Here is a 144,179-nt window from a genome sequence, read left to right as displayed (position 1 = left end):
AATCTAGAATCAAGTTTTTGCTATCTCCAAAGGATCTTAGGAAAGAATTATTTCTTAAGTCTTCTAGGTTTTGGTGGTTGCCAGCAACTTTTAGTGTTCTTTGCCTTATAGATGTGTCACCCCAATCTCTACCTCTTGTCTTCGCATGGTCTTCCCACTTGTGTCTGTGTGTAAATTTCCCTCTTTTTATATGGACATAAATCATTGGATTAGGCTACATCCTATTCCCGTATGACCTCATCTTGATTACATCTGTAAAGACCCTATTTCCAAATTAGGGCACAGGGTCTGGGTAGACATGAATTTGGGGGTGGAGGAATTGGACACTATTCAACCCAGTACCGTGGGTTTTATAGTTTTCATCAAGTTTGGAAAATGTTCAGCCATTATTCTTCGAGTACTTTTTTACTCCCTCTTCCTCCTCAAACTCCAATTATAGAAATGTTAGACTATTTGATATTCTCTCAGGTTACTGAATCTCTATTCATTTTTTGTCCTTTTGTACTCTGTACTTCATTTTATTTTTTCATATCTTTCAGTTAACTGATCTCTTCTTTTATACTCTCCGATCTACTTTTAATCCCATCTAGGTTTTATCCCCCATATATCAAATATCTTTTATTTTATGATATGTATTTTTCACCTACTTTCTTAAACACATTGAATATATGTCGAGTGGCTTTTTCAAATATCTTTATCTCTTAATTCCATCATCTCTGACCCTTTGAGGTCTATTTCTGCTATGTGATTTTTTTTCTTCTGGTTTTGGAACAATTTTCCTCCTTTGAGAAATGAATAGTTCTTGATTGACTGCCAGATATTGTGAATTTTCTTTTTATTGCTGTTTGCTAGATTTGGTTGTTTTCTTTTAAATCATGTTGATTTTGTTCTGGCATGAAGTCAAGTTACTTGGGAGCAGTTGGATCCTTTCAAGTCTTTGTTTTGAATTTTGTTATGGCAGGTCCAGGGCAGCCTTTAGTTTAGAGCTAATATAGCTTAAGTACTAAGACAATATTCTTCTGAAGACTCTACTTGATGCCTGAGTCTTATGAAACCTTTCATTATTACTGATGGAAACACAAATTATTTACAACCCCTACTTGAACTCCTAGAACTGTTCTCAAATTACATATCACCCAACACTTTTGTATGTTTTATCCTTATTTTTTTTTCTTTAACACTTATTACTATCTCATAAATTATATACTCATCTAAATTTTATTGTTATTTCTTTCTGTTTTAAGGGAAAGAATTTTATTGTGTTATTTACTGCTGTTTAACTAGTTTCCAGAAAAAGCTTGGCTCATTATCATCACTTGATAAATACTGAATTTTTCAATGAATTATCTTTCAAGTAGACATATTATTATTTTCCATTTCTTCCAGTCCCTAATATCGAATGTAATAAATTACTATTGATAAATAGTAGTAATAATATTTCTCATGAGACTTCTTTCAAGCGTGATTACCCCAAGATGAGGATTTCTCGTCCTCATCATTATATGTTGCGGATAGTACATTGCACAAGACTATATGGTGACATTCGTGTTTGTGGCCATCTTGGATTAATATATTTATTATTCTAATTTTCCAACAGATGGAAGTAAATATTCTGGTGACTAATTTGCCCATTTTTAATTGTGGCTTGCCTGTTATCAATGAAGAAACATTCATATCTTGTAAGGCCCTTAAACTTTCCTTTCCATTTTGATGGGTTTCAGGATATTTCTTAGACTTCTGTTATTTGTTATAACTATTGTTGAAGAATGTTAAAATAGACTATAGAATGTCCATTCACACTTCTGCTTTTGATTCAGTAGCTAGAAGAGACATTCAATTATGATGATTTAGTAACTAAAGAGTTCCAGAATATCACAGGGCAGGGCTTCCCAAAGACCTGTGGAATATACTGTCTTCTTCAAGTAGCCTCCTTCTCTATAGGGATACCTTGAACAGACAGTACCTGAAAATTATGGGCATTTATTGAGTCAGTATACCATAAGCCTAGGGCAGAGTTCAGTTTCCCTGTTTGAGGGATGGTTTACCAAAAAGATCATGGACTTTGAGGCCAGAAAAAACAGTCTCAAATCTTGGATGTAACCTATGTTGGCAAATTATATGGCTTAGTCCATTTATTTAATATCTCCAAAGCTGTTTCTTCATCTGATAAATGAAGATAAGTGCCTCACAGAATTGTTAAGACCTAAACAAGGTAACACAGAGAATATATAGCTTTATACAACTTTAGATAGTTATGAAGTAAATGCCATTTCCTATTCACCTTCCAGCGTAAATATACTCTAAGTAGGCTAAATCAGCCATCAACAAGTTGGTAAAGTCATGGAATTATACAATATAAAAAAACTAGTCACATGTTCTTGGTCCAATGCAACATTTGTAGTGCTATAGTTTCCTCCACATCAATTTGCATCCAGTCTCAAGCTAAACATTCCAATGATAGGAATGCTCCCTCCCTTGTAAAGGAGGTAGCCACTAGAAAATTCTGTTATAGAGAGAAATTGGGCATAGTAAGGCAGACTCAACCATTGGTCCTGGCTCTGTGACTTCATGAGACAATATTAATCCCTCATCTAAAAGATCCTTACAGATATATGAATGAAGCCATTAGGATCCTTTTTTGTCACCTCTTTAACACATATAATACTTATATTCCTTTAACCTGCACATGTGACATAATATTGATCCCCGTTATTGATATTGATCCATGGGTTGGAACTCTCTGATCTGTCTTTGGGCTTCCATCATCATTTCTGTATGTATACCCAGTACTTTCTTGTTATTAATGTATTGTCCTTCATAAAAACTGATCTGTACAATTTCTTATTTCTTCAATCTCTGAAATATTAGTATTGACACATTTATAAATATTTGTATCTTGACAATCTTTAATTTCTTACCTAAGAAAAAGAGTAATCTCATTACCTAAGAGAATTTTAGGGACAATGTAAAAGCTGGTAAGGGAGACCATGCCAGTAATGATACTTCTTGATATCTGTATCTTTTTTTTTCTTTTTTTGATATCTGTATCTTAACATGGAGTTCTAGGTGTTCAGTAACAACACCCTGTCCCTAGCTAATAACTATTTCCAAGGGAATATCTGTGTGTCTGTGTTAAAGCACAAGCAGGCAGGAGGGAGGCAAAGGTGTGCTAAGGAAAGAGAGTTAGGCACCATGATTACTTTTGATTAAAAGGGAGATTTCATATAAGACTGTCTCAGGACATTAATAAAACAGGAAACCAATGAATATACCTTTATCCTAAAAGCCTATAAACAGGCATTAGCATTAAAATAAGTCCCTAAGTTGAGCTAGTGATTGTCATCAACACTTCTTCTAAGGATCAAACTAATATATTGTGGGTTAAATAGCATTGACCTTTAATACTTTTTAATCCCACTGATTTTCCTCACTCTTGTCTTTGAGTTTACATTTTTAAATGACATTTAAAGGTGCATGTACTTAACAACATTTAATTTAAAAAAATATCAGGGGACAATTGTATAATAAAATAGTGCCAAAAGTAAAAAATGAAAGGGAAAGGGTGTTTCATATTTTAAAAGTGAGTGACAGTATATGGTAGAGGGCTACAGGGTGATAGGAGCAGTCTGAACCATTAGAGAAAGCTTAGGCTGTAAATGAAGAGCATAAACTGAAATAGTGAGTCTATTCTAACTGATTTGCCAGCCTGAATACAGTCTTTAGAAGCTGGAGTAGATTGATGTTCGTCCACTGTCCACATGGAGTCCAAATTGCAGGACTAGTATCCATGCTCAGCTAGATGTAAGACATATCAGGACGTAGCTTTGTGCTCCATTTCAGCACACTTTCACCTCAGACTTAGCATCTTGGAAACATTGCTTCATTCATCTCTACAACATTCCATTTGGAGAGTTAAGTTACAAATATTATGAGGCCTGTTCTCCAGTTGAGAAAGCTGAATTACAGGAAGGTTAAGAGGCTTGCTTGAGGTCAGAAATTGGTAATAGAGATCAAGTGCAGGCTGGAGGGGACCCAGCAATAGTTCCCAGGATACCATGGCAGTGTCGCTCTAAAATCCTTTCAGTGATTTCTCTATGTTATTCCCCAGGGCAGCAAATTCACAAGTGCTAATAGAAAGCTTCTATGAGGCAATTGTATAGGCAGAGTTCTTTCTCCAGGAGACAGATGCTATGCTGTTACTTTAGACCCTTCTCCTACATTTTCAAAGGCACAGAATTAATGACTGAATTAGTCCAACACTGGATACCCCTCACATTTAAAGTCACAAACACCACTTTGCAATACAGACATCCCCAGATCAGAAAGGCTTCTTAAAGAAATTTATTGCAATGCAAGAAAACTCTTGGGCTTTCCAAAGCCACAGCCTAGATATAGTTTCTTTTCCTTCAAAGAGGAAACCTGAGAGGGAACGTTTAGAATATCTTCACAATCAGTCCTTTCTGTGAACAAGCTTTGGCTTGAAAAAGTTCAAAATGTTGTCCTCATTCTGTGGTTATCTTCATCTCCAACTAAATCTCTAGAGCTTCATATGTGGAGGTTTGAGAGATTTTTGTGGTTTCTTATACTTTGGCTTTATTACTAACTGAAATCCAATGGGTTCATAAGAAGTGGAAGAAATGGGAAGGAAAATTGAAATTGAGTAGTTACTCTCCTAGGTGAGGCCCATACTTCTAATTGTGGACACTCTCACCCTATGGGGGAATAGCAAGTTTAAGGCTTTTGAATATGTTTTCTAGGGTGAAAAGAAGATTTAAAATTCTACCCAGATTTCTGATCCCATAATTTATAATGAAGGTGACACTGTTTTCCAATATTTTTAGCTTTTGATGTGAACTAAGTTTTAGATATATCTTTATGGCCCTAACCATTTTTTGGGGATAATATATGACAAAACATAAATGTCTTCCCAAAGATAGGAAATATTTGATTTCCTGAACCACTCAAGGATATACATTCTCTTTGAACATTTTGCTGCATTGAATATTTATAACTTTATGCATATAAAAAGACAATCACAATAATTACTATTTATTAAGCAGCATATTGACTAACTATACAAAGTATGTACGTAACGTATATATGTATGCATACACACATAAACACACATATAAAATATTTTTAAATAATTCAACAACCCTTCATTGTAATTACCATCACTTTCATTTTACTTAAAGAGAAGGGGACTAAAAAAGACTCATGGTCTCACAGCTACATGTTGCTGACAGTTTTTTTTTGTTTTTTTTTTTTACATGAAAGCATGAAGTTAAATTTATCTATTTATTTTTTAAAATTTTATTTATTTATTCATGACAGGCACAGAGAGAGAAGCAGAGCATGGCAGAGGGAGAAGTAGGCTCCCTGCAGGGAGCTGGATGTGGTACTCAAACCCAAGACCCCGGGATCACGACCCAAGCCAAAGGCAGATACTCAACCAGTGAGCCACCCAGGGGCCCCAACATGTTAAGTTTAAAACAAACCAAAACAAAAAAGATGCATAGTGTTATTCATATACTCCTCTATACTATTAAATCTGGAGAGAGAAAAGTAGTAGGAAAGAAAATCATTACCTAATTGCACTGTCAGAATAATCTATGTGGTAGATTAGAGCTATTAGACCCAACTTTCTATTGAAGACTCTGAGGCTCACAAGATTACAAACTGCTGCCTGTGAATTGTTTAATATCAACCAGGTGTTCAATAGAAGATTCAGAACTATGGGAATCTGTTTACTATGTGCTTTTCTTTATTGGTTAAAATTCACATGGAAAATCATTTCATTCTGACCATAGGCCCTAAAATCAGGTCAGAGTTTTCTTAGAATGTGCCATTTATACTTCAACAGTAAGATAATATAAAACTATACAAGCTGATGTATGCAAGTGGTGGATCTGGGAGGGACAAATATCCATGGAAATTTGAGTAATAGAATTATACTTGGCAGGTCAGAAGTGTCAAACATGTAAGTTGTAGCAGTTAAACTATGCAGAGTTCAGGAAACATTTTCTGCATCCTCAATCCTCAGGGCTTCAGAAATTTGGGGTTTGAATGACTTCTTAAGCCAAAATTAGCTACTGTATTTCTCCAGATTCCATTACAGATTTGGAATCAGCTTTCCTTGGAACTCTCCATTTCCTTTACAGGCTAGTTTGTCTTTCCTGTGTCTACTCATCTGTAGATGGGATGGTAGGTAAATAGGTAGGTAGGTATGTAGGTAGATAGGCAAGGTAAGTAGGTAGGTGATAACTAGATAGATAAATGGATAGACAGACCACACTTCTAGATCTGATATTGAGCTGCTGTTAACACTGATTTTTCTACCCTGACTCTTAACAGCTAATGCCCTTTCTCACTCTGCTCATTGGTTCTCTCACAGCAAGCCTTCCATAGCAAGAGGGTTTCAGAAATCCCTATTTACCACCATTTGGATTATCTACATTTCACCTGGCTTCTCCACTCAAATGCAGTTTTAGGCCAAGAGCCCAGCAGTGTTACTCTTTTAATTTTATATGCCCACAGAGCTAAAACATTTGAAGTGCAAGCGTGGGACTGTATACTTTTCAATTAGATGTTGGCACATGCAAACACTCACAGACACTAACTGGCACAGACCAACTACCATTCACTTAACTTAATGGATACTCTAATGGCATGGCCAATGGTAGAGCAATTATGGAGCCTTGAAAAATCTAGAAGCAGTGGAAATTATAGTTCACAGCATGACAAGAAGTCCTTTATAAGGGTTTTGCACAATTAGCTTATTTCAGAAATGAAGAATGTCAATCGAATTAATCTACCAAATCTTGGCAGAACAATGATACCAATTGCCTTTTGTAACTATTTACTTACCTCTCTGTTTCCTTAGGTATAGGGGACCAGACAAAGTATTGCTTCTTCCATTTGTACTGTTGCCTTTTTACTTGAGAAAGCTCAGGACAATGAGTCCTCCTTCACTCTTTTCCTCTTAAACCCTGTGAATTTTCAAGCTTCAAGTCCTTTTTTTTCACATTTAGTTTCTCATTAAATATTCTAGGTCTGTGTTTGGATTGAGTTTTTTGTTTGTTTGTTTCAGACATAACTACAAATCAAAATTTTATCTATTAGCATTATTATTTGCAAATTTCTAGTAGTCATTTTTATAGTCTACAACTATGGGTGTTATTGTTCCCTATCCATTTTATAATTTCAACTAAATCGAGCAATGAAAATTTTATAGTGCATCCCTAATTGTGCACCAGACTGGAACTGTTCATACAAATTCCAAGCAATTATAAGGCTTTCTGGGAAACATTGGCAGCAAACATTGGATTAAATGTTTATAACAGCAAGCCAGATGGGAAACAGAGATAAGGAAAATCTCATGGAAACTTTTTTTTTTCCCAAACCAAAACACTATTTTAAATTAACCTGGCCAAGGGAAAGCAGTTTCACATTGTTGACTAATAAAGAGCTTTTGGTAAGTAATAGCAGTTAAATTGTGGGAATAATTTTACATGGACATAACTCTATATGTCAACTGTGACTGATGTTACAAACAGATACTAAATAGACAGCTTATGGCTGGGACTTCAGTGATGTATTAGCTCTGATTTAAACAGTGGACACTTTAAAGTTAAAAAATGTGCTTCATATTATATTGAAGGTAGAAAAAATCACATGGAAATATTTAGCTGTACTTGAAAATGTTTGACGTGGAGGCTGTGGTGCATATATAGTCAACTTACTCATGCTAAAAATATTTTTACTGCTTGAGAACTCAGAGAGAAGACTGCCATTTTTGTAGATAAATCTATCTCTTAATGTAATTGGGCAATAAGCTACTCCCACCAGCTTGAACTCGTGCTTGCTTCATCTGATTTGACTAAAATGTTCCGGAAGTTACAAAAGTAGATTTATAGGGAAGCTAATAATGCAGATGTTTCAAGTCCCCTCACTTGCATAGGTGCCTTCTGGAATGATTCCTAACAATATGTTCACATGCTCATACATTTGTTTAAAGTTTGTGAGGGGAGATATTTTAAATGTAATTGGTTAAGGCTACTATCTCCTTCCATTCTGATTTTCCCTGCATTACACTTCCTTCTTGTTAGGTGGCATTGGAGTGGCCATGAGCATTCTAGATTGGCTAGGTAAGTGTTAAATGTAGGAGACATTTATTGGGTTTAGTGATATATATTTATGTAAGATGCAATCAATTCCATGTAGTTAAGTTAGTGCTACTTAGAAGCTTAGAGATGGCTTCTGGGAATAGTTTACTACCCACTATGCCTTGCTTGTTATGGAAACACAAAGGTACAGGCCAGAAGGACTATTAATATGTCCTATCTCACATGACATGTTTAAGGGAGGAGAAACAAGGTTTAAAATGCATATAGCAAGAAGCTGGTTTATGCAACGTTTTTTCAATCAACAAATCTGTGAAACATATTCATACTTAAAACAAGAGTACGACTTTTTAAGAACTCTAAGTTACATTTTCTAGGGATTGGAAAAAGAATGTGAATATAAACAATCTGCAAACATTTACTGAAAGAGTTGTAAGGTTCAAAGACAACCTCTTAACTGCTAGTTGGGAAGATGTTTTAGAGTATTTGAGTGAAACAGGTAAGAGATTATGGACTTCTCGGGGCACCTGGGTGGCTCAGTGGTTGGGCATCTGCCTTTGGCTCAGGGCATGATCCTGGGGTCCCGAGATGGAGTCCCACATCAGGCTCCCCGCAGGGAGCCTCCCTCTCCCTCTGCCTATATCTCTTCCCCTCTCTCTGTGTCTCTCATGAATAAATAAACAAAATCTTAAAAAAAAAAAAAAAGAAAGAAAGCAATTATGGACTTTTGACTTGGACATACATATGTGAAGAGTGTTTTCTTTTACCACCTTTAATTTTATTTATCAAAGGTATTGAGAGAATATTAATATAAAAATTAATAGAATATGAAATATAAGGGATAAAATTAAGCAATATAATCAATAGAAGCTATTCTTAAGAGAATTTGACAAATACTTTTATACCATATTGAAAGTAATTTGTTAAGTTGAAGAGAAACATTTTAAGTAGAAGACATATTAGGCCCTGGGCTTGTTGTGAATCCAATATTGAAGAAAAATGAATTATATAAATGCATTTGGGAAACCACTTAAACTTCCTGCTGTATTAATTAGCTTTTGCTGTATAATAGGCTTTCTCTAAACTTAACGGCTTACACTATATCATATGGGCCAAATGAGGCCCATGGCTTGTTTTCTGTTGTTGTTGTTTTGGGGTTTTTGTTTTTTTTTGAAGAAGAAGAAATGCAACAGAGACTTTCGAGTGGCCCACAAAGCCTAAAATATTTACTACCTGGTTCTTTACAGAAAAAAGTCTGCCAAACTCTAGCTTAAAACAACTTATTTAGCTCACCATTCATTATATTAGTGATTTGCACTAGGCTCAGTTGGGAACTCCTGCTGCTCTGGGCTGACCTCATTCATTGTTTTACAATATCCAGTGGGTCACCTAAAGCCTAGTGATCTGGTATCTACTCCCTTCCAGGTTGGGAAGTTGGCTAACAGTCAACTGGGATGATGGGGCCACAGCCTCTTGTTAGCAGACAAGTCAGGACTTGTTCTTACAGTGGTAGTTGCAGTGTTTCCAACGACAGCAAGCAGAGACAAGCCCAAACTCAAATGCTGGTTTGCAACATGTTTGGTAATATTCCAATAAAATGAATCACATGGCTAAATCTAGATACTATCAAAAGGCATATATGAATAAAAGGGAGAAAATTGTAGGGGTACCTGGCCAGCTCAGTAGATAGACCATGAGACTCTTAATTTCAGGGTTGTGAGTTCAAGTCCCACCTTGGACATGGAGCCTATTTGGAAAAATTTAGGGCCATTTTTGCAATCATCCATATACTTGAGTTGACATAAAATTACAATAGCAAAGATAATGTGCAACTGATAATGTGCTATTACTATGAAGATATTGATGACAAACTCTTAAGTAAGTGGTGTCAATTCAATAAGTATTTTAGATTAGTAGCTACACAGAAAATTTTAAATGCTGTGAAATTTTTCTGTTCATATATGAAAGAAATCTAATAGACATTTTCTCCAATTGACAATTATCCTCAAATTTTACATGGAATTATCAATACAAATTGTGAGCTTGAATGAATATTTGCTGAACATAATAAGAGCACTGATTAATCACTTAATAGAAACTCAATGATCATTATATTCTTTTTTTTAAAAGATGATAAAATCATTGTCTTATGAGTATGAATGACATCATCAACCAAAAGATGTAGGAGAGAAGTATTATAGAAGAGTGGTAGGCATTTCATAAAAGCATACTTTTCTGGATTTGTGAGGGAGGGGATGTTTTCAGCTTTTTATTCTCATAAACATAGATGCAAAAATCTTCAACAAAATATTAGCAAATGGAATCCAACAATACATTAAAATATCATACACTACAATCAAGTGAGATTTATTCCCAGGATACATTGGTGGTTCAGTATTGCAAAACAATCAACATGATACATCACATCAATAAGAGAAAGGATAAAAATCATATGATTATTTCAATAGGTGCAGAAAAAACACTTGACAAAGAACATCATCGATTCATGATAAAAACCCTCTGTAAAGTAGGTCTAGAAGAAACACACCTCAACAAATTGAAGCCCTTATAGGAAAAACCCACAGCCAACATGATACTCAATGGTGAAAATATGTTTTTCCCCTAAAGTCAGGAACAAGACAAGGATGTCCATTCTCACCAATTATTTAACATAGTACTGGAATTCCTATCCACAAGCAATTAGACCACAAAGAAATAAAAGGCATCCAAATTGATTTTAAAAAGTGAAACTCTATTTACAGATGATATGATAGTATATATAGAAAACCCTAAAGACACCAAAAAACTACCAAAATTGATAAATGAATTCAGTAAAGTTACAGAATATAAAATCAATATACAGAAATCTGTGGCATTCCTATACATTAAAAATGAAACAGCAGAAAGTGAAATTAAGAAAATAATCCCATTTACAATTGCACTATAAACAATAAAATATCCAGGAATAAACCTAACCAAAGAGATGAATGACTTCTACTCTGAAAAACAGTAAAACACTGATAAAAGTCAAGGCAACACAAAAATGGAAAGACATGGGACACCTGAGTGGCTCACCGGTTGAGCGTCTGCCTTTGGCTCAGGGCATAATCCTGGGGTCCAAGGATGGAGTCTCACATCAGGCTCCCTGCATGGAGCCTGCTTCTCCCTCTGCCTGTGTCTCTGCCTCTCTCCCTCTCTCTCTCTCTCTCTGTGTGTCTCTCATGAATAAATAAATTAAAAAAATTTTTTTAATGGAAAGACATTCCATGTTCATGGTTTGTTAAATGTCTATGCTACATAGCAATCTACAAATCTAATGCAACTCCTATCAAAATACCAGCAGCATTTTCCATGGAGCTAGAATAAACTATCATAAAATTTGCATGGAACTACAAATGACTTTGAATAGCCAAAGAAATCTTGAAAAAGAAAAAAACTGGAGGTTTCACAATTCTAGACTTCCAGTTATATTATAAAGTGATAGTAATTAAAACAGTATGGTACTGGCATAAAAACAGATACATAGATCAATGGAATAGAACAGAAAACACAGAAATAAACCCACAATTATATGGTCAATTAATCTTCAACAAAGGAGGAATGAATATAAAATAAAAGTCTCTTCAACAAATGGCATTGGGAAAACTGGACCGCCAAATGCAAAAGAATGAAACTGGACCATTTTTTTTCACCATACAAAAAAAAAAAAAAAAAACTCAAAATGGATTAAAGACTAACCTGTGAAATCTGAAATCATGACTTGAAGAGAGCACAAGCAGTAATCTCTCTGACATTGGCCATAGAAACATTTTTCTAGATATGTCTCCTGAGACAAGGGAAATAAAAGCAAAAGTAAACTATTGAGACTACATCAAAAATAAAAAGTTCTGCACACCAAAGGAAATAATTAACAAAACTAAAAGGCAATGTACTGAATGAGAGAGGATATTTGCAAATGAAACATCTGTAAAGCATAAGTATCCAAAATATATAAACTGATACAACTCAGCACCCAAAAAACAAATAACCTAATTTAAAAAGGTGTAGAAGACAGGAACAGACATTTTTCCAAAGAAGGTATACAGATGGCCAAAAAACACAATAAAAGCAATTGAATTCCGTATATTTCATCTTTTTTTTTATAAGTATCAAGCATTTGTTAGGAACCTCATATATATTTGATAATATGAATTACAGAATCTCCAGCCAGTGACTGACTCTACACTGCCTTTATAGTTTCTAGTTATCACTATCCTTATTGTCAAATGACTAGATTTTGATCCTGGCCAGATAGAACCAAGGTTGAGGTGCACTATTTCCAAATGGCTCAAAGGACAGTTTTTAATGCACTAGGAAAAAAGTAATATAAATAGATTAAACATGTTTAGCAATACAGTTTTCAGCCTTTTAAAAATTATCAAAAGTAATCATTCTAAGAACTTAAAGTAAGTAAAATAACTACTATTGCCATTTTACAGTTGAAGAAATTAAGTACAGAGACATCAAATGGTGAGTTCAAGGTTACAGTAAGGGCAGAACTGGGATTAAGTACAGATGATAACCTGGGTCCCATGGCTCTTTCCTCTAACTATACCATCCATCTTTCTCAACTCTGTATCACCATCCTAATACCCTCTTCCTCATCTACTCCGGATACAAAGAAATAATACTCTTGGTTACCAATATTGTTCAATAATTTTTGTTATTCAGTGAATGGCCCAATGCTTCTTTATAATCACTAGACAAGACCACCACACAAAGTTCATTCTACATAAAAGATTTTGTGAGAAATCTTTAAATCAACTTAAGCATTTCCTAGAGACTAGAGGGACAAAGTAGACAATAGTTGTTCCATAATTCTTGCAACCATTTTTTTTATCATGAAATCCATATACTTGGGATCAAAGAGCAAATGCTTGTGGATTCAAGACACAGCCCATAATTTTAATGATTAAAATATGTGTCCAAAAAGCAAAACCTAGCTATTAATCTATTATATTTATTATCTTCTTGGTTAACATACCCAGAAGCTAATGCCATGGTATTGAGTCAAGGCTACTGCACAACAATTTATTTTACTTTTTATTTCCAGATAAAATAGCAAAATTACACTTATTACAACCACAATATCACCTTAACCTTCAGTTACCTCCCACACCTAGTTTTCCTAGGGTCATTATGTGATCTGACATGAGTCCAGAGCCTCTGAGAAGAAAGCCCACAGTAAGGGTACAGAAGCTGTGAGGAAATCTGGATAAGCAGGTAAGCAGGCCTTAATGGTTGTCCTTTGGCCTCCTTTACAAAGTCCTCTTCCTACACTTTAGAATTCAGAGGTGCAGGAAACAAAATTAAAATGGTGCCACAACCAAATCACAGATGCAAGTCCAAATGCTATGTAATTGCTCTATCACCCCTATGAGAGGTTCTGATTAAAATGAGTCACATTGACCTTGGATGATATGGCCTTCGGGGCACTTATTCCCCAAGAGACTTAATTAAATGCAATTAGACCAGTGAGAGTACATTTAACAAGGCCCCTTGCGATGCCTATGTTTCCAATTTATTTTTCCAGCAACTTTCACTAATGATTTGATTCACTCAACATCCATCAATGGATAATGATTGGATACTCACACCTTCAAGGTGACAGTAGGATACCTGGATCCCGTGATTCAGAAATTAGAGAGAAAAGACAGACACATAACAAATTGAGCAGTGGTTTCCAGATTTATCTGGTAATTGTGTGCCAGATGTATGGGAAATAGTAGGGACTGACACAGGCCTATGCTGGGCCAATAATAATTATAATGAGCCTCAGGTAGGAGCAATGATTTCTGGCAATAATATGAGAAGTATTGTGCTAGTGATTCTGGACAAGGGAGGAGCGATATCAAATATGACTCCTAGGCTTAAAGCATGGATGTTAGAAGGCAGCAGGCAGTAGTGGTCATCAGAGATGGGAAGCAGAGTCATAAAACAGAAGAGTTATGAAGACCCTGAGAGGAAAAAGGGGTGGTCCAGGATTATAGAGTCCTGAGAAGGTCCAGGAGTACAGTCAGAATGAGCTAAACAAATAAACAAATAGAAATGAGCTGGACAAATAGAAACTGAGGTGAATCTGGGTTCTTCAGGTCTGAGCAAGTCTATAGCTTGGAATGAGCCGTCTCCTGGGAGCCAGGAAGTGCAGACACTGAAAGGAAAGGGGTAGCCTTCCCAGACCAGGGAATTTGGAATAAACTTCAGTATCATAACCCATATCAGCAGCCTAGGCAGCAGCAAACAAAGAGAGTCTGGCAGGAGGTCCCAGTCAGGTGTGGATGCTCAGCATTAAGAAACCACTACACTTCCAGGAGCCCTTGGAAAGCAGATGGACTGCTTTCTTAGAGTGTCTGCAAATCTGGAGAAGCTCTAAAAAAGAAAAAAAAAAGAAAAACAAGTGGAAATTAAGTTTATATATATATATATATATATATATATATATATACACACACACACACACACATATAATGTAATAATCATAGGAAAAAATAACACTGTAGGATTCCTTTTATAATAGTTTTGATTTATTGGGACAGGGACTGTGTATGGAAGTAGAACATGAAGCTGTCAATGAGGCTAAATGTATTTCCCTGGTTCTGCTGAAAATTGAGGAGACTTTTGCTCCAATCAGGAAGTTGTTGAGATATTTCTTTGTTTGTTAGTAAGAGATTGTCTTACCCCAGAATTGCAGTAGAAGTTAGGTCATGGGCACTCCTACTTACAGGGAGCAGTATGGGAAGGGATTTACCCCCCCACACCCCCGATCTGCTTTGGTTCTAGAAGAAAATAAGAGGAGGGGGCAATCAGGAGAGTCAGCTGGTTTCCAGAAGGAATGGTGAGTTGTGCTGATGCGGAACTGACGGCAGGACATTGAAGGACAATTCTCTACCAGCCAGGTGAAGGATGATTAGAGCAGAAGTGTAGACTTCGGAGTCATACATAGAACTGATAAATGAAGGTGAATAGGGGAGGCATTGTTGCTTCTCAACAAGTCACATCATCTGTTATTTACACAAAATTGTTTCTGTTCCCTCCATTTTTGAGATGCTAATTCATTTCACACAAACAAGAGTATGACTGGCTGTGGTAGACTTTGACCCCAGCTGGACATAATCTTAATCAGATGGACAGCAGTAGAAGTTTGTGAATTGCAAACACATCTTGAGGTAGTGTTAAAAGATATCTGCTGCAAAGAGATGACAGAGCAGAGTCTAAGGACTGGTTGGTTGTCCACAACCATTGGGTGTATGCTTAATAAAGCAGGGTTTATAACTCCATCAGTCACTTGACTTCAGATGGGCTCATTTCAACATTTGAAAAATCAGGGGAGCTATGCGCAAAATATTTTCTCTTGAGGTTTCAATTATTTCCTGGTTGCTCTCAAAGCATCCTTATCCTGGCCTTTCACATGGCATCCTGAAACTTCTACCCCTATTCCAGTCTAAACTTCAAAGCCAAAATAAAAATAAAAAGTAAAAAAACCCAAAAAATAAAAATAAAAAGTAAAAATACTCTGTGGGGGAAACTGCTTTTGAATAAAGTTTCTTTCTTATTTATGTGCATTGGTTTATAAAACATCTGAATTTAGAATATAGTGGCCAAATACTACAGGTACTCAATTTTTCACTGAGCCAGCTTTAGTGCCATTAACTGTGGGTGAACTGTTTGGGTGGGTATGACACCCTGTATGCAGAGACAGGTCTGGGTCCATTGGCTTGGTGATAGCAAGGACGAGTGTGTTCCATGCCAACTCTGTTGAAACGCACCCAATTTTGGAACAACGATTTAATATAAGCAGCCAAACATGGACTTAGTCCAACCTCAAATGTCCTACTAAAACTGTGTGATGGCTCATAAAGATAGCTCTGTCTCTAGGAATTTTATGGACTAAAACAGTGTGTTGAAGTGATAAATAGCATCCCCAATACCTCCATTAAGAGCTATGTCTGTATTGCTTTGGACCACCATGCTGCAGAGAAGTGTTCAGTAGAAAGAAATTAAGAATGAAGTCTGCATTCTCCTTCTCCTTCTGATGCTGCATATATGACTTCATTTTTTCTCCTAATTTTCAAAATGGAAAAAAGAAAATTCTAAGTATAACCAACCAAAAGAATATTATGGTTTTGAGAAGGCATCTTGCACTGTGTCATTAATGTCCCTTCTATAGCAGTCCATGATCCCTGATACATTTTTTTTCCAGAATTTACTGCCATGCTCACATACTTCTCAAACATCTTTAAAATTAAATGCAAATACTGAGGAATGTGTCACACACTGAGCTTCCCTTTTTTGCAATAGTTTCTAGGGAGCTAGAAAAAATCAGTGCAGTAAAATCAGTAAAAATCAGTGCTGAATTTCTTATCCCAAGTGTTTAAATACAATGATTTTATGCATTCTTTACCTGCATCCACTCTCTTTTTAAAAATCTCCATTGTAAAGAAAATAATTTTTTTAAATCTTTATTGTAAGTATAGTTTGGCATGTTTTTAATCTCTCAATATTTTGGAGAAGGGTACAATTTTATGGGGGCATAAAATTAAAGAATAGCAAAAATATAACTAACTCTTTATTATCCATGCTTTGCATGCTCATCATGACTGGAGATACTTTTTCCAGCACAGCCTGGATTCATTGAGTGGATAATGCTAATTCACATCATACTACCTTTCCCCTGAGCTTACAATGGGATCTTGTTTGTTGCATTCCAAACTAAAAAGTGTGGATTTAAAATGGAAGGATAGAAAAGGTGAGGTGAAGAAGGAACAAGGGAAAAATACATAGTTTCATGAACAAGTGAGAATAAAGGTATGTTTGAGTAATTTTTACAAAATACATTGAAATGCTTTTTCTCTCTGATATTGTACATACTTTCCCACCATTAGTATAATTATTGAGAGAGCTATTTTAATGGCAGTGCTTTATATGGCACCCCAGAAAGGATGAGTACACGTAAAATTTTGGTCATACAAAAGATCCATTGAGGTAGACACCAACATTTTCCTGTAGAGTGTATTACATGTATTTTGACGTTATATTCGATCTTAGATACTGAAATGTTTTACTCTTATCCAAATGCTTTTGGCCTTTGTAGTTTGGGAACTGATAGAATGTGTTTTGTGCTATCTTGAGATACCTTCAACTATGAGATTTATAACTGCTAATGAAATCATCCAGTACCCAACAAATGAACTTCTAAATTAGGCTTTCGCTGATGATTTAAGATGAGAATTTCTCAGAGAAATTGTGAATGAATTCATTCAATGAGAGAAAGAAGTCAAAATATGCTGATTCTGCTGGATGCCTGGAAACTAAAATCTTATTCATATTCTCAACAAAATTAGAAAAACCCATATTATTTGGAAGAAATTTAAAAATGGAAATTGTCAGTGTATTAGGACTATTTAATAAGATTTCTTGCATAATAAGGTGATGGTCATGACCTAATTTTTCATTTTGAAATACGTGTACATTAAGCAATAAAAAGGCACCCACATCCTTACCTTAAGAGCAACTTCCTTTTTTATTAGACTTATAGTAGAAATCCAGTGAGAAAAAGTGATAGGATATTGGTGCTTATGCAAATAGTTGCATTGTTTTCCTCATTGAGAATTTCTCCATCTTTCCATACTAGAACACTGTAATCTCTCTTGAAGCCTAACACTGATTGAGTCTACGTTGGGTTACAGGATCTCTTCATTCTGACTGAATTAACCTTTCAAATTTATCAAATAAAGAGGCTCTGTTTCTGTTAATTGGCCATTTTATTGAGTAAACTGATTGATTCAAGCATTAATTTCAGGTCACTTAAAAATGTATATATCTGCAGTATACATGATCTCTGTAGATTCAACAGGTCTTATTGAAATCTAATGCTTGAAAGAAAACAAGTCATCTCTAAGGAACATAGGAAACTGATACAAAGCCAATTCATTTTTTAAATTTCTTTTTAATTCACTTACTCAGTAGATACTTTTTGAATAGTACTGGGAACAACCATGAACCAGTCAGACCTATTATTTCTTTTGTCTTTAGAGCTTATGGCTAGAGATCTATTGTCCTCAATGCAAAGCTAGAAGTTAGTGCAGGGTGCATAGGAGGACATGGGCAGGACATCTAACTCTGCTGGAGGTAGGGTCACAGACTAGTCTTCCCAGAGGAAATGGCTAAAGCAGCTGGAAGTGGTGAAGAAGAGACTGATGCAATTAGAGGCAAGAAATACATGACCTATTTTTCTGGTACCAAAAGAAACGAAGAAAAAAGATGAATGTGGAAAACTTGTGATTTCAATGGCAAGAATCTGCCAGGATTCTCTTTGTGCCTATGTTTGTGAAACAAGAGACAGGGTGCACAACCACATTCTAAGTGTTGAAGAAAGAATGAGGAATAAAAATCAGAGTAGGATAATATAGGCAGGGAGATAGAAGGTTTGAGAAAAAGAAATGTTTTAAATAGTTACTAGAAAGAATCTGAGAGAAAGAATCCCTTAGAAAAATATAATAGGATTTCCAGCAGCATTGAGAGGGCAGTAAAGAGGAGTTCATGACTTTTTAGAGACATCATTTCCCATAGTTCTTTGATATCAACCAGTAGGACTCTACTGCTCAGGTGTAGATATAGAGGAAATGGAGAGATGAATGACTGAGGGTAATGGTTTTGTTAGGCTGGAGTGTTAGAATAATCACAGGCAGAGTGAGTTTGTAGATATAAACCATCCAGTCTCACTTGAATAGGACAGCAGTGAAGTCTGGATGAAGCTGAGAGAGAGGTTCAAGGTATTATGAGTCTCAGAGGGGTCAAAGAACAAATCTTAAGAGTGACTCATTAAGTGGGCTCAAAGATAAGGTGAGGGCCAGCATTGAGGGGAGCAGATCCAGATGATGACACAGCGCAGTGTGTCTCTAAGGGAACAGATGGCAGCGAAGTAGAGGTGAAGGTCTCTGGAGGAGAAGCTCTATGTGGCAAGAGAGCATCCTTGTTGGTGTGGGAGTTACATAGGACTATGTTAGGATATGAGGAATGAGGGAAGACAATGAACCATGTGTTAGGCTCATTAACAAACTGATAAAAGGATAGTGGACATTTCACAGAAGCAAAGTTTTTTAAATATCCTAGAGTAGTTATAGCATGGGGAACTGGATAAATACCAACCACATCTCCTGCCCCAAGCTGGGAAAATGAGCATCTTCTCCTAGAGTCAATAACTCACTATCCTCAGGAGAGAGCCTCTGGGAAGAAAGTAAATAGTTGAGGATTTAGACACAAAGAGGTGCCATGACTTGCCCAAAGTCACCAAATAAGAAACTCATGGTTTATCAATATCCCTTGATACTTAAGGTCGTAATACTTGCCATAGGCTTCCTACTGCAAATACTTGCAACTCTCTGCTAAGGGCTTTATATGACTCCAGGGCAAACAGAATGGGCATGAGAGGTCTTATGCCCCAGGACCAACCCTTAACAAATAATGAAAGAAGATGGTGGATACATGCCCAGGTTCCTTTGCCCCCTGGTAGGACAGCTCTAAGGTATGTCCTATATAGTTCCCCAAAGTCTCCCGAAGGACTGAGCTACAATTGTGCACACTTGCTCATTAATGCAGCCTGCATTCGCCTTTCTTTGTTGGTCTTGTGTCCCCCGTCTCTCAGCTTCCTGAGATTGTGTTGCCTAATCAAATGCAGGATGCCCACCTATATTTGAATTTCATATAAACAGCAAGTTTTAGTGTAAGAACATTACAAATTTACATGGGAGATAACTTACACTAAAATTTTTTGGTTATTTATTTGAACTTCCATTTAGTTCAGTTCCTGCATGCCTATTTGCTAAATCTCACAACCCTAGTAGATATTTCCTTTCAAATAATCTACATGTATTCCTACCCTTACCTCAAGATTTGCTTCTGATGGAGCACAAAGAAAGACAAATCAGCAACTATTCCAGAGGGACAAGCTTTGAAGAAGAAAACAAACTTAAGAAGCAACATTCAAATAAGATTGAAATTATAAATGACTATCTTTCTATTGTCAGCTCTAACGTTACTAGGAAAAGGCTACAAACCAGCCTCAGCACATTTAGTTTGATTTGTATAAGCCATCACCTCATCAGAAAAGCAACTGTTATCCAGTCACCTTTATTAAACTCAATGCCAAGTATCATTAGTACAGCAATTCTGTGATAATGTGTATTCGTTCCATCACCAAATGTCCTAAATGTCTATCACTGGACAACAGCCTCTGTTTCAATCAACTAATATAACTGAATAGGAAAAGGGGAGGCCATGTATCCCTGGTGATCTCCTTGACCCATCATTTCCTAGCAATAAGTTTGGCTTGATTACATCAACACTGGGGATCCCAGATGCATTATTATTAATGAACTTTCAAACTGAGGCTTGTTTGTTAATAATTTAATTAAAACCCCAAGTGTTTACTTGTTGCTATTCCTCCCAAGAGATCCTTCTGCAAATTCTGGATAGGAGCTGTTTTGCTCATCTACCTGAACAACATCACCAACATTTTCCAAGTTGGTATTCCCTACACCCTAATTCCTCATTTCCATGAAAGCATCCAAGCCTTGATGGCAAGTGATTTTGTTTCTCATCAGTGTAAAACTAGGCCTTTCAGAGTATCTGCATTTCCCCAACATGTCTGGCGATTCCTCTGTCTTGAATTTTAATAGCAGAAGTTCAGTTGTTTATCACTTTTATTCATGTGCAGTGAATACAAATCATTGATGCTAATGCTAAGTTGTGTTCAATTCAGGTATAAAACTTCTTCAAATATTGAACAAAATTGTGGTTTAATGAATGTGTGGTGGCTTCTCTAAATGTTTAAAATTATGTCCCATCAGGGCCATCTAATTTAGGCATCCACATTAACATTTATTTCTCTATTTTTTTTTAAATTTAAACTATTTAAACTAAAAAAAACAAAAAACTCAGTTCACTCATTTCTCTCATCCTCTCACCCCCTGCCTCTGGCAAGCACCAATCTGTTCTGTTCTTTGTATCTATGATCTTGTTTTGTTTGTTTGTTTTAAATTCCACATATAAAAGACATCATACAGTATTTATCTTTCTCTGTTTGACTTATTTCAGTTAGCATAATGTTCTTGAATTCCATATTCACAATGGTAAGATTTCATTATTTTTATGGTTAAATCACAATGGAATATTGTATGTGTATATATACACACACTGTATCTTCTTTATCCATTCATCCATTAGATTGTTTCCATAATTTGGCTATTGTAAATAATGCTGCAGTGAACATAAGGATGCATATATCTCTTTGAGTTAGTATTTTCATTTTCTTCAAATACCCAGAAGTAGATTTATTGATCATATGGGTAGTTCTATTTTTATTTTTTTGAGAAACCTCCATACTGTTTCCCATAGTGGCTGCACCAATTTATATTTCCACCAACAGTGCACAAAGGTTCTCTTCTCTCCACATCCTCACCAACACTTGTTATTTCTTACCTTTTTGATATGAGCCATTTTTCCAGGTGTAAAGTATCATCCATTGTGGTTTTGATTTGCATTTCCCTGATGATTAATGATACTGAGCATCTTTTTTTTTTTTTTTTAACCTGAGCATCTTTTCATGTACCTTTTGGCCATCTGTATGTCTTCTTTGGAAAAATGTCTATTCAGATTGTCATGATTTTCATGTAATACTGGGCTCTTTTATCTCACCAATAGATGGTACCAATCTGTGGCAGGATCAGCAAACGTCAGGGCTGCCAGCAGCAGTTGAGTCACTGGGGAATGCCAGTGAAGTTCACTTTAAAGAAAATAATTCTCACTTTTATATGCATTCTGCAGACTTCCTTTTGATTTCCATGGTGAGCCTATTGACTTCAAAGTGTCCTTTCAGGATCACATAGAAGGCCAGAGACTCATCGTGTCCTGATTCGTTGACTTTGCTCCATGCTCGGCACTTGTTTGAAATCTGTGGGGTTCTGTCTAAAAGAAGCTCAATAGGCAGCAAAGAGAGGCAAGTGTCTAGTCTCAAACCTCCCTTGTAAAATGATTACAAAACCAACTAGAGACTGGGGAACTGGGTATCATCTTGACAATGAGTCACCTTCTGAAAATGAGTACTCAGATCCAGCATGGCAGGAGAATGGCTACAAAGGAAGGCACTTTATAAACGGGCTCACATCTTTCTCCCCTGCCTGTGCAAACTTCACCATTTTGAAATCTCAAGAAGTTGGTCCTACACCAGAGTTTGAAGGCAAGTTATTTCCTGATTCATGGATCATTAAATTGTTTGAATAAAAATGGAGGTCAAGATGGATGAAGATAACTGTCTTCATTTACTTTCATCACACGCTCCTAATTGTAGTTCAACATTTTCCCTATACAGTGAATGAACGGCAGAAACCCTGCCCAGAAGTGCTCTAAGTGTTCCAAAACAATGCACAGAATTGCACTGAGCTTCCTCCTATCTGCTTATTTTTTGAGGTCAGCATTGTTCTAATAAAAAGGATCAGATGGTTTTTCTAGTAATGGCAACTTAGGGCAATATGTACTTCATGAGACCAGTCTGAAGAACCATAGTCCTGCTGTCCCCTTTCCTTGCTCCATGTGGTTGATCCTACACTATATCTGAACATGACATAGTAGCATAGATGGATTGTGTGGTGTGCCTCGATGACAAGGCATCCCAGGCTTTGTACCTTACCCATGACAGAGAGCTTTCCCCCGACTAAGACTCCAATTTACTTTGTAATTAATTTTATTTAACTATTATACACATTCTGAGTGATTTTTACATCATTGTGTCTAGACTATGTTCGTATGATGTAAGATGAAATGGCTAAAACGTGCAAATATTCACACAAAGTGGGAATTTCTCTTTCTGTGGAATTAAGCCACTTCGTTGTTTCATGGAACTCAACAGTTCATTTTTTAAAGGTTTTTCTTTATTACTTGAACTTAGCTGGGCATACCAATGTTTGCCAAGAGGAAAGATTTTTCTTAATGCTAATAATGTCTTCAGACCACACGTTTGTATCCTTCGTGCTGTCTCACCTTCATAGGAATTTGGAAAGACCCTAGTTGAAAACTTTTTTTTTTTTTTTTTTTTTTTTTTTGCCACTTTTGTAGAGCACACCTCAGAGTCGGCTGGGAGCCTGTTGTTACTACACAGTTTTTCCAAAGACCCAGGGCAAGGGCCACATCATTTTAATCTGGGAAATGACTCTTTTGAGCAAGTACCAGATAAAGTTAGTGATTTACGAAAGCTTTTATCAGCCTCCTGATGGCTTTTACAGAGTGGAACACTACATGACCCATGTGATTTGTTTTCATTTACAAAGGTGCAGAGGCTTTGAATTTAAAAATGGAACGTTTTCTTCTCGTGCCAAATGTAAACAATTTAACATCCATTTCCCATCCAGCTATTTTACCAGTTCAAAAGAGTTTATATGAATCTTATCTGTATTATATTTCCTGCTGATTGGCAGCACCTCCTACTTCAGCTGGGAAGCCAAAAATGTGCTGGCTCAGATTTGAACAGGAAAGGAATAACAAAGAAAACTAGGAAATAAATGTAATGAGTGGTTACAGGGTGCTGAAAACTATACTTATCGTTTCTTATTCTTGCAGAGTTGGTGCTGCCATATTGATTTATGCCTGGGAAGTCTTTTATGGAAACACACAACAAAAGCTTCAGATTATTTTGTCAACAAGAAAACACAGTTTACCTTATCTTCAAAGTCCCCATCTATTCCTGATTTGAGCCGTTCCATATTCCCTGCTTGCTGAGATCTCTGTGAGCCCTGGAGGAGATTTGCATTGGATATAGTAATTCACCGTAAGAGATAAAAGCCCCCAGAATGTCACAGAGCTGGTTTCTGAGGCAGGCAGAATAATTCTGGGGGGACCATGAGCAGTCCAGAGAACAAAAAGTATTGTGGCTCTTCCCAGCCAACTTAGAGTCAGTTTGCTGAGCCCTGGAGACTTTTTTTTTTCCTTCAAGAATGCAAAAGACATTTATTTGGCCTATTGTTTGAAGGTCTTAAGTTTCTTTCTCACATTCAAGGCCTGGATAATTGGAAAGCAGAAGAAGGAAAGGACAAAAGCAGCCGTCTAGACACTTCCTAATGGAGTATCATGTTTATAAACCGTTTTCCTTGCCTTGTCCTAATAATAACACATTATGAACTGAGGTAAAATACTAGATCATAAACTTGGACCCTATTGTAAGGATGACAGGCAAGGGTTACAGGTTTTGTTTTTTTTTTTTCCAAAATTAAACTTTTATTTTTTTAAAGATCACCAATAATTTCTACTAAAGGTCGTCCTCCGGCCACAGTCCCAGAAATGTTCCCATTTGCCATTGGCTTCCCCACCGCAAATTCTCTTATACTCTTCACCCCACACTCTATCTGCAATTTTCATTCCACTCTCAAGCTTCAATTTAATTGGACTGAATAAGTCTATAGGGGGAATGTTATTTTCAATAAATACCCTGCCTTTCTTGTCAATAAACATCATGACTATCACCACCATCTCATGTTAAAGATAGACATGTGAGGTAACTTTGGGACTTTTGGGACTTTGGGTAGATGTAGATGTGTGTGCTTTCTGAGGCTCTCTAGGCAAGATGTATTCAGTGGACAGAGCATTGTATGTGTCCCAGGTTCTAGTCTTTGAATAAGACATATAACCTCTCCGAGCCTCTACTTTAACCACCAATAAAATGGGGATATGGAGCTAATAACTTGGAAAGTCTCTGATTCCTGAATTTTTTTTTTTAAGCTTTTAACCTTTGTGTTTCTGGGAAGCTATGTCCTTGAAAATTACTTCCTGGTAGTAGATATCCTTGCTATGAGGAGTGCAAAGTGTTTTACTAGAATACATAGGTATTCATCTTCATATTTTATATCATTGAGTGCTGTTGCCTTACCAAGTGTTCACCCACCAGATAACTTCTCATTCATTAGCTAGCACACCAGTGCAGTGGGTAATAGTATCATCTGCCCCCTACAGCACAGTGACATTCCAAAGAGCAAAGAGGATGCTGTATATGATTGCCAGATAACTGGTAAACTAAAATTCACCAACCGGAAGTTGTAACTGACATTTAGCAGCAGTTTCCTAATCTCCTGTTCTTTTCTTTACACTATGATACATGCCTTCTTTTTCTTTCTCCGTACAAAGAAATACACTGATTTCCTGTCCCTGTATTTACATATGGTTTCCATTTGAAAGGTCATCAGTTATTTGGACAATGATAACAAGATATTTCATTAAAAAGTAATCTTCAAATATTGAGCAACTCCAGAGATAGGATACTCCCATTAAGTTCATTTGATGATTATGCAGTGTATGTATGCAGTTAAAATTGAAGGAGGAGGCAAACCATTTCCCCAGCCTCAAAAACCCAGCCACAGACAGAACTTGAGGTAAGATTTTATTTCAGGAAAGTACAGGTTCATTTAAAAGATGTACCCAAACTGGGGGTCCTGGGTGGCTCAGTTGATTAGAAGCATCTGTCTTCAGCTCAGGTCATGATCAGCCCTGCATCCACTGGGCTCCCTGCTCAGTGGGGAGTTTGCTTCTCCCTCTCCCTCCACCTCTCCACCCCTCCCCCCACTTGTATGCACATGTACCCTCTCTCTCTCTCTAATAAATAAAATCTAAAACAAACAAACAAAAAAGATATACCCAAACTGTATATTTTGCTTCTTAGCAAGACACTAGTCCTTTGAGCAGTAAGCTCAAATTAAATGCTCAAAAAAATAACTGTTAAAGTAATGAATGGGTAAGTGAATAAGTTGCCTTTATATAATATACAGTTGACCCTTGAACAACACAGGTTTGAAAAGCACAGGTCCACTTATATGTGGGTTTTTAATACAATGCAGCCTTGTAAATGTGTTTTCTCTTCCCTATGATCTCCTTAATAACATTTTCTTTTCTCTAGCTTATTCTATTGTAAGAATATAGCATATAGTGCATGTAACACACAAATATGTGTTAATCAACTGTTTATGTGATCAGTAAGGCTTCCAGTCAACAGTAGACTATTAATAAAGTCTTGGTTCAGTCCAAACTTACACATGAATTTTGGACTATGAGGGGGTTGGTGCCCCTAACTTCCACATTGTCATGGGTCAACTGTATACTGCACTAATCACTGACTAATGGTATAGCCCACTCACCAAAGTTGGGGAAATAATATTAGTAGGTCTCATGTGATTTTTTTCTTTATCTATTTGTTTTCTTCTCCAAGGATATACACATTATTTAGGCATCTTTGAGGCTTAAAACTATGCAAAACTTTCCTAAAGTGCCAGTCTGTAAGATAGATAATCTGATGCTTCCCTCGTTCACATCTGATGGAGACAACTATTAGGTTTATTCATGCCACTTACTGGCTGGACTAGTGTCATAGAGCTAATTGCTTGGTTTTCCTTGATATAAATGAGGGAATGGGGCCTACATGATCTCCCGGTTCCCTCCTGGTATTAATATTCTGTGGTTCTATGAAATAAGAACTGTGCTTACAGAATGGTCTTTGTTCACTATAATACATAATAAAAAAAAAATGATACCATATATCCATGGTTATCTTTGAGTAGGGGGATTACTGGAAATTTTAACTTATTATTTAAACTTTTTTTGTCAGAACCTTTTTACAATGAACATTCATTGTTTTATGATCAATTGAGGCAAACTTTGTTTCATTTTAAGAAAAACAATACCTAACTCAAGGAAGAAAAATAAAAAGCAATAATAACAAAATATTCGTTTTTGTATCCAGGTCTAGAGCCATGTTTTCCAGACTCTTGTGGACTCTATCTTGGAGGTTCTGATTCAGTCACTCTCCCCATTTTCTCTCTCTCTCTCTCAAATAAATAAATAAATATTTTTTTAAAAAGTAATCTAAGAATCATCTAGAGCTAAAGAATTGTCAACAGACTCAGCTTCACTGGAAAATGGTAGTTCCACCCCAGATGGCACTTGAACAACCCAGAATGGTCCACTCACTATCCCAGAGTTTATTCCATTTGGGTCCTGGACTCCCAGGATCCTCCAAAACTGCACACTAAGAAAACACATACTGATATTTAAGTTCAGGGGTCAAGGATGCCTGGGTGGCTCGGTGGTTGAGTGTCTGCTTTAGGCTTAGGGTGTGATCCCAGGGACCTGGAATCAAATCCTGCGTCGGGCTCCCTATGGGGAGCCTGCTTCTCCTTCTACCTGTGTTTCTGCACTCTCTCTGTGCCTCTCATGAATAAATAAAATCTTTAAAAAATTTCAGAGGTGAGTGGTTTGGAACAGTATCTTTTTCTGGAGCTTTGATACTAGAACATGCTCTCAGTAAGAAAATTATGGGTCATCCCTCAGCAATGGATTAGCTGGATGAAATACTGTTTCATCACTGGGTGTTTCTTGACATTTCAAGAGAAACCATCATCAAGGTTTCTCTTGAAATGTCAAGAAAGAAAAACCCACAGGTAAAGAGAGAGAGAAAGTAAATGGCTCCCAAGAGCCATCAGCATTAACTTGTAAGGGTTAAATTTTTCATAAAGCATATGCATTATAATTAAATGAGTAACAACCGAAAATGAATACTGACTTAATTATGATTTTGTTGATTTGACCACATTGCTGAGGTCTAAATGACAGAAAAAAAGTAAAATGGATCTTCCAGCCACAGAATGCTTTCAATTTGTAAGTCCTCATTTAAGAAGCAGCAAAAATACTTTTGTTGTTTGTTGAGTACTTGTTATGATCAGAATGTTTGTGTCTCCCTGAAGTTCACAGGTTGAAACCCTAACTCATCTCATTGTGATGGTATTTGGAGATGGAACCTTTGGGAGGTGAATAAGGTTAGGTGAGGTTATGAGGGTGGGGCACTGGTAATGGGATTAATGGCTTTATAAGAAGAGGCAGAGAAATCAGTCTCTCCATGCACAGGCACTGAAGAAAGGCCACATAAGGACAGAGGGAGAAGGTGGCCATATGCAAATCAATTAAGAGAGCACATCTCAGAAACCAAATGGGAAGACCCCTTGATCTTGGATCTCCCGGTCTCCAGAATGTTGAGAAATAAACCTCTGCTGTTTAAGCCTCCTGACCTGTGGTATTTTGTTATGGCAGCCTGAATAGATGAACAGTGCCTTAACTGCATTATATGATTTAGTCATCCCACATGATCATTGTAAAGAAGAAATCCCAAACCACCAAAATCTTTTACTGTTTTTAGGGTCAGTGTGCTTGACAACAGTGTTCTTTTATATTTTGCTGTAGGCTAACAGCTAAAGAACCTTGTTACATACTTTACATGTGTAATACATGTGCACATACCCCTGCTAGCTCATATAGGATGTGTAAGGGTGTGTTTGTAAATACCTGTGCCTGCAGTGCAGTGGGTACTGGATCCAGTTTACTTAGCAGTTAATTCCATGTTCCTCTAAGCAGTTCTCTGTCTCCACTTATTCCCAGAGGGGGAAAAGGAAGGATGCAGCAAGAGGGAAAGAGGAGGAGAAAAGAACATCAAGAATGAAGAGAGGGGCGCCTGGGTGGCTCAGTCTGTTAAGCATCCAACTCTTGATTTTGGCTGAGGTTGTGAATCTCAGGGTAGTGAGAGGGAGCCCTCCCCACCCTACTCCCTCCCCCCAGGCTCCATGCTCTGTGAGGAGTCCCCTTCAGATTTTCTCTCTCCCTCTCCCTCTGCCTCTCCCCACCACTCATGCGGTCTCTTTCCCCTCACTAGGGAAAAAAAAAAAAAAGAATGAAAAGAGAGAGTTAAGAAGACAGAAAATGATGTGAAAGAACAAATAAGGGAGCAGGATTTAGAAGGAAAAAACAGAGAAGTGACTTTGAGGATCCCTGTGTCCCATCCCCCCCCCCCACCCTGTGCTCTGTCCCCAAATTCCTAGGCTGCAGCCACACCTGCCCCTTGCCTCTCTATCCATTCCCTGACCCTACGGCTGCTGAAGCTCCCACCTCACTTTCCGAGCTCTGCCCCTAGCACTCCAGCTAGGCTCAGAAATAAATGAAAATGGCCTGTTGCACCAAGGGGATAATTAAAGAAAACACAGAAACCCACAAGGAACTTCTGACACTTTCTGACTCTTTAAAACCGCAGCCCCTTACAGCCCTTCCTGAGGGGCGTCCAGCTTCCCTCCCAGCTCCGGAGGCCTTCAGGGCAGGCGGGGGGACACCAGGACCCTCTTCCAACTGAATTCCAAAGTGCCCAGTACAGGTCACCCCACCACGCATTCCATTCTTGGCAGTGTTTTATTCGGCGGACGTAGATCACTGAGGAAAAGAGAGGCCTTTAGGGTACAGCATATTTCAAAACACAATTAAAATAAACTCTTCATGTGGAAATGTAAGACGCATTTGTATTCTGTGAAAGCCTTTGGCCGTACCAACTGCAGGGTGCCCCGTGGCGAGGTCCTTAGTACCCAGCCTCACACAGTGGGCAACAGGCAGCGGCTGCACAAAAATAAACAGGGGCCCCCAACACCACAATAACTTCCCGTACCTGTTCTTGTTTGCTCGCTGAGCCCTCAAACATTGGGAGTTGCTGAAATACATAAAAGCGTAACAGCTTGAGTCAATATTTACCAGCCTAAGCGAGTGATTTCATTTAGCGAGATGACTGAACCCCTTTGAATAAATACATCTCCTTGCAGAACCACCCCAGGCAGGCGGCGGGGGAAGGGCTAAGCAGATCTGCTTCGGTCCTAGGCCGGCCGGGGCTGGGGCTCTGAGACTGTAGGGGGGGCCTCCTCTCTCCATTATTATTTTTTTTGGGGGGGTGGGGGTGCGTGGGGAAGGGGACGTGCTGCGTTTTCACATCCAGTCTGTGTTTTACACGTGCGTCACGTCTCAGTTTGGGCTAGTCATATTGCGGCAGCTCAACAGCCGCAGGTGGCTAGTGGTTGTTTTAATTTATTTATTTCTTTATTTATGATAGTCACAGAGAGAGAGAGAGGCAGAGACACAGGCAGAGGGAGAAGCAGGCTCCATGCACCGGGAGCCCGACGTGGGATTCGATCCCGGGTCTGCAGGATCGCGCCCCGGGGCCAAAGGCAGGCGCTAAACCGCCGCGCCACCCAGGGATCCCGGCTAGTGGTTGTTTTAGCGCACAGCGCAGTTCTAGACCAGGCTCTGGGGACCTAGAACCCAGGAGTTCCCAGACCTGCAGCCAAAAGCCTCCCTCCAGAGCCTGAGCGTCTCCACAAGTGTGTCTTGCTGTTAGAGTAAAGCGCACATTCCCAGGCTCAAAGTTTGCCTTGGCCTGGGTATGAGTTGAACAGGGAAAGGGTGTTGAATAAACTCGGACCTAAGGGCTGGGGTGTCTGTACATAAGAACATGAGGCCCCTTGAGATGTGGGACAGAGTTGGGGGGCATGCAGAAATGGGGCAAGCTGGCTCTGTGTGCAGGAGACAGGGGGAGAGAGAGAGAGGGGAGTGAAGAAAAGCTGGAGAAAGAAAGGGAGACAGGCAGAGAGAGAAGGAGAGACAGATGAGATGAATGACTCTATTCCCAGGATCCTTCTGTTATAGACCAGTCCATTCTCAAGACGAGCCCTCCGTGAATTTTGCAGAAAGTTCTGGTTGCCGCTACACTTGCACTGTCTCACCTGTGCTCAGGACACTTTAGGATTCATAAAAGGAGATACCGCATCCACTTTCCTGTTGCAGGGCTCCCCCTTCCTGGTTTTTTCCCTCTCTTTTACAAATGGCTTGGGTCTGACTTGAAGGGGTGATCATAAAGAGAGTGATTACTTTTACGCTGGCTGCAATGAGCAGAGGATTCTGTGAGGAGGGATTTATACATGAAAATCAATACCAGCATTGGAAAGCATCCCCTTTTGCCCATAGAAGTGCTGCCCACAGGGTCAATAGCTGGAATTAACCTGGATCCTTTTTTTATTATTACTATTTTTAATAAAGCTGCTTTATGATAGACTCTGATGTGAGCTCCCACGCTGCAGCTGCACCGGTGTGGAGGGAAAGAGCAAATAGTTTCATTTAAGAATTATCTTTTTTTTTTCCCAGTGGGCACCATACCCCACTTCCACCTCCCTCACCCTCCAGGTCTCCAGAAAGTCAGAAAAGGAGGAGAATGAAATTAAGCTTCTTATGAGCATCAACTAAAACCAACATAAAAGCGAATGAGCTTATTGTCCTGATTTTATAGGATGTTTGATTTGTGATAGACAATAATAAAAATTAGCTTTTGTAAGGTGGCTGTACTGAATGCTTACTGTATGCCAGGCTCCATGCTTGGTGCTTTACTTACTTCATTAAATTTTTTCAACAATCCTATCAGAAGAAATGGAGACCCAGGATGGACAAATGTCTCAAGGAAGGCATAAGTAGTTGATAACTTTCTCCTACCAAAGTCTTTTTGACTCCCCAAACTGTGCCATTTGCTGGATCGGAAAGATTGGACGGATGTATGGATGCTCCTTACTGGCTAGACGAGGTATTGGAATTCTTCACATATCTCTCTACCTGATTCTGGCAAAAAGCCATTCTTTCTGTTACAGTGTATAAAGATGGGGCAGTAAGAAATTTCTTTTGATAACCCTAGAGTCAGTCCTTGAATCCTCCATCTTTCTCACATCTCACAACCAATTCATTGGTAAATCCTGTTAGTTCTGCATTTTAAAATATATCAGACTCTGGGGCACCTGGGTGAGTCAGTCAATTGAGCATCTGGCTCTTGGTTTCCACTCAGGTCATCATCTTGGCATCGCGGGATCAAACCCCATGTCAGGCGAGGGGTGTGCTCCAGATTCTCTCTCTCTCTCTCTCTCTCTCTCTCTCTCTCTCTCCCTCTGCCCCTCCCCTACACCCCTGTGTGCACACTCTCTCTCTAGAATAAATAATCTTTAAAAAAAAAAACAAAATATATCCAACTCTAAGAATGCTTCACTTCCACTAATTTTACCTCCACTGGTCATTAACTTCCACTCTCATCCCCATACAGACTTTGCTCCACACTGCAGCCAATGTGAAACATCAGCAAGTTAGGTCATGCCAGGTCCATATTTAAGATCTTCCAGTGACTTTACATCTCATTTGAAGCAAAAGCCAAATTGAAATATATAAGACCCTACATGTACTTTATACACACACACACACTTTCTCTTCTGATTTCATCTTCTTCCACTTTCTTTCTTGCTCAGACCCCTCCAGCTACACTGACTCAATGCAGTTCTTCAAAGTCACCAACCACCCTCCAGCATCCAGGCCTTTGCACTGACTATTTCCTCTGCCTGGAACATATTTTTCTTGGTTAATAATGTGACTTACCCCCTCACTTCTATCTCGTTTCTACCCAAATGTTTTCTTATCAGGGAGAATCCTGCCTTGACTACCTTGCAATCTCTCATTCCTTACCATCATCTCTGAGCTGTATTTCTCTCTAGCACTTTCAACTGCCCAACATTTAAATGTTTATTTGTTTCCTGTCTTTGTCTTTCTCATACCCCACTTTCCTCATCCACACATTAGTTCCATAAAGGTTTGTTTGATTCACTACAAAACAGTTTCTGGAATAGTTCTAGCAAGTAGAAGGTGCTCTGTAAATATTTGCTGAATGAATGAATGAATGAATGAATGACAACCATTTGGGAAAATCAGATATGAGAAAAGGAGCAATAAAATGAATTTTAGAACAACCACTGACTGCCCAGACATTAAGAGACGCCCCTTTGAGAGCCAGTCCTGACAGTATCCCTCAAATGCAAACTTTGAGGGATTATCAGCACCACTTCTGACCAGGAGGTCATTACTTCATCTGTCTGACAACACTTTGTAAGCTTTTGCATGTGGCATCTATGGCATTTGAATAAAGCAAGAGCACTATAGTTAACAATCCAAATTGTTCCTCATGATCAATTGCTCAGACCTTAGAGGGCAAGTTGGTGTCAGAGTGGGTCGTCATTCAGCAGTGTAGTTATAAAGCCTTCCCCTTTCCATTTGTTGTGCTATCTCATCTGTTCGAATCCTTCGGAGGGGGGATGGGAGCAAAGGTACCTAGAAGGCCTATCAGAAATTTGTAAATTTAACCAAGTCTTTGTACCAGATGGGTCCTTCAAGGTGACTTTCCACACCTTGAGCTGGGTGGGCCCTCAGATTGGCCATTGAGGCATAAAAGCAGAGTTGGAGAAAGTTGGTCTGATGCTCAGGGGATAATCTGAACAGGCTTTAACATATAATTCAGCTCCTACTACTCTGCTATCTGATGTGAACCTAGCAGCCCTAAGGATGCTAATGTTGTGGGAAGCTTCCACCCTTCAAAATTGAACACTGATCAATTCAAATGGACAGTTGCCAGCTGGCAAATGAAAATCAGTGTTTACCTGCACAGACTCAGTCCCAGGCAATGTGATAATTCTTGCCTCTCTCTTTAACCTTCTCTTGGCTTTGGGGAACTTGCCATCCATGCTGGGCTATCATTACTGGCTCTATTAACCAGTAATTTTTAAACCCCCACATCCTCTTGTTTGGTGCAGGCACAGTCCCTTTGCAGGTATGTGTGCCTCATAAGTCTGAAACAACAGCCTGTATCAGGAAAGCCTGGGAGGAAGGATCCAGCCTCCCAGCAATATTCTTGTGTGTCTTTGGCTGCCATAGCAGAATAGTTCACAAAGGTAATATATTCTGGGAGTCTGCTCGAACGCTCAACTGACAAGAGCCCTATTGAGATGATGTTCATTCCCCTGGGAGCTTTTCTGTTTACATGTGCCTTTACTCATCTTTCAGCTGAATCAGAAAGCTGAATGGAAACTGCACTGTTTGAGAACACAAAATGGATTTTTATTCTTAAAAGGACTTTCATATAGAGAAACCCAGACTTAACAATATTCACATGTAGTTTTAATCCCTAGAATTTGGGAGGTGTCTGGGACTATAGATATGGCTTCTTGTGCAGTCCACTGTGCTAGCCACCAGCCATATGATTTGGCTTATTCACATTGCAATTTAAAATAATTTATTTCAAGTGAAATTAAAAATTCAGAAAAAAAGCCTCTCAGTCAAACCAGCTAGTCACAAGCCACATGTAGTTAGGGGCTGCCATATTGGATGGCACAAATATAGAACACTTCCATTATTACAGGGAATTCTACTGGAAAGCACTAGTTAGACTATGTCCCTCATTTTGTAGAAAAGAAAACAAAGGCTTGAAATGGTCAAGGTCAAGTATCTTGCTTTCTTATCTTAAAGATAGTAGCTTAACTGTAATTAGAAAACATCTAGTTTGTCTTACTCTGTCCTTCCATACTACCAGGCCATCTCCCATCTCTGATATTAGTATCAAACATTATTCTAATAACATCCAGCAGAAATACAAATGAAGGAAAGCAGACTGGTGATATTTATAGTTGGCTATAAATATCCAAGTATGAGTGATTGCAAAGTGAAATTAAAATAGACTCAGGAAACCCCGTCTTGTCCATGAAACTCTGTAAGACTAATCTGAAAAGAAGAGACAGTTTTTCCAATAGCTCTATGCTTATACCTGCAGCTTGCAGGTCTATGTTGGTTACTACAGGACTGCATTACTTATATAACTAACAAATGCTTTTTTTCATGTTTCTTTGGCTGTGTATAATGAATGTCATGGGGAATTTGAATTGCTTAAGTAACTCCAAGAAATCTTCCCTCGTACTATGTACGCAGGGCACATTTAGGAATATATTGGCTATACCAACCAATAAGCAATAATGACTACTCATAGCTTGTAGATAGCAGAAACTGTTTCAATTACCCTGTGATTCAAAGCTTGCAGTACAGCCTAAGGTGTCAGAATCAAGCGGTCTATGGTTCTGTGGTTAATGATTCTCCACTCAAAGAAAGCTAGAAAATCATACAAAGCCTGGATCATGTCTACATATAAGAATCTCTTTCTAGTCATTTGACTAGATTTCCCTAGGCACCACAAGAATCTTACATTTAGGCCAAAGGATATCAAGCTAATACTACCTTTTTTAGGGTGGATGTAGACCTGACAAAACTTCTAGAGCTCCTGAGGGTAGGGAACATCCCTCATGTTCATCTATATCACTTAATATTATGCCTGGAGCACAGTATGTGTTCAGCTACTGTCTGGAAGGAAAGAAGAAAGGAAGGAAGGAAGGAAGGAAGGAAGGAAGGAAGGAAGGAAGGAAGGAAAAGAATAATGTCTTTAGAATCCCATCTAGCCTCTCAAGTGGAAGAGAAAATATATAATATATCATGGAGAAACTTAATTGTCCTAATTTGGTCCTTTTCATCATAAATTTGGCTAAAGGCAATAATACCCCTGAAGCAAACACCTCCTATTTTTGCCTGCTCAACACCCCTCATATTAACAGAACCTATCTCTTCCTTTAGCCACTATTTCCCTTCAGGCCATATGCTTCAGCTGGAATTGATCCTACTCTTGGCTCCAGGAATGGACACTAGACCTGGGCCTGGCCAAAGAGATTAGTTGAAATGAGAACAAACTACTTAGAATAATCTCCAGAGATATCAAGAAGAATAAACTCTCTGCTGGTGTTTTTAAGTTGGAGAAAAATAATTCTGGAACTGTTACTAGCCATCTTTAGTCTCTCATTGGAGAACTCAGAACAAAAAAGAAGAGGCAAAAGATGGAGAATGCTTAATATCATAGCTTGGACTTGTAGATCTAGTCTCAAACTTTTCAGCTACCTGAATCTATAAATTATTCTTTCTTTCCCCTTTCCCCCAGCTCTTTTTGAGCCTGTCTTAGTTTGGATTCTGTTTCTTAGAGCAGAAAGAATAATGATTAATATGAACACCAATTCCCAAAAATCTCTTTTGAAAGATTACCATCATGATTCTTGCAGCTATTACTGAGTGGTGACTTCCTCAGGCTAGAGAATGCTTAGGAAAATACAGCTTTCCTCACATTTCCAGGCATGAATGACTTTCCTAATGGAGATCCATTTCTGAATAGATGTCCTCTGATCCCCAATGTTGTCTGCTCTGCTTTACCCCACCCTCAAGCTCACAAATCACACTTTTATAATGCAAGCCTTCTGCACCTACCTTTTCCCAAGGCTTAAATTTTCCAAACTCATCTCATGAGTCAGCTCAGCCCAGGAGCAAGCAATGAGAAACAAAGATTTATGTGGCACAGTGTATTTTATATTTAATAACTGATCTGTCATGGCATTTATCTGCATAAAAATTTGGGTAATTTGTGAGTGGGTTGGCAACCGTGGTCTCCAGTGAGTAATGCTTCCTGCTCTACCTCATGAAGATTGACAGCTTGGTAGATACCAATTCTTAGGCACTCAGAAATCTTGAAATACACTCAAGACTTTTCAGTGGAAAAAATGAAAAGTAGCCTTACGAGGCAACGGCAGCCCAAAGAAACACTCCACCGTATGATGATCACTCAAGAAGTACCAATTAGCTGCCTCCTGCCTTGAATAGAAAAAAAAAAAAATAGGAAGGAAGTGTTTTGCCCTCACGGTTTTCCTGGCAGGATCAGTTCTCCAGAGTGTATGTCTAGTGAGGAAGAGGAGTAGCTTGGAACTCTGGTAGTCCCTTCTACTTCTGAGTTACTCCTACCTGCAGGGTTATACAGGGTGACAAAGCAGATCACGGTTAACAGAGATGCAGTCCAAAGAGTAGTTGCTTCTCAACAATAGTCCCAGAATTGAGAGCACCCTCTGAAGGCTTCCAGACAGAAGTCCAGCATCTTTGCTCTGGCCTTTTTTCCCACAGGTAGCCATATCTGGGAGTAGCTTCAGCTCAAGGATTTCAGCAGTTTCTGGAAGAAAGACTTGGACAAAGCAAGGCAGCAATTATGAAAACAAGTAGGTACTGCATTTGCCACACTCCAGATGGTTCAGGAGGGATTGGATCTGTATAGGCATCTTCACCCTCTCATGAATAAGGAACAGGAAGGAAGCTAAAGACAATAGTTTCACTTCTTGGGAGTGAGTCTACAGTCTGGAAATTCCACAGTCCTATGTTTCCTCACTTAACAGAGGATTCTGTTCCTTAATCCAACCAGAAGATTAGTTATCCTGCTGTCAGAATATTTGTTGCACTTGCCTTGGGGTACATTTTACAAGTAAGCTGCTTGTCAGAATGTTTAACAGGATAAGGAGCGGGGATACCAATAAGCTTCCAAGAAATGAATGTATGACTGCTGTTGTACCCACTTGCTAATGAATTGTGGAAGTATGAGGGAATTCCTTCTTAGGACTTCATTTTGTTGATAAATACAATCTGTGAGGAGAAATTAGTCCCATCTATTTATAACTGTTGGATGCCACTGATGAATACCAAAATAACTAAAAAATTTTGAATGGGAAAACTGGCTTAAATCAATATGCAATACCACTCACCTCCATTTTTTAACCCTAAATATGAGTTCACCTCAGTAGTTCTGTAATTATGATCAAGTTGCTAAATATTATCCAAGCCCATTTATAAACCCATTCATTTATCCCATTTATCCATTTAGCTTTTCTTCATTCACTGAGTATTTACTGAGAATCTACTATGTGTCAGTAATCGCATGAGGTGTTACAAAAGGGCTAGTAATAAAACTTCATATAGCAATTTCAAATGTTAAATGAGACAAGTTAGAAAATCTCCTGACACAGAGGGATAGTGAATAAACTTCTACTGTATACAACTTTGGAAACAAAACATATTAGAGGGTTAGGGAGAGAAAAGACTATTTTAGGGTCCCGCTAAGTACTTAAAATTTGTGTATTATTACTAAAGACTTGGATAATGTATTTTTTCCCTCAAGAATAGAATGGAGATATTAGTCTGTAATTGCCCAAAGGCCAGATAAAATGAAGTTTGAGATCAGTACCTACCCATGCACAAATATTTCCCTACTTTTTTCTGGAATACAGTTCATGATATGAATCATATTTTGGGAGAACCTTCTTATAAGGAAGGCGATCCTTTAGGGAGCATGCTGAGAGGTACTGTAACCTCAGGTTAACAAGAGGGCTTCCCAGGCAACCTCTCTGTAACAGTCCTGAGTGATTGTGCACACACAGCACTCTGTGTAGACCCTGATCCACAAAGGCTCCCTTCCTCCTTCTCCCCAGTAGGTAGTTCAATTTACACCAAATAGATGGTTCAACAGTGCTGCTGGGCTAGTCGAAGAAATTATTTATTTCTTTTTTTTTTTAAATTATTTATTTCTGTGCTGTCTCTACTCTGAAAATTTAGAGTGAAACCGAGATAAAAATTTTCAAAATACCAAGAAGTGGGTGGATATCCTAGGGCCACAATGAAAATCCCAAAACTTTTTACTGGTTGTTTGGCTTGGTGAATCAATGGGAGTTAATTAAATGTCCTACTGAGAGTAGGGAATCTAGTATTTTTTATAAGGCTGAATAATCCTTCAGTAGGGCAAAGTGAAGGCAGCTTGTCTTATAGGAAGCTGCTGACTAATGTGAGGTGAGTGAACTCTTTGGAAGAGCCCTGAGCAAATGCAGCTTGTATGCAAGTGGGGAGCCATTTATTAACCAGCACCCTGGGTGCCCTGGTGAGAACAGATAAATTTAGGGCAACTATGCATTTTTCTTACTCTGCTTCCCCAGGAGCCAGGCCCTGCTGCATTGTTGAAAAGAGAAGGAAGTATTAGAGAATTCTAATTTGTAATCAGTTTTCACATAATCCTGCACTGTGTCAAAGTATAAACTGTATTCTTATTTTTTAAGTTTTTATTTTAACTCCAGTTAACATACAGTATTATATTAATAGCAAGTGTACAATAGTGTGATTCAACAATTCCACACATCCCCAGTGCTCATCACAAGTGCACTCCTTAATCCTCATTATCTATTTAACCCATCCCCATCCCCGCCCCTACCTCTTCTTTGGTAATCATCAGTTTGTTCTCTATAATTAAGAATCTGTTTCTTGATTGACATAATATCCTTTAAACCAAAAGCTTTGTGTTCTTTTTTGACCTCATAGTGAATCTTCAGAAATATATCCCTCACTCTGCTTTTTGCCTCACCTAGCCTGTTTGCATGACCTTGTGAACATAGATAGCTTTAGATCTTTGCTTTTTCTTCTTCAATAGAACTTGGCTTCCCAGAAAGATAAAGGGGGATGCTTCTAGGACCCATGACTCTTCTTATCATTTCTTTTTGTCTTTGAACAATGGTTTGAAAGAAAGATACTTTATTAAATGCAAAGCAAAGGAAAATTTCTTGATCAAATTCACCAGTTTTTATTTTTCTCTTTTAGAAGTCAAATATATAAAATTCTGCTTAAGATCTTTGGAAGACATTTTCAAGGAGCGCAAATTATGGAAACATTTGTTTAGAAGTCATTTTTAGAAAGGTTAAGAAGAATTTGGCTCCATCCAGAATTGGGGAAGGATGGAATAAAATCATCTTCATTCATTTACAAAAATAAAATCAAAGATAGTCAAATAATAATAGAATGGAAGATCCAAAATTCACCAATTTTAAAAGTTAATTGTTTGTCTAAAGTCAGTCTCCAGGTTTACTATGAGTGCAGTGTGGGGCTATAATTATGAAGTAATTAATAGCAAGTTAAATACCAACAATGCTGATATGAATTATAATGCTAGAAAGCTACTGTGGCTCATGTTTGCTCTAAAAAATTAGAAATGTTAGCAAATCCAAATAAGGAACTGTCCTTCCAATATATATATATTACTTATGAAAACCATTTTTGAGCCATTTTTAAAAGTCCTTCCAGTATATATATATATATATATAAGTTATGAAAACCATTTTTGAGCCATTTTTAAAAGTCTAAAAATTTGGAATTTACTTTTGCAAATAATAATTCAAGTGGTATACATGCAATTGAAAAGTTCAGCCCCAAAAGCAACTTCTTAAAATAGAGCTGCAAACTTCCTGGGGCACTTGGGGGGCTCAGTTGGTTAAGCAAACAACTCTTGATTTCAGCTCAAGTCATGATCTCAGAGTCGTGGGATCAAGCTCTGTGTTGGAGTCCATGCTCAGCATAGAGTCAAACTTGTCCCTCTCCCTCTTCTCCTCCCCTGTCTCCCTCTCTCTCTTCACTCTCTCTTTCTTTCTCTTTCTCTCTCTTGGATAAACAAACAAACAAATAAATAAATACAGCTGCAGACTTCTCAACTGATGTTAACAAAATGGTACTCTAGAAATTTCCAAGCTTTTATTCCCTGACAAAGATATCAGAAAAAAAAAATCAGAAATATCTGAACTAACCTTATCAGAGTTGTGGAAAACAGTTAAAAGTTTATAGCTACCAAGTCAATACTCATAAAAAAAAAAATGAAGAAGGTAGAAAGAAAGAAAGCCATCTTGAGAAGGGTAAGAAAGTAGTTTTGTGGCAATTTTACTCACTCTTGCCTTCCTTTCTCCATAAAATGGCAGTGGTTTTTGTCTTCATGCAGGAGTGTTTTGATTCACAGCTCCCTACCTCAAATCTCAAAGCAGAATTTATTTGTAAATTATTGTGTATGTTTGTTCTAACCTGTCTGAGAGATATATCTGAAAGACTGATGTAGTGAACTTGTCCCTGTTTTGCCCACTATGGAACTTGGCCAGGAAGCCAAGCTCTGATAGTAAAGCTACAAGGTAACTATAGTTACCTATAGACCTGAATGCCTGGGGCATGTGATTATAGATGGAGACTACTTAAGGCCTGGAGGAGAGGCTGGAGTGAGACTCTTTGTGAGGAATTAACACATTGAGAAGCAGCCATGTGTATGAGGGAATTTAGAAAGCTACACACATACCCAGACAAGATGCATTCTTAAAAAATACCTGAGAAGACCTTAAAGTTTAATGTCAGGATTATCCCTAGACTTAGAACAAGCTTACCTAAATTTTGAAAGATTATTCCAGAACTGACCCAATCTGCAAAGACTGGGAGGCCTTTTGGCATTCAAGGAAATCTCTCAAAATATTAGTTGAATACAGACTTCCATGATCACACATGACAAGGAATAGCCTTTGCATAGAAAATAGTTTGGAAAAGTCAAAACAATATGGCCTTCAACAATTTTTTTATAGTCTTCAACAATTTAAAACAACAAACAACAAAAACCTGGGGCAAGGAGAAACTGATTTCCAGAGTTTTAGGTACTGTAATATCCAAATGCCCAATTTGCAACAACAACAAAAAATCACAAGGCAAGAAAAATAAATATATGGACCATTCAAAGAACAAAATAAATTGACAGAGAATGTCTCTGAGGAAATACCAGATACTAGATTCACTATATAGACTTTAAGAAAGCTGCATTAAATATGTGCAAAAAGCTAAAGGAAAACATGAGCAAAAAACAAATGAAATCAAGAAAACAATGTATGAACAAAATAAGAATATCAACAAAGAGAAATTATAAAAAGGAACAAAATTAAAATTCTGGAGATGAAAATATAACAACTAAAATGAAAAATTCACTAGAGGGGTTCAACAGAATATTTGAATATGCAGAAGAAATAATCAGCTAAAAAAAAAAAGAAATAATCAGCTAACTTGAAGACAGGAAAATTGAAATTATTAAGTCTGAGAAACAAAAATATAAAAAATAAGAAGTAGACACAGCCTAAGGGACTTATAAGTCAAAGATCAAGTGGGCCAACATACATGTTATGAGAGTCCCAGAAGGAAAAGAGAGAACAGATCAGAAAGAATATTTCAAGAAATAATGGGCAAAAGTTGGTTGATAAGTCCAGAACTCTAACTTTAAGTGTGATGAACTTAGAGACTTGCAATGAAATAATTATAATCAACCTTTCAAAACCAAAAGGCAAAAAAGAAAATCCTGATAGCAGGAGACTATTATGAGATAGTTATTGATGAAGAGGTCAATTAATTAAGAAGGTATCACAATTAAAAACATATATTCACCAAACAGCAGAGCTCCACAATATGTGAAGGCAACATTAACAGAATGAAGGGAAAAGTATACAACTTCACATTTCCCCCAATTCATATTTTGTGTTGTCCATTCCCATCCTGTTCTGGTCTGGTCATGTATAACCAACATTCTCAACAGAATGAGATGGAAGTGCCTACACATGATTTCTGAGTCTCGGTCATGAGAAATCATGCACCTCCATTTTAAAAGCTTGAACTGCCTGCTTCAGGGGAAGCCAGCAACTCTATAGGAAATTTGACTACCATAGACCTCTGATCTCTGAGAAGGCCCAAGATGATCACATAGAAAGACCACATGAGGAGAGAGTGTTGGGAAAAGACCATACCCAGATGTTCTAGCCTTCTGCTCCTGGATGCCAGACTCAGGCCAGTTTAAGAATTATCTTAGTCCAGTCCCAGGAGATGCCATGTGGAAAAGGACTAAGATCCCAGACATGATCCCAGACTCAATCATGTGAGGCTCAGGCACCATGATAGAGACAAACCATCCCTACTGTGCCCTGTCCAAATTCCTGATGGATGAAATTGGGAGCATAAGAAAATGGTTGTGTTTTATACCACTAAAATTTGGGGAGGTTTATTATACACTCAGAACAATACTATTAAGTGTTTGTTTGAAAACAGTCTTGTTATTTTATGCTGAGAAATACACCAAGATGCGTATTTATGGAGTACCTAAAAAGATTCGACTTGCATTTCTGCCACATAGGAAACTCATATAATCCTTTTTATCCTCCATATTTATTATCTGTGAAATGGGATAATGGATAATGTCTAAATACAAGGTGGCTGTGAACATAAAACAAAATACTACATGTGAAAACAGTAAAGTTTGAACTACTGTACAAAACTTCTAGTTGCAGTGGTGATATGGCATAATGACAGTGAGGTTATATGCAATGATGACAGCAGTGATTATAGTCAAAAATTAACCAGGCGACAGTCATTGCTATCTAAACAAACTGCACGTCTTCAAGGACATTCTTGGGTCTCAGGATTAAAAAGTGCTCTGTGAGGTATAGAAGTATGAGACAGAACTTACCCTAAAAAAAAGTGGCAATATCATTAGGAAGATAATATTTAACTGTATTAAACATTAATATATATTACATAAAATGATAAGATCTTAAAAATTAGATCCTGTAGTGTAGACCTCAATTTTCTATAGGAGTTCAGAGTTGAGAAAAATCCATATGGCACTATGGATATTCTCACTGTTTTCCTGGTTGTGGGGGGAAAGGAAGCATCTTAGAGGAAATGGGAGGTGCATAAATAAGGAAGACACTAAAGACAGGACTTAGGAAGTAGATATGCCTCAAGTTCCATCCAACTGAAAGTGAGAGTGTTACCAGGACCACTGTATGTTCCAGGGTCAACTGTCTGCTCTCCACAGCATTCACGTGAAACCCTCTTTTATCTCTTTCCAAAGACTTGGTTGGCCCTGTGTCTGAAACAAAGCAGCAGACACCAGACATCCTTCTCTACTCAGGTGGGCAGAATTAACAATCATCTTTCTGAGAAGGGCTTCCATTCCAGAAATTCAGTTTTTGATTAGTGGGGAAATTAAAAAATGAGGAAGTCAGAAAATGTCCTCCACCCCCAAAGGCAGCATTACAAATAGTGGCTGCATTTCTAGGCTTCCTCCATGGAGTGTACAGAATCCAGCCGATATGGCTCATCCCTAAGGATTTGGGAGCAATAACTTACAGATTTCTATTCTATTCTATTCTATTCTATTCTATTCTATTCTATTCTATTCCATTCCATTCCATTCCATTCCATTCTAAAATGTCTGTGTCCTTTCTCTTCCCAGGTCAGGAGAAGAGATGATAGCCACAGAACACTCCATATTCCTCCCAATCAGCCGATCCTCCCCATTGACCTTGCTGATTCTTCTCCACTTAACGACACTTGTCAATGAGAATTTTAGGAACCCCTAGACCAAGTACATTTCACGAGACCTCAAGTAAGAGAGACTCTGGGTCATCCCTTTCCTTGTTCACTCACTTCTAGGAAGTTGTCTTGCTATCCTCTCTTTCATCCCCATGGTCCATGATTTCAGAGTATAACCTACTCTCTCAGACCACAGACAAAGCCTTCTTCTCCCTCTCCTCAGTTCTCTGAAAATGATATGCAGCCTTTCTATGGTTTTCTAAGAGCTTCTATTCCTACCACAAGGGAAGGCAGAAGGAGGGGACCGGCAAACAGGAAGATGCAAATAGTCTAAACAAGTTACTTCAGCACTGTCTTTTCTGATTATGTGGTCATAAATAGAGCCAGGCCTTTTTATTCACTAGGTTTCAGCCTCACCTGTGCTGGACATAGCCAGAAAGATCCACCACTTTCTCTTTTTCCTGGAAAGAACTCTGGGCTCCGTTTATACTAAAATGCTGTATCTGCATTACCTCTGACTCATTCTTCTTTGCATTTTCTCTGTCCTCTAAGTGAAACTGGGAAGGACTCTGTCTTAGAGCTACCTCCAAGGAAGAGTTGGCAATAATCATAATTAGAGCTGCCATTGGCTGATTGAGTGTCTACTATGCTGGGAACTATACTAGATTTAAACTTATTAAAACAGGTAATATCTCATTTAATAGTCCAACAACCCCTCATTTAGGAATCCTCAGTCCTACTCTACATGTGAGGCAACTGAAGGTCAGAGAGTAAGCGGCTCATCCAAAATTCCATGGCACACAGCCTCTCTAAGGCCAAGACCTATCCTTTCCCCTCCAGGTATGGGGGAGCTCTTGGTTCTCCCTTTCAAGCCTGCTGTGCTGCTCTTCACCCAGGAAGTTATCTCAAAGAAGGAATGTTATCACAGCTCTATCCCCATGGTAACAGCTAAATTTTCCTTTCTTTTTCTCTGCCCCACACTCACTCCATCACAGGGATATGCCACTCTCCCTGCCAAACACAGACATGAAGATGGGAAAAAGTGCAGGTCCAGGCCATGTTGGTCGTGAGGTTTCTCAGGTTATAAGTCTTGGAAGAAGAGGATAGTATTGGGTGAAGAGAATAAAAAGAAAAGGTGGATATTTTCTTCCAGTAGATTAGAAGGAGATGGTCATGTCATGGTGCTCTGGCTGCCACTGCAAGAGTCATCATGAGGAGGGCTCCCTGGGTGGTGCAGTGGTTTAGCGCCTGCCTTTGGCCCAGGGCGCGATCCTGGAGACCCGGGATCGAATCCCACGTCGGGCTCCTGGTGCATGGAGCCTGCTTCTCCCTCTGCCTATGTCTCTGCCTCTCTCTCTCTCTCTCTGTGACTATCATAAATAAATTTAAAAAAAAAAGAGTCATCATGAGGATAAAATAAGATAAAAGATGTGGAAAGCTTTTTAAATCCTCAAGTGACATGGAGGCATGATAATACTATATATGCCATATTTCCTCAACTTTAAAATGTTTTTCATATCTTAAGCTTCTGAAAACAAAATGCATCTTACAATTAACAAAATGTATTAACTGTGGTGAGATATTTCCTCCCACACCACCAAAAGGTGCTGTTAATTCAGAGATGGATATTATGGTGGACAGCTCTCTAGAATCCAGGACATTCCACATAGGTTAGTTTGATGTCCCCAACTCAAGGACTAGAGATGAGACTAAGATTGTTTCTTGCTCAAGAAGGGCCCTAGCACCCACCTCTTCTTACTCTATCTAGCTCTGTCCTATAAAGGAAAACTCTTCACATACATATATTCACCTACACTACATCAACTTGACCCCAGTAGTCATCATTTAGCTACCCCTCTAGCCTACCCCTCCAGCACTATTGGCATGGTTTACCCTTGAAGAGCTCTGTTGAAAGTATTCACACAGGCTCTGAAAGCATACTCATGGCCCTTTGGGTAGAGAATTCCAAAATCCCATACTTGAAGCATGGTTTAGAAGCTAAACCATACAACAGGTATAATATGGGCATATCCTCTGGACCCTGAGAGTTAGAGCGCTCAGTCCAGAAGACTGCCTTTACTTCTGACACAAAGTGTAAGTTCATGGGCTTTGAAGACACCTTCAGTTTTGATAATTCAGTAGAAGCACTCACAGAACTCATGGAAAGCTATTATTCTTATGGTTATGGTTTATTACAGAGAAAGGATACAGATTAAAATCATCTAAGGGAAGAGAGACATGGGGCAGGTCTAGGAGTCTTCCAAATGCAGAAATTTTGATCTCCCAGGGGAATCACGGACACCACTAACTCCTCTTCATCCAATCTGTAACAATATGCACAGAGTAATTGGCATCCAGGGAAGCTACTCCAAACCTTGGTGTCCAGAGTTTTAATTGAGGCTCAGTCACATGACTAAGTTTAGTCTCAAGTCCCTCCAGAGTTCAAACTCAAGCCTTTAGCCTCCATACCCCCTGGGGATAGAGCAAATACCATGCAGCCCAAATATGTCTTTATAAATCACATTATTAGACTGTCTAGTGTGTGGTCCTAGGCCCCAGATAAACAATGACACTCTTCCTAGATATCACTTCCCAGGATATATGCCAAAGGCCAAACATTTCATTAAGTAAGATTAATCCTTTTTTATATAGCCCCACATTTCTGGCTCATGTGGAGCAGAGTAACCAGAGAAGATATAGGGCATCCAGCTAAATTTGAATTTTGGATAAACAATGGATAATATTTTAGTATATGTATATCCCAACTATTATATGGGACATTCATTGTTTATCTGAAATTAGAACTTAAATGGGTATCTTACATTTTTTGTTAGCTAAATCTGGCAACCCCAATGGGCAGGAACAAGGCTAAAGGAGGGCTGGAATAGTACCTTGTAAAGAAAGCTTGGCCCTCTGAGAAGGGCCCAGTTGTCTTGGCCTAAAGGCTAGAGTAAGGAGCATACCATGACCTCCCCGCAAGCCTAAAGCAAACATCTGTCATGTCTAGACAAAGATGATAATTCAGAGAAGGAAGAGTTATGGACATATCTGTGGCCAGAATTAGCACCTTGACAAGAAGAGAAGGACCACAGGACCAGAGTGGGATTGATCACTCCAGACACAGCATGCTGCCACAAGTCCATGAGTCAGTTTGGGATATCCCAGGCTCGTCCTGCCAACAAACCTCTCTGACTATGTGGACTCAAGCATATTTGGTTTTCATCCCAGTGTTACTAATTAGCTGCTGTCCTTGGAGAGGTTATTTTATTCCTTTGAAACTGCAGTTTCCTCTTCTATAAACCGAGAATACAATGTTTCACAATTTTTTTTAACTTCCTGAAAATGTTTTAGCATGATGTAGAACAATTATATATAGCAAATGCCTTAGAACTTTAAACCCTTCAAACATTTAGCTCTTCAGCATTAATATACACAAATGCTGTTAGAGGGTAGGGAGAAGGTAGAAAAAGGAAGACTACAGTCTCTATGGTAGTGATTACCTACAGATTATATTACATCAATTTTATTTACTGATTTACTGACAGAGGATGGAAGGATATATGATGTGGAGTAAATACATTCACACTGGGATGAAGAGTGCTGGCATGAGATAATTTGTATAAACTTACTTTATATAAAGCATCTTGCATATAATAGTTGCTCAAGAAAATTTACTTCCATTTCCTCCATTTTTTCTGACATAAGCAATTTATTTTATTATAAAGATATCCAATTTTAAGACTCCATCAAGGGAAAATAACTGGTGAAGTGGAACGAATTTTGTTTTATTTTTTATTTTTTATTTTTTTACCAAGGGAATTAAATACTACTTGGTTATATTCCCCCACCCCTGTTCCAAGTCCTCTAATTTGTAGTCCCTATGGGCTTGAAAGAGAACACTCACAAGCATAGAGAAAACCATATCCATATGAAAAAAAGTCACCAACATCCCACATATAATTGTATTTCTTAGAAACCACTCCCCAAAACACCAGCCATTTAATATTGTTTGCTCTGTGGCCTTTGTTCCCAAGCAAGAAATGAATTCTAAAAGTTCACATGTTCTTCATCAAGAGTAATCTTCAGCCCCAAAGGGAAAGATCTCAAAAGCATTTGAGTTAATACATTCCCCTTGCTAATGTAACCAAAATATTCCGATGTTTTCCCTTAATACTCTCAATTTACAACTAGCAGACAGATGCTTCTTCTCAAAGGCCTTCATAAATCTTCCCATATGAGATGAAAATGAAGGATTTATTTTTGCCCATCTTTTAATTTTACTCAACATTCAATGAGTTATTCTTACAGCTGGCATTTCAAATGTATTAGTAGAATTTATCACTCAAAGGCTTATGCAAGGACTAAATTACACTAATGAATTGACTATGAATGTGAAGCCTAACATGAGGCCAAATATTTTCTGGCTTCATTTCTGTATCTCAGCAAACGGCTTAATTTGCTCCCTACTTATCCATTACTGCTAAATTGTCTTGCTATTATTATAGTAAATGGCTGCAAACCCTGGCTTGCCCTAAGGCTCAGGCTGAATGGAGTGGAATGAGGACATTTACTGTAGACAGGAAAGGTAAAAACCTGCCATCCATTCATTTTTGCTGAGCTAGAGGAGGCAGGAGGGGATCATGGTCCAACCCACCTTTTCTAGTACCTCTCACAGTCACAGACTATCCTTAACAGCTGGTATTTCCAACGTATTAATGAAATTTATCGTTGAAAGACTTGTTGAAAGGTTAAATTACGCTAATGAACTGACTTTGCATTTAAAGTTGAACATGAGGCCAAATATGTTCTGTCTTAGGTTGTTTTTGTTTTTGTTTAATTTTCTTCTTACTCACCCATTATCACTAAATTGTCTTGCTATTATAGCAATGCCTGCTAACAGTGTTATAGTTAAGAGTTTGTGCATGTTTTCATTACAAGTGTGTATTTTTTGAGATTCCAACTACATAGGGAACTACGGAAATCTCACAGGGTTCTTAAACTTGGCTGGAATCGCTCCAGCCTTAGAATTTCCCTTTTGTGCACAGCAACAATCCGGCCTTTTGAGGGAGAGAGACCAGGGTTTTCCAGAACAGTTGAATTTTTGCCCACTTCCAATTGTGTGCTAGTGTAATTTTAGATGGCAACTTCGTGGATGTTTATTTTAGCATTTTTCCATGTTCTTTCTCATTTTCATTGCTCTTTTGTATTTTAGGGAAGACTCTTGTACCTCATTTATGAATGTGAAGATTTTGTTCCCTGATAATCAGTCACTGAACAAGATTTAATTACTAAAAAGGGTAGGAGATCTTTTTTTTTTTAAGTTCCCATCTGTGAAATAAATGAACAAGTGAAACTTATATAAGACATTCTGTACTTTTGTGGGAAACTCCACTGATTCTGATGGAAATGTAAAGGAGTTGAATCAAAATATCAACCACAATCCCTTCAATTGTATAACATATGCAGTGAAAAGATTAAAATCCTCAGGAATTCAGATTTAAGTTTGGGAGAGAGAAAACCAGGAAAAAGAGAGAGAGCAAGAGAGCACTTGTTGCCTTTGCTCAAGCTTCCAGAAGTTTCAATACTCTGAAGTTCTAGTCCTGTATTCTCACTTCTCATGCCATAGTGGGCCTCACAGACTACTTAGAGCTGCTAGTCTTTCCTCTAGACATAAGGGCTACCTGTCTCTGTCCCCTTTCTCTGCAAGGCAAGCTCAGCCAGAAATTTTCCAGATATTGCCTATACCCAAATCTTCCTCAGTTGCTACAGAACAACTTTTCCCAAGCAAAAGGTTGAAAAGTAGAAGTTGTGTCTTCACAGAATCCCCTCACTGGGAAATGATGAAGCTTGGATCCAATGTCTCAACCCTATGACTCAACTCTCACAGAAGCTGTATTTTAGTGGGGGGTTTTGAAAGTATGTCCTAATCCTTCTGGGTCAAACACATTTTCTTTCTTTTTTTTTTTTAATTTATTTGTGATAGTCACAGAGAGAGAGAGAGAGAGAGAGAGAGAGAGAGAATGAGGCAGAGACACAGGCAGAGGAAGAAGCAGGCTCCATGCACCGGGAGCCCGACGTGGGATTCCATCCCGGGTCTCCAGGATCGCACCCTGGGCCAAAGGCAGGCGCCAAACCGCTGCGCCACCCAGGGATCCCAAACACATTTTCTTGAATGTTTACACACGCAGTAGGACACATTCAGGCTCATCTTCCTCCTTCTAATTGGCCCTTATTCAACCATCTGGCCATTTACCCCCACAAGAAAACCCCTCACATACAGACCATATTTATTTCTTGTAATTCATCCTCTGGGTTAAGAACAGTTAAGAAGGAATGAGAAAACCAATTTTCCTATGACATCCAGAGGCTCTTTTCATGTAATGCCAAGGGTTAAGTTGTGCTGGATGGAAAGAAAGATCTTCATGTTGCCTGAATCACTCTGTAGTTGCACATGATGCTCTTGGCTTCCATTGATTTGTCTCTGAACTTTCCCCCAAGACACTGAGAATTATTCTGTCTAGGATTTACCAGCATTTACTTATGAATATACCCCCACCAATTGGTTTTCCTTTTTGATAACCTTGACTCTCAGAATAACCTTGCAATACCAGTTGCTCCACAGTCTCAGCCCAGGGCATGTTGAATTTTCTAATCCCCAGATATCCAGTGCTGCTTCTTTTTCACTTTTAGCTGAGAGACCTACCCAGTACAGCAGCTTCACCTTTATCACGAGCACAGTGGAAGGTCCTATCCACGTACTTTGCTTTATACTACATTTTTTGTTTTGCCTTTGTTTTACATATGAGGGGAAGAATAACTTTCCCTCTGTTAGGTTAAATTAAACAGATGGCATAGTGTGCCTAACTCAAGTACAAAATGATTCCACATTTACATGTACCAAGAATGAAAGGCAGGATGCAAGCATATCTGCAGAGTCCTCTGGCACTGGGAGAAAGCTTCTAAACTCATGATTTCTCAGAGATGCTGGCTGAGTAGAGGCATTTGGAACAACAATAAAATAAAGAAGCCCCAACTGCCCACTTTTTAAAAAAAAATTCTAAGTTTATTTTAAAATTGTAATTCCTTGCTAGAGTCTACCTATGCTCCGGAATACTTTGAAGGTAAGAAACCAACTGTGTTCTTTGGGCTGTTTAATTCTTATGATTTGAATCCTTACCTTTTTTGAAAAACAGAATCATGCCATCTCTGATTCTGACCTGTATGGCAAAATTGGAGAAAATTCCAAAGGTATATGAAACAGAGAAAAACCAGAGGTTCAGAGGTAATAAGCTATAACCAGTGAACTCTCCTTTAAACTCTCGCTGGATTTTTTTCAAGGCAAGTTCACTGAGAATTTTGAAGATGTATTAGAGGGAAAGGCTGCCAATTGATATTCATTTTAGCCACTTATGTGTGTATTAAAAATAATATTTTTACATTCATATTCAATGAAATGGCATCCCCTAATTCCAATGGCAACCTATGCCAAGGAAACCAAGTACTGAGCTATATAATGTAAAAGACATCATACCACAACAGACCAACCTGAAACATACATTTGATATGTATATTAATTCAAAGGGAAGCTAGTGTCCAAAATTGTTTTTTTGGGGTTTTTGCTTCTTTCTTCAGTGGGCTTCAGTTCATTCCCTGGGAAATTATGGCCACACTGCATATGAATTGATAGCAAAATATTGTAAACCACATGCTACCAAAAGTGAACCCTTCCTACTTCAGTTCTTCTCCAGATAAATGTGTTAGCCATCCATAGTACACACACACACACACACACACACACACACACACACACACACGGTGCCCAGGATAACTGAGCAACTGAGAAGTTTTGATTGATAGATGATTGGTGAACAGTTCAGGATGCTACAATCAGATGAATTAAATGAGATGGGAGGCGTTCCTTCAAAGATAACCATGTCCAGATTTCCTGTGCAAGTCTCTAAAATTCCTGACTCCATATCTTTGTTCCTACTTTCTTTTTTCTTTCTAGATTTCTCTCCCTCCCTCTCCCTTTGTACCAGTCTTGCAGAACACAGACCCAATGCTACTTTTTAATCTCCTACCCTCTCCTAAGTCTGAAGTATATGAAGCCTTTACTGAATATTCATAGCATCTACACCTATAAAAAGACATTGGAAAAGAATAAAAGTATGCTGATTGTGAGCAGAGGCTTTTAAGTCCTAAATGGCTGAGTTTAAATTCTGGTCTCTTTTTCACTATTGCAGCTGTGTAACACCTGGAAATTTCTTTAGTCTCTCTAAGCCTTGGTTTTCTCCTCTGTAGATGGCAGAGGAGACAATATGAATACTATGATGATGTTGATGTGATAACATGAGATAATACGTATAAAACATTTAACCAAGTTAAATTTCTAGCCAAAGAGAATATCCAATAAATGCTGACTGTTGGTATTATATCAAAGCATCCACCACTTCCCTCCTAAATTCTATATGTAGCTGTTTATCCATCTTAGCCACCACTATAATCACCATCACCCCGCACCCCACCTCCCAGTCCCCACCCCCACCTCAACACTAGATTCTTAATTTGCCTAGACTGGGAATCAGATCTTCTGCACTTGTGTCTTTTCCAGGGATTCTAGGAAAGTGCTTTGCACTAAATACATTTGTTAAATGAATGGTGGAGATTTTAAACTAATGGCTTATATTTGGCTCCTAAAAGCCATGATCTCCTCAGAATATCCTAGTAAGGTTTTTGAGAAATAAGCATCATGTTTTAAAATGCTAATGAGGAGGTCCAAGAACGATAGTGGTCAAGTTATGGGATTGAGCACCTTCCAGAGGACAATGACGTGTATTTCTTTATTGATCTATAAGCTCTAAAAAAAATAAAAACAAGACAGAATCTCAATTTAAAAGAAAAGATGCTAAAAAAAAAGAATTTGTGAAAACCAAACTGCCAATTAATCTAATTGACTCAGTGGAACAATTTTAAAATTTCAATATTTTGTGTTGGTTGCTGATGGAATTGGCCATTATAAGAATTAGTTGCCAGTCAGCTCTTGGATACCCACACACTAGGCTCTATTGTGAACCTTTGGATTAATTGCTATAGCTAAATTCCTAAACACAATTTTCTTATTATTTCAAATTCTGAGCATGAACAAAAAGTGTGTGTAATTTTAAAAAGATGATAAGTACATACTTGAGCTATTTTATTTACAGATAAAATGAGATGATGGCTACTTCATAGTTTTTATGATGTAAGATGGTGTTAAAATTCTACCTTACGAGATCTCAAAGAATTCTCATCTCAGTGGAATGTGAAAACTGAATTTTTCTTAGTATTTAACATTCATAGGACTCATAAGAAACATACCGTAGTACCATGACTTTTAATTTCCTCATGGCTTATGTAAATATGAGGCCATCCACAGCTGAGTATGTGTGAATTTTTTTCTTCACTCCATCTCTCTCTGAGAATTGTTTTTGAAAAATCATCTTTAATTTAGAAAAGCATTGTACATAAAAGAGTGTATACATTGCCATCTGCTAAAAAGTGTCAGAAGGCTCCCCATGGTGAAGCTTGCAGCATCCTGTGGTTTTCAACTCATTACTTGAGGGATTCAGCGAGGTTTCTCCTAACACTGTCAAGGCTTTGCTGAACATTTGGCAGCATTGAGAGTACTTTAAGCAGCTCATTTTGGTTACAGTCTGAAAAGATTTCCTGTTTTTATGAGATAGTCTTCTTTCTAAGGGGCGGGGTGGGGAAAAAGAGGACTGTTGTTCCAGAAGGGGGAATGAACCCTCACCCCAGACACACTTGAGAAGTTCTGGAAGGTGAGATACCCTGTTTTAAAGGGCATTACATAGGAGCAAGGCAGCTTTTGGGATTCACCTGGTAATGGACTACACTCAAGAGAAAGGTGAACTACGGGGTTTATTTCCTGATTGTTCCCACCAACATCTGCTTTAACGGGAAGATTACTGACTGAGTTACCACCTGGACCTGTCACACACACACACACACACACACACACACACACACACACACAGATGTATATTTAAACATGCGTACATCATGTATAGCTAGAATAATCTTCCTTAAACATTACTTTTCACAGTTTTTGTTCAAATCCTTCCAGTGGTGTAAGTTTTGAAACAGAAACCCTTCAAGTTATTCATTCAACTTTTTCTCAATTTATTCCCAACACCTGTCCTCCACCCTAGCTCTTCCCATCATCTCATTACTCCCAAACATGGTAGCTCTGCTTAGTGTCCAACTAATCCATCTGTACATATGCCCTTTGCCATGTATCTCAGGCCTATCTATTTCATAACCCAGTCGTTTTCACATTTTTAAACCTGCAAATCCTCTCAGAAAATGGAATTTTAGATGGAAATTGATTATGTAAAACTGGTCAAAGCAGAGCTGTTGTGTTCAAACAGGAATGGCTCTCAACTGTGCCTCCTGAGGTTCCCCTTGCTCTCCATGCCATTTTGTAGTGATTCCGAGTCACTTCTGTGAAGGTTTAGGTTCTGCCTGACACATTTGAAAACCACTAATCTAATATCTTTCTTTGGTAGCCTCCATCCCCAGCCACACACTCACTTCCTTAGTTCAAGTCCTATTCATCTACACCTGTGGATTCATATTGCCCCTGGACTCCGCATTCCCTCAGCATTTATTGCTTTGCTTTGTAGAACAGCACACTGTGTGGAGAATGGATGTCTTGATATCAAACATCCCAACGACAAAAATAGTTTCACTTTATCCCTTCCACTCATCTCCAACTCTTGCAGCATGCCCAGAGGCCAGCATAACAGTAGTGCTCCATTGAACAAAGAGCTGTGCAAGTTCCTCTGTCTCTGGGATTTAATTTACACATTTTCATGGTTGTGAGCAATGCTATGCATCAAAAACAAAACTCTTCCTATCACCATGAGTTTGCTATACCAGTCATGTTCAGACTTTTTTTTTTTCTTTTTTGGAGAGGGAGAGAGAGAGTGGGGAGGGGCAGAGAGAGAGTGAGAATCTTAAGCAGGCTCCAAACCCAGTGCAGAGCCCAACACAAGGCTTTATCTCATGACCCTGAGATCCTGATCTGAGCTGAAATCAAGAGCTGGATGCTTAACTGACTGAGCTGTCCTGGTACCCCAGTCACATTCAGACATTTAAATCTTGACCACTTTCTTGATCCTGAGGAAGTATCTTGCTATAGATGAGTGCAAAAGCATGTTTAATGTCATTTTTCAGTTATCTTGGAGTTGACATGTGGAGTCCAAAACCAGAGACAAGCAAGAGCCCTAACAATCCCACATTTTAAAGAGAGCCACCAACAATGGCACCACCCACTTACCAGGACTCATTAAAAATCAGCTTAAAAATACTGGGTGCTACCCATCCTTCATCTCAGCTTTTATTCTCCTATATGCAATAGAAGCAGAAGGCTGGGGGAGGGAACAGAGAAGAGTTCTGAGAATCTGAGTGGTAGTAACAGCTTTGTTGCCATACAATGTTTTTGTGTCACTTTTTTTGTTGTACTTCCTTAAAGCCAAATGAGGGGCCTTCAAGAGAAACATTTGTAACAAAAGGGGGTGACTGCGAGAACAAGACTCAACCCATCATTCTCCTTTTGGACATGGGTCAGAGAGCCGACTTGCTGCTCTGCCCTTTTTTTCTGTGAACTAGATAGAAGTGAATTGAGTGGTCACAGGATGAAGAGAAATGGATATAGGGGAGCAGCCTGACTTTCCACTGTTGGGCTTGGAGATAGTCTGAATTTCCTGTGGGTTTAGTGAGCACTGAGCAAGGTATCTGAACTGGAGCCACTCTCACTAGGCAAGAAGTCTGCCAGCCAGGCAGTGGAATCCCAGACAGTGGACTCCCAGCTGCAAGGTGTACTATCTACACCAGGAGCTTGTTGGTAGGTGGAAGATGGAGGAAGACATGGAGATGGAGGTGAAATTGGATGCCCATTATAGTAGGTAACTGCTGGGGGTGGGGGTGGGGGGGTGGCGAAGCACAAAGAACCTTATGAAAACTTACATGTGCACCTCTATATTTGGGTGACTATGCACTGAGGACTTCCATAGCCACAAAGTGTTGCCCAGAGAAGCAACCACAATGCACAGAAAAAGGATCATTAAGACCGTTAAGTCAAGAGATGGTTTCCATTTTTCCCCCACATCCTTCCTATTCTTCATCATCATAGGAATCTGACCTCGATAACAGAAGGGGAATTCAAATTCAGATTAGGGTGTATAGAACCGCTGAGTTTAGGGGTGGAAATAAAATGAAAATGAAGTATAAGAGGAGGATTGTAGGTCAGACCTAGATGAAAGGGCTTGGAAAGTCACCAATATTCCCCCAAAATGCTGTTAACAGATGTCCAGGGGCATTTGGATAGAACATAGTTAAGCAGTGGTTGGAAAAATTAAAGTTATTATCCCCACTGAGTCAAGGCTACTCGAGAAACAGTTACTTTATTCACTTATACTGAAAAGAAGAAATCCAAACTGTAAACATCTTTGCATAAAAATTTTAAGAGAACTCCAAAGAAACAGAAATCTGTTTTTAGAGTTCCTATGGGCTCTCTGCCTTGACAGTCTACATACAGCGTTGGTCACCTGTATAATGTCACTTTAAACTCAGGTGCAAAGGCCTTCTTGAAAATTAACTTGTATTTTATTCATATCTTTATTTTTAAAGATTTATTTATTTATTTTAGAGAGAGAGTGTGTGTGTGTGTGCATTCGCCTGCAAATGAGGGGAGAGCAAGAAAGAGACAATCTTCAGGCAGACTCCCCACTGAACACGGAGCTCTATGTGGGGTTCAGTCTCCCCACCCATGAGATCATGACCTGATCCAAAACCAAGAGTTGAAGACCTAACCAACTGAGTCACCCAGGCACCCTGAAAATTAAACGAATTAACTTATTTTTAAAGAGAAATGCTTATTTCAGTGTGCAAAGTAAACTATTTATTGTTCAATTATTTTTGAACTCGGTTTTTAAGTTTATAAAAACATAAATTGAATTACTTAAAAATAATTTGATGAGTCTTATTTTATATATTTTATGAGTTGTAAATTATAAATCCAACAGCTTAGATGGAATGAAGCAAATATTTAAAGTTCCATCCTGCCACATGTGCACTCTGTATATGTAACTATGGTAAATAGTTTCTTCTGTATCTTCCCAGAAATTCCCATGCCTCTGGGGTCGTGTAAGCATATGGATATTTGTCTTCTTTTTAGCAAAAGTGGCATTTACTAGACACAATCTTTTACAACTTGCTTTTTTTTCATTAAAAATTTGTCTTATCCCAACTCTGGGAAACGAACAAGGAGTAGTGGAAAAGGAGGTGGGTAGGGAGTGGGGGTAACTGGGCAACGGGCACTGAGGGGGGCACTTGATGGGATGAGCACTGGGTGTTATGCTATATGTTGGCAAATTGAACTCCAATAAAAAAATTTGTCTTAAATATGCATTTATGTAAGTATATGCTGATCAACTTCATTCCTTTTAAGCACTGCATGATATTCCACCTTTTTATGTTTTTTTATGATATTCCACTTTATTTTTACCTCATAATTTAACCATTTTTCCATTAATGGGCTTCTAGCTCAATTATGTTTTTAAGAATGTGCTATCACGTAATAAATTGATTATCCTGATATATGTATTTGTCTATTTCTAAAAGGAAAGTCTCATTTAATTGTAAATTTTCAAACCAATGTTACAATAATATGTTCAAAATAGAGAATCTGAAGTGTTACATGATATGAAAATACTCAGAGAAACCAGAGAAGATTAAATTTTGCTCTGTTCAGGGATGTCTGGGTGGCTCAGTGGTTGAGCGTCTGCGTTTGGCTCAGGGTGTGATCCCGGGGTCCTGGGATCAAGCTCCACATTGGGCTCCCTTTTGGGAGCCTGCTTCTCCATCTGCCTCTCTCTGTGTCTCTTATGAATGAATGAATGAATGAATGAATAAATAAATAAATAAATAAATAATTGAAAATTTTTTTCTCATATAGTTGATGATATTAAGTAATTTTAAACCATTACATCCCAACCCTCATAGTTGGCAACTTATATATGGTAGAAGCAGCCAGACTTATTTAACCAGTGCACTGCATAGCACCATGTTTGATAACAGAATGTACGCTGAGATTATATACACATACCTTCTTAGCCAGAGATATGGTGAGAATTAATAGAATAACATATACAATCTCCTAGTGACAGGTGATTGAAGAAGCTAACATAAACAGTGTGACTATTTCCTTTCTGGTTCACTCAGGCTTCATAGATGACAAAACAAAGGCACTGCTACGAGGTTTATCTTCCATTTGTTTGTCATTCTTCAAAGTAATCTCAACTTTTCCCAGCTTATCTGAGGTCAAAATATCTTCTGTTTTAACAAACCAGGGTAGAGGGCAGGGAACACTACTACTGAGGTGTGTCTGCACTGTCTTTAATAACTGAGACCATGTATTTTTCCCCCCTAAGATAAATGTTTCTATCAGCACAACACTCTTTTCTTGGTTTTAAGCCACTGACTACTCCATTACTGCTACTGCTGCCTATGCAATATGACTGTCCACCCTGGACCTGGACCAGCGCCTCCTGGACACAGCCCTCCCTGGAGATAACTGTGAAAATGGGTCTTATCCCAGGGCTGTTTATACTCAGTAGTATAAGTTGAGAAACTTCATAACAGAAGCCTGTCTTCTGAGAGGTGTGTCTGTGTGAGCGTACGTGTATGTATAAAAAGACATTTCAGTTTTCAATAAACTGTTTACTGTTCAAACATTAAATAAATGTAGAACTGTTTTAATCAGCTGAACAAATATTTAATGTACACTCCAGCATAAGAGCTATGTTTAAAAATATCTTCTATACTGCTAAGATACAGGGAATTTATGGAAACCAGTGACCTGAAAGGTAAAACAAACATTCAGGAGGGAAAAAAATGAAGTATATAATTTTAAATTTAAACTTACCCCTCCTCTCTTTTATTAGCATCCAAGAGTATCGTGTGCGTGGGTGGGGGTGGGGGACAGTGCTTGTTGGATAACTTTTATATTTTCTAGAACAGCTAATGGTTGGGTGACTCTCAAATTAATTTCCAGTAAATTGTTATGAGAAGGTAAAACATGGCAAAGCTCATGCTCTGTCCAGAACTGCATTTCTTAGTGGAGTAAGTGTTTGTTTGCTCTTTAGGTTCTAAACACTGGAGGTCATTCATGACAGTTGTGGCTTGGGTTTCTGTCCACAGCTGTTAGAAGGGATTGTCTAAAACTCCAACAGGAAATGCTAAGGTTCTTGGAAAACACTTAATCCTCAGTAGGTTCTGTGTAAATATCATAGAAATTTGGCAGAAAGTGTGTATTTTTAGAAAAATAACTTCTTACAAAGATACATGGGAAATACCTTTAATAAAATGGATGCTATCATCTTTACACTAATTGCATACTTAATTGTATTTGTGAAGAAAAATGAAAAAAAAATAAGGGTGTTAAAGTGGCCTTGCTTTCTAACACTTACTGTCCTGCTAATTATTTTGGTAGGCAGACCTCTAATCAAGGTCATCTCTCTCTCCCTGAATTGTAAGGGTATCTTGCAGTACTTGGTTGTCTGTGGCCATTAATTCTCTTAGCTTTTGGTGATTGTTTAGATATGACAGTACAAGGAGGCCATCCTATCATGTTGGCCACAGACTCATCTGCCATTCTGATCAAACAGTACGCCCACCCCATGGCATCAAGAGAGGCTTTAGAGGTGCCTGGGTGGCACAGTCAGTTAAGCAACCAAGTCTTGGTTTTGCCTCAGGTCATGATCTCATGGTTGTGGGACTGAGCCCCACATGGGGCTCTGTGCTCAGTGTGGAGTCTGCTTGAGATTCTCTCCGCCTCCCCTTGCCCCTCCCACTGGTGCTCTCTCTCTTTAAAATAAATAAAATAAACTTTAAAAAAGAGAGTCTTCAACAGTAGCTTTCTACCCACTTAATCAGATTATCAATGTAGTCAACTTGATTTACCATTCAGCATTTAAAAACACCATATTTATTGGCTTTCCAATACATGCCTTTATTAATATGGATATAATGTTTAAGTTTCTTTCTGGTTTACAATAGATAGTCATTAAATGAAAAACTTGAAGTTGTCAAGTAATTTTGTTTTGCCACTTCTTTTGGGACATAGCATCAGTCGATGTGTTTACTACGGAAGTGACCTGCCATTGGTTCAAAAAGAAATGCTTCGATTCTAGTCAGAGCACACGTCGTTTCTGGCTCCCTGCAGCTCCACGACAATTCATCCGTCTGTCCATGATCACTGAAAAGTCTTCATGTTCCTGAGAACACTGGGAAAATAGCACTTCAGAGCCTGAGTTCAGCTGTTCATAACCATAATGAAGAGGAACTGGAAGCTGAGAATTAAGAAGAGAAGAAAGGAGAGGAAGCTACTTAGCAATCAGAAGAAATACAGTGTTTATGAGATCATTAGGAACCCATTTGCAGTGCTTTTTCCTAACTAGCTTTAGCAAAACGGAAGTTGTCGACTTAAGTCAATGACTATAACCCACCCTATATCCACATGGCTGTGAAGCAATTAATGCACCTTAATGCCATAATGAAATGGTTGGAAATTATAAAATGCCTCTTCCAAATTCGGGGCTGCTTTTCCATGAGGGAGCTTTGATGTCTGTGCTGCCAGGCAAAACTGGCTCTTGTGTCAGTGGCAAGACGGTGTGCTTGGCAACAGATCCACAGGCATAACGCAAATATACCTGCCTTCCTTCTCAGTGCCCTCTGAAGTAACTACTGTGTTTGGAGCTGAAAAAAAAAAAAAAAAGGAAATTAGAATGTTTGCTTATTTAGCTTCAGGTAGAGCTTTGGCTATAGCAATCTCTGAAGCACCATGAAAAATGCATGGTCTTTCCCACTGCGTTCTTAGACATAGAGCACATAAACACAGAGATAGCAATGAAAGGGTCTCCATGCTGATGTAGCTTAATTCAGGCTATTTTCCTCTGACTTTTGGCTTGCTCTACCTGACTTGAGGCTATGGTATTAACATACCATCCACATAATGAGGGCTCACCTGAACAGAATAAGAAACTTAAAGGTAGATCCCCACAAGCTTTTCAGACCTTGGACTTTCCCTATACCAGCCCAGAGAACAGAATTAGATCCTATTCAATATGTATATGAGCAGTTTCCTACTTCTGAAATTCATGGCCAAACAATAGCTTCTTCAGTTTTTCCCTCTACCTTGCAACCTACCTGCTGTTTTATTTAGTGTCATCATCTCACTTCCTTTCTGTACTGTAAGCAAAGGTGTGAGACAGCCTATTCATATATTAACAGCTATTATCCATTACAAATGTTATTTCCCCCGTTCCTTATTTTTTTTAATCAGACTTGAACTTCAGGTGAGCTGGAGCACAAAAGGGTGGGTGGTATGAGCAGGAAGCTGCTGTGCATCGGGCATCCTCACATCGCCCCGCACATGGCCTTTCCTTGCCCGTAGGTAGGCACGTTTATCCTGGAAGACAAGCAACTCACCTGAGCCTCCCAGGAGATTAAAGTCACTGTGTTCACCCCAGGAGCAGCATCTGGAGCTCTTAACTCTGCTCACTCAGAAAGCCAAGCAAATGCCCTGGAGTAGAGATCGGGAGAGAACAGCTTTAGCTGTCCTAACCACTTCTTAATATATAACCCAACATGTCACAGATAAACATATTCTTTCTGACATTCCAGGCATTCTGGCAACAAGTCCAGGAAGCTTTCCCAGGACTGTCCCAGGAAGGCTGGCTGACACAGGAGGCCTCTTTAGTTGGCTCTTCCCTAGTCCTGGAGATTCGTACCTACACAGTCCACTGCCTGTGGTCAGGTTTACTCAGTGGAAGCCCTACTGTCCAAACAGGGTGGGTTTCTGGTCAGAAACAAGCCTTGCCACACACCAGTAAACACAAACAAATCACCCTACAGAGTCTCTTTCTTTTAAAGGGCAGTGCAGATCCAAGGGTCAGCAGTCGGGAGGAATAGCACCAAACAAATGGAAGCTGTGTCTGCTCCACCATGAAACATGAGCCGCCCATGTCTCCAGGAGGATTTGCTGTAGCGTGTCCAAAATACACGGACCCGGGTGAGGGGGTGGGGGTGGGGCGGGGTTCCCACTTCAAAGTCTCCTCCCAGCTGCTCCTAGAGAAAGAGACTCCTTCAGGATTTCCCCCCACAGGAAAGCACTTACGAGACTGCCATTTCTGGATTAACTGTCTTTATCTATTTGAAACTGGAAGAGACGGCAGCACTTGTTTGTTTTCTATTGATGTTAAACAGATGCACAGGCCCATTACAGCCACCCGGGCCTAATTCAAGATGAAGCTGTGATAGGAATGCTGTCGCCGTTGGGCCCATGTGAGGAGAATGGATCTGCCTATTACTGCATATGCGTTCAATATTTTCATTTGATTTAATGCCCCAGACTCCCCCACGGATCAAACTACACCTACCTACTCTTGGCTGCTTTCGGAAGAAAAGAGGTCTCCTGCACAGACAGGACACAGCCTTCAGAAATTCACTCTGATTTCAAGCTCAGCTGTTATTTCTTCAGTAGATCAGATCAAGGCTGCAATTATTTGTTTTCTCAAATCATGATCTGTCTGTGAAAGGTGGTGAAGTAAAGGAAAGAGAATAAGGGAAAGAAGAGGGAAAAGCAGATATTGGGTCGAGCTTTAATTATTCATTTATTTTTAAAGGTTTTGAATCTCATTTGAACCAGTTTGGATCCTCTGGGCTTCCTGAGGGCTGGGCATCACAGTGAGCAGGACCTGCCCCCGACATCAGAAAATCCTAACATTTTCTAAGAAGGATTTAAATGTAAGTTTTACAGCTCTGCTTTCAGAGTAAGATGCAATGAAAAGTGAATCAAGGGTATTTGAGTTTGCAGAATTTTTACGTTTTGTTTCCCTTGTGTAAAATAAGATTTTTGCCAACATTAGAGAGCTCAGATAGTTTTTGGAAGTGAATAGGGTGTGGGATAAAAACAAATTAAATTAGTGATATAGTGAAAACCCTGATTCAAAAGTCTCTATGGAGTTTTCCCAGACAACATGACCTCAGTGTCTCTCTCTGGGGGAGAAACAATTCTCAGAGGGAGTGAAAAAAGGAAGTAAACCTATTCCATCAGGTGGAGGGAGCCTGAGTCCAGCAAATCAATATCCATATGGAAAGTTACTTGGAAGATCCAACTCTGAAGAGTCAAATCTGCCTGATGATTCCAGGAACAGAATCAAACAAGGCAGGCTTCTGGAGACAAGAAAACTCAGTCTTCTCCAGACTTTAGACCCCTTGAAAGCCACTGCCCTCCTCCTGCACTGAGAGAAGTAGTCAGTCTATCTCAAAAGCATCCAGGGTTATCATGTCTCCAAGTTGTTTCCCTGAACTCCATTTCTTGCCAGGTGATATTTTCATCCAGGCAGAGACTGATTACCACATATTCAGATTTTGCTAGAGATCTGTACACAGTTTAGGAACCACTTAAGGTGAAAGCTATCTGTGTCCTAAATGACAAAGTCAACTTCATCCAGAACTAAAATAAATAAATAAATAAATAAATAAATAAATAAATAAATAAATAAATAAATTAGCACTCTTATTGGTCAGAAAACGTTCCTCAACAGAACACCATAACACCATGCATTGGGGTTTGTTTGCTTGTTTGGTTGCTTTGTACATTTTTCAAGACCTGTGACCTTTTCAACCACCTAGCTATCATCCACCAAGAAATATTGTAATGATGGATACATAATGGGAACCGATCATTTTACAAGATGAAATATACTAATTTTTTTAAAGATTTTACTTATTTATTCATGAGAGACACAGAAGGCAGAGACGTAGGCAAAGGGAGAAGCAGACTCCTCACAGGGAGCCCAATGTGGAACTCGATCCCAGGACCCCGGGATCACACCCTGAGCAGAAGGCAGATGCTCAACCACTGAGCCACCCAGGTGTCCCAAAATATACTAATTTGAATGCATATGTATAATTGTTCCTTTCTGTGTAACAGATCCTATGCTGAAATGGCTACACTCCAAAACACCTTTTCCTTTTCTATCATTAAAAATGTTAAAATCTCTCACACCTCAAGCTTGCCAGTTGCATACAATTAACAATTCCCCCAAAACAATTCCCCTATATCAAAAATATGAATATTTAGACATAATCATATTAAACATATAATGTTAACTTGGCTTGTTTATAAAAGCCTGTGGTCTAGAAAGATGGTCATGACTACTGTCTCTCCTCTGTATGCTTTAGATCCACATGAGAGATTGTATTTGGTTCTGGTACCAAATTCTCATAAGGAATAAAAAGTAAACTTAAGTCTACAACAGAGGATAACAACAAGATAACAATAGAATTTCAAGCTTTGCATGTAAGAGTCAGCAGAAAGAACTATATCGTTAGCCTAAAATAACATGAAAAACATTTAGCTGCTTCTTATGATTTAAAATCCATCATGCAGAGGATGAATTTGACTTATCCCGAATGTTCCAAGTGATTCATCTAGCCCTAGGTAGTAAAAGTTGCAAAATTTGGCTCAATTTAGGGAAGAATTTTCTAAGATTCAAATAGTTGCTTCAAGCTTAGGGCAGACAACAGTCTTTTGAGACTTGGTTGAGTTATATTCAAATGTAACATGATTGGCTGAAATGATATATAGAAAAGTCTATTTATGGAGCTCTAGAATCCTGTGATCCTATCGTATCCAATATAAACTAGGTTTTTGGGTTTTTTTGTTTTCCTTTAGCTATTTTTTCCCATTCTAACAGATGATCCATGGAAAATATCAGATAAGTCTTTCTTTGAAATGTTGTACCTTAAGTCATATATGTAACACTCTATTATTCATGTACAAATAGAAACATCAACTGATCACTTCTTAATATTTATACTGTAAATGAAGGCAAAAAATCCTCTTGATATTGACAGCCTTTGAAAATACCCCACAGGTTTGGAATAGAAGCAGGACCCTTATAAAGATCAGAAGGCAATGTCCTACAGTGAGAAAATTGATACCATGAAACAGCATTCTCTTTGAAGCTCAGAGAAAGGGTCTACTGAGAAAAGTTAAATACACAAAAGTCAAGATTTGCCAACTATGGAAAAAAAATCAGCATCTGAAACCATTTCAGGCAAAAGTGTAATTTCTAGCAGTGGTAAATTGTCAAGTGTAGGCTGAAAAGAACTAAGACCATGCTTTCCTCCCCACATCTCTTGTCTTAAACAATTCTCATAGCAACTGGTTAGTAGGATTGGAGGACCCTATAGGCCAAAGGGCATATGGCTAAGCATCTGTGGGGTTCACTGAACATGCTGTTCTTGGCAACTACCCAATGGCATGGTACAGACAGAATTTGCTGGACTTCATTTCATGGAGATACCAAAACACTAGCAACAACTAAAAGTAAACTTTATAAACATGTTTTTATAAAGGAGTCTAGTAGTCTGAGATTTCATTTACAAAATCATCTGAACAAACAGTCCTGGCACCATCCCCTTTCTTGCCACTTCCCCCCAATAGCCAAGTCTTTTGATTTTTAACTCATAGAACGTTAAATTAATCATTTTAAAGTGAAAATTTCAGAGGCATTTAGTATATTCAGTGTTGAGCACCACCATCTTTATTTAGCTCCCAAGCATTCTCATCACCCCAGGAGGAAACCTCACAGCATTAAGCAGACACTCCCCCAGGTCGTTACCTCAGCGCCTGGCAAATACCAATCTGCTTCTTGTCTCAGTTGATTTACCTATTCTGGATATTTCAAATAAATGGAATAATATAGTATGTGACCTTTTGTGTCTGGCTTCTTTCACTTGACAAAATTTTATAGTTTCTATTTTATATAGTTTATTTTTTTTTTTACCATACTTTACTTTGTGGTTCAAAGTACCTTATTTTGGGTGTCAGTATCTTTGTGCAGATCTCTACAAAGTGTGTTTACTCCCCTCATATATTATTTGAACTTCACAACAATCTTATAAAGCTGGCAATAATGACATTACTATGACCATTTTACAGGTGAGAATATTGAGACAAGGAGAGCCAGTCCAGCATACCACAATAAAATAACCTGATTTATTCCGATCTTCTTGTTCCATTGCCTTTTCTAAGGCACTGCATGGATTTTTGTCAGAGCTATTACAAACACTGAGCACTTACTAGCATCTATATTTTTAAATTCTCAAAACCATATTTTAAATGAATAAAATAAATGAAAAATCACTTTTGGACACATTATTACTGTACATACTCAGTCGAGAGCTGCTTTGGACACCTAACAGTTCCATAAGACTGGAATTAATCTGCACACAAGACTATATTCTGTCCCAAGTCCAGATCTCCATTTGGAGTCATTTGGAAGCCAGCTCAGCCATTAGTTCCTTGGGGCTTGTATAGTGTCTAGGTTTTGGCTCTGTTATCTGTACAGTAAGGAGGTGAGACAAAAATGACCCCTAAGGTCTCTTCCAGATAAGAATTGTATAATGCTCAGCTAAGCCAGAGCCCAAACTCAACACTGAACTCATCAGCTCCGTCTACATAAGGTTAGTACCACTATTTGAAAGATGATTCCAACAAAAGTATTCATAACTAATGTCATGGCCATTTCTTCTTGTTGACATTTTTTCAAGAAATTGTGGAATGTTCTTTACCAAACTATCCCATTGAGATTTTATTGGCTAAATGATTTCTACATAAATAGGCAAAGGTAAAGAGATCTTAGTAATTTGGTGATGGCCAGGTTTGTGCCTTTATGGTATAGAACACTATTTCTGACATTTCTCTCTATGTAAGCTACTCATTCCATGGTAAAGCCATCCATATACATCACTTTTGAATTTGGCACAAATTAGAACTGCCAAACATTATTTTTAGCATTTTCCTAGACATATTTTTTCAACCTGGTGCTCAAACGCAACCATTTATTTACATCAACCAAAAATTAATATCGGAATCTTGTTATGCCCTTTCCATAGGTTTTCCTTGGTCAGTTTTTATTTTCAGCTGTGGATTCAGCAGTTCACCCCAGAGTGGGGAGTAGTCAAGTTTAGCAGGGCTAGACTGCCATCTAGAGACCAGAGTTTGATTTCCAACATCCTGGTCCTCAGTGAGCTTGCTCTTTAACAAAAAGTAGCAATCCGCCAAATAAAGAAGCTTGAGTTTGCTTTGGCAAGGCGGGAGACACCCACCGAACCGGGAAAGGAGAGATTCCGGACCGAGGAGGTAGAGGTGGTCCAGTTCTGAAAGTCCTCCAGTTACTAAAGCCAAGCGACCACAGGAGAGAAGAAGGACAATGGGCGGGCGGGCAGGATTCTGCCCCTGGGTGCAAGAGCGAGGCTTCTTTAATTTGCTGTTCCCAACGTCCCAGTTGCTCTGCTTCAGGCCAATTAGGATTTTCCAACTTGTAACATGAGCCAGGAGGGAAGGAGTCCTCTACAGGGCTGTGAAACTCTTTCATTTGTGTGAGAATTCAATCTCGGTAGTCCTCATAAAAATCAAACCTGGTTTCCATTTTTCTGCTTGAGCACAAAGTTTCTATATCCTGGGCACATATGATACCATCTTTGCTTATTGTGCCTGCAGTTTAGAAGAAGCAGCCGTCCCTAAGATTTTAGATTTTAGATTAGAGTGATGATCATATTGTTTCTAGTGTTTCCATGGGAAGTGCATAGTTTGGAAATCCCTCCCCCGTCCTTTTCCCCCAGAGCTGTCCTACAGGGCTGTGTGCTAAGGCCATCTGTTCCATCAGACAGTCCTTTGATGGATGTGAAGAGGCTGGCTGGAGGGGTCCAGAGCTGGGACTGAAGTGGCTGGGAATTAATTAACTGCATATCCATTTGGTTAACTGTGCCCAGAAGTTCAGCTACGGGAATGTTTTATAAATCAAAAATAACAACTATTATCGTTAACCTCAAAATCACAGGCCACAAGAGTTCCTACTTTACTGATGCTAATTAAATGGTCGAGTCTGTCCAATAGAATGTCATCCAGGAGTCTTTCAGTTCATGATGAGAGAGACCAAAAAAACATGTACTATCTGGAAATTTTTTTTATAAATATAGGTTGAAGCTCACCATACCTATCCAAAGTTCCAGTGATGTAATTTTTGGCTAGACCTCACATTTTGGGAATTTTTAAAGCCCCAAATTACTTTTGTTGGAAGTATTAAATACGGTCTGGAAACAGACACTTTGGTATAGTATGGTATAAAAAAACCTGAGGGTTTTTTTTTTTTTTTTTTTTTTTTTTGGATCTCTTTTACTTATTGGAAACCCTGGGCAAGTTTCAGTTTGCTCATCTATAAAAATTGGGGGAAATGACATGAAAAGTTATTTTGTGAGGATTAAACAGAATGACATTGAAAGTGTCCTGCACATAGTAGGTTCTTAATAAATGCTTGTATGATTTCTGTAAAGTCTTGAATATGCTTTCTTTATGGTAGTAGTGTTCTGTAGGTGGAAACAGGATATTGGTAATAATCTTGGTCTGAGAATTTTGCTTCGTTCCTAGAACAATAAATCTCTAAATCAATGCTACGTAAGTGTGAATGTGCATGTGAAATCATCTGGGGATTTTATTAAAATTCAGTAGGTCTGATTCAGTAGGTCTGGAGTGAGGCCTGAGAGTCTACATTTCTAACAAGCTCCCTGGGGATTCTACTGGTGTGGGGATCACATTTTGCGTATCAAGACTCTACACCAGGAGTTGACAAACTACTTACCTTCCATGGGTGAATCCCACATGTTTGTGAATACAGTTTTATTGCAGCATAGCTACACACATTCATTTACATAATGTCTAAAGCTGTTTTCCTGCTACAATGGCTGAATTACTATCTGCCCCCTACAGTTCACTGACCCCTGCTCTAAACCACTATCTTTCTTGTTTCAGACTTATAAACTATGTTAATCATTGGCAGAAGCTTACGGAGGGCTGGAAGAGGTATGAGAGGACAAGAAAGACAGAGGGTAGCTACCTGTATTACCCTTCTATTGCTGCCATTACAAATTGCCCCCAAACACATATTTATTGTCTTGCTGCTCTGTAGGTTAGAAGTCTGACAAGGGGCCCCACTGGGCTAAAATCAAGACATCATCAGAGCTGCATCCCTTTTGGAGGTTCTAGGGGAGAATCCATTTCCCTTCCTTTTCCACCTCTGGGAAGCCACCAGCATTCTTTGGCTCAAGGCCCTTCCTCCATTTTAAAACCAGTCCACGAGACTCCTCTGCTGTCATCACATATCCCTCTGACCACAGTTAGGGGAAGTATTCTCTTTTAAGGACCCATGTGATCACATTAGGCCAACCCAGAGTCAGATAATCCAGCTAAATCTCCCAACTCTATGCCTTTAACTTAATCATATCTCTATGAAAGATAACATTTAGCGATTCCAAGAATTAGGGTATGGTCATCTTTGGTGACTCTGCCTGTCATACTACCTCAAAGCACATTCTTCAAAATGACACTTTTCCAATCATTTCTCTGTAGTAGTAATATGTTATCATGGTTGTCTTAGCATTCTGATGAAAAGGTGTTTGATGAAACCATAAGACAGAAAGACCATGAAACACATAGAGACATAGTCACAGTATTTCTCTTTTATGTGCTTCTTTTCCCACCAAACAAGGATACAGGCTCACTACCCAAGGATATATCGGTGCAGGTACATCTATGCACCGTATGCAGGTAGTACACTGCACAACTCCAGAGGATGTCCTGAAGTTGCTCAATGTGCAAAGCTCAAAGCATACACAGTAACCCAGAATTTGTCTATACCTCTAGCTACTGATCATAATTAAACTGAATTCTTTGGAAATATTTTCTTTAGCTCACACTGTACATGAAATTGTTTGCCCACATTAATGTCTTGCGATAAAATTAATTACTGATTAATTCAAATCAGCCTAAAAAAGTGAAGGAAAACACATCTTAATAGCTAAGGAGTAAGTAAGACACTTGAGTAGCAAAAAGCTTAAAAATAAACTCCAATCATTCAACTTTGTGCCCATACACAAAGCCATTTCCACAAGAACCCAAGACTGCAAGAGGGAGGGTGCATGTTAGCCCATGGCATTTGGGCAAGAAGGCAAGGAATGCAATAAACAGAAGGGAAGGGAGCTCTCCTGGGAATATTTTTCCATTGCACATGAAGCCCAACGAGGAAGGTTTCAAATATGAATCACTGACAACTGCCTGCTAGGCTGTTATACTTAATCCTTCACATTTTGAGTATGTCATGGTACTCCATAAAAAAAGCTTATTACATAAGCCATTCTCACTCTCCTAAGCTTATTCTCTCCAACAATGCCAGAAATAAAATAACAGGTAAGTGACCAAGAAAATATATGTGACCCAACCATTGTATAAGATTTCATTTTGCTAAAGGTCAAGACAAATTATCATGAAATCCTTATAGATACTGTTACATGGCTCCTGGGGACAAAAGATTTCTTTTCAGAAGAGCTTCTTAGAAGCAGAGGGTGCTGTGTTTCAATCCTCAGCTAACTTTTAGTTAATGACTCTTGCCTTTTCTCCTACCAGCTCTGCTTATTAAAAGGAGAATGCGGTCTGGAGTGTGTGCTGTCAGAATGAACAGCAGGGTCAGTCACTAATCCCAAATTGTATGCCCCCAGGATGCCTGCTACAGAATGAGGAAATGCTTACGTTTGATTAACCCTCCAGGTAGAGAAAGAGAGACAGCCAGGGGTCTGCAGCTACATGACATGGTATAATAGTAGTTTTAAAATATGGCGTTCCTAGGGGGATCCAAGGAAAGTCACAGCACAGGGTGTTGACTTAGTGTAACAAATGAAGATTGTGTCCATATAATAGCAAGTGAGCCTTTGGAGGAATAACATCACCAAACTGGGCATTCATTTTCTTCAAAATATTTGTTATAATAAGATAATCTGTTATGTCTATGGTGCTTTATAGGGTGTATAATGCTTCAAGGACACCACCCTGTTTGATCTTCACCACTATCCTTTGTGTCAATGAGTTAGAATTGAAGAGTATTTCTGAGTTAAAAAAAAAAAAATCCCCATTAGCTGTCAGTGCACTTTCTTCTTGCCCTGGCCTTTTCTTTAACATTTTCTTTAGGTACAAACAATGAAGAGTGAAGAAACACCTTTGGGTGGGGAAGGGGGATGTTGGGTCAGTTAGGGGATAGATAAAACCATGCAGTTTGGAAAGACACCTCCTGAAAACATGAATCAAAGAAAGCACAAGATCACTTCTATTTCTGCAGCTCCATGTACAATAAGAAAAAAAAATCTATCGGCGTTATGAAAATGCTTTCATCCTACTGTTAAATGCAACATTATTTAGCTGTTAAGTCAAAAGCCGAAATTTGACATTTTGGTGAATATGAGGCCCAGGCCAATGGTTCCCCTTGATACTCAGCAGTCTATGCTGCATTCAGCATGCTACTAAAAGAGAACAATGGACTAATCAGAGACAGCTCTTTCATGTCTCAAGAAAAGTGTGCTTTTGTACCTATTGACCCTTAACTATTGGCTCCATTTCCATACATTGAACAAAATCCTACTTGTCCTTCAAGACCAAGTTCATATACCATACTCACCACGAGGTCTTCCCTGACAGTACTGTCTGCTCTGTTTCCTAGTGTGTCAATTATAGATCACCATGTTATAAGTCATTGAGAGTATGTGTTTTACATGCTCTCTTTCCTCCTAGACAATGAGTTGCAAGTGGGCAGGGATAGTAAAACACCTAGCACCTTGTAGATGCTCATATTATGTTTGCAGATTAATGAATTAATAAAGTGAAGAAACCAAGAGTCAGTATAAAATAATCAAATTCAGTGATGCTGGGTTTGATCAACGGCATGTTGGGAAACTTATGAAATATATATTTATTCTGGGCATTTTTCAAATACAATTGTTCCTGACACTTTAACCCAAAAGCTATCATTAGCTTGATTTGATCAATTTGCTAGGCCTGATGAAGGTGACTATGTAATGCATATTTTTTTAATTGTTTACTCCAGCCGGATATGTCTCATTTATAAAACAGAACTTCATTCTGAGCAAAATCTGATGAGAACAGTAGCAACTTAGAAACCTCATATTCCAAAAAGGTTAATACCAAAAAGGTGTATATCTCAGTAATTCCTTTTCCACTTTAGAGTCAAAGGCACTTTGGGTCTTTCACCACTGGGCTCATTAAGCCAATGAGGATCTGAACTCTCACCCACTTACCAACAGCATCTTAACCCATGAAAACAGATGAAAATCTACTCTTTTCTACCTTGTTTACTCAGCTCAGGCATGCACTGTTTATAGCTACTTTTAGTCAGAGAAAAAACTAAGAATGTACTTTGTTGGTGCTGGATTGGATTTTCCAAACCCAGTGAAAAAAAATGTCTGTGATTATAAACCAAACCTTCATGCAAAAATGCAGCAAGAATCAATCTTCTTTTAGGAATTGCAAATTCCGGGATCCCTGGGTGGCGCAGCAGTTTGGCGCCTGCCTTTGGCCCAGGGCGCGATTCTGGAGACCCAGGATCGGATCCCACATCGGGCTCCCGGTGCATGGAGCCTGCTTCTCCCTCTGCCTATGTCTCTGCCTCTCTCTCTCTCTCTGTGACTATCATAAATAAATAAAAATTTAAAAAAAAATTTAAAGGAATTGCAAATTCCTTTGTGTGAGAACTTTAACACAAAGTAGACTTCATTCTAGATGGAGAGCAACTGTGTTAAGAAATAGTAGCAGTCACTTTTGCTTGAGCTGAAGTTGTAATTTCAAATGGAAATATGTCATTGTATTCTTTGGAAAGGAAAACTTGCTGGAATCTTAACTTTTCAGTCATCAAAAGGCAGTTCTGGACATTTGTCTTTATCTCTAATTTTCTGCTCAGCTATTTGTTACCCTGATAACAGAGTGTTTTATGGCTTCTCTCCATTAGTCAGTGCTATAGTTTTATGAGCCATGCAGAGAAAGTGAAGGAGGAGCTCAACCTCCTTGGGAGTGTCATTTTGCTGTTGTCGGCTTTCAAAGAAATTCAGACAATCACTTTTGTTCAGTTGAAGTGGAAAGGGGAGTGTTTTATTATTGGCCAGCCCCAAAGTGTAGCAGTTGGCTGGACTCAAGCCATGTCTTAAATTTGAAAGAGATGATAAAAAAGCAGCCTTAGCTATCCAAATAACTGTGAAATCTTCATGACTTATTTCTCAAAAGAAAGAAAAGAAAGGAGAAAAAATAAGCACATGGCAGAGTATTGTTCCTTTCCCTTAAAAAATGCCTTGAAATATGTTTTAAAATATTTTATGAGGTCACACTAAAAAAAGAGTAATTGGAAGAAAAATTCTGCTTGTCTAAGCGAAGAGCACATTTGTAGCGGTAGGGTAAATGTTTTATCGATTGAGAAGCTGGGAAACTCAAGTCATTACTCACCATGGGCTAAAGAATAATTGCTAATGCTCTGGCGGAAAGATTAAAAACAGTTTCTGGAAGTATTTCTTACAATGATCAATGGTGTATCATCCCAGGCCATTGGATCTTCAATAACATTTTTCCCTTTTGGGATACAATCAATTTTTATAATATGATTCATTTGCCAGTGGGCATGCTTTCTTCATACGATGAAAAGGCACTTATGCATCTTATATTGTTGAAAAGTAATCTTATACAGCCAAAGATCAGGCTGTGGTATAGAAGACTCACTTGAATCCATCTCTATTTTAAATGGGTTTGGGAAATCATCTGGGGTAGGGAAATGGGGGGCTGGGGAGACAGTTGCTAGCTTCTTTGTTATTGCTTTGTTAACCCTTTAAGAATGCATTTAGCACACTCTGACAGCAGTCATAATCATCATAACACAAGGGTAGTGATGGAGGAGGGTGCTATTTTAGATTTGAGCATATGCCACACGGTGAGCTTGACTTATTTGCAATACTAATTACCATGTCAGCACTCTCAGGTCAAGGGTTGCCTTACAGCTGTCTACTGGCTGCACACATCTGACAGGGTCTTCAGCATCGTGTGGCAGAACTCGACTTTGGTCCACTGCTGCTGAATCCATCAATTCGTCTCTGCTTTAATAAGTAACAGCTTCAGTCATGAGAGGATGTGCTCATTCCCGAATTTCTCCCAGGAGAGAAGGTACCGAAAGCTTAGGCACAGTGAACTCTCAGGCTCCACTTTGCCATTGGACTTGTGATAAGGGAAATGTATGACTCCAACACCAGGATCTGCCAAATGAAGAGGCAAAAGAGAGAGAGAGAGACACACACACACACACATACACACACACAATAATAATGACAAGCTTAGGAAGTAGTCAAATGTTCCATTGAAGGGTGACATGTACCCCAATCTGGAATTTTGTTTGAATCTGAGAACAATGGCTTTTATGAAATTACATAAATGTTAATCCTCTTTCTGCCTATGACAGATTCTCCTCACTCAACACTCTGGCTGTGTGCCCAAAAAAAACTGAACATCCTGAATTAAAACAAACTTAATTTAATTAAAACAACTAAAAGAAATAAAACAAAATTTTGAATATAAGGTTTAGATTGCCTATACCTTAAATGTCTCCTTGTTTGGTGGTGAGATTTTATACCCAGCCTGTTCCTGACCGAAAATATATTAATTTTTTTCCATTTGAATGTTTAGCACTGTATAGATAGTATTTATCATTTTTACACAATTCTAATGTATTTATTTGGTGAACCAAGTCATTAGGTTTCCTATCTCTTTTTTTTTCTTATTTTCAAAGGAAAAAAATAATCTTAAGAAAAAAAATAGGAGAAAAAATATCTAAAATGAGTTAGAGGATTTAATAAGTAAAAAAGCCCTTGTATTCCCTAATAATGTCACTTCAAGATTAGTCTTCCTGAAAGGAATACTTAAATCATGCTTCTCATCATCATAAAAATTGAATTAAGCACTTACTCCTGACCAGGCACTAAGTAAAAGCTAAATATATATATTTCTAACAACTATTCCATGAGGTAGGCTAGTATTATTATCTTCATTTTTTTACAAAAGTGGAAATTGAGACCTAAAGAGGTTAAGTAACACTAACCATAGCTATAAAATGAGGTCATAGTTGGAGAGGCTAAGAATAGAACCAAGTCTGTCTACTTTGAAGGTAGGGCTCTTAGTTATCTTACTGTTTCATGATCATAAATCTTACTGGCTCCTAATTTGTTGAGATGGATGTAATCATGTGAGTTAATTCACACATCCAAATCTAGAACTCAAGACTTTCTGTAATCTATCCCTAGTGAACCACTCTTCCAATGTTATCTTTAGTAATTGGTCTGTGAATCTTAGATTCTTACCAAAATGCTCTTTTGCTACTTGGTTTACTAATGCCTATCACCTTTCCAACTTTACTTCTGCTATTGCAAATATCACATCCCAAATTGACCTTGCCAGTTCTTTGTCACTATTTCTAACTTCTACTTCACTGTTTTCTACTATTCTTAGAACTCTTTCTTTATATTATAATCATTTAAATGTGTCATATATTTTATTGTATATTTGAATCCTTTTTGGTGCCTACCACCATGCAAGGGTCACATTAAGCTCTGATTTAAAGTTTGCTAAATGAGTGAATAAAAAGTATACATAACAATATCATTTTATGGAATAACTGATTCCTGATGGAAAAAGTCCTTTTTAAACTATTTCTAGATGTGTAGTGAATGGGATTGCGCATTTAGAAATGGTGGGCAAAGTCCAGTTTAAACCCTATCTAGAGGATCGCTGGGTGGTTTAGTGGTTTGGCGCCTGCCTTTGGCCCAGGGTGCGATCCTGGAGTCCCCGGATCGAGTCCCGCCTCCCGGCATGGAGCCTGCTTCTCCCTCCTCCTGTGTCTCTGCCTCTCTCTTTCTATGTATATAATAAATAAATAAATAAATAAATAAATAAATAAATAAATAAATATTTATAAATAAATAAATAAACCATATCTAAATATGCAAATCATTTCTATAACAAAATTTTATATTTTGAAAAAATATTTTATTTATTTATTTGGGAGAGAAAGAGCACAAGCAGGGGAGAGACAGAAGAATAAGGAGAAACAGACTCCCTGCTGAACAGGGAGCCCAACATGGGGCTCAATCCTAGGACCATGAGATTATGACCTGAGCCAAAGGCAGATACTTAACCGACTGAGTCACCCAGGTGCCCCAAATTTTAGATTTTTAAGCTAGTTGAGTTTTAATCTGACTTTGATCTTTGTATAGTATGTTAGTTTGCTAAGGCTGCCATAATAAAAATGCAGTCCAGGTGGCTTAAGAGAAATTTATTTCCTTATAGTTTTGGAGGCTAGAAGTACAAGATGTTCTAAGGCCTTCTGAAGCCTCTCTGCTCGGCTAGCAGATGGCTGTTTACTTGTTGTATCTTCACAGGATTTTTTTTCTTTGTGCATGCACATTTCTGGTGTCTTCTTGTGTATCTAAATTTCCTCTTCCTATAAGGTCACCAGTCAGATTGGATCAGAGTCCTTAGTAACAGCCTCATTTTACCGTAATCACCTCGTCAGAGGCCCTATCTCCAAACACATTCTGAGACATGGGGGTTAGAGGGTGGTGATTAGGGCTTCAACATACAAATTTTGGGGAGAAACTATTCAGCCTAAGGCGTATAGCTTTTGGGAAAAATAGAAGGTACTACCTTAGGATAAAAGAAATAAAAGAAAAAAAAGAAATAAAAGAATCAATAAGTCAAAAATGGTTATTTCTTAAATTGGCTGACATCCCAAACACACAAATGCTTTAGAATTCCTGGTCCTATAATGCAGCCTTAGCTTTAAAGAGTTGGGCCATTTTGTTTGATGGTGAATCTGTCAGCAAATTTTAAATGCCTGAATTATGCAATTTATAGTGAACAAAGTGAAAACCCAAGGCGATTTCAATTATAGGGCAATTCATCAACTATAAGGAAGAGTCTCAGAACACAGATTGAATTATGGTGAGCAGGGTAGTGTATGCAAAATTCTTCCTCCAATATAAACTTAGGAGGGTCTCTGCAGAATGGTATAACAAAGCATGGTTATTTCCATAATTGCATTTGCTCTGGCTCTTGGGTCAGCACACTTCCGATGCTCCAACGAAGTAGAAAAGAGCTCATAGATTTTCAAGGCTGCAACTCAAGCCAGAGGTATGCTGTTAACAGCTCAAGACAGGAGAAAATTGTAATATATGGCCTCCAAATTTATACTCTTCCTGACCCAGGTAATGAAACATGAACCACACATCCAGCTTTTGATAAAGTAGTGCTCACTTGGGCGGTGAGGGACTGCAGGTAGATATTTATTTCTTTGGCTGCCATCCTAACTTGTCCTTGACTGGGAAGGCTTTCAAATTAACCCTTTTCTCAGAGGATTCTGAGGAAGTTGGTTCCTGGTGATGAAATCTTACTACATTTACCACCCATCCTTCAGGTTTCCATTTGCTTGTAATTATCTCAGTGCTGTGTTCCTGTGTACTCTTGCTATTACAATGATACCATCTTGTAAGTGATTACAAATAGCCCAATGAAGAGAGAGAGGCAATGTCTGCAATATATTCAGTCAGCCTCCAGTAAGCAAAAAGTAGGCTGTCAGAATTTCCCATCTTATAGAGGTACCCGACCTTCTGGTGACCCTAGATTGAGCTACTATTCCTCTTTGCATATTACATGATAACATGGAAAATTCACTGACCCAGTTTCTGAGAATTAAAAGAATGATGACTGTAAAGTGATATAAAATAGAAAGTTTTAGAAATACTAAATAACCATGACCATCATTAATGGAGCATGGCAATCAAATATTACTGGATCAGCAGAAAGAAGTCACTGTGGGTGGAGGAAGTGAGAAGAAGAGAAAAAGGAGAGGAAAGAGCAGAGGAGAGTCTGAGGATGGATACTGGCAATGTTGTTCCAGATCTTCAGAAATCTATCCATCTTGATGCAGATGGGACCAGCAAAAAGTATTCCTGTAGCCTGAAGTTTAAAGTGAAACATAAGACTTAGCTCCAAGGAAGAATGAGTGTGTGTGTGTGTGTGTGTGTGTGTTAAAGTGGGATGGAGGAGGGTGTGACTTTTGGGATCAATATCTGAAGGAATGGAATTTAAAGGAGAAGCTCTGTATTGGAGCCTTTGGGAGAATAATGAAAGAGGCGTGACACTCACCTCTTCATGGAAGGGGGCATTGATACAGAAGAAAAAGAATGAAAACCAGTAATAGTCCAATGAATGATGGAGTAGTTTAATCTTCTCTGAGAAGAAAGTTTGTGACTTTGGAAAGCCCAGTGGCTTAGCCTCTGGGGAGGCTACTTGCCCAGAAGCTAGAGGGCACGTCTTTAGGAAATTGCATGTGGGGGCCCACAGTCCCAACTGGGGTAGCACAGAGGCAATAGAGCCAAGACTAATGCTGGGCATCACCTCAGCACCTTGGCAACTAGGAGAACAAAAGATCATTAAAGGTGGTGGCAGATTCCAGGCTCACTGACTTCTGTGACAAAAGCTAAAGGAAGGACTTGGGGGACTCCCAGCCAATAAGCAGAGAATTTGTGATAGATAGAATGGGTTTTGTCACCATCAGTGTCCCCTGGCTAGGTAAAGTCATGTTAGAATCCACCTAATACAGGGCCGAGCAAGAGACCCAAAGCAGCTAAGAAAAACCAGTGGTATCACATGGAACATGGAAGCACAAAATCAGGGCTTAACTAAGTGACTAACCATTGTGTGGATTTAGGTCTATTATGTAACTTTTCTGATCCTCGGGTTATTCATGTGCAATGGGAATAATGAGAATTGCCCCATAGAAGTTTTGAAATGATAACACAAATATATATTGAGGACCTATTATGTGCCTGGAACTGAATATGAACTGCAGATTCAACCAAGAAAAAGGAAGGAAAATTCTTGGCCTGAATAAGGTTCAGAAGCTTATCCTAGAGTAACAGCATGTGGCATTTAGTGCTCAATAATACAAATTTACCTAATTCCCCTCACAATTAGGTTAGGGGTATGGGACTGGGACCTGACAATGGGATGTAGATTGATGCAATGTGAGGCACCTCTAGGCTTGGCCCTCAGAAAACATCCTGCATGATCATTCCTTTCCTTCTACTGTAATTGTGGAGACCATGTGTTCCAGATAGTATAGCTAGAGCAGACACATAAGTGCTACCTGACCTGCAACTGACTATGGTGGGAGTCAAAAATAAACTTCATCATGTTGAGCCATTGAGTTTTTAGAATTTGTCAGCCACCACAGCAGAGTTTGGCCTATCTCTCTAGAGAACCTGAGGCCTACCTGCGTGGCCTGCCATGTGAATGAGACTGGAAGTAGATAATCCTCCAGTTGAGTCTTGAGATTACTATAGCCCTGGCTGACACCTAGATTGTAGCCTATTGAGAGACTCTGAGCCAGAGGTACCCAGCCAAGTTGCACTCAGATTCCTGATTATAAGAGATAATACAGGTTTTACTCTTTTAAACTTCTAAGTTTTGGGGTCATTTGTTATACAACAATAGAAAACCAATACAAATACAGCTGCCTATCAATAGGTGAATGGATAAACAAATTGGTAAGAATCATTCAGTAGAACATAATTCAGCAATAAAAAAGAATGAACCATTGAACTGCAATATAGATGAGTCTCAAAATAATAAGTAATAGGGCACCAGGGTGTCTCAGTGGTTGAGCGTCTGCCTTTGGCTCAAGTCATGGTCCCAGGGTCGTGGGATTGAGTCCCATATCAGGCTCCTCAGAGGGACCCTGCTTCTCCTGCCTGTTTCTCTGCCTCTCTCTCTCTCTCATGAATGAATGAATGAATGAATGAATGAATGAATAGAAATTAGAAGCCAGACCAAAAAAGTACATGTAGGGTTCAATTGATACAAAATCTAGAAAATGCAAACTAATCTAGAGTGAAAGGAAGCAGATCAGCGATTACCTGGGAATGGGGGTGGGTGGGACATGAAGGAGTGGGAGCACACAAAAGATTACAAAAGGACATGAGGAAACTTTGCCTCATTCACTGTCATGATTGTAATGATGGCTTCACAGTTATAAACAGGCCAAAACTTAAACATATATCCTCTAAATATCTGTAGTTTTTTGTATGCTGATTATAATTCAATAAAGCTGTTAAAAAATACCAGCTAAACAACCCTAAAATCATTGATTTTGTGGGCCTCTGGGGGCTCAGTCTGTTAAGCACCTGACTCTTGTTTTCACCTCAGGTGGTGATCTCAAGGTCATGGGATTGAGCCCCACATGGGGCTCCCCACTCAGCAGGGAGTCCACTTAAGGATCTTTCTCTCTCTCTCTTCCTTTGCCCTCCACCAAATAAATAAAGTAAAAGTAAAATCACGGATTTTATTTCAGCACCTTGAAAATCCAATGGTATACTCTTCCCCTAGTATTGCATTCACACAAATCAGCACCTTTGTAATCTTGTCTGCATGTTCACCCACCTATGTCTCCCTGTTAAAGAGGCATTTTCAAATACAAAACCTACTTCCTTTCAAAATGATGACCAGTTAAAAGTGATTGTCAATCCGCTGGCCCAGGATTGTGGGTATTTCATTTACTCTTATGGCATTGATCTTTCCCTTCATAATACTACCCCCCAAGCAAGACTACAGGCTCCTAGGCTTGTGCATTCCCAACCAGACATAGCCAAGGAAACTTGTCAGAGGGTAAACAGATGAGAGTTTGCTCAACCGAGTTTATTAGCAGTGTAAATAAGAATCAAGCAAGACTGCATTCTGTACATTTTAGGGCCTACCAGGAAAAAACAAACCTCTCAGAGACCTCAGCCCACAGTGCTCTAAGTCAGGCAGCATGTCCAATTCTCACCTTTTCAGACCTCTTTAATGTGGCTTGTTGGTTGGTTGGCTGAGTTTATTTCTAGTATTCCCTTACTCACTTTTAAATTTACCCATACCTTTGCCAGCTGTCTGAAGAGTTACTATGACAGAAAGCCTACCTGATGTGAACATGAGGCCGAAAAGTAGCTCAAATTCTGATATGACTGTAACATCTTCCAAATTACATATTCAAGCACTTGAAATAGTTAGTGGCTGACTAAGCGGCTAGAAGCCATAGTTTAGAAGACATACAATGCATTTTATGATAAATGAATTAGTGAATCATTTGATTTCAGCAGAGCTGAACACCATTCAGTGGTTTTAATCATGTTGTGATTAAAGAAATTATACTTATTATTTGTGGAATTTGCCAAGGAAAGGGTGCCAAACCACATTTTTATTGATGTATTGATACAAATAAACACACACATTATAGACATAGACATTTACAATCATTATTATTATTTTTTAAGATTTATTTATTTATTTATGATAGACAGAGAGAGAGAGAAAGAGAGAGAGAGAGAGAGAGGCAGAGACTCCATGCCGGGAGACCGATGTGGCACTCGATCCCGGGACTCCAGGATCCAGCCCTGGGACAAAGGCAGGCACCAAACCACTGAACCACCCAGGCAGCCCCTACAAATCATTATTTAATTTTTATACTTTTTTTGATGAAAGTCCTGTTACAAGGTTGTCAACAAACCCTATTATATCTTACTCCTTGAAAAAAGACTTGCTGGGAGTCCCTTGAATATTTTGAGATGCACAGGATTTCTGGGTAACAGTATGCCTTTCTGATACCATCAAATTCTTTTCTCCCTCAATTTGGAGACTGAGAACTGAGGATAGGGTATATCCAACTCATCAGTGGCTGCCCCCTAACATATCATTCTCTCCTGACATCTACCTCATCCGTTTACTTTTTTTTTCTTCCTCTTGCTATCTAACACCACAGCAACTATTTTTAGTCTTTCAGGGCCTCCTGGTTTTAACCAGACTGAAAGAGGACTGTGGCAGGCCACAGGTGAAATATACAACCCTGTGATTTTCTCTAGTATCAGTTTCATTTGAAAAACCGAATAAATCTAAAGTCAGAGCCACATGGGAATTAAGGATCAGAGGGCAGAAGTCTACTAGAATAGTGTATGTAAATAAGGGTGGGGGCCCTCCGGAGTTTGAGTCAAGGTTGATGAGAAGAGAAGGGAACCCGTTCCTAGGAAAGAAAAAATGAAGGGCTGCTGTTCCATGCTGAGTAAATTATGAAAAGGAGTGAATGAAGTCTGTTCTAGCTCCACTGTTGAAAGCTATGTGAACTCGCTGTATCAATTTCCTCATCTGCCAAAAAAGATAATAATATTTACCTTATAGCATCAGTAGTGATGCCCCAAATATGACATGTTATAAATAATGTAAAGTATGTAATATTTTAGAATATTTACACAACACATAATAACTGCTTAGAAAATGATGTAGTACTCTGTAATATTTTCCAAAATGTGCTAAGAGGAAAACATATTTTATGGGATATTATTTGGCATTATGGGAAAAGCAGTTCTATGGTGAAATTAATTATAATATATGGAGTTCAATAATTTTAAATTGTTTTTATTAAATTTGGACCTCTGAAAACATTTAAGAGCCTAATATCTTTTGGAGAGATATTATATTTGACATTTCCAATTTCCCAAATTTATTGGATCAAAGGACAATTTTGGCTACATTCTATGGAACACTCATTGGCAATGGTTAATTACCTAATAGAAGACCAAGAATTTACTTAGGGTACCAGCAAATAAGAAAGTTTGGCTTCAATGAATGTGTTCATTTCTAGAAAGAATCTAGTTTTAATTTTAGGTTACATGTACTTTTTATTTTAATGTCTAATATTACTTTATTACATAGTTTTATCATGAAATAAATGTGAAATAAATATTAGAGGCACCTTAATCTTCCCAATGCTCAGGGCTTCTAAAAGGTCTTAATCCAGTCTAATTCTTTGAGAAAAACTGGTCTAAGTATGGCTTGAGTTCACCTCCATAGAATTAGTAAATAAGAGGACCTAGTAAATAAATAGTGTATCTTTCATAGGAATTAGAGAACTATGAGCAATAATGGACTTATAATAATAATAAAGAGTAAATTCACCAAGAAAACATAAGCAAGCCAAAATGTGCATACACTCAAAAGAGCTAAAAGGATGGGCTGTCATCCTGGTGGGCCTGAAGAGGAATTTTGCCTTATGATGAATCAAATCTGGAATCTCACTCATACTTGATTTAGATGATATTTAAATGAAATTTTGGGCTTAGAGTTGATGCTGGTATGTGTTAAGATGTCTGGGGCTATTGAATGCATTTTGCACATGAGAAGTCCATGGATTTAAGGAAACCAGAAGGAGGAGTGTTATGGCTTGTGAACTCCCCAAATTCCTATCTCCTAACGTGCAGTACCTCAGAATGTGTATTTAGACATAGGGTTCTTAAAGAGATAAAGTTAAATGAGGTCGTTAGGATGAACTCTAATCCAACATGATGGGTGCCTTTACAAGAAGAGGAAATTAAGACAACCATAAACCATTCATAAGCCCAGGAGAGAGACCTACCCCAAAAAGAAAAACTCTGCCAACCATTTGATCTTGGCCTCTTAGCCTAGAGAACTGTGAGAAAATACTTTCCGGTTGTTTAACCCTCGGTTTGTGGCACTGCACTAGCAAACTAATATAAATCCAAAATATATAAAGTAAAACTGACAGAACTAAAAAGAGAAATGGACAATCCACAATTATAGTTGCAGACTTCAACACTTTTAGTAAAGGATAAAACTAGTCAACAGAAAACCAGTAAGGCTACAGATTAATATTATCAACCATGTAGATGTAATTGACATTTATATTGTAATCTGTCATTGTGCTTATAAATTTACAAGTATAAAATGCACCAAGCAATAGCAGAGTATACATTCTTTTAAGTGTCCATGAAATATTCACCAAGATCATATTATGTGTCACAAAGCAAACATTAATACATTTCAAAGAATTGAAATCATAAAAAGTGTGTTTTCTGATCATAATAGAATTAAACTGGAAATTAAGGAAGAAAGATAGCAGAAAAGTCTCCATACTGGTGGTTGAACAAAGCTTCTAAACAATCTGTGAGTCAAAGAAGAAGTATCAAGGGAAATTGAAAAAATATTTTGAACTGAATAGATACAATATAATAAATAAAAATGCAATGCATAAAATATTTTTAGAATGCAGCTATTTTACTGCATAGAAGATAATTTCAAATAGCATTAAATACTTTTATTACAAAAGAATAAAGATCCTGAATCAACAATCTAAGCTTCTATCTTAAGAAACTAGACACACACACACACACATGCACACAAAGAAACTGGACACAAAAAAAGTAAACTAAACCAAATAAAATACAAGGAAAGAAACAATAACGTTAGCAGCAGAAATCGATAAAATTTAAAACAATAAAATATTAGAGAAAAATCAATGAAACTGAAGTCTTGTTTAAAAAATAATAAAATTGATAAACTTCTAGCACTACAAATTAAAAAAAGAGAAACACAAATTACCAGTAACATGAATGATGTAGGAGATGTCATTGTAGACCATGATGGCTTTAAAAGAATAATAAGGGAATACTACAATCAACTCTACGCAAATAATTAAACAATTTAGATGAATTGGACAAACTCCTCAGAAATCATACAGGAGTAAAACTCTGAAGATGAAATAGATAAGAGTTTTTAACTATTAAAGAATTTAAATTTGTAGTTTAAAATCTCTGAAAAAGTAATCTGCACTCCCATATTATCTTACTAGGGGATACTATTAAACATTTAAAAGGAATTAACACCAATTCCAAATAATATATTTCAGTTAATAGAAGACCCAGAAAAATTTTGCAAACAATCTTTTTTAGTCTAGCATTATCCTGACACCCAAACCGAACAAAACAGTTCAAGAAAAGAATCCTGTAGACCAATACTTCTCTTTATCATAAATGCAAAAAACCCTCAACAATATATTACTAAATTGAGTTCAGGAATAAAATCATCATCATCAACATCATCATTATCATCATCATCATCATCATCATCATCATCATCATCATCTATAACCAAGCAGAATTTATTCCAGGAGTGTAAGACTGGCTTAATATTTGAAAATCAATCAAGGTAATCCATCACATTAATATTCTAAAGGATAATAAAATCCACATGATCCTATCAATAGATGTAAAAGAAACATTTGACATAATTCAACGTTTATTCTGTAAAAAATTTTCAGCAAATGAAGAATATATAAGAACTTCTACAACCTGATAAAAGGCATCTATAAAAAACCTACAGCCAACATACATTTAATGATCTTGTGAAAGATTTTGTAAAAGTGAAAGACTGATTCCCCCCAAGATTAGGAACAAGATGAGGATGTCCACTCAATATTCCTATTTAACATCATATTGGAAGGTCTTGCCATTGCAAAAGGCAAAAGATATATTTAAAAGCTACACATATCAGAAAAGAAAAATTAAAACCCATTACGTATAGATGACATGATTATGTGGAAAATCTAGCAGAATCTCCAAAAAGGCAAAACAAAACTCGAAAATTAAAGGTGAGTTTAGTGACTATACATATAGTCAATACAGACACAAGAATTTCTATATTCTATATTCTATTTGTATTTCTATATGCTGACAATATACAGTTAGAAACTGAAATTTTAAAATCATTTATAATGTCTCCAAAGAAAGAAATTTTCATGATCTAGAGGTGGGCAGAGAGCTCTTAGATGTGGCACCAAAAGCACGATCTATAAAAGAGAAAGTTTATAAATTGGATGTATAAAAATTAAAGATTTATACTTTATCAAAAACACTATTATAAGAATGGAAAGACAAGCAACAGACAAGGATAAAATATGTGCAGTTCACATACCTGACAAAGGACTTATATCTAGAATATATAAAAAGCTCTTAAACTTCAACAGTAAGAAAATAAGCAACCCAATAAAAAATATTCAAGACTTGGATAACAAAGGGAGTATATGGATGAAAAATAAATACATTAAAATATATTGAGCATCATTAGTCATTAAGGAAATTGAAATTAAAACCAGAATGATGCATTCCTACATATCTATTGGCATGGTTAAAGTAAGTAATACTAATAATACCAAATGCTATCAAGGATGAAAGGCACCTAGAACTTTCATCCATTGATCTTGGTAATACAAAATGGTACAACCATTTGATGCTTCAGTGGTTCAGTCTACTGAGCACCCAACTCTTGATTTTGATCTCAGGATTAAGAGATTGAGCTCCTCATCGGGCTCCCCCCTCAGAGCAGAGTCTGCTTATCCTTCTCCCTTCCCCTCTGCTCCTCACCCTGTTCTCTCTATCTATATATATCTAAAATTTTTAAAAATGGTAAATAAATAAATAAAATTTTCAAAATGACACAACCACTACACAAAACAACTTGATGCTTTCTCATAAAATTAAATACGTGTTTATTATATGATCCAGATATTTCAGCCTTGGGTATTCACTCATGTTTTTCCTTTCCTAAAACAGTAAACATAAAGGCCTGAGCTATTGAATATGGCAGGGCCAAAGACAGGATAATAGTTGTGATATTCATAAACTGATGGGCAAAAAGAAGTTTGGATAGGCTAACAAGTTGCTCAAGGTCACATAGAGAATAAGTGGTAAAAGTGTATTCAAATCTGAGTCATTTATTTTAAATTCTGTGACTTTTCCATTAATTTTAGTGAGATGGGAAAAAAGCTCTTTTGTTAGAGAACTTCTGTTGAGGTGTCGGAGGGGCCATATTATGACTTTCATAGGTCTTGGGCACTTTTGCCTTTATGAGCCTCTTCTTCCATAACAATATTAATTTTAAACTTTACTTTTGATATATATTTTTTTATTTTTTTAAGATTTTATTTTTTAAGTGATCTAACCCAATATGGGGCCCAAACCCATAATCCTGAGATCTAGTATCCCAAGATCTACCTACTGAGCCAACCAGGCACCCCAGCTTTTGATGTAACTTTAAATACTTCAACTGTTTTCCTACCTTAGGCAAAATTTAATAGAGTTTTCAAGGACCCTAAAATTTTCATTTAAAAAAAAATGAGACTTTTTCTTTAATTCAAAAAGTTTGTTTCCTCTCCTGATGTTAAAAGAAATTTTATTTTTATTTTTTTTATTTTTTGCTGCAGAATTCCTCTCTCTTTTTTTTTTAATTTATTTTTTATTGGTGTTCAATTTACTAACATACAGAATAACCCCCAGTGCCCGACACCCATTCACTCCCACCCCCCCCTCCCCTTCCACCACCCCTAGTTTGTTTCCCAGAGTTAGCAGTCTTTACGTTCTGTCTCCCTTTCTGATATTTCCCACACATTTCTTCTCCCTTCCCTTATATTCCCTTTCACTATTATTTATATTCCCCAAATGAATGAGAACATATAATGTTTGTCCTTCTCCGATGGACTTACTTCACTCAGCATAATACCCTCCAGTTCCATCCACGTTGAAGCAAATGGTGGGTATTTGTCATTTCTAATGGCTGAGTAATATTCCATTGTATACATAAACCACATCTTCTTTATCCATTCATCTTTCGTTGGACACCGAGGCTCCTTCCACAGTTTGGCTATCGTGGCCATTGCTGCTATAAACATCGGGGTGCAGGTGTCCCGGCGTTGCATTGCATTTGTCTCTTTGGGGTAAATCCCCAACAGTGCAATTGCTGGGTCGTAGGGCAGGTATATTTTTAACTGTTTGAGGAACCTCCACACAGTTTTCCAGAGTGGCTGCACCAGTTCACATTCCCACCAACAGTGTATGAGGGTTCCCTTTTCTCCACATCCTCTCCAACATTGGTTGTTTCCTGCCTTGTTAATTTTCCCCATTCTCACTGGTGTGAGGTGGTATCTCATTGTGGTTTTGATTTGTATTTCCCTGATGGCAAGTGATGCAGAGCATTTTCTCATGTGCATGTTGGCCATGTCTATGTCTTCCTCTGTGAGATTTCTGTTCATGTCTTTTGCCCATTTCATGATTGGATTGTTTGTTTCTTTGGTGTTGAGTTTGATAAGTTCTTTATAGATCTTGGAAACTAGCCCTTTATCTGATATGTCATTTGCAAATATCTTCTCCCATTCTGTAGGTTGTCTTTGAGTTTTGTTGACTGTATCCTTTGCTGTGCAAAAGCTTCTTATCTTGATGAAGTCCCAATAGTTCATTTTTGCTTTTGTTTCTTTTGCCTTTGTGGATGTATCTTGCAAGAAGTTACTATGGCCGAGTTCAAAAAGGGTGTTGCCTGTGTTCTCCTCTAGGATTTTGATGGAATCTTGTCTCACATTTAGATCTTTCATCCATTTTGAGTTTATCTTTGTGTATGGTGAAAGAGAGTGGTCTAGTTTCATTCTTCTGCATGTGGATGTCCAATTTTCCCAGCACCATTTATTGAAGAGACTGTCTTTCTTCCAATGGATAGTCTTTCCTCCTTTATCGAATATTAGTTGCCCATAAAGTTCAGGGTCCACTTCTGGATTCTCTATTCTGTTCCACTGATCTATGTGTCTGTTTTTGTGCCAGTACCACACTGTCTTGATGACCACAGCTTTGTAGTACAACCTGAAATCTGGCATTGTGATGCCCCCAGATATGGTTTTCTTTTTTAAAATTCCCCTGGCTATTCGGGGTCTTTTCTGATTCCACACAAATCTTAAAATAATTTGTTCTAACTCTCTGAAGAAAGTCCATGGTATTTTGATAGGGATTGCATTAAACGTGTATATTGCCCTGGGTAACATTGACATTTTCACAATATTAATTCTGCCAATCCATGAGCATGGAATATTTTTCCATCTCTTTGTGTCTTCCTCAATTTCTTTCAGAAGTGTTCTATAGTTTTGAGGGTATAGATCCTTTACATCTTTGGTTAGGTTTATTCCTAGGTATCTTATGCTTTTGGGTGCAATTGTAAATGGGATTGACTCCTTAATTTCTCTTTCTTCAGTCTCATTGTTAGTGTATAGAAATGCCACTGACTTCTGGGCATTGATTTTGTATCCTGCCACGCTACCGAATTGCTGTATGAGTTCCAGCAATCTTGGGGTGGAGACTTTTGGGTTTTCTATGTAGAGTATCATGTCATCGGCGAAGAGGGAGAGTTTGCCTTCTTCTTTGCCAATTTGAATGCCTTTAATGTCTTTTTGTTGTCTGATTGTTGAGGCTAGGACTTCCAGTACTATGTTGAACAGCAGTGGTGAGAGTGGACATCCCTGTCTTGTTCCTGATCTTAGGGGAAAGGCTCCCAGTGCTTCCCCATTGAGAATGATATTTGCTGTGGGCTTTTCATAGATGGCTTTTAAGATGTCGAGGAATGTTCCCTCTATCCCTACACTCTGAAGAGTTTTGATCAGGAATGGATGCTGTATTTTGTCAAATGCTTTCTCTGCATCCAATGAGAGGATCATATGGTTCTTGGTTTTTCTCTTGCTGATATGATGAATCACATTGATTGTTTTACGGGTGTTGAACCAGCCTTGTGTCCCAGGGATAAATCCTACTTGGTCATGGTGAATAATTTTTTTAATGTACTGTTGGATCCTATTGGCCAGTATCTTGTTGAGAATTTTTGCATCCATGTTCATCAGGGATATTGGTCTGTAATTCTCCTTTTTGGTGGGGTCTTTGTCTGGTTTTGGAATTAAGGTGATGCTGGCCTCATAGAACGAATTTGGAAGTACTCCATCACTTTCTATCTTTCCAAACAGCTTTAGGAGAATAGGTATGGTTTCTTCTTTAAACGTTTGATAAAATTCCCCTGGGAAGCCATCTGGCCCTGGACTCTTGTGTCTTGGGAGGTTTTTGATGACTGCTTCCATTTCCTCCCTGGTTATTGGCCTGTTCAGGTTTTCTATTTCTTCCTGTTCCAGTTTTGGTAGTTTGTGGCTTTCCAGGAATGCGTCCATTTCTTCTAGATTGCCTAATTTATTGGCGTATAGCTGTTCATAATATGTTTTTAAAATCGTTTGTATTTCCTTGGTGTTGGTAGTGATCTCTCCTTTCTCATTCATGATTTTATTAATTTGAGTCTTCTCTCTCTTCTTTTTAATAAGGCTGGCTAATGGTTTATCTATCTTATTAATTCTTTCAAAGAACCAACTCCTGGTTTTGTTGATCTGTTCCACAGTTCTTCTGGTCTCAATTTCGTTGAGTTCTGCTCGAATCTTTATTAACTCCCTTCTTCTCTTGGGTGTAGGATCTATTTGCTGTTTTTTCTCTAGCTCCTTTATGTGTAAGGTTAGCTTTTGTATTTGAGTTCTTTCCAGTTTTTGAATGTATGCTTGTATTGCGATGTATTTCCCCCTTAGGACTGCTTTTGCTGCATCCCAAAGATTTTGAACGGTTGTATCTTCATTCTCATTAGTTTCCATGAATCTTTTTAATTCTTCCTTAATTTCCTGGTTGACCCTTTTATCTTTTAGCAGGATGGTCCTTAACCTCCACGTGTTTGAGGTCCTTCCAAACTTCTTGTTGTGATTTAGTTCTAATTTCAAGGCATTATGGTCTGAGAATATGCAGGGGACAATCCCAATCTTTTGGTATCGGTTCAGACCCGATTTGTGACCCAATATATGGTCTATTCTGGAGAAAGTTCCATGTGCGCTTGAGAAGAATGTGTATTCAGTTGAGTTTGGATGTAAAGTTCTGTAGATATCTGTGAAATCCATCTGGTCCGGTGTATCATTTAAAGCTCTCGTTTCTTTGGAGATGTTGTGCTTAGAAGACCTATCGAGTATAGAAAGAGCTAGATTGAAGTCACCAAGTATAAGTGTATTATTATCTAAGTATTTCTTCACTTTGGTTAATAATTGATTGATATATTTGGCAGCTCCCACATTCGGGGCATATATATTGAGGATTGTTAAGTCCTCTTGTTGAATAGATCCTTTAAGTATGATATAGTGTCCCTCTTCATCTCTCACTACAGTCTTTGGGGTAAATTTTAGTTTATCTGATATAAGGATGGCTACCCCTGCTTTGTTTTGAGGACCATTCGAATGGTAAATGGTTCTCCAACCTTTTATTTTCAGGTTGTAGGTGTCCTTCAGTCTAAAATGAGTCTCTTGTAGACAGCAAATAGATGGGTCCTACTTTTTTATCCAGTCTGAAACCCTGCGCCTTTTGATGGGGTCATTAAGCCCGTTCACATTCAGAGTTACTATTGAGAGATATGAGTTCAGTGTCATCATGATATCTATTCAGTCTTTGTTTTTGTGGACTGTTCCACAGAACTTCTTCTTAAAGGGGAATTTTAAGAGTCCCCCTTAAAATTTCTTGCAGAGCTGGTTTGGAGGTCACATATTCTTTCAGTTGCTGCCTGTCTTGGAAGCTCTTTATGTCTCCTTCCATTTTGAATGAGAGCCTTGCTGGATAAAGTATTCTTGGTTGCATGTTCTTCTCATTTAGGACCCTGAATATATCCTGCCAGCCCTTTCTGGCCTGCCAGGTCTCTGTGGAGAGGTCTGCTGTTACCCTAATACTCCTCCCCATAAAAGTCAGGGATTTCTTGTCTCTTGCTGCTTTAAGGATCTTCTCTTTATCTTTGGAATTTGCAAGCTTCACTATTAAATGTCGAGGTGTTGAACGGTTTTTATTGATTTTAGGGGGGGATCTCTGTATTTCCTGGATCTGAACGCCTGTTTCCCTTCCCAGATTAGGAAAGTTTTCAGCTAGAATTTGTTCAAATACATATTCTGGCCCTCTGTCCCTTTCGGCGCCCTCGGGAACCCCAATTAAACGTAGTTTTTCTTTCTCAGGCTGTCGTTTATTTCCCTTAATCTATCTTCATGGTCTTTTAATTGTTTGTCTCTTTTTTCCTCAGTTTCCCTCTTTGCTATCAACTTGTCTTCTATGTCACTCACTCGTTCTTCCACCTCGTTAACCCTCGTCGTTAGGACTTCTAGTTTGGATTGCATCTCATTCAATTGATTTTTAATTTCTGCCTGATTAGCTCTAAATTCTGCAGTCATGAAGTCTCTTGAGTCCTTTATGCTTTTTTCTAGAGCCACCAGTAGCTGTATAATAGTGCTTCTGAATTGGCTTTCTGACATTGAATTGTAATCCAGATTTTGTAACTCTGTGGGAGAGAGGACTGTTTCTGATTCTTTCTTTTGAGGTGAGGTTTTCCTTCTAGTCATTCTGCTCAGTGCAGAGTGGCCAAAAGCAAGTTGTATTGGGAAAAGGAGAAAAAGAGAGGAGAGAAAGAAGGAAAGAAAAGAGAAAGAGAAAAAAAAGGGAAGAAAAAAAACGGAAAAAAAAAAAAGAAGAAGAAAAAGAGAAAGAAAAAGAAAGGAGAAAAAAAGGGGGTGGGGGAAGGAAACAAATCAAAAAGCAAAACAAAACAAAACAAAACAAAACAAACAAACAAACAAAAAAAAAGAACCACCGGGGAGTATCTTCTGATTCTGTGTACTTTAAGTCCCTTGGCTTCCCCTGGAACTTGTCCGTCTAGCTGGTCTTCTGGGGGAGGGGCCTGCTGTGCTGATTTTCAGGTGTTAGCACTTGGGGGAGCTGCTGTGCCCCTGCCTGGTGCAGGGCTCAGTGGGGGTTGTTTACCCTGTGAGGCCGCAGGAGGAACAGCCCCAGTGGCGGGGCAGCTCTGGAAACCTGGATTCAGCTCTGGCAGGAACTCCGTCTGCAGGGCCTGGAGGCTCCGGGGCGGGGCCGCTGATCTGCTCAGCTCGGGGCAGGAGCGTCCTTGCTGTCCTGGGCCCTCCCGGCCTCTGCCTGTCCCGGGGGGAGGCCGGATCCTGGGCTGTGTCCCGGCGCCCTGTGCTCCGGAGCCTGCGCTGGTGGATTCGCGCTCCCGCCCCCTCCTCCCTCCGCGGAGCCGCCGCCCGAGCCCCCAGAGCTGCTCCGGGTCCCGCCGGGTCCCGCCGTGCGCGCTGCAGCCCTCAGGGAGCTCGGCGCACTCTCCTGGGCGCGCAGTTGCTGTTACTGTCCCCGGGAGCCCGAGGGCATCCCCGCCCTCCTGGGTCCTGCTCCACCTCCCTGCGAGCCCCTTTCCGCCCGGGAAGGTCGGTGCAGCTCCTGCTCCTCCGGGACGGGGCTCTCCTGTCCTGGGGACACTCGCCCCGGCCTCAGCCCGGCTCCTCGCGGGGCCCCTCCCCCTTGGAGGCCTTTGTTTCTTTACTTCTTTTTCCCCGTCTTCCTACCTTGATAGAAGCGCGAACTCTTCTCACTGTAGCATTCCAGCTGGTCTCTCTTTAATTCTCAGGCCGAATTCATAGATTTTCAGGATGATTGGAAGGTTTTCTAGGTAATTTGGTGGAGACAGGTGATTTGGGGACCCTACTCTTCCGCCATCTTGCTCCTCCCCCCTAAAAGAAATTTAAAAAAAAATTGTGACACCCTAATATGTTGAGGGTCATCAGCCATATGCCTACTGTGCCTAATGGATAAACTGACCCTGTAAGCAATCTAAATTGACAAAATCCTACAAATTTCTTAGAGGAAAGTCATGATAGTGGCATTACAAAAATAATAAAAATTCTGACTCCAGTTGGCTTAAATCAGACTTTCAGGGAAAGGATTAACACATAGTTATTATATTGCATTTGAATCTGTGGATCTTTACACTTTCTTTTCAGTAAAACAACTCAAACTCATTCCTTTCATCCACACCGAAATACCATAAATTGCCAAGTGATGGTGAAGAGAGAACAAATAATAAAGGGAGCAGACACTCAGTTTCCGGGAACCTGTCAATCAATTATACAGCTTCCTTTCTCTGTTGTAACTATTGGAGCTCCCTGAGCTGCAGTAATCAACAGTAGCTGGGTGGGCAGATCATTACTTGCATCCCCTACAGGGCAAAGCAAAGCTGGTATTTTCCACTCTCAGACATCACTACTCATTTTTCAAGACAGCAGCACACCTCTAGTTGGGAAATGTTACCATGAATCTACTTTTGGTCACGCTTCTCAAATAGCATATTAATTTATTTAAACTGCAGTTCTCTTCAGTAATTTTCTCCTTTTCCCACTTATGTGCCTTTATTCATGTGTTCTTTCTGTCTCAAGTACTCTTTTCCTTCTTCCATTTATCAGCCCCCAACCAACCTTCAAGACCCAGACTCCAAAGCCAACTATTCCTTGGCTACTTTCCATACCCTTGCTCTCAGAATTAATATCTCTTTTCCTTATGTAAATTCTAGTTATCCCTGTCTCTACTCTAAAACATGTATTGTAGTTATTTGTGTTGTGTCCCTCCAAGAAGAGAGTACCTTTCTTATTTTTCTACCTTCCATTCTGCCTGGAAAATATTCTTGTTGAATTTGGGGATTGAGTTGAAGTTCTTTAATTTTATCATTGCTGTAATTCTTCCCATTGACTTTCTCGGGTATCTTGATTTGAAAGATGCAAAATATGTAACTGTTGGACATCTGAAGAGATAATGCATGTTGCTTAGCATGTCAAATAATCCTCAATGTCTCTGAAATGTTATATTTCAAAGAATTTGTTAAGGATTCAGGAGGAAGTCACTCAGTTAAATTCCTATGTATGAGATCAAGTAGTTCATCAGAAACCACCAGTGACACCTTAAAGCAAGATCCCAAGTTATCTTTGATCACAAAGCCCTTAACAACTGCCAGTATGCTCAAGAAGAAATGCCTGTATTTCTCCAAGTCCAAGCTCTCAACAGGAGTATCTGCATTGAACCTACTTCCCACCTTCATCATTCCAACTTTAGGATTATTACTCAAATTCTTCAGGGTCATTACTAAATAACATATACAACTATAATTGTTGCCATTTCCCAAATGCTGTGTTTCAAGCACTATTTGGTTAAACATACATTGTGTCACTTTTTCCTTAAAATATCCCATAAAGTGGGGATCACTATTACTCTTTAACTAAAACCAAATAAATTCTGATTGGACCAAAACTACTCAAGATGACTTGATATATTCTGCACAATCCTTTTGGTGGTCAGAAGACCATATCTCTTCCCTCCAGCAAGTCTGTAGCAGAATGGGGAAGCAGGGAGATGTGGTGCGATGAAGGGATTGCCTCTTGCTTGAAGCAGCCTAACTTTGTGTTATATCACGTCTCACAAGTGCTTTGTCCAAGGCAGATGCCCAAGAAATGTTGGTGCCACTGCTACTGCTTAATGTTCATATGAACTCTTGAAAATCTTGAAAATAAAAGGCCAAGGAAAAGTAGTACTTTTAACTCCACAAAAAGAGGCTTGAAGTTTAGAGGCAAGAAAGACTAGAAATGAAAGATACATTCAGAAATTCGTGGCTATAGTTCACCAGCCTTATACATGATGAGGCTTAGATACCTGAGTGCTTCTGCTGTATGTACTTCCTACCCTTCCTTTCTGATAAAATATAGAAGGGAAAGAAAGGAGGCAATGTTAACATCACAAATAAATATTTGAAATTATTGGAAATTATATAATATAATAATAATATAACAATTTCAATTATAAATATTGAAATTATTTGAAATTATATAGAAGGAGAAGGAGGCAATAAAACAGATTTTTATGATACCATTAGATGTTTAGGACTTACTCTCTTCTAAATATCTATCAGGGAGTAAATTAAAGAAATAATAGTGAGGACCCAGCCATATCATATCAAGAGAATACAAGCAAGGTACTGAAGGTCCTTTCTGTCCACCTAACATGCAATGGAAGGTTTCTGTGGATCCCTTCTTGTCCTTCAAGACTGCAGAGCTTCCTCAACCCATTCATGAGTCTGTCCTAAGCCTGGGAAATTTCTCTTAAAAATGAGGTTTTATATAATGGAAAAGACCCAAAGCTGGATTATCAGATACTTGAGATGAGACCAATAGTGTTACTTAAGGCAGATTTGCAGATTTGGTGGAGTCACATGAGATCCCAAATCTCCATTTACTCATCTGCAGAGCTCAAACCTTTAATACCACAATGCTGATAACCAACTTATCCACAGTGTTGTGAAGATTCAATAGGATAATATACAAAACACATTTTCTGCAGCCTGTAAAAGAGCTATTCAATATTTACTTCTTATTTTTAATTATTTCTGAAATTGAAAATCTAAAAAACTTCGACAATAGTAATGAAAGAGCTCACAAAAGGGGACAAGCTTAGCATTCACTTGGGAATTAGACATAAAACAATCCTTTTAAATGTGTTTTTATTCTATGTGGACATTGATTTATCATTAATTATTCATTATGTCTTTGAGGCTTGTTTAATCAGACGGAGACAATCAGAGAATGTGTAGGTCTAAGTGACTTTAGATATGTGCCCGCAGATTCACAGATTATCTTTGTTGCCTGAAACAAAAATCCTGACATGGGGCTGGGAGTACTGAACCAGCAGGATTTCTCTTTTCTTTCCTCTTCCTTTCCTATCTTTTTTCCCCTGGGAAGTCTATGAATACCATTTTCTCATAGTATTCTGTTACCTTTTCTGGCTTCTATAGGACTACATGGTTCCTACGGAATTAAACTTCAAAGGCAGCAATAAAGAAAAGTTTCATGCAGTTTTGCAAACATAAGGAAAAAAATCATAGATCCTGTCAGATTGGGAATCAGAATTAATTTTTCATAAACAAAGCATGAGCCACTTAAAGTAGCCAAATTAGATGGCAAGATAGATTTCCTCAATCCTTCTAAAGAAATCCCCTGCCAGAAGTCTTCAGTAAGAGCATTTATAAACTGGGGGAAAAAAGAACTCAGTATAACTAAAATCATTTAGAGCAGTAGGAAGAAGACAGCCAAATTTTTCTAAGTTTCTGATTGCCAGGGAAAAAGCTCAAAAAATAAATATACATTATGACACTTAATTCAGCCTCCTCCCCTCCATTGGCTAAGGGAGCCCCACATTGTGTAAAACATGTGGAGAAGTTCCACATGTTCCAGGAGAAGGTGCTTTCTGCTAAACTTGAAAATCATACAAGATAGTAAGCCATCATCACTCTTTGTTCTTTTGGAAGACTTAATAGAGATGTAATGGAAAAAAATTGCTATCACAAAAAAAAATTGATTTCCATTGAAAATAGGAATTTTGCCAGTTGACTAAACCATGATTGGCTTCCTTATTATATTCTGTCTCTGCCTAACTGGGAAGCACTTGGAAAGTTTGGCTAAGTATCATCATTTCAAGTTCCTTTCATACTAACAGGAATAAAAATGATGCTTGCATATATGACATTCTAAAAATTGCTTTCAAAGCATCATTACTGCAATGAACATTTCAGAATGGGTTTTTTCTCATGTTTTCTTTCACAAACAGCTCATATAGAATATTTCCCTCCTCACATTCTTTTAAGTAAAACATCAATTTAAGCCTAGCAAGACTCTAACTGGGGAGCATTTTGATTTCTTGGGTAGGTATGGTGACAATGTAAATAAGCTTGATGCATGGGGGAGGGCTTCCATTTTTTTAGCGCTCTTAAATTCCAAAAGCAAGTCTAGCTTTGTATTTTTGCCAAATTGGAGCTTATGGAAACACTTCAGGGAGTGATTTGGGTTGCAAAGTATGCTAGGGACTGGTTATAACTGAATGAGCTACCTAATGAAAAAAGATGTAAGGTAAACAGCAGCAATGACACGGCCTATTATATAGTAAGTTTAGTCCGGCAAGAAAAAAAGACACCAAATGTAAACACACATATTCCTATTTAAAACATATAAATGCAAACCAACGCTCCATGGTGCCAGGATCAAATTCATTCATTGATCCTCAAGTTCTAGGCTCTACTGGGTGCCCTGGAGCAAGAATAGTACTGATTCCATTTGCTGCCTTGTCTAATTAGTTTTGGAGCTGCTGTCAATTGTTCCCTTCCCCAAGAATTTCTCATGTCTTTGTATATGTGTTTGCCATCTTGAGAAGTTAGAACTTAATGTGTTTACATGTACATGGAAAGATAGATATATAGATATAAGTCCTAGTGACTTATCACAAGGAGAAATCCCTAAACTCCACAATGCTGATACCACAAGCCTACTTTAATCTTGAGTGGGTTGTCAAATCTGAGGGGCAGGACACAGGGGCAACCATTTTCCACATGAGTATTTAGAGAATATAGGTTAGAACCCAAAGTTCTAGTTGGTTCTTTGTATATTTTTGATACAAGTCTTTTATTGGATATGTGTTTTTGCAAATATTTTATCCAATGTAGCTGCTTAATTTTCATTCTCTTAACAGTGTCTTGTGCAGAGTGGAAGTTTTCTGTTTTAATAGAGTTCAACTTATCAGTTTTTCTTTCATGGATAGTTCTTTTGACATTGTACTTAAGAACTCACAGCCAAGGTCACCTAGATTTTCTAGTGTGTAATCTTCTGGAAGTTTTGCAGCTTTGTGTTTTACATTTAGGTCTATGATTCATTTTAGGAAATTTTTGTGAGAGATGTAAAGTGTATGTATAGAGTCATTTCTTTTTAATTTTGTTGTTGTTGTTTGGTTTGGTTGCTTTGTTTTTTTCCTGTGGATGTCCAGCTATTTAAGCACCATTTGTTGAAAACACTATTGTTTCTTCATTGGTTTGCATTGTTTGTTCATCAAAGATTGGTTGACTACATTTACATAATCTGTTTCTGGACTCTGTTTCATTGATCTATTTGTCTATTCTTTAGCCAATACTACGCTGTTTTGATTGCTGTAGATTTACATTGTTTTCAAGTCAAATAGTCTCAGTTCTCTAACTTTGTTCTTCTTCAATATTATGTTGGTTATTCTGGGTCTTTGCCTTTTATTTTGGTTATCCTGGGTCTTTGCCTTTCTCTATAAACTTGTCAAAGAGTTTTGTGTGTGTGTGTGTGTGTGTGTGTGTGTGTGTGTGTATAAACTCAGGATAGAACCTATAGAATCTAAAGATTACTAAACCAACAAGAGAGCATGTATTTCCACTTTTACATTTAAAAGAGTAAACATCATGTTGGTCATTTAAAAATAAAAATGATCATTTGTCACAAACTCAGATGACCATTTTCAGAGCCTCTGTATTATAAGCTATATTGCTAAAGAAAGATAAGGTTCTCCTTGCTACTTGCAAGTGTCATTTGTCAGACCAAGACAAAGAAGCACAGAAGCAATGTCTGTCATACTACAGAATGTATAAAATTGTGGGCCCTGCAAAGTTTCCTCCATTTTTCTTGAACAATATGGAAAATAGTACATTTCAAAGGCTAACAACTAGTAGTAAAAATAGGACTTTTTTCCTCCCACAGATTAAGCAGAAGGAAATTTGAGATATACCTTTCTCAAAAACTCAAAATCTTTTGGGTCTTCTTGATTTAATGCCTTTAGCTTCTCAGATAAAAACTCAAGTTTCTCTGTAGATTTGAAGAACTTGGGCAACTTTAGAGAACAAACATCATGTGGACTATCTGTATTAAGCCCAGATATGGGTTCAAATTCTTGGAAGAATTAATGCAAATGGTGGATTAAACCATTCATTGTTAACTCTACAAAATTCCATTAGTTCTTAGAGCTTTCCTAGAGCCTATTTACATTGACAGAATTCTTCCCATTCCTTCTTTCAGAGGATTTCCCCTGAAATTTTACCTCATCCTAAAAACATCTTTGTGAACAGCTTTTCATTAACAAGCACATTCCACATTTATTTAGCTGTCTCTCTTTCCTTCATACCTGTGTCAACTCTGTTAAACTTTATAGAGCAATGATGGCTATGTTAACTTGACCCCATATAATGAGACATTAAAAGCAAATTTTCAGCAAGGAATAGAATAACAATCATTTACAGGAACAAGTACAGTCAGTATGCCTTCAATAGAAGACCAAGGTCATGCAGTAGACATTTTATATTGTCACATGGTGGTGTTAGTGTTGGGCTTTAAAAAGAAAAGAATCAGCAGGTCTTTACAAACACACACTAAATGCAAAATCAGATCCCTTTCCCATGATATCCACAAGGAACATCCTTCATTGTCCATTCTTCTCCTCATTTTCTAAATAATATGAGTCTCACCCAATGGAAGTCCTGTTTTGGAGTGACTCATCTCTTTCAGTAACATTACCAGCATTTTCACTTTGTTCCAGTTACAAGATGCAGTCGCCAGAATAATTTAATGCCCTCCTGCTAATTGCCAAGGCTAATAGAGGAACTGCTACAGCTCTTCAAATGCTTTTCATTTACATGTTGATTTCTTGCTTCCCACTTGGGAAAGGTGTGTTTGGCTCTAACTGCTTTTGATCTAATGGTTCTGTAGTCTGACCTACTTTCATTTTTCTTACTGCTGACATTTATTTTATTTTCTTTATTTAAGGGCAGAAAATAACAGAAAAGGTAATCAGCATGCATTTAGGTCATTGTGAGTGTCCCAGTTACATTTGCATTTTTCTGCTTAAAGTCTAATGCTGCCTTTGAATGACTTAAGATATTTGGACAAGGGGAAAAATAACACTTCCTTCCCATAAATCCAGAGTGAAAACAAAGAGAATACATAATCCACCTGCCTTGATTTGGGATCATGTAAGTTACAACAGCTACAGATTTTTGCCTGGGCTCCCAGATATCATCCCATTAGGATCAAAATCCAGGGAAGGCAGAGAGCCTCATATTCCCCTACAGCACTAGAGGCTTTGAAGGACCCAGCAAACAGAAGCCTATCTTTTTGATTACTGAGTTTCAAGGAAGAGTGTGATCCTTGTCCCGTATAGGAGAGGTGACATCCAACAGAGGAATCCCCCAGAGCTCATCTTACTCTCTCACTACAGGGAATAATATGAGAATTATGTATGCTTCAAGGGTCATTTACATATTTCAAGAATCAGAATGAGATTGGTACAGACCAGCAAAAAGATTAAGTAGCAATGAGGACACTGCAAGTAAGAGGCAAAATTGTGCCACACTATTGGGGGCTTGGGGACAGATACTGGAGATTTATAAACAAATTAAGTTTGAGGAATGCTGGTTTTCATAAGTTTGTTTCTTTTATTTTTAATTCACTATTTCTCTGAGTTTTTAATATAGAGATGTGTGTTGCGACTCTTCCAAAAGAGAGGAAAGATATTAAATATACTCCAAATCAATTGACTGAGGAATCCCCTTTATGAAGTGACACTATTCTGTAATTGGTATTGAAATCACATGTGCATATGGTTACAAAATCAGATTTCCAGATGAAATGGCAATGACCATCACAGTCTGACTTCCATTTCTGGCCACTATATTCCTACACCAGCAAGAAATTTCCTTTAACCAAGTCTGTTTTAAGATTTTCTGGTCATTACCTAATTTTTTTCTATCACTCACTTAAAGAGTTATTTACTGAGTTATCAACCTTTGAAATTAACTTTCAACCATCTGCATTGATGGGCTGGGATTTTTAGTTAACTATACCATGCATCTACTCTGTCTCCTTCTCTTCTTAAAATAGCTGTATAATTATTTTTACCAGCATTACTCAAACTTAATTTGACTGCAGAAACATTAGGAGCAACTATCAAAAAGTAGAAAGCAGTTGGGGAAGTGCATTCTGAATCCTTGAGGAGTAAAAGAAAACCATAACTGAGAAACTGATCTATAGCCCTCTAACTGGTGGCTCAGATTAGTTCCTACCACTCTGAAGCCCTTTTATTGCTAAACTCATCACCATGATTCTGTCTGTCTCCAGTATCTCTCCCAAATACCCCATACTAAACCATGTTACATGCATATCTATGTTGATTTCTGTACATGTGTGTCTGTGTGTGTGTAAACATGAGTTCATACTGGTATCTCTGACTCTATCTGGCATAGATTTCAAGCTAGCATTTTCAACCTTGCTTATTTGTAACTTCTTTCTCTGACAGTGAAAATGACTGGGCTCTTATAATCTACAATATATTTACTTATTTACTGAAACTACTGTATGGATACAATTACTTTCAGTGTTGCTAAATCATATTCCTATAAGAAAAAAATTTATAAACTAAAATACAATGTTTGTGTACAGTTCTTCTTTCTTTAGGCTTAGAAAATCTACTCTTACTATTTTTCAAGAATATTTGGCTTCTTTCTCCCCTATCCCCTTCAACAAGTTTACTGCATTCATTTGTGATAGCACAATGTAGAGTATTATAGATTGTGGCAGAGTCATATATCCACCATCACAGTACCATGTAGAATGGTTACATTGCTCTAAAAAGTTGCATTTATAGTCTACTCCTCCTCTCTTCCCAATTCCTGGGAACCACTGATCTGTTTTCCATCCCTATATAGTTTTGCCTTTTCCACATTGCTCTATAGAGTAAATCATAATATATTTAGACCTTGGGGTCTGGTTTCTTTCACTTAGCAAAATACATTTCTATTTTGTCCATGTTGTTGAGTGAATTAATAGTTCATTTCTTTTTATTGCTAAGCAATATTCCAATGTATGGATGTACCCAATTTGTTTATCCATCACTCACTAGAAGGACATCTGGGTTATTTCCAGTTTTTGACAATTATGAATACGGGTTTTTATGAGGACATAAAATTAGAATTCACTTGGGAGCATGACTGCTGAGTCATATGGTAAGTGTATGTTTTTAACAAATTGCTAGACTTTTCCAAAATGACTGTACCACTCTGCATTTCTATCAGCAATGGAATGAGAGTTCCTGTTGTTCCTCATTGTCTCTAGTGGTTGGTATTGTCAGGGTTTCAGTGGGATTTCTTTTGTTTGTTTTTACTTTTAACTATTCTAAGACTCGTGTAGTTGTATTTTATTATAGTTTTAACTTGTATTTCCCCAGAGAAATACCCAATGAAGCTGTCTAGGCACAGAGTATCCCTTTGTGGAAGATTATTAATTACTTATTCAATTTATTTAGTACATATAGGACTATTCAGGTTATCTATTTCTTCTTAAGTGAGTTTTCATAGTTTGTGTCTTTCACAGAATTGGTTCATTTCACTAAGCATGTAGAATTTATGGGTGGACTTGTATTTTTAGCAATCTCTTATTATTCTTTTAACCTTTATTGGGTCAGTGGTCATGTCCCTTTTCTCTCCTGATATTGGACTTTTGTGTCTTTTTTATTTCTTGACCAATCTGGTAGAGATTTATTCATTGTAATGATTTTCTTAAAAATGAGGTCTGGGTTTCATTGATTTTTCTGTTTTTTTTTTTTTTCCTGTTCTTAATTTCATTGATTTCTATGCTAATCTTTATTATTATTATTTCCTTCTGCTATTTTAGGTTTGTCTTCTTTCTTTAGCTTCTTAATTTGGTAACTTAGATTACTGGTTTTTAGATCTTTTTATTTTCCAATATAAGCATTTAATGCCATAAATTTCCCTCTGGGCATAGTTCCAGTTGTATCATACCAATTTTGACATTTTATTTCCATTTTAATCAAGTGCAAAATATATTTTTAAAAAAGTAATTTAGAAACATATTGCTTAGTTTCAAAGTAATTTTCACTTTTCTCTATATCTTTCTGTTGTTTGTCCTATATTTAACTTGGTTATGAACCAAGAAGACACTTTATATTACTTAAGTTCTTTTATATTTGTTAAATTTGCTTTTATGGGTCAAGATATGGTCCATCCTGGTGAATGTTTTATGTGCACTCAAAAATAATGTGTATTCTGATATGGTTAAGGATTCCATAAGTGTCAATTAAATCACACTGGCTGACAGTATTGTTCTAGTCATCTATAGCATGAATTATTTTCTACTTTTATCATCAATTACCGAGAAGAGATTATTGAAGTCACCAACTATAGTTGGATTGTCTATTTCTTCTTTCAAATCTAACAGTTTTTGCTTTGTGTATTGTGAAGCTCTGTTGTAAGATGCAAATACAATTAGAATTTGTAGGCGTTTTGAAAAATTGCCCTTTTATGATTATGTCATGTCCCTTGTTCCAAATTGTTCCTTGCCTAAAATTAGCGATTCCACCTTTCTTTTAGTTAGTATTTGTATAATATACCTTTCTCCAACCTTTTAAAACATCTATGTTTTCATATTTAAGTGAATTTTTGTAGATAACATTTAGGTCAGTCTTGCTTTTATCCATTCTCACAATTTGTCTTTTAAGTGATGTATTTAGATCATGCACATTAAAACATTTTTTATATGGTTGGATCAACATCTATCACCAAGCTAACAGTTTTCTATGTGTTCTTTTTTTGTTTTTTGTTTTTTTTTTATGTTGAGCATTTTTATGATTCCATTTAATTTCATCTCTTAGTTGATTATTTATACTTTTTTCTACCTCTTTTGTAAAGTTAGCTATTTATTTATGTTGATAATGATGACAACATTGTGCTCAAAAATTGTAATTCTGAAACAGTGTCCTATACTTTGCCTAGATTGAATCTAAATTTTATATTTACAACACAATGGCTATGTAATATTACTCATTGGAAAATTGTAAATTGTCCTATGATTACATTTCCTTCTTCTCAGTTAAATACATAATCTTCTGCACTACTCACAGAAAAATATCCAAAAAGTTTCCCATTTCTAATATGTCAATAAGTACTCAAAAGGATGCTGTATTTTGCTGTGTATTGGAACCATACTTTTCTCAAGCAATTTTATTCCTTATTTACAATGTTTCTTATTGATATTATTTCTTTCCATGAAGATGACACATACATAATAGTCACCATACTCTTATCTTATCTAAAGTTAAAATATTTTCCTACTGGTAGAATCCATTGAGCTTTTTTCATTAAAGCCCACTAACTTTCCACAGTAATTTTGACTATGACTTTTTTTGCACAATATATTGTTCTTTCTTAAGGATCTAATTGTCTTTTTATTTTCTTTTGTTCCCTCTTTATCACATTTTAAACTTATTTCACTGATTCATTTTTTAAGAGCCCTCTGTTCTGTTCAAATTTGAATAGATTGTTTTCTAGGCCTAATGGGGCATTTATTATTGCTCTCCTAATGTGGACTAACCTGTTTCTTGGATCCTATAACTTCCTCCTTCTAGGGTTACTTACTGCTTTGCTGGAACACTTCCTTAAGTACCCTCAGAGAAAAGTGTGCTTTGGGAGGAATATGAGCAAAATTTTTATCCTTTTCTGAAAACTGCCTTCATTCTGATCTCAAAATAATGATGATGATGATGATGATGATGATGATGATGATGATGATGACGGTGATGATGATTTGCTTAAGTAGAGAAATAAAGTTAAAAATCATTTTTCTGTTATAAATTAAAAGCCATTGATCCAATTTTGCCACCAAGAATTTTGATACTTTCAGTCTTGATTCTTTGAGGTGACCAGTTTTTGCTCTTTGGAAGCTTTTTTTTTTCTGTATTGAAATTTCACATTTATGTGGCTATATATGGGTTTTATTATCCTACTCGGCACTCAGAGCTTTCTTTCACAATCTAGAAGTCATTCAGACGTCCTATCTTTTGTATTGACCTTCTTTCACCTTTTATCTTTGTGTTCTACATTTTAGGGAAATTTATGTACTTTATCTTTAGTGACACTTTATTTTAGTAACCATAGTTTTATTTTTTAAGATCTCTTATCACTTAATTGTTCCATTTTCATATCATTTCCTTGTTTTGAGGGTTCATGTACTGTCATTTTCTTGAGTACAGTAATAAGAGGGGTGTTCATTTTCAGTTGTTGTTCTTGTTTGTCTGCTTAAGTTCATTTTTTGTGTCCTAAATCAAGGGTCAGTTTTCTTTTTTTTTTTTTTTAAGATTTTATTTATTTATTAATGAGAGACACAGAGAAAGAGAGAGGCAGAGACACAGGCAGAGGGAGAAGCAGGCTCCATGCAGGGACTCAACCCCCAGTCTCCAGGATCAGGCCCTGGGCTGAAGGCAGCGCTAAACCGCTGAGGCACCCAGGCTGCCCAAGGGTCAATTTTCTATTTGTTGATAATCTGTTTTCATCAAAGGTCAGTCCTTCTATTAGTTTATGATCTGTATTTTCCTAGATTTAGGCTGTTCTCAAATGTCTGATTAGAATTGGTTATCCTGTCATATATAAGTATAAAACAATAAAAAGAATGGCTGGGATTTGTGTTATTGGAGAGGTTTTATAACTGCCAGTGCTAGTTTTAAGATAAGGAAGGTAGGATTAGCTCTGCAAGTGATCAGAAATGAAGGATTTTATTCTGGGGGCACAATCATCCACACCAGCTACTCCAAAATCATTCAAGGCAATTTGTTCAACTCATTTGGGAGGAAAAATATCTGAGGTTCATTTGGTCTGAGATTTAAATATCTAGCTGTCAGCTCACTGTAACTCAATATGGGGTGGTTTATTGTTCTGTGTAGACTTCTGATTAATTATCCCCTATGGTTTTAGATCCATCTTTCACTCATGCTCCATTGGACTTGTAAATTTGAGTTAGAAGCTTTATCAAAGTTCTGCTAGGAAAAATCAGCTGCCGTATTCTCAGACTTTTGTCTGTATAATTTAGGCTTTGGTTTCCACTTCTCAGCTTCATCAGTTGAAAATTCCATCCTTTTTATATCTTCTAAAAATTTGATGGGGTTTTTTATTCTATATTATGCCCAGTACCTGACCTATTATTTTTATTATTTTTGGTTTATACCAGTGTTATTCTTTTAGTTTTATTCTATTGAGATCTTGTGAGGTTGAAGGGATAAATGCAGTTACTCAGTCTGCTATCTTAAACCAGAAGCTTTTGCAACAAGTGTAAATGTGCTCCCCCCAAAAAAAAGTGTTAAGAGAAGTTACTGATACCTGTTAAAATAGATGTGATGGAAAGACAAATAAACAACAACACCGGAATGGGAGCTCAAGAGACAAGAGATCTCATCCCAACTCTGCTGAGAAATCATCCCTTTGCACATAGATTATTTCCTCATAAACTAGGGTGCTTGCCTCCACACTGCCTGTGATAGTACATGACTCATCCTTTTTCATGTAAATCACTATGGTGAAGTAGCAAGAACATGGGCTTTGTGTTAGATGGACATTAGTTTAAATCCTGACCCAGTCACTTTTAGTCCTGAAGACATTGGGAACTATTTACACCTCAGACCGTCTCAATTTCTTATTTTCTTAATGATATCTGCCTTATATGCTAAGAATAAACATGTTTATATTTTTATTAACACCTACGAAGATATAAAATGAATGTAAGTAAATATGTTATTTGGATTTAACACAAAATTTTACTAAGATACAATGGGACTTTATTATACTTGTGTGCTGATTGTTCTCTGCCTCCCTGGATTCATTCTCTACATTTTTCTGCCCAACTCCCAGTACTGGGGCAATTGCCCATTTCTTGGGCAGTTAAGCTAAATTTGAGATTAGAGGACAAGAGAAAGGAGACAAAGGAAGTTGTGGGAGAGGTTTTTTTTTTTCTCCTTCATTGCAGGGCAGGTGCCTCCCTTCATAAGTCCCAGTCTGGAAGACTGTCTTCTGCTGTCCCAATTTACCTGCATTTCATTAACACAATTTCCCTCTTGGGCCCCTTGAATGTAAGAAGGTGGTAACATCTTCCTGTGATGTTTGTCTGTGCATGCTTCACCATCTTTTTTTTTTTTTTCCTTAAGCCTGCCCACCCTTCTGTAACTAAAGCCTCATTAGAGTCTTTTCATTTGAGCTGTCTTGGTTTATTGTTTCTTTCCCAAATCATGATTGATATAATTGGTGACTAAACATCTGTTAAAAGCAATGTTCCAACACATTTCTTAGAGAGAACAAGGATGGGGAGAAAGACAAGAAAAGGTGTTTTTCTCCTTAACAGGGGTGGATAGACCCTATAACATTTTAAAAAGCCAACAGTTTTCTTGGGCACTTTTCCAGCTCTCATTTTCACTTCTCCCATTTAAGCAGATTCTGCAACAAATATTTTCCCAAGCATTCAACTGCAGCACCTCTGCTATGCAATCAGGCAGGTAGCAGAAGGCCATGGGGTGGCTTTCGGTGGTGGGGAGATGGTGTTAACCTCTTTGATCATTTACCTCAGCCTTCCCATTCTTGATACAAATATTTGACTTTGCTTAACCTATGCAAGTCCACAAAAACCAGCATAAGCCTATTTTCAACTAACAAACTGATTGCCAAGTCCAAGTGCCTCCTATGTAGTCATTGTTGAGCTGCCTCTGCCATTGTGTCTTCTCTGTCCTGCCTAAAATCAATGAGAAGAAATTGTGTCTGTGACATCATTAATAAAACCCTGGATCAGGTACTGTGTTTGTCTTGTGTTTTAAGTTCAGTGCCTTCTACATGCAGCGGAACGCCAGTGCAGATGCAGCCATTGGGCATTGCATAAAACGAATTTATCAGGACTCTTGTGCTCTATAAACTGAAGATATAGTATGCAAATATAAATCGATAAATACTTCATGAAATATAAGAGGTAAATATCGATACACCTAAACTTTTTCAGTTATCTTAACAGTTGTATAATAGTATATCATATAATTGCATCAAACTTTATTGACTCACTCTTATACCCCTACAATGAACACCTTTGAGCATATAGCATTGTCCATAAGGGAAAGAATATCTCGAGTATTTACTTCAATGGGAAATTAGTAGGCCATATTATAAGCGTTTTTTATATCACTAGAAACTACCAGGTTGCCCCACAAAGGGGGTGTACTAATGAACATGCCTTCCATGAGAAGATGAGAATTCAAATTACCACCTTCTCTCTAACCCTTGCTATTGTGAATCTCCTTAAATTTTTTGCCCAGCTAATGGTGTGAAATATAATTCCATGGTTGTTTTAATTCATCATTTAACATGTTTTTTCCCCATGCATTATTTTATGTTGGTCCTTTTCTAGTTGATTTGTAAACTTTTTCTGTCTTCTCTGAATACTAACCTGTTTGCACATCATCTACATTTTAAACATCTTACAGCAATGTTTTTTACTTCTACTCTGGCTCTTATTTTCACACAATCATATCTATCAGTTTTACTTTCAAGGGTGATGGCTTACTCGTATTGTTTAAGAAATTATTTCCTATGTTTTGGTCATGAAGATAATCTCCAAAATTTGATTCCCAGTGATTTTATTTTTCCAATTTAGATCTTTATTCCACCTGGAATTGATTTTTATGTGTGAAGTGATATAGTAATCCGATTTTTTTTCTTCCATATAGAAAGCAACATGTCCTAATTTTAGTTATGGAACAGTGCTCTCCTTTGCACTGATTTGAAATGCCATTTTCACCATCTAAGAATTCTCAAATATCCCTGAGTCTTTCTGAGATCTTGCTTCTTTCTTGTTGAATTAAATCAAACTTGATGACACTATGTCATTTTCACATTACCTAAGTACTATTGCTTCATTTCAAGTCTTGAAAATCATGTAAGGCAATTACCTTCCTTTTTTTCTTTTTTAATGTCTTAGCTGTTCTTGGACTCACACACTCCTACATGAATTTAAGTATTGATTTTTCAACTTTGACAAAACAACCCTGTTGGTATTTGAATTTGATTAGAATTTATACATTAGTTTGGGTTCTTTCCATGTTTTAAATCTGTTTTAAATATCTCCACATAAAATAGCACAGACAGGAAAGTACTAGAGGTTAACCAACCCATACATTGTGATTAAATTACAAATTTAAATCCATTTGAGTTGTGATATGTTGAAGAGAAAGAAAGGAATAGAATCCTTTTTGTAGTTAGCAGGGTTTTTTAGTTGTTCTAATAGTCTGGTTAACTTGATCTCAAGTTTTTCCATCATCCTAGATCTGTCAATGAGCTGTAAACAGTGTCAGAATAATGATGTGATCAATATTTAGAAGAAATAATGATTAGGATATCTGGGTGGTTCATTCGGTTAAGCATCCAACTCTTGATTTCAGCTCAGGTCATGATCTCAGGGTCATAAGATGAGCCCCATATCTGGTTCCTAACTCAGCACACACCCTCTCTCTCCCTCTGCCCCTACCCCCACTCACCCACATGCTCTCTTGCTCTCTCTAACATAAATAAATCTTTAAAAAAAGAGGAAAAAGTAATGGTTAAACAGTATATGATTACTGAACAACTACTTTATTTTCAGCACTGGCCCAGTGCTACAACACGCAGAAAATAGTTTCAGAATTGCTAGCCTATACCACTTATTTGTGCTTCTCATTTGTGGGAAAACAAATTTATTCAATAGAGTTAAATATGTTTCTATAGTTCTTTTTTATTTGTGGGCTGGGTATATGCAGTTCAAAACTTTGTCCTTAAAAATTACTTGAGTATTTTTCTTTTCCTTTGGAATGCTTATATTATCACAGGAAATACAGTTAGGTTTATTTTTTTCCATTTATATTTATATTTTATGTTTTCCTTCATCTTTATTTAGTTTTGTTTCTTTTGTTGTTTGTTTGTTTGCCATGAATGTGTGAAACATTAACGTGATTCCATTAATTCTCTATCAAAAGTATACTCAGGGAAATGTCACGCCATATCATTTTCACCCCATTCATATACGTCCCTTCGAACAGTCATGTTAATTTCTGCTTAATCTGTTTCATTTTATAAAGATAAGTAGATAGATGTTTATTTATTTATTTTTAACACAAAAGCATGTATCTTTTTTGCTCATTAATTTTTTCACTTACCAATATATCCCTGAAATTACTTCATACCAGTTCAGAGAGAACGTCATTTTTTTTTATGTCTGAACATTACTCCATTTTCTGGATAAACCATAGTTTATTGAACTAATCTCCTATGTTAGGTGTTTAAGACATTCCCACTAATTCGCAACTATTAGTGGTGCCACAATGAATGATCTTGCGCATATGTATTTTTGTATTGTTGGAGTGGTATCTTCAGGGCAAATTCATAGAAATGGATCGCTGAGTCAAAAAGCAAACACATATGTAGTTTCCTTAGTAATTGCCAAATTTCCCTTCAATTTCTATTTCCACCAGCAATGTGTAAGAGTGCCTATTTTCCCACAGACACACCTCTGATAGGTGAGAAATAGTATCCCAATGTAGTGTTAAACTGTATTTATCTTATGAGTGAACCTTATTTGTAAAGTCATTACTCAGAATCTGCTTGCATCTCATTAATCTGAATTTACATGCAACTTAGTTGCAAAGGAGGCTGGGAAATACAGTCTCTACCTGGGAAGTCAGGAATCTAGCCAAATCGTGGTTGAGTGTGGAACCTAGAAGTAAGAGAAGTACTGGGGAGGGGCACCTGGGTGGCTTAGTGGTTGAGTGTCTGCCTTTGACTTAGGTTGTGATCCCGGGGTCCTGGAATCGAGTCCTGCATCAGGATCCCTACAGGGAGCCTACTTCTCCCTCTATGTCTATGTCTATGTCTATGTCTATGTCTATGTCTCTGCCTCTCTCTGTGTCTCTCATGAATAAAAAAATAATTGTTTAAAAGAGACGTACTGGGGAATAAAAAAGGGTAATAGCCTCTCTGACAAAGTTTACTAAGTGGTAGCTAGCAGTCTATTAGATATATTATACTTCTAAGGAGTCAGTTGTTTATAAAGTAATCACTCAGGATATTCCTACTTAATACACATCCACTCAGTAATGCTTTTTAAAACATATGGATAAAATAATAACTGCCTCATCAGGAAATGAAATTTTGGTGGTAGAAAATTAATACAGCTCCGAAGTGTTATAAGTCTAAGTAGAAAATTCTAAGAAAACACAAAACATTGTACCTCAATTTGAGAGGTTAAGGAAGGCCCCCTTGAAGAAGTAGAGTTTAAGTAAAACATTAAATGTAAGTAAGAATGGAAGATTTCTGGGAGAAGTATCTAAATGTTCAAAGGCCTGGATTTGTGAAAGAGAGACTGTAGTTTAATATGTGTCCAACACTCTGTGCAGCAAGCAGAGAGGTGAGACACAGCCTGGAGAGAGAAACTGGGGCAGATCACCAATTACCTTCTGGGCTCTGGCAAGAAGTTTGTAGTCTATCATCCTATCTGAGGGCAATGGAGAGCCATGTAAGAGTAATATGCATGAGAGAGACAAGTCAGGTTGGTGATTTAGAAAGACTATATCATATAGAGGATGCATGATGAATAATAAAATAATTGTGAAAGTGAGGCAATTATCATATAGAGGATGCATGATAGAGAGGCAAGACTAGAGTTACCAGAGAAAAAGAAAGTGGGGGGGGGGGGAGAGAAGAAAGAAGAGAGAGCTGAGTCAGGTTACAAAACCATGATTTCTAATCATCTTACTAAATAGCTACCAAAGATTTTTAGGTTAATTATGAGTAAGTTGGTTGAAGTCAGAATTCTTCTAAAGGGACATTATGTGGGGCAAGGGGATTGGAGTGATTTCATGTTCTACTTTCACAGTTATGTAAAATTCTATGTTAATGTCATATTTCTATCAAGGGTATACCAACAAAATGGAGGAAGTGGATATGTTTTGAATAAAATATAAAGTTATTTTAAGATATTGTTCCTATCATCAAAGCACTCAACAGAATCCATTGGAAAAGGGAAAATTTCAAAATCTAATATGTTTATTAAAGGAATCTTCCAAAAGACAACCATCTTATTGCAATGTGAATTTAAATTAACTGATCTGTTGTATGGTGTGAATTTTTAATTAAGGCCAAATGTATATTCTCAAGATAAGTGGAGGATTTCAGCAATTATCTAGTTATTTGAGGCAAATTAGCTTCTTTTCTTGAAAACATCTAGTTAATTATGGAAAAATATTGGATTTATTACTTGCATTACCTGATAATTGCCTCACTTTCTTCTTTCATTTAGTATCTGCCAACATAACCTCAAAGTCCTTCATAAAGCTCAAAAGTTAATAACATCAAAGACTTTTCTTAGAAACTCAAGCTGCTGCTGTTTTTATAAGCATAGCCCATTCATCGGTTTTTCTAGGATGGCAGGGTGGGAAAGAGGGAGGAGAAAGCTTGCTGCCCTCAGAAGCTAACTGGTGCTTGTAGTATCCCTAGGGGCAATTTGACATGCGCACACACACACACACACACACACACACACACCCCACAGTCCAAATGTTTCTCATCCTGAGTATTATGGATAATTAATCATTTTTATTTCCCAAATTATCAACCATCCTTAGCCCCATTTACCCTTTAATCTCCTCCAATGTGACAAATGGCTGGTATATGTCAAAACCATATCACTCAGCAGAATTGTTACTTAACCACATTTGAAAGAGATTATCATTGCTATAGTACAGTGTTTGGAAACTCAGGCTTTCTCTTTTGCTATCCAAAGTTTAATCGTTCCAAAACTCAATAAAAAGAGTAATTTTTTATAAATGAGTCTATATTTTTTCTCATAATGAGGTAACTAGATTAGGTCTGCAGTGTGCCAAGAAAGTTAAGAGCTAGGAATTCTTGTCTAGTTTTCTCTATAGTTAAAACAATATGGGGTGCCTGGTTGGTTCAGTTGGTCAAGCATTGGTCTCTTGGTTTCCCTCATGATCTTGGGGTGGTGGGATCCAGCCCCACATCAGTATCACAATCAGGGGGACTTCTGCTTCTCTTCTCCCTCTCCTTCAGTCCCTCCCCTATTCATGAACAAGCTCTCTTTTTCTCTCTCTTTCTCTAAAATAAATAAAATATATCTTTACAAAAACATTACAATGCTTAACATTTTAGTCTTATGTGGATTACATATTAGTTGGACTGAAACTTTAAAACTACATCTCTAATTCTGAGTGATCATTTCATGCCAGCTTCATGCACAAAATATTTTGACAATTTCAGATCTTTCTTCTTTGTGAATTTCCAGGAGTTTGAAGTGTGATAGAATAGGGTGCAGGGAGATTAGAACAATTTCTTTGTATTCTGGAAGCTAAGGTAGATGATTTCTCTAATTTTTTCATACTGGAAGAGTCAGTGGTTTGAATGCTGCCTACTAAATGAAGATTTTTAGTCATTTGTGCAATGTACAAGCATATGTTCATTTTTTCTAAATGTATTATTGCTTTGGTCAATTGATTGATACCAAGGTGTTTTGAATTAACAACCGATTGCTTGATGTCATTTAGGAATTCAGTTGCAACAAGAAATTCCCACTTAAATGTCTGACCACTTAAATGTCTGATGACTTCTTGTAACGCTGAATCCCATTTCAAGGTTACAATTAGACAAGGTTACAATTACAAATCACTACTAAACCTTTCACAGCAAATGTAGTATCAAATATCCATGCTTTGCTCTATAATTATTAGCCTCCCTTGCAGTTAGATTGGGGCAAGGGAATTGTGCTGAAGCCAATAGATGTAAGTGAAAGTGATGAAAGCCATTTCCAGGCCTGGACTCAGAAAATGTTTTCGATTGATCTTCCAATTGGTGTATTGGTTATGAATGTTGTACAAAGGATTATTGCAGAACTTAGCGACTTATTCTTAGTTTCTGTGGACCAGGAATCTAGGTATTACTTAGCTGGCTGCCTCTTGAACAGAGTCTCTCAGATTATGTTCAAGATGTCAGGGGGCTGCTGTAATTTTTAGACTCTTAATTTGAGGAAGATCTGCTTCCAGTTCATTCATGTACCTGTTGGTAGGACTCGGATCCTTGAACTTTGGATGGAAACATCAGTTCTTTGTTATGTGGGCCTCTCTACAGGGCTGCCACCCACATTATGACAGCTTGATTCTGTCAGAGTGAGGATTCCAAGAGAAGAGAGAATGAGAGAAAAAGTGAGAGGGAGAGAGAAGGAGAGAAGGAAAGAAGAGGATAAGCAAGACAGAAGTTAGTCTTTTTATTACCTAATCGCACAAGTGACTTCCTATCATTTTCAATATTCTAGTTAACAGAAGTGAGTACTTAGATGCATTCCACACTCAAAGAAAGGGGAATACAGGATGTTAATACCTCAATATGGGGATCATTGAAATCCACTCTAGAGGCTGTCTACCACATATTGTGATCCTCAAGGTCATGTGTCCCAGATGGTACAACTACAAGATGGAAGCAGTCTGAATGAAACACTGCATTTACACTGAGAATATCAACATTCCACGAGGGACTTGGTTGCAGAAAGAGAATCCCTGAACTCCTTGAAGATCCCTCCTCCAAAAAAAGCACCTGGGAAGGCTGTGCAGGTGCAAATATACCCACCAAGAAGATAGAAAACTTACTTTCATCACCCGAATCGAATGACTGATATTTTATACAAGTTTTCTTATACGTAAAAGTGAAGATTATTCCTATTCAACATATGTGTTAAAATAACTAAGAGAGATAAGTGAAAACATAGTTGAATACCACTTAAAATAGCATCAAAATGAAAAAAAAAAAAAACTTAGAAATAAGTTTAACCAAGGAGGTAAAAGATCTGTACTTTGAAAACTGAAGGAAGTCACAAATAAATGAAAAGATACTCTGTGCTCATGAATTGGAAGAATTAATATTGTTAAAATGTCCATACTACTCAAAGAACCTACAGATTCAGTGTACTTTTTATCAAAACTCCAATGGTATTTTTTACAGGAAGAGTTAAAACTATCCCAAATCTCATATAGTACCATAAAACACCCAAATAGCAAAAATAAAACTGAAAAGAAGAACAAATCTGTAGGTACCATATTTCCTGATTATTAACTATATTATAAAGTTAGAGTAATCAAAACAGTATGGTATTGGCATAAACACAGACACATAGATCAATGGAATAGAACAGAGAGAGCTCCAAAACAAACCCATGCATATATATCAAATTAACTTTTTTTTCTTTCTTCAAATTAACTTTCAATAGAGTTGAGAGTATACAATGGAAAAAGAATAACTTCTTCAACAAATGGGCTTTGGGAAAACTGAACATCTACATGCAAAAGAATGAAACTGGACCTATATCTTACACCATACATAAAAATCAACTCAAAATAAAGTCTTGAATGTAAAAACCTAAAACTATAGACTCGGGGATCCCTGGGTGGCTCAGCAGTTTAGCGCCTGCCTTCGGCCAGAGGCATGATCCTGGAGTCCTGGGATAGAGTCACACATCGGGCTTCCTGCATGGAGCCTGCTTCTCCCTCTGCCTGTGTCTCTGCCTCTCTCTCTCTCTCTTTCTCTCTCTCTCTCATGAGTCTCTCATGCATAAATAAATAAAATCTTTAAAAACAAAAACAAAAAATCTATAGACTCCTAGAAGACAAAAGCAGGTAAGCTCCTAAACATTGACCTCAGCAAAGATTCATTGGATATAATACCAAAAGCAAAGGCAATAAAAGCAAAAAGTAACAAAGGAAACTACATCAAACTAAAAAGCTTCTGCATAGTAAAGGAAACCATCAACAAAGTGAAAGGCAATCTGTGAAGTGGGAGAAAATATTTTCAAAACACCCATCTGTTAAGAGATTAATATCTAAACATAAAAAGAAGTCATACAGATCAATAGCAAAGAAACAAATAATCTAATTTAAAATGGGCAAAGGACCTGAATAGACATTTTCCAGAAAAGACATACAAATGGCTAATAGAAAATGTTCCCAACATCAATAATCATCAGGGAAATGCAAATCAAAATTACAAAGAGATATCACCTCACACCTTTAGGATATCTATTTTTAAAAAGATAAGAGATAACAAAATGATGGCAAGGATGTGGAGAAAGGGAACTCAGCATGCTGCTGGAGGGGATGAAAACTGGTATAGCCACTATGGAAAATGGTATGGAAGCTCCTCAAGAAATTTTTTAAAAAATTTTAAAAAGAACTACTGTATATATATATATACACATATATGTATATATGTATATATATACACAGTATATATGTGTATACACACATATGTATACGTATGCATGTATGCATATATGTGTACATATATGTATATATTTTTAAATTTTAAAAAGAACTACTCTGTATGTGTGTACATATATGTAACATACATATGTATTTATATAATATTATAACTAATACACATATTATATATAAATTAAAAATAAAAATAACTGTGTATAACTAATATATTATGTATTTATTATACATGACTAATACATACATATTATATGTTATATATTATATGTATCTATAATATATAACTAATATATATATATCAGTTTTTTTACACATATACATATATGCAATGAAATATTAGCCTTATAAATGGAAATCCTGCCATTGAAATGTGGATGAACATGGAGAACATAACACAAAGTAAATTAAGCCAGACAGAGACAAATACTGTATGGTATTACATATATGTGAGATCTGAAAAAAAAAAAAGTTTGAACTTAGGTGAGGGGGTATGCATAGCAAATAGGGAGAGGCTGGTAAAAGGGCACAAATTGTCCAGTTATGAGATAAATAATGTCTGAGGACCTAATGTACAACATGGTGACTATAGTTGACAGTATTTTACTGAATAATTGAAATTTGCTAAGAAAGTAGAACTTACTTACCTCTCCAAAAAGGTAACTGTGTGAGGTGATGACTGTGTTAGTTAAGTCAATGATGGCAGTCCTTCCACAATATATGCATGTATCAAATAAGCACATTGTACATTTTAAATATATCACAATTTTATGTAACAATTATGCCACACACAAAAAAAAAAACTGGAAACAGCCTAAGATTCACAATTCTCCGCTAGTTGGAAAGATGTAAAGGAAATCTTCCCAATTCACATCAGATTGTGTTATGAGCAAGTAATAAACTCCTGTTGCATGAAGTCCCTGACATTTCAGAATTCATTTGTTCTAGAAGCATTAGGTGACGTTAGCCTGACTAACGTAGAGCCTTCATCTTCTCACACCCTAAATATATAAATCTCTTCCTTTGTTTACAGATTCTTTTTTCAAGAGCCAGTTTTCATTTTTATCACTGTCACAATTATTACCAAACTAATACTGAAGTCTTGATCTATTTTGGTTTTTTTGTTAAGCGCCGAGGGTAAAAGGGGGCAACATGTTGTATCTCCTGTATTAGGTCCCCAAATCCTTCAGGTCATAGGCTGAGATGTATTTATTCATTAAAAAGTATTAACTTTAGGGATGCCTGGGTGGCTCAGTAGTTGAGCATCTGCTTTTGGCTCAGGTCATGATCCTGGGGTCCCGGGATAGAGTCCCGCATCAGGATCTCTGTGGGGAGCCTGCTTCTCCCTCTGCCTATGTCTCTGTCTCTCTCTCTCTCTCTGGCTCTCCTGAATAAGTAAAAAAAAAAAAAAAAAAAAAAAACAAATTCTTTAATATTAACTTTATATGTAATTCCATATACTAACATTTATCTTTATGCCCTCATAGGACTTTACTCAGAGTGGTGGAAAATTAACTTTATTAGGTGAATACACCTAGAATCCAAGGAAATATTTGTTGAATTATCTTCACCTCTATCCTTATTCCCCCTTATCACTTATCTCCCACTCACTTGTAAGGTTTGGGCTTAGATAACATTTTTTCAAGAAAGCTTTCTGCAACCCTCTGATTCTGAGCTGGAGGTCCTTCAAGTGCTTCCAAAGTACCTCATGCTATTTTCTGTTGTAGCCCTTATCATGCTCTTTGGCAATTGCCTGTTTTCTTGTATGACTTCTTTAGACTGTCAACTACTGCTTTAACAGCATTACTGTTTTCCCGAAACGTACTACCCAGTACATAGTAGGGATGCAATCATTCTTTAATAAAAGAATACACGAACAATAACATGGATAGTAGAGGCATTAAAGCTTTCCAGGAAAATTTTGTAAGTATCTCAAACATGAGGACATTGAAACACCCTGAGTTTGACTAATTGAAGAGTTATTTGATCAGGCTGCAGAGACATGATTTTTCTCATCAGTCAAGGTGAGTAAAGGGAATTCATGTCTTTATAATCCAAGCAGTAGAAAAGGAAGTCAGAATGAGAGAAGAGTGATAGATATTAGCTATTAAGTAGCATTGATTCAAAAGATGAAAGCCAAAGCTATACAACATGGACCACTGTGCTCTCTGCAAGACAGAATAGACATGCAGGTAGAGATTATTGCCTGGGAAGAAATAACTCCCAAACTCTGGTGGAAAAAATAGCTCTGAATTTAAAAACTTTGTATGCACAGGCCATAAATGTAAGGATTCATGTGAAATGTACAGAATAGACAAATCCATAGAGATAGAAGGTAGATTAGTAGTTGTCAGGGGAAGGGGAAAAGGAATAGGGAGTAACTGCTATTAGGTATAGGTTTTCTAGGGGGAAGGATGATGAAAATATTCTGAAATTAGACTGTAATGATGATAGCGCTACCTTGTAAATATAAATCTAAATGTCACTGAATTTAAAGAGGTGAATTTTATGGTATGTGAATTCTATCTCAATATAAAAAGGCTACTGAAATATAAAATGGTTGGTGGTAAATAGACAATGCAAATTTTCAATGTTACAGTTTTTATGTTATAAAAATGAAAATTTGGAAATTGGAACACTGGCTGGATATTTGATAAAATTACAAATTTTTTCAAGTTTTTAAGTTTACTGTGATCATAATGATATTATGTCTACGTGTATGTTTAACACAGTCTTTCTGTTCTAGAGATACATATGGAACAATTGAGAGATGAAATAGTATCTGGGATTTGCTTCAAAATAATGTGGAGAGGGGAATTTGATGAAAGAAGAGAGATGTAAAAAGATTAGCCATAAATTAAAAAGAAATATGAAATCTATGTGGTGGTACATGTGAATTTATTATAATTTTTTGTACTTCCCTATGTGTTTACAATTTTCCATAATGAATTAAAAAACAAAATTATATAAAATATGTTAAAATGTACTTTGAGGAAACTGAATATGAAAGAGAAATTTACAAATATCAGGATATTTACCAATGCTTTGATAAAATTTTGTTTAATACAAATTGCTACTGAAAATATTCAGTAGCTAAAGCCACTAAAGTAGCACTTGGAACATTTTGCTATGAATGAGTCAGCAAATTTTGTTACTCAATTTTTTCCCTCAAATACTGCTGGCATTGTCTTGGAGCCTGGAAAACTGACTTCTGGTCTTATATGCCTCTGAATATCTATCTGTGTTAACTTGAACAATCCACCTACTGCTCTGTGCTATGCAAACAATTGGAAGTCTTACCAGTGCAATGAACTAGCCCCTATTTGAATAAGTAATCTCATCTTCCAATAAAAAATAAATTAAAAAAAAAAAAGTAATCTCATCTTTACTCCTTCCCACTAAAAACTGGATGAAAAATAATGAAAATTGGGTTAGCAACACGTCATAAAAGCAATGATTGTGACAATTTTGTTCATTGATATATTACCAATTCTTATCACAATGTCTGGTACATAATAGATAACCTAAAAGCTGTGAATGAATAAAAGGATGGAAGGATGGATGGATGAATTTTAAATAAGTGGATTCTATGTAAGTGTGAGTAAATCGCAATATATCATATTAGAATGTGAATATTTATATGTAAATTTTAATAAAATTTTAGGCTACAGTTGCATTTCTCTACCGTCTAGACTTGTGGTTCTCCAAGTAAAACATATATAATAATCATGCAGAAGGCTTGTTTATAGATTTCTGAGTCCCACTCCAAAACTCTTGAATTTGCCTTTCAGACAAGATCCCAAGTGGTGCTAACATGGCTGGTCTATGGAACACACTTTGAGTAGCATTAATAAAGCCAGATTTTGTCACCAACCATCTCCATCAGAATTATCTAGGGAACTTTTTAAATATTCAGACTCCCATGATTCCCCTGCTACCTACTGAATCAGAATTTCTGAGTGAGTCTCAGAAATTTGAATTAGAAGCAGCTCCTTGAACTATTCTTATACATGCTCAAGTTTGAGGATGATCTAGACTAGCGCTGTCTAGTAGAACTCTTTGAGATGATGGAAATGTTATATATCTGTACTGTCCAGCACAGTAACAATCAGGCACATGTGGCTATGGAGCATGTGAGATGTGGCTACTCTGCTTGAGAAACTGAATTTTTTATCTTATTTTATTCTAATTAATTATAACTTACAGGTAAATTGCCATTCATGTTATTAGGTACCATATTAGTCCTCAAAGGCCTAGCTTTTCAATGTTTCCTTCTTGAAACTAGAATTCCTTCAGTTGGGGAGAAGACAGGGAGACCAGAGTATGAGGTTCCTAGAACCCCATCCTTTTCTACCAAAGCAGATCCCCTCGATTACCTTGAGCTTTCATTTGATATTATGATTTATCTGCCAACTGGAATCCATGTCCATATTGAGACATCCCTAAAACTCCTGAGAAAGATAAATTCAAGTGTTCTGACACATTTTCAGATGAATGGCTTGATGGAATCATTATATATCTTCCAAATAATTATGCTTTGAGTCTATTTAATGCCAGCTTCTCAAGGGATTCCAAGTACACTCACCAACTTATTATCTCATTAATCCTCATAATGACTTTGTGAGCAGGAAAAAAGGACTCCAGTTATTATTCCCATTTCACTTGCAGAAAAACTGACTCAAAGGAACTGAATGGTTTGCTGAAGCCTCCGCAGACAACTCCCTTGTGGGATGTTGTATTTTCTAGCACTTGACATTCTCTGTAATCATTAAGATTTCTACAGTCAAGGATGCCTCAGCAGCACTTTAAAAAGCAATTTGCTTTCTTTGGCATTAGCCATTCATGAGGATGAAACTGGACCCTATATGAAATGAGACAAACCCAAACTGGACTCAAACATCCTAGCATTATATGGCAGCTGATGCTCCTAGACTTCTCAGGGTTTTGTGGCACAACTCACAGGGCGCTAAATTAATAAATTAATGAAGCAGAGCAATGTCCAAATAGGCATAGCAACACATATACTAACTGCATTTTTTCCTTTTAAGAATCACAGTAGGGGAAGGAGGAATGATCTGGGTGGAGCAAGAGATGGGAGATTAGAAATGAAATAATAAGTATCTCTCTCCAAATGACAAATCTCAGGTCCTCCCTAGGTGATTTAGTTTCATAGCAAGATTTATGCCTGGGGCACCATCCTCAACTAGATAGATTGAGACAAGACCATAGGCCATCAGGAAGTCAAAGGCATGAAATAGTAATTAGCTACAAGTAGCCCAAGGAGACTGGGAAATGCTGTCAAAGTCCAAAAATTTGCAAAGCCAGCTACAGCTTCACTTTGTTTTATGCAATGTCATTTGAGCTACCTACACAAAGCCTAAAGGAACTAAAGCAAACATCTCATGGATGGGTTTGCCTGGCTGGGCGGAGGGAGAAACTCCCATTGTCCTCTTAGTCTTCTTTAAACCCAAGCTTCCTTTCAAGAAGCAGTGAGGGGGGCACAGATTCTGGTGGGTGTTTGGGGGCAGAGAAGGGGGGAGAGAGAGGGAAATAAGCGCGTGAAATTGGGATAGCATCCCCTGAGTTTAAAATGGAGAACACCTCCGAGAAGAGAGGCCCTGGGTAGACTTTATTCACTTAATAGACTTTAAGTGCCTGAGGACACAGTACAAACTTGTATCACATTATCAGACAGGCCCCCTCACAGCATCAGTGTCGGCAGAGGCTCATGAATATGTAAATACTATATGTATCTTGGAAACATGCTTGACAAGAGAATAGCTAAAATGAACTGATTCCAGTTATAAGCCCATCAGCCTGCCATTCTTTATGTTTGAACAGGCAGGCTATTGCTAGGTGACAGATCATTAAGGCTATCTACTCAGTCAGCGGAAATGAAGAAATAATTTGTTCCTAATAACCTTCAGATGACCTCCCAGGCAAAAGGGAGTCTTTAAAGTGCTGTCTCTGCCGATACATGTCAGGCAGCGCGTGGGGTTCTTCTGGCCCCACAGTCAGAGCGGGGCGCCTGGTGAAACAGATTAATAAACACCTACTGACAGGGACACATCGGGAAAAGATCTCATCACCTGCCATTATCGGCTTGATGAATAATTCAGAGCTCTCCATCAGAGCCGGGAATTTCAGGCTGCGCCTGGCTGTCCGCTCTCAGGGAGGAGGCAAAGCACGAAGGCGCTGATTACCAGGATTAGATGGGGGCTGAGGAGATGTGCTTCTGTCCCAGACTATGCAGCCTTCAGGGGGGTAGAAAGGCACATAGAGGCTTGTCTCCAGAAGGTGACCAGTGAGGTTTAGGGCCAAAGAGGCAGCAGGAACCATCTCAAAGACTCCCAACCATCCTGAAATGCTGGTGCCCAGTGCAGGCCCCCAGCACTTACTGGTCTATCACCATTGTCAATGGAAGAGGCCACAGCCTTTGTTCCTTCACTTTGCTGCTGGCTTCCGGAAGAACGGATAGGTCAGTCTCCCCAACATGCCCCTCATTCCTTGGGTTCATTATTTTGCCCCCATTTCTACTCTCTCCCTATCTGTAAGGCAATATTTGCAGTGCACATAGAATCACTGTAACAGCCTGTCAGACGGGCTTCTCTGGGGATCTCAGGATATTCTCTAACTATCAGCTGTGTGATCCTGAATGTATGACCTTTCTGGACTCAGTTCTCTGATCTGTAGAATAGATTCAATAATATCTGAGTCGGACGGTTATTGCAAGTTTTAAAAACAGTATGTGTGGAGAGGTCCTAACAAAGGCCTGGCACCCAGCAAATACTCACTTCAGGCTGGAGACAAATAGCTGCCCCATCTACCCATTGATTTTTTGACCAGAGACAAGGCAGGAAACTGAGTGCACTTGCCAAATTTGGTAATTCTAAGAAAGTTAAATCAAGGGAGCAGCTCCATAGGTACTGGTAGGGTTTAGCAAACCAACAAGAGACTGTTATATGCCTTGGTACCAATAACAGCAGGATCACTTATCTTCTCTAAGATTGAAAGGATAATAGGAGGAAGCCAGCTATTTAGGACCAGTGGTTTTCTGCCTGACAGAGGCCTTCTTCTTCTTCTTCTTTTTTTTTTTTTTAAGATCTTATTTATTTATTTGAGAGACAGAGCATGAGCAGGCGGGAAGGGCAAAGGGAGAAGCAGACTCCCCACTGAGCAGGGAGCCTGTGTGGGGCTCAATCCCAGGATCCCGGGATCATGACCTTAGCAGAAGGCAGACACTTAACTGACTGAGCCACCCAGGTGTCCCCGACGGAAGCCTTCTATAGAAGGTCCCAGCCATCCGTGATGACCTGGCAAGATGAAAACAGGATAAATATCCCCCTTTGTCAGGGGTTCCTTTCTCTGAAACCAATTAAATGCTAGGCAAGAGGTCTGTTGATTTAAGGTCAGGTGCCTGTGGCAGAGATGAAGGTAGAAAAAAGTGGAAATTGAATCTGGAGGAACAAACAGAAGAAAAACAGCCTATTTCCTGACTGATCTGATAGTCAGCACTTCTCCATCTATGGTGCCTTTCAATGCGTGTAGAGCAAAGTAAAGACAAATCAAAAGAGCACATCTATGCATTTTAGGACCTTATAGACTAGACCAGTTGGGGGTGGGGGGCCACAGAGAAGGAAAAGAGGGAGAATTTGAATAGTATAATGGGGTCAAGAAAATTTAACTCATCCTTTAAATCATTGCATATCCTTTACTAAACCCACTTCATCACCTCTCAGGTTTGGTCACCCATAAAATGAAAACTTTGAACTTCTTGATATCATAGACCTTTCCTAGCATGGAATTAATGACCTAAAGCATGATAATAGAGTAGCTCCATCATCTTTCCCCTACCCTTTCCAAGTAGGTAATGGCACAGAAGACAAAGATTGCCATTCTTTGGAACTCGGAGTCACACAACATCTCTTCCTAAACTTGAACGTGATTGAGAGCTCATTATACTAAAACACTTTTGGTGAAATGTATACATCATTCAGAGCCTACTCATTCCACGTGTTCAACCCAATTTGAACATCACTGGGTGGGAGCTTTTTTATTTTGGTCAAGAGGGAAGAGAAAAATGTGATGTCCTTTTCCTAAAAGATAAGCAAAGAAAAGCCTCTGGCCAGAAAGCTAGAAAGACTGTAGATTTTTTGTTTGTTTGTTTTGAGAGTCAATCAGCTCTAGAAAAACATCACTTTAAAGAATCTTGTTAAGTGGCTTAGAGATGAAGGGCATTTTCAAAAACATTTGGTCTCAAGAAAGAGATCAAAAGTAAGGATGCACTTGGTAATTTGAGGGCTGAGAAGAGAGCGGGTAGGGAAGTGAACAGAGCTGGAAGGAGACAGAGATGATCTTGAGTAGATGCAAAAGAAACTCTGAATCATCTTCTTTTAAAAGCATTCTCAGTGCTTTTGAGTCTACTGCATTCTGTGTAGAATCCTTAGAAATAAGGGATATACCATGGTAGAGAAGGAAGACTTCTACTAGATCTCAGATGGCCTTAAAGAATAAGCTCTATAGGTATTTGATTTCAGAACTAATATGTAATTCACTCATTCTCTCTTTCATTCATTAATACAGTTTTTCAAGAAATATTTACTGAGTACCTATTTGATTCCAGAAAGTCTTCTAGAAATATCCATAGCTCACTTAGACCCCAGTCAGGGAAAGTCTCTGAATTTTAAATGATAAAGAAGAGCCAACCATGAGAGGGTTAGCAAAGAGGGCATCCCATCCCAGGCAGGGACAAAAACCAATGCAAAGGCCCTGGAAGCCTGATGAGGCATGTGGTATGTGTGAGGAGCATGAAGAAGGGTGGTGTGGCTGGAGGTTGACGAGTGTGGATGGCAAAGACTGAGACTGGAGAGGAAGGCAGGGAGCAGAGCAGGCCACAGGGCTTTGTGATGGTACTCACTACCAGATCTCCGGACTCCAAATAATGAGAAAAAGTACATTGCCATGGAAAGTTCAACGTCTTGTTGAAGCCAGTCTTCACATGCTAACCATGCATCATAATTCAACAGATGGAAATGACAGAGCAAGCTCATTTAGTGATATGAAGGGATGCAGTGAAGCCACAGTGAAGCTGCCCAGGGTACACCTCCTCTGCCATTCTCTTTGTTATCCAGTATATTTGCATTTTTTCTTACAGTTTTGATAGGGAAAGGTTTAAAAGGCCATGTTTTACCAACGCATTCTCTTGAGGCTCCACTATAGGACAGGAAGGTCACATTTCCAAAAGGGACACAATAGACTAATTGGCCAGAAGCATATGCAGCCCATCTGCACATGAAGGGGAGGGAAGTACACTGTTGTTCAGGAATGGAGAAGGGCCCCTGGTACCTAAACTGCTCACATGCTCTCTTTCTTCTCCCTGGTGTATTTTCACCCTTAGGTTGGAACTTAGAAACGTTAAGAAGAAGACCACAGGCCCCAAGTGGTGTCACTTAGACCAAGTCCCCAAGCTATGCTTAATACCAGATCTAATTGCAGTTTCAACCTCCCCCCCCACCATCCCCCACCAAGTGTTGTTTATTGATCCGTCAAGAATTTTTCAATCAGCCCTGAGGAGTCTGCCTCCTGGGCCCTCTTCATCTCTCAAAAGAAGATAGGGTAATCTGCATGATAAGACCCCTTGTTCTTCCCCTTAGAAAGTGGCCTTTCCTGAAATAGTCTTTTTCTTTTGCTAATAACTTTCTTGCTCGAATCTCCAGTAAAAATCTTCCATTTTGTCCACCTCCTTAGAGCTCCCCTCTTCTTGCCCAATGGGATGCCGCCCTATTCATGAGTCTGCTTAATAAGGCCATTAGGTCTTTAACATTTACTTCATTGAATTTTGTTATTTAACATAGAATACCAGTATATGTTTTCTAGGCCTTTGGTTTTTCTCATAAGTTTATTTCCAATACCTCTAAAAACATGGTTTGTCTTCTGGACACAGAAAAGGGCAAGGCAGTTTTCCTCTAGGAACTTGTCTGAATATGGATAAGTGTGAATGCTTCTGGAAACGTTCCACTGATCATTTCTTGCTTAGGCTATGTTCTCCTCTATGTTGCTTATTATCTGAAGGTATCTGTTTTTGTTTTTTTCTTTTTTTCCCCAGTAAATCTAGCCTCTGGGTTCTGCCATGCATTGGAAACGTTTTTCAAATGCAGGATCATTATTACAACCAGTAGCATTAAATGCTTGAGTAAGGCAGTTACTGAGGTAAATGGTTAAATTTCTATGTAACAAAGAAGCTAAACCAAAGAAGGCAGGAAGGGAAAAGAATAAAAGTAGGAGGTGATTTATAAAGAATGTCAAAAGAGAAAACACAGTGGGTTTTTGCTTTCTTTCTTCCTTCCTTATGTCATTAGATAGAATGATGAAGAGTTTCTTACACCAATAGGATTAAGATGTCTGCTGGGAAGGAAAGTGACACCAGGCATAGAGTCAAGAAAAGTAAATTCTAATTAGGGTGACCATATGTTCTGATTCGCCTGGGAAAGTCCAAGTTTCCACCTGTTCTTCTGGCATAGTTACTAACAATGTTCTCCCTTCACTTTCAAAAGTGTTCTTTTGGGATTATAAATTATATGGTTGCATTAACCTTAACTCTGCTTCCTCACTCAGTGGTGTATGTGTCCCTGGATAAATTCCTCACCAATCTGAACTTTAGTTTTTCAAGAGTTTAAATGAGATTGCAACTATGGTGCTCTTGATCTCAATATTCTGTGGTTCAAGAAGAAAAAGTAGAGGTTGGGGGATTATGGAATGTATACTCTTTGAATTAAAGAATATCACTTACTTTTGAGGGGCATACTGGCCTCCTGGTTTCATGCTGCCTTTGTCTTATCTAACAGCATTTATTAATGGTGATTGGAAGATTACTCTGTAGACACTATACTAAAGATCTTAAAAGCGTTATTTAATCCTAACAAAATTATCAGTTTTTATTTTACATGTACTGAGTCACTTAAAACCAGATTTCAGATCTAATTCTGAGTACCATGTTCATATCCATCATTCCATATCTGGTATATGTTCATCAAAAACAGTAAAGAACGTAACTAGTGGATCAGACAGGATAGCCAAAGGTATGCACCAACAACAAATAATCCACAGTTTTACTGGCTTAAAACATTTCTTTCCCAATCATGTTACATGTTCATGAGGAATTATCTGGGGGTGCTGCTCTGTGCTATTCTCTCTCCACGACACACCAGGGCTGTTGGGGCAGTTACCCTCTGGATTGTGGTCCCAGGGTATTGACAAAAGAAAGAGTAGCGCGTTTTATGCTGGCTCTTAAAGCTTCATCCAGAAGAGATCACAACACTTCTGTTCATATTCCACTGCCCGACTCAAGTCCAAAAGGACAGAAAGTAAAATTGTACAATGAGCCAAGGAGAACAGAAATGTTTGGTGAAAAGCACTAGTGACTACCACACCAAAGGTATTCCCAGAACAAAAGATCTATAGTCTCTTTTGCAGCATTTGAATTCTCTCAGTTGCAATTACTTCTAAGTGAAATTTCATAGAACTGGATATGCATTTTGATTCTATTTCTTTAATGCTTCATTAAACTCTTAGTTAACCACAGATTTACTAGCTTACCTGTGCTAAAAACAAAACAAAACAAAACAAACAAACAAAAAAACAAACCAAAACAAAAAAAAAACAGTTTCTTTCTTTCCAAATAAGCAAGTAGAATGATATGGATATAAACTACTCCTAATCCAATTATGTCCATCTTCTCTCTCGGAAGGTCTTAGCTGCATCTACTATACAACTGAGAGATGACACTTCAGTGAAGGAAAAGGTGTGTTTACCTCAGGAAAGAGTGTCTTTATGACACTGATCTGCTCTGATGAATCCACTAATGTGAAATTTCTGACCCAATAGGCAGTGATTGCAGAGCTCTGCGACTCCTCTCATTATTCATGAAATATGTGCCGTGCAGTGTCAGTGCTCTCCCTGCAGACTCACTGCCAAGCAATTACTCATTTCCATCACTTAGCTTTTTTATTATTATTATTTTTCAGTGGGTGTCTATATATTCCGCACACTTCAAGAAGCAAAGCACGGTCCCAGAATGAAAATGATGCTTGTCTTGTTTGATTTTAAATAGAAAAGCACTTTCAAGTCCTTAAAAATTGATGTTGTTTTAAACTTTACAACAAGCAAGAGGGGAAACTTGTAGCTGCAGAAATAAATGGAGAGCAATCAGGAGCATTTCCACTGCTATACATATTTGCTACCCAAGAGCTGCTGGAGGGACTGACTATCTTATATATCTTGATTTATTTCCCTGACTCCCCCCAGGAGCCCTTAAGAGGAACAATGAACCAGAAATGGCAACAGATCTCTGGTTGCGGTCCTTTTGCCAGAGGCAGGAGTAGTCATGGGCAGTGGTCTGTGCTCAGAAAAGGGACAGGCTCCAGGAACCATGTCCTTTTCTCATCACAAGACTTGCTTGTTATGTCCTTGCAGATATAAAGTCTAACATAGAAGAATGACTATCTTTTGCTGCTCAGTGATATAATCTGTTCAGAGCACTTGTATCCCTGTGTACCCACAGCTGAGGAACATTCCAACCCCAGAAGTTGGGCCAGAAGAGTTTTGGAAATGAGGAAATCTTATTAAATGAAGAGCCCTCAGACCTGGGCTCCAATCCTCCTGTGTGGACAAAATCTTCTTGAATTCTACAGTCAGTTACAGTTACGGTCCCAGCTTTTCTTAGTCCTTGTATTCAGCTGTTCTCATGTGAATTTGTGGCTCTTCATTAAAAGGGCAGAGTCTCTTTCTTCATTTTTTGGAATAAGCTGGTATTTATCACTTCCTTGGCTCATAGAATGTGAAGAGTGATGGTGAGCCAGTTTTAAGCCTACATCTCCAATGTCTTTGCATGTTATCACTTGACCTCTCTTACACTCTTGCTGTCATCATGGGAATGTGTCAGGCTAGCCTGCTAGAAGGTAAAGCAGCTCCAGGCTGCCCTAATTGTCCCAGCCAAGGCCAGATAGACTAGCTAACACCCAGATGACCCTGAGACACATGAGCAAAGCACAGCCAAGATCAGCAGAGCCACCTAGCCAAAGCCCAGCTGCCCTAGACACATAAGCTATCCATGTCTACAGTTAAGTCACATAAATAACTGACTCATATCCCATCAGGGAATTATGACTACTTTTTTTTCCTTATCCCACTCCTCACCCAGATATATTTTATTTACTTTGATCTTTGAATTTTCTTAAGTTTCTTTATTTTGTCCCACATATTATTATTAAGTACATAACACTGCACTGGATGGCATGGTTAATGATGAATGAACCAGAGAACTTGCTCTTAGGAAACTCTCATTCTAACATAGCAGTTCTCAGTATCTTTTATCTAGACTTACTAAATGGATGACATTAATATATGCAAGGCACTCTGAAGAGTAAATTTGTTTTTTGTTTTTATAATTGAAGTTCGATTTGCCAACATATAGTATAACACTCAGGGCTCAAGAGTAAATTTGGAGTTATGAACAATTCTTAGTGAATTGCTCCTTCTCTGCCCATATCTTCTATACCCAAGAAATGGCACTTGAAAGCTAGTGAGTCAAAGCAGCACTAACAAATTTGAGACATATCGTAGATGTCACCCTAAATCATTTGTACGTTGTTATTTTACCTACCATTAGTTATAAATAATTTACAACACACTTCACTGCTGATCACCACCTCCTGGGTTTTGATGTCCCAGATGAGAACAACTGGCCTAGTGAAAGGAGCATGCTAACATCCTAGTATTAACAGCAATCCAGGTATTAACAGCAATCCAAAGCAGAGTGAAGTGGGTTTAGCAGAAACAGCAAGGGATTGTGGGGGACTCGGAAAGGAACTGCACTTTCCACCTAAGGCACATAGAGAGGTTTCCCAGAAGAGTCAACATCTGAGCTAAACGCAGGGTTTTCACAGAGACTGAATCACTTCATTAGTAAGAGACCACTCTTTATCTCCTCCAAACCCAGATGTCCCCCCATTCTTTTTGACTGGGCTCAGTGGAAGTTGAATTTCAATCAGAGCAAAGAAATTGGGCATTATTGCCACACTTCACTAAGACAGGTAATGGGGAGGTAACACCTTGGAATGTGGAGTTCTGGGACCAGCTTCCCAGACTCTGTTGCTATGTCTCCCCTAAAAAGATGTTGGAGGAGTGAGCTTCCCTCACATGCATTTCAAGACGAAAGGATAAGTCAGGTCAGATCCACCAGATCTCTATCATCTGGTTAACAGCAGACCTGGGACAAACATAGATTTTTTTCTCCCTGGGCTCAAAATCTTTCCACTTTATTGAATGTTTGATGATCTTTAGAAGTCCTTTGTAACCTTGGCTTCTGAATCACGTTTTCTTTTGAGTCTTGCCTGCCAGTCTAAAGGCAGGATTTATAGATACCATCCCTCCCACTCCTGCTTTTGAGGACCAAATCACGGGAGTCAAAGCTGCTCTTTTTATAGGCAGAGGCCTTAGGGATTCTAGAGGACTCTATGTTAAGAAAAACTATTTCCCTGCTTCCTCCTCCCCTGTCTATCCTAGCAAAGTGTGATCTTGCAGCTTCACTCTACTGCATGGTTTTCCCAAGTGGTTTTCCTATTATGTAATGGCAGAGGAATGGGAAACAGTTCCCCTTTGGCAGTAGGTGGCACAATGAGAGCAATAAAGTTCTACAGATAGTATTGCACAAAGAAGAAAGTTTGGAAAGGTACATTCTTTTATGTAGTTTGAAAACAATTGGAGCTTCAGTGGCAGATGGGGAAAGTGTATGGAGCCTTTGCTCTCCTCTAGGTAAACACAATGCAAACTTTTAAGGTTTAAGAGCAAGGCGGGGGCACGGGTGGTGAGCCTTGGTGACTTAGCGGTTTAGCGCTGCCTTCAGCCCAGGGCGTGATCCTGGGGTAGTAAGATCGAGTCCCACATTGGGCTCCCTGCGTGGAGCCTGCTTCTCCCTCTGCCTGTGTCTCTGCCTCTCTCTCTCTCTCTCACTCTCTCTCTCACTGTCTCTAATAAATAGATAAAATCTTTAAAAAAAAATTTTTTTTTAAAGAGCAAAGTGAGGCCATCCTCTGCAGTTACCAAATGTTTTGAGAAACAACTATTGGCTCAGCCCTAACTGAGACTGAATGCTTGATGATAGGCTGCACTCCATAGACTTAGAGAACACCTGGTCACCAGTATGGCATCCCACAAAGCAGTACTTCTGACAAGGAACTCATAAACGGTGTGCTGACACACCAAGCCATAAAGTTGGATGAGCAGGGCAGTACCCCATCATCAAGTGGGAATGCTATATATGAGACTCCCCATGAGCATGTGGCTCAGATTTTCATGGTTCCTACTTTTGCTACATTCCCTCCCTTATTTCAACCCACTTCTAGGACTTACTAGGAGTTCCCTAAAACCAGCTGACTAAGACAGAAAAAAATCAAGCTTGCTTTAAAAATGGTTCTACATAAATAAACCGGCAATATCTGAAAGTAAGTGGCTGTTATGCCATAGCTCCACTTGGGGGTGGCCCAAAGGACAGTCTGATGAGAGGACATCCTGCCATCAGGAAGAACTTCTAAGCAGTGCACCTGGTTATTCATTTTTGTCTAGAAGGACAGAGTGCAGCACATGGACTTACATCAATTCAAAGGCACTGACTAAGGTTTGGTTGGATGGTCAGGGACTTGGAAGAACACCACTTAAAAACTGGTGGCAAAGAGGTCCCGGGAGGAGCCTGTGGATAGACCTTTCAGAAGAAGCAAAATAGGAAAGGATTTTTTTTTTTTTTGTCTCACAAAAGAGAAGCTGAATGATCAGGTGAGTAAAATGACCAATTCTGTGGATATTGGTCAGTTTCTTTTCTGAGCAACCCTTGTCCTTACCCATCAAGCTAATAAATTAGGGGCCACATCAGCGGGGATGGAGGTTATGCAGGGACTCAGAAACATGAATTTCCACTCAACAAGGCTCTAGCGCCTGCTCCAGGTCCACTACCAGTTGCCGACTGTGCATCCACAGAGGCTGTAGCTACACAGGGACAACAGCCTTCCATTGAGATCTCCTTAGGCTCCCCTTTTCTTGTCCTAATTTGCTGGTAGGATACACTGGGCTTCTTGTATTTCACACTGACTTCAGAAGCTTGACAGTGGGCATCCAGAGGCTGTATTAATAATTCTTTCCCTGATCCTTCAACTTGTACATTCCCAGCAGGGGGCCACATTTGTATAGAGTCTAATTTCCATAATAAATCTCCTATTCTCAAAATACTCATGAGGCTTGGATTCCTTGACTGAACCCTGGCAGGTAAAGGAGATTAGGGAATGGTCCTATAAACCATTCACTGAGACCCGTGAAGATTGCTAGTTTTTCAGGAGGCGACTTGGATTTGCAGTTTGTCCATAGTCTGGAAGGTGAAAATTAGGATGGGGTGGGCTTCCCATGAATAGAAGGAAAGAAAAGGAAATACTCCACATCCAAAAAAATGCTAAAGGCTTTCTTTCGGTAGTCAGACTGCATATGATTTATGTTTTCCTTTTTCTCTACAGCTATATAATTTCCAATTTTTATAATAAATATATTTGATCTTTTACTTGATTAGTAATAAAAAATAGTTAAAAATAGTAAAAAAAAATCACAAACTCTGTTTTGAATAAAGTCAGGAAATTTAAAGAGTACAGAGTATTTGGTGACTTACATACATACCCTAGGGCATAACATGCCATCCATTTGTTGAAGAGCTGAATTAATCAGTTTGCACCCAGTGTCTACTCATAACAAGGTTATATAGTTCAAAAAACACCCTGGTTTTCAGTACCCCAAACAGTTAGTACAAGTCACTGGATGTGTTATTGAGGCTCTTCCAGCTACAAGAAGAGGCTTCCTAAGGCTATAAGTATGGTAGTTTATTGTAAGAACACATAAGACATTAAAGTTGCTAGACTTTTTAGTTGTCCCAAATTTCATGCAGGCACACAGTACAGGGTACTTGGAGCCTTGGGTCTGGGTTGAGGTTCCTCTGGCTCTGAAACATTTCTTAGGGACTTGGGAGAAAGTTACGAGTCTTTAGAGAAATACTTTACAGATAGATGGTTCAGCTGCTCCATGTAGTTGTGTGTGTGTGTGTGTGTGTGTGTGTGTGTGTGTGTGTTTGGTTGCCAACCAAGAAAATCAGGTCATTTATAAGAAAAAATGAAATTAAATCTATCTCATTCTTTGTATATCACAAACATTTTTATCTTCTAGGCAATGGGCAGCAATAGTGAAGTTTGAAGCAGAAATGTAAACTGTTCAAGTCTGATATTGAAATTAACAATGAAACACCCCAGAAATGGTACAAAGAGAAAAGTCACAGAGGCCAGGAGGTAGGTTGCTAGGATAGTAACTAGGTAAGAAATGATAGTGAACTGACTCCGCAAACCAGCAAAGAAAACTGGCAAGAGGAGCCAAACGTTATGTTAGAGAAACTAATGAAAATATTAACATAAGTAGAAACTTATTAGTTTAATTTTAATGAAAAGTCACATTTCCATTGGCAAAGAACAAAGATTTGCCCTGCTTTTAACCAAATGTACGTGAGATTTACAATGCCATGGACTTGTTAGAGCAGATTCTTCCTACCCATCTCACAAAGCAAACTGATGATGTGTGATCCTCTGATTGCTACATCTGAATGAGGGGGAAGCACCGATCACCCTAGATTAGACGGTGCTGCAGCAACAGCCCCCAGTCTCAGTGACTTAAAACCACACGTCACTCACACTATGCGTCTCTCGTGGTTCAGCTGAGGGTCAGCACTGCTCGAGAGCTTGGCCCCAGGATCAGGCTGAAATCACAGCCACCACCTGCCACCACCTGCCACCACTTGCCTTTCACCTTAGTAGAGGGGAAGAGATAGCATCCAGCCATATAGCAGCTTCTAAAGAATCTATCTGGAGTGGAACGTGACATTTCATCGGCCAAAGTAAATCATATGGTTCCACCCAATTTCTGGGGAGTAGAGAAGTGTAGTCCTACCACGTGTCCAGCCAAACCCAGAAATCTTTCTGTGAACAATGCTAATGTCTACCCATCTATTATGGCTCATGGTTAGCAGCGATATCTTCCTTTAGCTGCCTCGAATCTCATGAACTACGCAGAGATCAGGAAACATGTTTCAAAGTAAGACCCCACCTGCAGCAGCAAGTAGTGATGCTATTAATTCCCACAAGCTTAGTTAGGAAGCCCTAAGGTCTTAGCTATTTATAGTTGCAAACACCCAAGCCATTTCCTGACAGATTATGGATGTGGAGTACAGTAATAGTCTTAGTAGAATTTCCGCTCTGGTTTCTGTCTTGTCAGGAATCATCCCTGCGGTCTACCTAGGGCCTCCCCCGCTGTACCCTGGGCTTGTTCTTCACCTTCTGCCCTGCGGCACACAGCGACTGTTAAGCAGCTGTCCTCTCCCACAGCGGGGAGGGCCTTACGTCCACGAGGCATTGTTAATGCAGCAGCATATGCTAGCAGAGCACTGGGGAACCGGGCTGCCTGCAAAACTCAGGGATTTAATTGAATTAGAAGCATACACTCTGGATATTCCGGTCTGTAGTCTTTACAGCCCTCTTTCCGCTTGCCAGAGAAAACCTCTCGACTTTCACATGATCTGCTAGCACTTGGGATTTATTCTCTGCACCTTCTACTAGATCCAGTGGCCATCTCTTATCCCCTTGCATCCTCACTTTCTGTAAACTGGAGGGAAGATGGTCTTTAGCAATAGTTCTGCAGTCCTTGCCAGGAATAGACAATAGAAGTAGCTCAAGAATGAATGAGGGCCTTATGACATCCCACATGATGGTCTCCACCTCCTTGGCACCTGCAGCCCTCTAGACAGGAATCCCCATGCTTTTCCTGATGATAATAAGCAATCAGGATGTTGGTTAAAATACAGATTACCCATTCTAGCCTGGGGAAGATATGAATCAGAAGGTCCGGATAGAACCCAGGAATTTGATTAAAAAAAAAACAAACACTAGAGATGAATCGTATTGTCAAGCAAGTTTGGGAAACACTAGACTGTGTTTGTTCCCTTCCTCCTGAAATGCTTGGATGTTTTTCAACTTCACCAAACAAAGCTGCAAGGCTGGAGAATAATACCACTAAGCCTTTTTCAATTCAATCTGCTCTTTCCTAAAGTTTTTCCGCCTCTAAGTATATCTAGTGTACTTTCATATACTTTTATATAGTGTTGGGCTAATGTCTCCAGGTGCTATGCTGTGTTTCTCCCTAAAAGTATAGTTTCTCCCTAAAAGTATAAATTCCCTAAGGTCAAGGATAATGCCTCTACTTTGTCTTCCTCGGTCTCTTCCCACATTTAGTGACATCTATATATGCACCTATCTCTCTACCTACCTACCTACCTTCCTATCCATCCTTCCATCCACCCCCCTGTCTACCTATCTCTCCCCATTAGAGTGGACATTTCCTGAGAGCATGGAGCTTGCTCCTCGACAGCATCTAGAACTGTGCCTAGCATATATTAGGGACTCTGAACAAATGAGTTTTGACTTGTGAGTCAAATTAAAAAGAAAGTTTTGAACACGTCTGAGACATCTCAACAGTCACAAGGTTGATGGCATCATTGTGCTTTATCAATGTGATTATTCCCTTTTCTCCAACTTTTTGCTTTCTTTCCAGTTCCTGTCCTTTTCTTCTGTCTATATTCTCTAAAAAGAGTGTTTTTACCTAAACTAATGGATAGAGCAAAAGAAGCACAGAGGTGAATACAAGTAGCATACAGTTTTGACTTTGGTCTGCCTATCATCTATTTCTCTTGCTTTTGTTGACAGAAATCTGAATCTCCTTCAGGGAACTGTCTCAGTCTCTGTGTTGAGGTAAGATTGTCCTAGAATGGACCAATCCACATATTACTTTGCTTCAAGGCTTATTTCAGGAATGGCTCTATGATCTCTGGATCTAATCAGAGTTTGGGATTTTTCACTGGGACTTTGGGCTCTAGTACTGCTGAGGCTGAAGCTCTCATGTGGAAAGGGCCTGCCTGAGATTGAAACTAACACAGAAAAGGCCAGGACAAAGTCCTGGCCAGAGAAGGAGATAGGTATAATATGACAGCTGGGCATGGGCCATGGGGATGGGAGCCAGGAGAACAGGCTATAGAACGCATTTTCTCTTTCACCTCAAGTAAGCACCCTGTGTGTAAGGTATAGTCCTCAGGGCAGGCTGGGTAAAGAAGAGAGATTTCTTTGTAGGAAACATACTGCCCAGGTGCCCTGCCCATACATGGCCTGGGCAACCTCTTGTTATATTCCATCAGTATCATTCAGGGGCTTTCCTGAATGCCCTTGCATGCTATTTTTACATAATCTGCACTTACATTGCCACACCATCTACAGCAGACTTGTTTCCTCTCTAGTCTGTAAGTTGCTCCTTGGGAGTCAGGGCCAGACTTTCCCTATGTTGCTCCCCGACACCTGGGAGTGCCTGCTGTGCTCCATGTTCAATACACATTGGTTATGCAATGCAGGGGATACATGTAGTAGATTAAAGAGCTCACCTCTAAGTTTCTTGACCTAAAAATTCAAGGGACAGGCCTCCACCAAAATTCAGAGCTACTAAGGAAAAATGCTTCTTGTTTTCTCAACTTTGCTGGGTGAAGATGAGTCAGCTGTGAACTGAGGTCACTGGCCCCACTCCTTCGCTGCAGAGATGAGAGCCTCTGGATAGTCTGTGAGGAGATATACCACTGAGAAGCAGACAGCAGCCTCCTGCCACTGGAAGAGATGGGCCATGACAGAGAGACAGACAGCCTGGCTCACTGCTCTGCCCATTGGAGGATGCCCGAGGGAGTCTGAATGCCCCACTATACCCATGAAAAGTGGAAGGAAAACATTCCAGCACCCAAACAGGGACAAGAGGGTAAGAGAGAGAGAACAAGTAAAGATTTTTTACTTTGGTTTTGTTTATAGCATCTACTCCTAAGAAAACTGACAACAGCCATCCTTCTGTATGTATATGGACCCCAGTGGATGGAAAAGTAGGCTGAGGCACCGATGCCTGGCTCCTTTCTCTTTATTTTCATATAATAACAGTTACCTCCCAACTCTTAGAAAGAGTTGATATAAACAGTTATTTTCATTTATGAAGCACTTTGAAAAGACCATTCAAAAGGCCACTTTTCCACATCTTATCTATTGTGAATAATGCTGAAATGAACATGGGAGCACAGATAATCTCCTTGAGGCACTGATTTTATTTACCTGGATATATACCCAGAAGTGAGAATGCTGGATCACCTGGTAGTTCTATTTTTAATTTTTTTTTTTTGAGGAACCTAATCCTCTATACCAATTTACATTTCTACCATCAATGTATAAGAGTTCCTATTGTGTCTGTTGATAAGTGAATAGATAAAGGAAATGTGTTAAATATATATAATATGTATATATTTATAGATATATATTTATAGGTCTCTGTATAGATATGTACACACAGGGGGATACTATTCAGCATTAGCAAAGGAGATACTATCATTTGCAGCAACGTGGATGAACCTGGAAGTGAAATAAGTCAGTCATAGAAAGAAAAATACTGCATGATCTCACTTGTATTCAGAATCTTAAAAAGTCCAACTCATAGAACTAGAGGATAGAATAATGGTTACGAGGAGCTGGGGGCTGGAGAAAATGGGAAGATGTTGGTCAAAGGGTACAAAATTTCAGTTGTATGAGATGAAAAGTGTGGAAACCTAAAGAATAGCATGATGACTATAGACGATTTAATACTTCTAGCATTGAATACTAGAAGTTTGTAAAGAGAGTGGACCTCAGGTGCTTTCTCCAAACATACACAGGAAAATGGAACTATGTGAGGGGATGAATATGTTAATTAGTTTGACTATAGGAATCATTTCACTGTTTCTATGTATATCAAAACATCATGTGGTATACCTTAAAAATACACATTTTCATTAAGAAGAGAAAGGTCACTTTTCCTCAGCAACCAATTTCTATTACTGAATGGGATTTCAACAAGATTTTTCTGCCTAAAGGGAGAGGCTGCCTTTACACATTACTTCTGATAAGCGCTACTGACTTTCTTCAAATCACCACACTACCTCATTATCTTCTTTTTGCCTTTTCTACCTTTTCTTCTTTGAACTCTTATTGAAATCATGTCCAAAGTATGGACAACCAGTTGTGAGTAGGATGGTGATCATGGAACATGATTGCACCAAAAAATAAATAGCAGTGGACACGATTCAGGCAAAACATTTCTTTCCTCTCAGCAAATATTTTGATGAATAGATGCCTTCTTGGGCCACCATTAGTCTCACATTCTTTGTATCATCTTCTCAGCTCTGCTAGGCTCCCTTCTTTTTGCTGCCTAACTTGAGGACAAACTTTAATCAAAGTTTATATGCAGTAAATCAAGATGGAAGAAGGTTCCTTGGAAATGCATAAAGCCAAATTCCACAGCACTAGAGAGAGGTAACACTCGTGCAAATACAGCTAAGTATTTAATCAGCAACTCTGATCCAGTTCATGTGGAAGGGAAGATGAATAGGATTCCTATCAGGTGTGCCCAGCTCTTAAAGACCTAGTGTCTTATTCTCTTCTCTGGCAAATACGCTTACGAAATACAAGCATATCTCCACGAGCCGCTCTTATGCACTTTATACATGTTAACAATTTTCTAATCACTGGTATGATGTTCACATAATGGCTTCTATTAACGCAACAAACAAGTTTCACTACAGTGCCCTACATTTGTTTGCTGCCTCTTGGTATTTCTGTCTCCTGACAGTGATGAAAAAGAATTCCATATCTTCCTTGATATTTTGAGGTAATTATTCCCAGGGGCTGTACTACAAACTGATTTGGCTCCATTGGAAATCCCACTAATAGTGACAAGCTGGTAGTTGCTACCATTTGCTCTCAGGAAGAAGAATACTGCTTTATATGTCTGTGTCAATGCACAGCTTATCAAAATGACAATTGTGTATTCCAGAGACACAGAGACTTAAGCCAAGTGTGACCCCTGAAACGAATGGCCAGTTTACGTAATACTCTCAAGTCTCTCAAGTGACTGAGTGTAAAACCATGGAAGGCATTGCTGTTTTTGTTTAGTATCATTTGTTTCTCCCTTTCCTTCCTCTACATTTTTTTTCCTCAAATATGTAAGAATGAAGCATTGGCTATGTAATTTGTGATCACAATCTAACAAATGTACAATAAAATCTGACAAACAATGATAAACATTTGTCCGATTTTATATCATTTTTAGTATGCGTGATTATAATAATAACCAGTTTGAGCAATGATATATCCCAACATTAATCCTCATAAGATATGATTGAATAGTTATAATTGTATAAATGTAGTAGATGAAGGCATAAGAGAAAAAAGGGGGGTTTAGAAAGAGGTTGCAGAGAGGATTGTTTAGGAGCTGAATTGAAGCAGCCTCGTTATATACATCTCTCGCAACTTTGTAGTCAGGGACACCACATGGAAGCTTGGCATCTGCCGCCATGAAAGTATTTATACCATGAAAATTAGCAAACACTGCAGATCAAAAACACTACTCCCCCAAAAGCTGGTTGGTAAACATTTACCTGAACACCACTGTTTACAAAAACAATGAGTAGCTGATTTTGAGTTTTAAACTCTGCTCTAACTCCAAGTCAAGTGGAAATCACTGGCCAAAAAGTCAGGGGGTATTTGTCCTAGTTCTCACTTTGCCATGGAATTTTGTCCTTAATTAAGCAAACCCATTCATGTGTGTACCCAGCATTTCATCGTGTATAGATAGCATGCAGTTCCTGAATCTTTAAATAATGAAGTATGAAGAAATATTTAAAGGCGCTATCAGTATATTCTTGGTTGGGAAGGACAAGAGTTCTGAGCTTTGTTGATCACCACCCCCACTATGTTCACTTAGTAGAATTAAAGACAGGACTTTCCTCTTTCCAGCTGTCCTTCTCTAATCCCTCTTTCCCTCACCTTTTTGGTAAATTTCCCTGCGAAGTAGATTCTGAGACAAGGAACTGAATGCAAGTGATTTGTTATGGAAGTTCTCCCCAAGAAACCATGGGAAGCAAGATAGGGATGAGGAAGAAGCCAAGCAAAGACGTGATTTCAGGAGAAAGCCCTAGAGGCTCAGGAGCATACATTACACCCCAGTTGTCCTTCCTCAGGTCAAGGGAGCTGGGCTGTTACACACCCCTCACCCAAGTCACACAGACACAGACACAGACATTGGTGATGGGGGATAGGAGCTAAACTCCCAGGCATTTTGACCTCTGCAATGGGGGTTTGGTTCCAACGCCACCTCTGGAAGTCACAGGTGCCAGTCATTAGCAGCAGAGCCTGGAGAAGAGGTCAATGGGTGCACAGAGCTGGGGAAAAAGATGCAGCAACAGTATAGTCTACACTTCACAAATCATGTTTACTGAGAACCAGTATTCATCCAGGTTAGCCAAGGGTGACATAGCTTTTCTCAGAAAAACTAACATGATTTGTCTATTCTTTTCCTGGCCTAATGGAGGCATATTAGGGAACTAGAGCACTCACAAATCTAGAAAATAAGAAAATAATCCTTTCAGGTAAAAATACCCAGCCCTATTTCAGAGAGACAGAGACAGACAAACATAGGCAGAAACAGAGACAGAGAAAGAGCACACAGAGTGGACACCTTGGCCTGTGCTAACCTGACCATGAAGGAAGGGGATGATCACTTGGAGAGGACACAGTGTGTCCCCCTCTACAGGGAGCCTGTGCATATGGAGCCTTTTGTGTTATAAAGCATCATGGTAACTGACTGTTTTCTGCACCCACCCTTCTACCACCCTAAGAAAAAATAAAAAGTACATGGCCAGTACGCTTGAATGTAATTAGCTAAGTGAATAAGTTTAAGTGGATAGTTACACTACTCTTTAGGTTTGCTCAGCAAAGAGATTGTACCAGGTTTTCTGGATGTGAATTCAGACCACACATAATGCAATACTATCTATTTAATCACCTAAGTCATTCATGCCATAGGAAACCATGTCAGATTGAGAGAATCTCTTTCTAGTCCTGCATCATTTCCATGAGATCCTAATGTGCTACAGAACTCCGAGTGCTTCCCCTTCTGCAAAATGTCCATAGATAATGTAAGAATTATTACTCTACTGTACACACTGGGAAGCTGAGGCACCATTTATGTGGCAAGTCCTCTTAGAGGAATCTCCTGCTTTGAAACAATACCTCTTTGCAGGGAGACTAGCATTGAATATGAGGACTTGGAGGTATTGCCTTTTGCTGCATCAAAACATCCACATTTCACCACACACACATGCTCACCAGGTTTTGAGGGTGGTTTTTTTTTTTTTTTTTTTTTGGTTTTTGTTTGTTTATTTTGTTTTAAAGATTTATTTATTTCTCTTAGAGAGAGAGAGAGAGAGAGAGAGAGAGAATGGGGAGGGGCAGAGGGAGAGAAAGAATCTCCAGCAGACTCCTCTGCTACTTCAGCCAGATGTAGGATGTAGGACTTTATCCCAGGACCATGAGATCATGACCTGAGCTGAAACCAATAGCCAGCCGTTTCACCAACTGAGCCTCCTGGGAAACCCAAAGGTTTTCTGTTTGGGCGGGGCGGGGTGGGGGGATCTCCTCTATCATGCAAGTCTGCAGTTTTTTAAAAGATTATTTTTCTATTTGCTCCTTTTATTTTAAAATGTAATCCTAGTTATCACAGAGAACAGAAAATCCTAGTGTGAAATAGTTAATAAGAGTTTTTAATAATCATTACTCATAAAATCTCAAGTGGCCTTGGTGGGCATCTGGTCGTCATTAAGAGGATTGAATTTATCAGACAAGTCATTTTGCTTAATTAGGTGGCTAACTGGCAGGGCCTTTCTTACTGAAAAAAGCATTAAAATTACCAGTGAAAGCCTCAAGAAGTCCTTGATTGGACCATTTTGTCATTGTTTTAGTGGGTATCATCCAATTCCCACTTGCAACTGCTAGGAATTAATTCAAGTTCCAGGACCCTGCATAAAGCTCACATAACTAGTTAGCCAACTTAAACTAGGGCAGCCTAACTAGAAATAATAAAGTGAATCAGTATCTCAGGTCCTAATTTACATAGAGGAATTCATGCTTTGGTATGATTCTATTTTAAGTATGGTCAGTTCCTTACATTTCCAAGTCTAGCCTTAGAACAAGTGGGGCCTAACAACTTAGGAATGCCCAGTTCCCGGGATCCCTGGGTGGCGCAGCGGTTTGGCGCCTGCCTTTGGCCCAGGGCGCGATCCTGGAGACCCGGGATCGAATCCCACATCGGGCTCCCGGCGCATGGAGCCTGCTTCTTCCTCTGCCTGTGTCTCTGCCTCTCTCTCTCTCTGTGTAACTATCATAAATAAATAAAAAAAAAAATTAAAAAAAAAAAAAAAAAAAAAAAAAAAAAAAGGAATGCCCAGTTCCCAAGCTCCAAGTCATGCTTAGGTAGAGAAGAGGCTTCAGAGATTACAACAGATGTTTTCATTGGACAAACACCAACTGTCCTTTCATGCAGAAACAAATAAGCTACAACACAGTGGCATGTTCATTTTTTCATATACTGTATATCAAAAAGAAAAAGGATGTAACATTTATGTTTCAAAGTTTTAAAAAGCAGTTATCTAAATGATTTTAAAAGGGATTAGCCCTAGAGTAAATGAGGAAGCAAATGATTGGTTTAAATGGGAAATTCTAGAACAAAAATCTAGAGTGCAGTATCTCTCTTCACCAATGTTAGCTAGGGGTTCTGACACTTTAATAGGCAGCTCAAGCCTTTCTCTTCCAATAATGTCCTTTTACCTCATTCCTGGATGGGAAACTGAATTCTAGTCTTTGAACTCAAACATTCCCTAAGAATCCTGTGGAGGATGCCCACAGCTCATAGGTCTAACAACTCTATCAGGGTAGAAGAAACAATAATAATTGGATCCCATGAGCCTCTACTTGAAATAGTCAAGGAATGGAAGGTAAACTGATTGAGCTGTGTGGCCAGGCAACCAGACTGGTGAACACCATTTGACAGAAAACAACCCGAGAAACAAGGAGAGTTGGCCCCAGGGATCTCCAGATGCATGGAAGTGGCTATGAATGCACTTGCAAGCTCCCTAAGATGGAGAAAGTCCAGGCAGTTTTCCAAACCACTAATGCTGGCTTACAGTGAAGAAAGATGCAAACTATAGCTTATACCTTAGATAGACACCCTCTTAAAGTCTATGATCTGAAGTCTGAAGCTGAAGCCACAAACCAGCTGGCCTGTCCTCATGTTAAACGGTCTTATGCTAGTTACTTTGTTCTCTACATAAGCTGAATTTTTTTTTAATTTCAATATTTTGTTCATCATTTTTCCCTTCCCACAAAGTTGACTGGCATCTTACAAACATAAAATTTTAAAACTTTAAAACTCCTATATAATTAATTTGTGTGCAGAGGCATATGATCCTGGCAAAATGGGAAATTTTTATAGATTTCACCAAAACATAATAACCCAATTTATTTGTAAATGGGAGTATATTAGATAATAGGAGAGGCTTTGATACATGATGATCTTATTAACAGAAATCACACAACTCATGCATCTTGATTCAAAATATCCTCTGTGTCTTATGCTTTG

The 144,179-nt window shown here is 38.3% G+C and overlaps 1 long non-coding RNA gene across 2 annotated transcripts; it reads right to left on the bottom strand.

Annotated features, from left to right (window-relative positions):
• Positions 1-60,005: 60,005 nt before the first annotated feature.
• Positions 60,006-61,629, bottom strand: LOC112643835 (uncharacterized). 2 transcript variants are annotated; one of them, XR_004812124.1, is made up of 3 exons: positions 61,497-61,629; positions 60,515-60,764; positions 60,006-60,358 (listed from the first exon to the last, which is right to left on the bottom strand). It is a non-coding gene; the product is annotated as an uncharacterized LOC112643835 (long non-coding RNA). The 2 variants fall into 2 exon arrangements; XR_004812126.1 differs by having other exon boundaries at positions 60,550-60,764.
• Between the last annotated feature and the right edge of the window lie 82,550 nt (positions 61,630-144,179).

This window comes from Canis lupus, chromosome 1 (genome assembly GCF_003254725.2).
Source record: "Canis lupus dingo isolate Sandy chromosome 1, ASM325472v2, whole genome shotgun sequence".
Taxonomy (NCBI): domain Eukaryota; kingdom Metazoa; phylum Chordata; class Mammalia; order Carnivora; family Canidae; genus Canis; species Canis lupus.
This window is presented reverse-complemented; position numbering and strand designations above follow the sequence as displayed.